Below are 108,376 nucleotides of genomic sequence, written 5' to 3' on the forward strand. Positions count from 1 at the left end.
TGGCTGAGAAGTGGTAGATGGAGTTTAATTCAGATAAATGCGAGATGCTGCATTTTGGGAAAGCAAATCTTAGCAGGACTTATACCCTTAATGGTAAGGTCCAAGAGAGTGTTGCTGAACAAAGAGACCTTGGAGTGTAGGTTCATAGCTCCTTGAAAGTGGAATCGCAGGTAGATAGGATAGTGAAGAAGGCGTTTGGTATACTTTCCTTTATTGGTCAGAGTATTGAGTGCAGGAGTTGGGAGGTCATGTTGCGGTTGTACAGGACATTGGGTAGGCCACTGTTGGAATATTGCTTGCAATTCTGGTTTCCTTCCTATCGGAAAGATGTTGTGAAACTTGAAAGGGTTCAGAAAAGATTTACAAGAATGTTGCCAGGGTTGGAGGGTTTGAGCTCTAGGGAGAAGTTGAATAGGCTGGGGCTGTTTTCCCTGAGTGTCAGAGGCTGAGGGGTGACCTTATAGAGGTTTACAAAATTATGAGGGGCATGGAAAGGATAAATTGACAAAGTCTTTTCCCTGGGGTCAGGGAGTCCAGAACTAGAGGGCATAGGTTTAGGGTGAGAGGGGAAAGATACAAAAGAGACCTAAGGGGCAACATTTTCACGCAGAGGGTGGCATGTGTATGGAATGAGCTGCCAGAGGATGTGGTGGAGGCTGGTACAATTGCAACATTTAAGATGCATTTGGACAGATATATGAATAGGAAGGGTTTGGAGGGATATGGGCCGGGCTTTGCAGGTGGGACTAGATTGGGTTGGGATATCTGGTCGGCATGGACAGGTTGGACTGAAGGGTCTGTTTCCATCCTGTACATCTCTATGACTCTATGTAGTGCAGTGGTAGTGTCCCTACCTCTGAACCAGGAGTTCCGGTTTCAAGTTTCACCTATTCCAGAGATGTGTCATAACATTTCAGAAGAGACTGATTCAAATAAAATTGATAGGATAGAAGGGCCTCTTGTGGTTCAATAGTAGTATATCTACCACTGAGCCACAGGCCCAGTTTCAAGTCCCACCTGCTCCGGGAGTATGTAGTGACATTTCTGAACAGGTTTAAGAAAATATCTATGAGAGGTTAAGAAGCCATATAAAGGCAATGTTGTAAGCAGTATAAATGGAAACTTAGTTACAATGACATGAACTGGGGAAAAATTGTCTGAATGGATTTCAATGTCAGCAAGTATAAGGTAATCCATTTTGTGTTTGTTAATGTTACACCGACTGAGGGTGCACTTTAACTGTGCATTTGCAATATCTGTGATATTAGCCTGGAACTTCAAAATTATGTTCAAAGAAAAGTATAAGATTATTCACAAGACTGGTCATTACTGAAAGTAATGTAACTTCTATATCAGCATTTCACGATCATAATTGAACAAAATGAACATAACATTGTAACAGAAGCATAAAAATGGAAATTTAAATGAGCTTTATTTTGCTGAAAACGTTTTTATTCATTCCTGATTGTTTTTGTACCATCTTTTAAAGATGAATGAATGGTTTGCAATATTGCAGAGCCTCCAGGCGGCCAGCCTCACTGAAGCAGGTGTGGAAGCACGATTTAAAACAAAATCTGCATTGCAACAATTCAGCCGTGTTCGAAGCCCTTTAATGTATTTCATATTCAGCATGGTACACTGGTGCTGTTGGGTGAAGTATACTACTGTAAGGTGTAAAAAATCCATTTAAATGGGATATCTGAAAGTACAAACTATGGTATAGAGAAATGTTGGTGGAGCTGGTCAGTGAGTACCCGGAGAAGTGCTGGCAGGGTCTGGTTGAGGGAGCAGATCAGCACCACAAAGACCTGTATGGAAACAAAGTCCTGGCATGCACTTGAGCAAGAGTGGTGGCAGAATCTGCACGTGCCGGCAGACACAGCACAAACCAAATGTGCATACCCAACTCTTCCTGGCAGAGGCTGCTTGGCATCAAGAGGTAGCAGTAGAGTTTTGAGAAGATTTGTAGCTCAGGTTGAGGTTCTAGATGTAGGTTTGCTCACTGAAGTAGAAGGTTCATTTCCAGACGTTTCATCATGCTACTCGGTAACACCTTCAGTGGGCTTCTGGGCAAAGCACTGCTGATAATTCCTGCTTTCTATTTATGTTTGGGTTTCTTTGGGTTGGTGATGTCATTTCCTGTGGTGACATCATTTTCTATGGTGATGTCATTTCCTGTTCTTTTTCTCAGATTGTGGTAGATGGGGTCTAACTCAATGTGTTTGTTGATCGAGTTCCGGTTGGAATGCCATGCTTCTAGGAATTCTCATGTGTGTCTCTGTTTAGCTTGTCCTAGAATGGATGTGTTGTCCCAGACAAACACTACATTGGACAATCAGGCAGAAAACTAGCCACCAGGATCCATGAACATCAACTAGTCATAAAAAGACATGACCCACTCTCACTAGTACCTTACATACAGATTATGAAGAACACCACTTTGACTGGGACAACACATCCACCCTAGGAGAAGCCAAACAGAGACATGCTCAAGAATTCCTAGAAGCATGGCATTTCAATCGGAACTCGATCAACAAACACATTGACTTAAAACCCATTTACCACCCCCTGAAAACAAAAGGAAATGACATCACCCAAGGAAACCTAAACACATAAATATAAAGTAGGTCACTAACACCAGTGATGTTACCTAGTATGGTGGTGAAATGTCTGAAAACAAACCTTCCAGCTCAGCGAGCAGACTGCATCCAAAGGTGCTATATAAATGCAAGTCAAGTCCAGCAGAGATTCACTGCATTTCCTCTAACCTGATTTACTGCATCTGTTGCTCCTGATGTGGTGTCCTCTACATCGGAGAGACCAAACGCAAATTTGGGGACCAGTTCAGAGAACATCTATGGTCCTCATGGTCCAATCAAACCCACCTCGGGTTGTCAGTCATTTCAACTCCCCCTCCCACTCTCTGAATGACATGTTCATCCTGGGCTTCCTCCACCATCAAAATAAGGCCACACACAAACTGTAGGAAAAACACCTCATCTTCTGCCTCCAGAGCTTATAAGCATTTGACATTAACACAGAATTCACTTGCTTCCAAATCTTCCCCTCCCCCGCCAATTCCAGGTCCAGCCCTCCCTCCCTCCCTCCCTGCCCCGCCCCGCCCCACTTCCATGACCTGACCCACTTCCATGACCTGACCCACTTCCATGACCTGACCCTACCTGTCCATCTTCCTTCCCACCTATTCACTCCACCCTTCCACTAACCAATCAAAATCACTTCCTACCTGCATCCACCTACCTTCCCCCAGCCCCACCCCCCATTTATTTCTCAGCACTCCCCTTCTCCTGCCCCAGTCCTGATGAAGGTTCCCAACCTGAAATGTTGACTCTCCTGCTGTGTTTTTTTTCCAGCTCCACACTTTCATGACTCTGACTTTCCAGCATTTGTGGTCCTCACTCCCTCTAAGTCTTTTTAAATGAAAAGCCAATTCCAAAGAGATTTGTGGATCATGAAAGTGGATCATTAAAAAGACATAGATAAGTAAAATGAAATATGAAAGGTCAGTTGAATGATGGACTTGATATCAAGAGAACTGGAATACAAAAGGATAGCAGTCATCTTAAAACTTTGTAAAGCCCTGTTCCATCTCAACATTCCAGGCACCACTCCTTAGGAAGGATCTATTAAGGGGTTATTTTGTAGATTTGCCATAATATTAAATAGATTCCAAAGATTAAATTACACAAACTAAATTGGATACCCTAGAATAAGTAAATTGTGGTTGATTTGATTGCAACTCTCAAGATATTAAAGGAAATGGATAAGGGAGGTAGAACTACTTGCACTATTTATGGAATCTAGGACGATAAGACTCAATCTAAAAACAAAAGCTACATACCTCAGGAGTGAAGTTGGAGAACAATTAGACATGTCTGGAATGGTGAAAGGTTGGAACTCCTGAAAGTGAGGTTGATGCTGTGTCAACTGATAATTTCTGTTATATCCGAGGCTGATAGATTTATTTTCATCTAATGCATTCAGGGATATGGGACAAAGGGCTGTATATGGAGCTAGGTATCAAATCAGCAAAGGTTTCCTTGAATGGCAGAACAGGCTTGAGGGACTAATTAATCTTTCTCCTGAATCTAAAACAAGCTTCTCAATTTGAACCATCCAATCTGACAAGTCTGTCATGAGCTTCACAATCTCAAATCTGAGATCAGGGAGGGATTATATTGAATGTTTTATAACTATGCTGTGAATTGTTACCAACACAATTATCAGGGAGAAACATTACTTTTGAAACCTCAAAAATATTATTTCTGCAGAATTGTACTTTGCCATTTCATTAGGTAGTATTAACCAGCAATGTTTAAATAAAATGCATCAGCCAATGTTGCTGTTATAATTATTGTAATTCCTCACTCTCCAGTCTGGAGACTCACATTCTTCATCCATCCACAGAAACTTTAGTTACCTGGAATTAATAAAATAATTTTTTTCTATTAATTTGTGATGCTTGAGATAAGAAATCTACAGAAAATCCAATCATCATAAAATGTTACAAAATAGAAACAGGCCTTTCACTCCTTCAAGTTTAAAAATTCCACTTCTGTAATATGCAAGTGGGTTTAGTAATTTCCAACGCACTCCTGGATTTGACCAGAAGACCGAGGCTGACACTCCATTGTCAAGTTATGCAAATAATGCTCTCATTCTATTTTCCTAACTTTGGAATGTTGATAGTGTAATTTGGATTTTTTGGATAATGACACTTTCATGAATTCCAGTCTTCCGATTATTCACATATATATTTACTGTTCCAATTCCAAGTTGAACCATCTTTATTCAGGTTTTTCGCTTAGTTCTTGATCAGATTCCATCTATTCCATTTCCAGGATGATGACAAGGAGCTCGGGAACAGTCTGGTGATGTGAATAAGATTAAAAGTCTGGACAAAACCCAACAATTGTACAGTGTATTAATCCTCTGACAAATGTTCAATACAGCATCTTAAACCGTTGATTTTCATCTTTAAACATGACAGAATATAAAGTTTCATCTTGAAACGTTAACTCTGTCTTTCTCTCCACAGACTTGCTGAGTTTCTTCAGAATGTCAGCTAATTTAGTCAGTAGCCTATCACTTCCATGTCAGTAATTTCCAGTGCACTTCTGGATTTGATCAAAAGACCTAGGCTGACATTCCATTGTCAAACTGAGGGCCTATCAAAACACAATTGTACTGTTCAAAGAACAGAAGCGAAATGTTGGTGTTCTGCAAAGAAGGTGCCATACAAATGCAAACGTTTGTAAAATATTGCAGGCAATAGTAGAAGCGAACCCACTAAAAGGTCTTTTAATTGCAAAATATTTTGACAGAGCGGATACTCCCTGCTGGCAGAATTCTCAGCTGAATCTATTGCGTTTGAATTTTAATTAAGAGTCATTAGCGCTTGTCATGTTGGCAATGATCTAATGCTGTAGTTTGGTTGCATTTGATTACGAACAATGAATTGTAACTGGATGTTATGATTTAAAGAAATATAGCATTATAATGCTTAGGTAGATAACACACGGTTCATTAGGAAATTTTTGAAGTGGGGAGAAGAGATCTAAGTGATTGGAATATGAAGCACATATGGGGGCATTTATATAATCCCGGCATTAGTATCACAGCCAGATGCGTTCTACCGCATTGTGAATTTATTCTGCAGATTCCCAACCTGAATCGGGAAGTGGATTGCATCCAGGCAGAGATTCCAAAACGTAGGATAAACTCGCCTTCTGGAGGTTAGGTGAAATGATAGAACCTGGACGCGACAGGAGGTCAGCAAGGCAGGTAAAATCGGACATTTTGTACAAAAAAATTAAACAATTCGTGACTCTTCCAAGCATTAAGATGTGAAATTTTATTTGTAACTGCAGGCAACATCCAAAAACCCTCGAGTGCTTGTTCTGTGAACATTGTGATATCTCTTACACATACAACTGTAATCATGTCTGAACTCCAAAAAGCCACTTACAAATCTGTGTGCCCTCTAATTTCCATTGCTAAAGAACAGAATGCACCTTATTATCTTCAAGTTGTATCGTTAGTTGTATAACACGTGTTTGAGTTAACTGTGATTATGTTGGATTTGGAATTTGGACAGGACACATAAAAGCAGCTGTAGTAAATGCGGGTTAAACTCTGAATTTGTCAGGATATGGAAAGCTTTAAATTCCGACCTATTGATGTCATAGTGTGGATACTTTGTCCTCTTCGCTCAGTGGCAGTCATAGGAAATCCAGCTATTGGGGATTTGAATCTTTACAACATTGAGCTTGTTAAAGTGTGTGCGGATGAGTAGACCACTCGGTACAAATGTTTGTTTCAAAAGGGAAACAAATGGCTGATATAATTAATTGAGAATGATCCGCTCAGGTAAAGTGCCTTAAGGCATTGGGACGCGAAAAATATAAGACCAGAAAATTGCAATTGACAGAACCTTCAAACAAATGAACAACTGGATAGTAGCATCAGCTTTTCACCACTGAGCATTGTACATTGTTACCAGAAATCTTCAAGCACATGCCCATTGAAGCTCAAATGTAATCCCTCAAGTCTTAAAGTAAAAGGCAATTATTTTAAAAAACATGTTACGCCTTGAAATATAATGTGCCCGAGACCCCAAGTCTGGAACTATAGCGTAGAAATTACATAAATAACCCCTTTCCTTTTTCAGGACTCAATACAAAAATAATATGAAGTGAGTAAAAGCGAACTATCAATGGGTTCGGTTGTATTGTCTGCTGCACTGTCTTTATTATCCTTGTTTGGAAACCCAACATCCTGTGGATATATTTGGAGTAAATGAATAAAAGATGCCCAGGCTGTGGAGAAAGCAATGCTCAGGCGTGAGGGCAATCTTGCAAAGGAAAGACACACTGTATTTTCACCGCTGGGACATTGCTGTATACTCTATTGTGTATCAGAAAGGGTGCAGCAGCTTATGTGTACAGTATTGGACACCAAGCTGTAACCCACACGTAAACCCCCTGGGCGAAACAAAGGAAAATCGGTCCCCAGTGAAGGTGCCAGGGTAGCGGGTAATATCCGAAAGCTGCACTTGATTCAACCCAGAGATTTACTGTCCTGTTTCTGTGTTTCTGCTGGTTTTATCCTGTGCACTCCTCTGATTCGGGTTGTGTGTGTGTGTGTGTGTGTTTAGGAGGCTGGGCTGGGCTGGCCCACAGCAGGGCGATCACATGGTACCGGCTGATTGACACCGGAGCTGCGGGCTTTGGGGCTGGGACTCGCTGTTATGGGAACCTGGAGAAACGTTGGCCAGCAGCGATGAGCAAGCGACGGGGAAATGGCCAGGTCGGGCAGTGATGGAGAGCCGCAGCAGCACGTCGCCGGCCACGACGCGCTGGAGCCACAGGTTTTATCCCTGGACGAGGTGCTGAGGGCGTACGAGCAGCCCATCAACGAGGAGCAAGCCTGGGCTGTGTGTTACCAATGCTGCCGCTCTCTGCACCGAGACTGGCCCCAGGAGCAGGTGCGCATTGGCCGCGTCCGGGAGCTGGCAGCCATCCTGCTGCATCGGGATGGCACCGTCTCCCTGTGCGGGGAGGACCACAACAGGCCGCCGTTTCCAGGTACACTCCGCTCACTCTCACACACTCACTCACTGACTGACTGCAGCAGCTAAACCCACAACACCGACTCACAACTTTCTCCTCCAGCCACTTCACTACTAGCCCTGCCGCACAATGAGAGAACCTAGCCATGATCTCCTGCCAGAAAAATCCCACGCGTTTTGTTAGCCAAAAGGCTGGCCGTTTCACACGAGCTTGTGTTTTCGTCATTGGCCTGAACTGTATTGGTATTGCAGGGCGAGAGGAAATGTATCCACTGTTCCAAATTCTTCAGTCTTAATAGATACTGGAAGGTCAAACTCAACCATTGTTCTAAATGTTATCCTTACTACTGCAAGTAAATATGATCAACATACCTATTGTAAATTTCTAGCACTTTCATAAAAATTAGTGTAAGGTTTGAGTGATTGTAATATGAAAGATTTCAGGACTAGACCTCTAGTGTATACATTCCATAACTATTGGACATTGAGGCTTTGTTTAAAACTCTTAAGCTTTTTAAAAACCATCTCTTTAAATTCCAGGTAGCGTGTTGATAATTTTTTTTAAAGAAAAGTGAAATTTAAGCATTTGAACTCAATTGTTTAAATCTCAATGTGACTATTGGTTTAATGATTTAAGAGATGATCTGTGCTTAAGTAAATTTTGTTTTATTCTGGTATAATCCAGACTATAATTTACTATAAAAGGTGTCTTGAATGGAATTGTGAAGCAATTGTCCAGGCATTGTTTTGTAATATTTTTGAAAGCCACCTTCTTGAATGGGTTGCAATTTTGTTCTGTTTAGTGTCAGTACTACTAAAGTATTATTTTGGACTTCAGAGTGTGAAAGTAAACTACAGTTAGGGATAGTCAGCATGATTTTGTGTGAGGAAAATCATGTCTCAAACTTTAAGTTTTTTTTGAGGTAACCAAAAACATGAAGGGTAGGGTGTTGTTTACTTGGACTTTGTCATGGTTTCAAATGGTAGACTAATTAGTAAGGTTAGATCACATGGGATTCAGGGTGAGTTTGCCAATTGGGTAAAAAATTGGCTTTATGGGAGGAGACTGAGGGTGGTTTTTCACATTTTTGGGAGGTCTGTGACCAGCAGTGTTCCACAGTGATTGGTGCTGGTCCACTTTTGTTTGTCATTCAGATAAATGATTTGGGTGAAAATAGAGGAGGCATTGTTAGTAAGTTTGCAAATGGCACCAAAGTTGGGTGGTATAATGGACACATGACTAAGGTTATCTAATGTCAGAGATCTTGGTCAAGGGGCTGAGGAGTGGGAGATGGAGTTTAGTTTGGATAAATGCGAGGTTTTGCATTTGGTAATACAAACAAGGACAGTACTTGTACAATTAATGGTAAGGCTGTGGGTAGTGTGATAGAACAGGGAGATCTAGGGAGTTCAAGTATATAATTTTAATTTTGCATCACAGGGTTACTACACAGGGTGGTTAAGAAGGTGTTTGGTACGCTTGCCTTCATTGCTCACTCCTTTTTGAGTACAGGAGTTGGAATGTCATGTTGAGAGTGCAAGGATTCCAATGAGGCCTCTTCTGCAATAGTGTGCAGTTCTGGTTGTCCTGTTACAAGAAGGATATTATTAAACTGGAGAAGGTTCAGAAAATATTTATCAGGATGTTGCTGGAAATGGAGTGTTTGAGATATAAAAATAGGCAGGGACTTTTTTTCAATGGAGCTTAGGACGTTGGGGTTTTACCTCAACTTTTATTGAGGTTTAGAAAATTTGAGGGGCAGAGATAAGATGAATGACCAGGGTGTTACCCTGAGGGATGGGGGAGTTCAGAAGTAGGGGGCATATTTTTAAGAAGAGGACCGGATGGCCAATCTTTTTTAGTGGTTTGTGTGAAATGAATTGCCAGAGAAACTGGTGGATGCAGGTACAGCTACAATGATTAAAAGACATTTGGAAAAGTTAATGGGAAAGATTTGGAGGGATATGGGCCAAGTTTAGTTTGGGAACATGGATGTCTTGGACTGTTTGGACTGAAGGATCTTTTTCCATGTTGTATGACTCTATAATTAGGCCTTATTACTTAAATGGCTTTAGGCACATTGAGTATTGCAATAAAATAATTCTGAGACAGCAGATGCAGCCTGCATTGTTCTTTGTTAATGAAGTGTGTGAACAATGATGCAAAATCAAAACCATGCTGATACTGGAAATCTGAACTGTGAAAGACCTACTAGGGTCAGGTGGCATTTGATGAAGAATCATTGACCTGAAGTGTTAACTATGTTTCTCTCCATCAATATTTTCTGATCTGTTGAGTATTTCAGGCATTTTCTGTTTTTATTTCCTGAACAGTGATTTGTTTTGAGGCCTTTGATTCAGGAAAACAACGATTGGGAAGGAATGACAGTTATTTTAGCCTGTAAATTCTGTCCCATGTTTGTTCACCATAGCCTGGCCCCTCAGCCAAAATGCATTTGCTCATTTTGGAGAATTTATAGTCTCCACTGTGCTGCTAGCCATTTAGATGCAGCAACTCATGTGTGTGATGTAAATACCTGGCACTTGACCATACCCATCTCACAAATAAAATGCCATTGACATATAACAATTGGGTTGTATGCATCTTTTTTGCTGTGATTTGTGCATTACCTTGAAGTTGTGGGAGGAAAATTTTAGTAAAGTTATATCCTTGTAAAATGTTCAGACCAACACTAATTACATTGATTACAACTTTAAATCTAATTTATTTTGATATCATACAGCACTTATCCATACCCTGCCATCTGCTACATGGGATTGCACTGTTAGGAGTGGATTGTGTTCCACCCTGTCCCTGATAATTATTTCAAAGTAAGACAAAGTTGTATTGCTGAATGTGTGGTGATGCAAGATCCATAACTCATTTATGTTAAGTATTAGTTGGGATTAAGTTAACCACAGTGTATTCTAGTTGATGTCCTAGATTTTCCACTTTCAGCTCAATCATCTAAATGCAGAACAAGTGTAAGTTCACATACATTGGAACAATATTTGGATTTCCTCTTGTGCATAGATAATTTATTATTGTATTAACTTTGTATATCTTGCACAAACAAGATATACATAGAAATGATGTGAAATTATCAATATTGTGTTATGAAGGTTTTTTAATAACACCCACGTGACAAGACCAATTCATCCTGAAAACTGCAAATGCTGGAGATCACCATAGGTCAGTCAGCATTCCTGGAGACCGAGCAAGGTAATGTTTTGAGTCTAAATGACCCTTTATCAGAGTTGAAGTGTCAACTCTGATGAAGAGTCATCCAGACTTGAAACATTAGCTAATTTTCTCTCCATTGCTGCTGTCCAACCTGCTGTGATCCCCAGCATTTGTGTTTTCAGTACAGATTTCAGCATCTGCAGTAATTTGCTCCTACATTTTGTTAAATTTATCCACTGTTCTTTAATCTACATCCTTTTTGTAAATGGATACTGCAAGTATTCAGCTTCTTGCTTCTCTTGTTTAAGTCAGAGATATCTAAGTCACTGTCCACAATTTTTCAAGATCATTTGGGGATGTTGAAAATCACAAAATATTTTGTATACCAACTGTTGCTGGTTGTTCGTAGCTTTTGTGGGATGGTTGAATAGTAAATCCTGTGGCAATGTCAAATTATATTGGTGGGCACCCATCTACTTTATATTGGATGTAGAGTTTGTTATTTTTATATTTCACGAAAGTAAGATTTTAGATGCATGCTCAGAGCTTGTACATCAAAGTATTTGTAATCAAAGAAGTAATTGTAAACCTAAATTAGCAGAAACTGTGAAGACTGTTCATCAGACTTCAAGCTGTTTTGTCAACTTAAATGGAGTTTTTTGTCAGGAACAGAAAACCTGTCACAATAAGCTAAAATGTGATAATAGCAACAGTCCACAGACTGTTTAACAATCAGTCCAAGGTTTATATTTGCCAATCCAACTCATTGTAATGAGGTTCACATTTTGGTGGCTACTTTAATGAATAATTCACAAATACAAACAATTATGAAATATTTATAATTTGACTAGTTTGTACTGATTTTTGAAAAATGAACTTTTTGTGTAAGGTTTGATTATGTTGTTTGTAAACTAAATATTTAGGCTTTGACATCAGATTTAATTGCTGTGATGAGGGCATTTCAAGCAAGGACAGCATGTAGTGCCCACCTGTTTGGCATGGGAAAGTAATAGTCAGCCTCCTCAAACCTCTGGTGGCAACACCATGTTACAACACTGGGTAAAACCCCCCGCTAACTTAAACCCAACTGTCAAAAGATTCACCCCGTGCTGTATTCTGTGAAAATTTGAGGCACAGAACTATCTCAAAAGACCGTATTTAAAATAAAAATTAACAACTTTTAAATTTTTTTAAAGTCAAAGAGAGAATAATTAACAACTGTTTACAACTCCATTTATTCACATTCATAGAATCCCTACAGTGTGGAAACAGGCCATTTGGCCCAGCAAGTCCACACTGACCCTCCAAAGCATTACCCACCTATTCCCCAACCATTCTACACCTACCTCTTACTAATGCACCTAACCTACACATCCCTGAACACTATGGGCAATTTAGCATGGCCAATCCATCTAAACCTATCTTTTACCTTCCCGCCTATAATACTGCTACGATTAAAACCCCCAATTTAAGATTTACAGAAAAATTCAAATTTCAAAACCAGCCAGCTGTCGAATGTTCTCTTGGTATCTTCCACTGTAGATTTGCTCTCCAGGTCGGTGTCTATCTTTTCTTTCCTTTTTTCTATTTTCTTTTTCTTTCCTTTTTCCCTTTTCCTTCCTTCGCAAACTCCTTCTCCAGACAGGTGCCTCTGAGTTCTGAACTAGCAGCCTGCATCTGTTGGTCTTTTGGCAGTTCTCCTCCAATTTTTTTTTCTGCTTTATACCCAAAGCATCAGATTGTTTTAATTGGTGTTAATAGCATCAAAGTACTAAATTCAAACTTGATTGGAGTTTGGTATTTTTGGAGTATAATTTAAAGTGGCTAAATTTGAATTTTGTTTTGTCTCTAGGCAACCCAGATACTCTAGCTGTTTGACCAAATGTTGTGTTGTTATCTTGTTCAGAACACTTGGTGCTGTGTCAGGTAGTTCTGCTAGCTTTTAACTCTCTATTTTAAAGGTACAGTATCCCTTACGCCTTCGTAATAACAATACGAATAAATATCTTCTGAGATATCTTCAGAGGGAATTTAAGGGTCAACTACGTCTCTTAGAATGGAATCTAATACAGCTACTGACTTCCCTAAAGTCTATTGGTAAACCAGTTGGATTTCATAATTTAAAAATTATGGTCATGTCTTCTAATAATAATTGTAAAAGGAAAAAAAATTGAAGTTTATCTGAGTCTTCCCTTCTGTCCCTAGCATCCAAAAGGAATATCCTTTGTAAATTAGGTGCCGTGCAACAGTTATTCCAAGCGTCCGACCTCCGTATCGATATCACAAGACTGCTAGATCTTTCTGCACACCAGCTATCAAATGATTCAGGAGAAGTTCTATAATTCATTATTTGAACCCAAGAAAATTTAAACTTTAGATAACAGCAACTTATGTGAGATGCTGAATTGCATTGTACTTGTAATCAGAACTAAAATGATAAAACAATTTTGAACAAACTTTATTATGGTCATCATGAAATAAAATGGAGGAAAGAGAAAACTAGTTAATTTTGCTTGTAAAGAAGACCGCATTATTGTCACCCCTCAGCAAAGATAGCTTTTTATGGAGAACTATATAAAACCACTTTACTGTATTAGTTGCTCTCTACTCTCATATTGTGAAAACATATTTTGCAGGAGATCCTTCCTTTGACAAGATAGCATGCTTGGATTGACAAGCAGTTTGAACAGTCATTGTAATGTGAGCCTGCAACTTGATTTTATTTCCAGAAAAACCTGCTTATTAAAATGCATTCTTATGAACAATGGATACAGAAAGAAAAATGGTGCAGTGTTGAATAGTCATAAATATTGGTCCTGCACCATGAGAATTTTTTCACAAACTCTTGAGGTATAGAGCATTTAAAATATGTATTAAGTCAATGTGGCCGGATGATGCAGTTTCGAGAATGCAATTATTAAATCTTTGTCTCAAATCTTTCATGTGATTGGCGTAAATGTTGGCTAGTATTTATCATTGATCAACACTAGGTTAATAGGATTAATAGATTATTCTGGAATAAACCCTTTTTAATCTTACTTATCTTCAGCTATTGCTGTAGTTTTTAAAAATGGAATTGTGGAACATAATTTGTATTCTGCAATCAGAATGACTAGATAATAAGAAACCTAGTGAGAAGAAGTTAAAGTAAATCATATGCCATGGTCCTTCAATTATTGTGTTCATATTACAAAATGCTAAAACTTCAATGTTAATTCTAATTTATCATATTAGAGTCAGTCTTCAACCTTGTGTTTATCAATTTTCATTCTGGAACGAGTACATGGAGATTGGAGAAATTCTAGATCTGCTAAACCAGTTTTTAAAAATGGCCACCTGCACTTCCCATTTTTTTTCAGTTTCGATAGTGTGGGCAACATTTGAGTCAGGTTGGAATTAATAGGATACTCTAGAATAAACCTTTGCATCTTTAACCCGGGAAGAACAGAATAGGCTTCTGGGAATTCCAGCAGTGTCTTAGGATTTTAAGAGCCAGAAGTTTAAAATTAAAGATGAAGACATCAGACATTTCTCCTGCTCTCATATCCTTCACCTACCATGCACCATCCAAGCAATTAATATCCCTACACTACCTCCTTCTTGCCCCCTCTTAATCACTGTGTGATCTATACCCATCGAACCATCCTACGTTTCCTCCCATCCCCCCCCGTGCCACTTTAAATCTAACTACTGATCCTGTAGCCACTCCACCCTTGAGCCACTCTACCCATCCTCCCATCCCCTTGACTCCTTACTTTATCTATGCCCTCATAATCAGGTGGTGGTTTTTGACCAATGTGATGGACCAAAGAGCTGTTTCCTGTACAATGGATCTCTGAGACTGTGTGGCTCTAATCCCCTTGACTATGTTTAGCCCCATTCAAAATGTGCCACATTCTCTTCTTCCTTCCTTTCCTTCCCCCCCCCCCCCCCCCCCCCCCCCATGCATCATATCCCAACATTTTGCATTCACTCTCCATCTCCATTCCCCTAGTATGCACCACAGACATACCTCAGTGGGATAATTAGTGTTTATTGATGTCACTATTGGGGGGGTGGTGGAAACCACACTCATTGATCCAAATAGCAGACAACATGTTGAAATTCCTTCAACTGATGTCTTGCGTAAACATATTTTAGTTAGGTGCTCAACTCCTTGGTTAAACACATCTTTCACCTATGTGCTTAATTTCTATTTGCAAACAAATGTGTTCATGCTATAAAGCAGTTGTATTTGCTTGTCGAAACACCCATTTTATTGGCACCCCATAGTGAAAATGACAGTTTGGAAAGTAGCCATGCAGCATAATCCTAGAATGGCTTATGTTAACAGGATACCTGAAATCCTAAAACTCTTTGCCTTTGATTCCACACTTTTTTTTGTTTGACCAGTACTTTGACAGCCTTGGAAGTTCCTTTAACATTTGGCCAATCTCGATCATTGACAAGTGTTGGAAGAAGTCATTGAGAGTGCAATAAAGCACCACTTTCTCAGCAATAACTTGCTCACTGCTGAGTATTCACTAGGACCATTCCATTCCTAAGATCATCACAGCCTTGTCCAAACATGCACAGAAGATTTGGTTGGCATGATGACTCAGTGGTTAGCACTGCCGCCTCACAGTGACCTGGGTTCAATTCCAACCTCCGGCAACTGTCTGTGTGGAGTTTGCACGTTCTCCCCATGTCTGCATGGGTTTCCTCCCACAATCCAAAGATGTACAAGTTAGGTAAATTGGCCATAGTTTTCAGGGATGATTAGATTCCCTACACTATGCAAAACAGGCCCTTCGGCCTAACCAGTCCACACCGACCTCTGAAGAGTAAAAACCTAGACCCATTTCCCTCTGACTAATGCACCTAATACTGTGTAGGTTAGATGCAATAAGCCAATATCGGGTAGGGGAATGGGTCTGGATGGGTTACTTTTCTTAGGGTTGGTGTGGACTTATTGAGCCAAAGGGCCTGTTTCCACACTGTAGGGATTCTAAAAATCTGAACTCTAGCTGTGAGGTGATAGTGACTACCTCTGACATCAAGGCAGCATTTGACTGGGTTTGGTTTGGGAAGCCCCAGCAAAATTAGGTTCATATTCTCCAGTAGTTGGAATCTTTTCTTGCACATTGAAAGATGGTTGTGATTGTTGGAGGTCAGTCATTTTAACAGCAGGTCATCATAGCATATGTTCTTCAAGCTGTTCCTCCACCTTCAGCTGCTTTATCAATGACCTTTCCTCTATCAAAAGGCCGTTGCTTGAGTGTTACCACTCAGCAAAGAATGGGGATGTTTGAGAATGATTGCATAAAGTTTAGCACATTTCAAGAAACCTCAGCTACTGAAACCGTCCAGGCTCAAATGCAGCAAGACTTGGTCCATGTCCAAATTTGGGCTGATGGGTGATGAGTAATTCAGCCTACACCAGAGCCAAACAATGACCATCTTCAAAAAGAGAGAATCTAGAATTGATTCCTTGACATTCAGTGGCATTATTATCACTTAATCACACCTAATCAACATACTGGGGAGCACCATTGACCAGTGCCCAAACTGGACTCGCCATAAATACTATGGTTACAAAAGCAGGTCAGAGGCTAAGAATCCTGCAGCAAGTAACTCACCTCTTGACATGCCAAAGTCTGTCCACCACTCCTTGCCAACAACACTTAAGATGCTTGACACCATCGAGGTCAAAACATCCCACTATATTTGTACCACATTCCAAACATTTACACCCTCCAGCACTGATTCTCAATAGCAGCAGTGTGTACTATCTCCAAAATGAACAGCATTTCCTAAACCCAAATCACTATCATCTACAAGATCGAGGAGAGTAGATATATGTGAATGCCACCTGTAAGCTAGACGCTATCCTCATGGAAGTATATCGCTATTCCTTCAGTCAAATTCCTGGAACTCCCTTCCTAACATCAATTTTGAGTCTATCTCGACCCTAAGGACTGCAGTGGTTCAGGAAGACAGTTTACCATGATCTTATCAAAGGCAACTTGGGATGGGAAATTAATGCTTACCTAGCGGTGATGCCTACATCTCATGAATGAAATTTTTAAAAAAATCAAAACTATGGTTCTAAGACCAGCTCAGTAGTTACCAATTAATGTTGAGTAACATGCCTGTCTCCTCAGTGTCTGTCCACCATCCACAGGGCACATCAGGAATGGGATAGAATACAATCCACTTGCTTGGATCTTTGCTGCAACTTCAACTACATTTAAGAAGCTTGACACCTACCAGGCCAAAACAGCCCATTTTGTTTCATAATCCATCCACTACCTTCAAAATTCTCTCCCTCTACCACTGATACAGTGGTACTGATACACTGATACTGCTCTAAACCACACCATCATGAATCGGTCTATATCATTATTGATTGACTTTTGTGTCAAAATCTTCAAACTTCTGCCCTATCTTACAACCAGGAACTCCAGCTATTCAAGAACACAGCTCGCCACCACATTTAGGGATGGACCGTAATGCTGGCCCAGCCATTGATGCCCAAAAAGTGATGAAACAGATACAAATGGGGAAAATACGATGAGGGGGCGATGACCGCCAAACAGAAGAACGCGGTTAACAATGTCTACAGCAAAAGATATCTGAATATTGAGAGAGAATTGCAATGGCAAATGAGAGTTCAGGAAATGGAATGTGACAAAGTTACTGCAAGTAACCTGGAGAACAGAAAAATGCTGGGTTTGGGGATGTCACCTGGGATCACGTGCAATTTCTGACATTTTCGCTAAGGTGGAGATGTTCCTTGTCATGGCAAAAATCTGGACTGATATCTGTTCATTTTAATTGACTTTTATTTACATTCCACCTAGAGAACCGTGAAACATTCCACTTGGATTATGCCTTTGAAGCAGCAATTCATTTTGAGAACGTACCAAGTGTAATCTTGTGAGCGCAAGTAAAAGGAAAGGAAATATATTTCAGTATTGAAGCCCTGGCTGAATCAGTCATTCACTCCTAATCATTGTCACTGAGCGCTTGTATATCTTGTGCTTCTAATGCTAATTTTCAACAGACTTGTAACCATATACTTGTTACATTCTGTATTTAACAATGATCCTAAATTAACAGTTGGCATATTTTAGATCTTCAACTTATTTTGGATGATTATTGACTAAAACACACCTCCAGATTTTCCTGCTTGAGCAGACAAATATTTTCGACAGGGATTTCTTATAACCATTAAGATATTTCAGGAGCGGGAAAGCAATGGGCTAGGGAGAATATGATTATCAATCTTTTGAAAAGATTATGTATCTTTTAAATGAATCACTTGTCTGCTTAACCAAAGTTTTAGATCTTGCAAAGGTAGTACTATAATTGAAAAAAGATTAATAAAGTCATGAAAGTATCAATTCATTTGACTTGTCGTGGTTCAATTTATCCCCAAGAATTGTCACTCTTGATAACCTATTTATTTTCTAATTTTAGGTTCAAAGGCAAACATCTCCTCTCGACTATGCACAGAAGGAGAGGTATGTGTCTTTAAAATACTCCAAATGATTCATATTGTGCTTTGTTCATTTTGTTAATTTTCAGTTTAATAGATCAATCACTTAGAACAGTGGTTTTCCAAATCTGATCCAATCTGTGAGTGTCCTCCAGATGATTCACAAGCTGGTCTAAAATATAATTTATTGAAGCTGATAATCAATTAGGAAGAAAGTTTTGACACATGTATACAGGAAGTTCTGGGATAACGGGCATTTTGGCTATAGCATCGCTGAAGAATTAGGGAACGATATTTTTGGAGAATGTTTACCTCCATTTGTGATAGCACAATTCCAGCAGGGATTGGTTTGCGTGCTTTGATCGGTGCATACACCCAATGTATGTGCTGAAATCTCCATGCCGTTCTGCGCGTACACCGGTGGTCTTGCTGTTCTGCGCATGTGCCAGTGTCCGTGCATGTGCAATATCAGTGCCGGGCTTCATGCTATTCTGCACTACTGACAGAGTAGCTTTCTTTGAGAGTTACTGTACAGAGAGCAGCTTTCTTGCGTTTTTTAAATGTATTGTGTTAAATTTACTTTTATTAATACATATGATTTCAATCTTCTTTGCGTTAAACATTTTTGGGTGATTTTTGAGTGATCAGAGTGATTTTTTTTTTGCTGATCTGCCACTAAGCCCATAGGCCACAGTATTTTTATTAAGCGAGGTTTTGCTGGAATGCAACTACAGTGTTATAGGAGAACTACGTGTACTGTCTGTGTATGCAGGTCAACTATTCTAGACACAGCTTTGAAGCAACTGCTGCCATTTCCAACAACGTGCAACTGTGCATTTCAATTTTCAGTAATGAAAACAAAGACAACCTGGCTGAACGTGAATTCTAGCATGAGAATGATACTCTCCAGCTTGGAATCAAACTTGTCTCATCAAAAGAAACACACTTGTTTTCTTTTAATATTGATGAATTTTGTAATGGCAAGTGATAGCATATAGGGGAAGACCAATAAGTGATGCAGAGGGTAATTTCCCATACACAAATAGTTCAAAAGACTAAAGTTTGAGAAATATTAATTCAGAATAGATTGCAATTAAAATCGAACAATATAGTTTGATTGCTGCATGACTGATGAGGAAATTTAAGACACATTTATTCGATAAATGTCTTTAAGGTCATTCGGACCTTCAGGGAAATCTCACTTGAGTTTTTTTTTATTTTTGCTGTTTGCTTTACCACTTTTTACTCACCCAAACTCAGTGACTTCATGAACTTAAGGATACTAAGCAGCTTCTCATGCAAAGGGCAAATGTTCACGTCTGAGCCTGAAAAGTAAATTTTGATATGGTCATTTTATTCATGGTGATGAAGATGTATTGATATCTGGGATAAGGGACTGAAGAATTAATTGTGACATCTGTTATCCAATTTGGCTGAGGTCACCATATCAAAACCTGACACCTACATGTCTATGTGGATCAGATCAGCATGAATTTCTGTCTATTGATGTGTCAGTTCACTTGCTGTAAGCCTCGTTTCAATGGTAATGCTTTTGCTTCTGAGTCAGGAAGAAATGTATTTCAGGCAGAACTTTGCACTCGCCATCTTGAGAGGGAACCCTCCACTGTCAGAGATACTAAACAGAAAATTCACTTGACTTTTTGAGTATAAGATCCTATTCAAGGAAAAACAGAGTGCCCCAGGAGAGCAGAAATGTTCACTCTCAATCAAACTAATCAAGAACAAATCCCTTGGTCATTTATCCTGTTGCTGTTGTGTCACTTGGCAGTGTAAATATTGACTGCCATGTTTACCAACATTCCAAAGAAGTATTTCATTGGCTGTGAAGTGTTTAGCAACGTCTGATAAATCAGCGTATAAATCATTCACAGTTTAAATGGTTAAGAACCGAAATAATCTTGCCAGACTGGTATTGCATTACTAGGTCTCAGTTTCCGTGGTTCTGATCATTTGCATAAATTGTCACCATTCCAGAGAAACTGAAAGGGAACTGTGGGATAAGGAAATAATTCTGAACAGTCTCTGGAAAGATCTCAGATCACTTGCAAATTCTGCAAGCCTGAAAGGCCATAGGCTCAAAAGTGAAAAACAAATATGAAGCATGCAAAATCTGAAAGTGTAGCTGTGAATCTGCAAATAATTGCAGCCCAAAATATTCCCTCTCCTGTTTGGCTGTTGAAGAGGGGGTTTGATACTGCTTGAGTTAGTTGAGAAGATAATGGTTCTGTTTTCTTCTTTATAACTCCATTGACTTCTTTTGCCTAAGTATGAAACTCATTGATCTTTGTAACAATGTGGCATTAAAATTCTTCAAGAGTATATAAAATTGATTAAACAAATGAGTAAAACAGCAGGTTAACTATTAATTAATAATAGCTAAAACTCAGGACTGTTATTGAGTTTTGTAGAGAATAAAAAAGGTGGAAAGGCAGGTTGTGAGAGGGATACAAACAGTTTAGAGAGATTTAAGTGGGCAAAAAGTTGACAAATGAAGTTTGATGTGGGAAATTGCAAAGTTCATACTGGAAGGGAGAACAAAAAACAATATCCTTTAACTGGAGAAAAGGTAGAAAACTGCAACACAAAGGAACTTGGGGGGGGGGGGGGGTGTACTTATTTGCAAAACACAAAGCTAGCACATAGGTGGAGCAGGTAATCAGGAAGGCTAGTGGAATGTTGGCCCTTATTTCAGGAGAGTTGGAGTGTAAGAGTAGGGAAGTCTTACTGCTACTGTATAATCTGCTGTTGAGACTACATCTGGAGTACTGTGAACAGCTTTGATCCCTTTATTTAAGGAAAGATATCATTTCAATGGAGGCAGTTCAAAGACGATTTCCAAATGTGAACCCTGGAATGGAGGAATTGTCTTATGAGCAAAGGCTAAACCGTTTGGAACTCTGCTCCAGTGGAGTTTAGAAGAGTGAGACGTGATCTCATTGAAACAAACAGGATTCTTCAGGGGCTTTACAGGGTAAATGCTGAGAGGATGTTTCTCCTCGTGGTGGGGTGGATGTGTGTCTTTGGGATTCCTTTCCACAGACAGTTGGGGAGTAGTCCTTGTACATATTCAAGGCTGAGATAAATAACTTCTTAATCAGTAGGGGTATCAAGGGTTACAGGTAATGTGCAGGAAAGTGGACATGAGGAGTGTCAGATCGAACACTGTGTTATTGAATGGCAGGTTCAAGGGACATTCACCTGTTCCTATTTCTTATGGTCTTGATAGTTACTAATTAGTGCAGAGGCTTAAAAAGAGATCAGTTATGGATAGTAAGGAGACAGCTTAAGAAAATTTGTTGGCATAGTTCCTGTTTTGCTTTCTAATTTAACGTTAAAATTAATGCTATGAACTGTGCCAAACTGTTGGGTTCAGAGTGTTGGACAGGCCAAAGGTTTAATGTTGCATTACCCTGAAAAATGTAACTCTGGGATTTAATGCTACACAATCCCATTTTTGCATTGACCAGAGCAAATAAAGTTCCCATTCAGATAATAATTTGGAGATGCCAGTGTTGCCTGGGGAGTACAAAGTTTAAAAATCTCACCATACCAGGTTATAGTCCAACAGGTTTAATTGGAAGCACACTAGCTTTCGGAACGCCGCTCCTTCACCAGGTGATAGTGGAGGACACAATTGTAAGGCACAGAATTTATAGTAAAATTTTCAGTGTGCTGTAACTGAAATTATACACTGAAAAATACCTTGATTGTCTGTTGAGACTTTCGTCTGTTTGAATACCATGATAGTTTCACGTCTTTCATGTGTAAATCACAAAACTTTTTATTTTAAAATGTTGCATTGTCAGGTTAGCTGTAACAATTGGTGTTAGCAAGACAATATGCTAGGTAACTCTGTTATCTCACTTTTTTAATTAGAATCAATCTAGACATCATGGCATAGACCATTTGGATAAGGTATTCTAGTAATGTCTGAAATAAACTCAGTGTGTCATTTCAATTCCCACCACTTATTTCAATATTGTAAATACTCTGCGTGTAATCTTTCAGTAAGATGCCAAGTTAACTGTCAGTTTATTGTGTGCTAAAAGCATTTACATGGGGTGAAATATAATTCAAGGTTATTCTGAGGTAACAATTTATCTCCACGTAGTCATTGGATTACATTTCAGTAATATAGGAATGCCTGCAATCCAAGCAGTTATCCAATCATGATTGCAAGGTAATGGTTAAGTGTTTTTTTTCATGATAATTGACTAAGTGCTCTTGTACTGTAACTTGCTATTATGAACTGGGAATGACATTGTAGCAGAAAGGAATGCTGTGACCTTTGCCCATTGGCACATTGATTTGATTTTTTATTGTTTGCTGAAGCATTTGCTGTTTCAAAACATTCCACCTCGTTCTACAGTATAGAGTTATTAGGTAAAGTGTCAGAACTTAAGACGCAGTTTTTCATGGCAAAACACTCTCTTTGAACTTGCACAACAACATTTATTAAATTGAATGCGTTATTTTTCTAGATAGAAAACAGTTTTTGCTTTGTGCAGATAGTGCCAACACTATTCATTGCCACATCCACAGTACCACACAAAGGCATTGTAATAAATTATAAAGTTTCCCTCCCTTCAGTCAACATCCCGTGTGTGAATGTATAATGTGGATTAGATTGTTTGCCCCTGATATATTAAGCTGCTCAGCTGACTGGGATTTTTTTTCCCCTCAGAGGGTATTCACAAAATTTATAAAAGAGACTTGCATGACCAAAACATTTTTGATTTTACACAGTGCAAAACAACTCAATTTTTTTCTAACATAGTTTGTTACTGAGTGTGTTTTAGATTTAATATCTACATTAATTATTTCATGTCAATTCCTCCCCTCTGTGTACTATGGTTTAAGGACTTTTCCCTACTGCCCCTTTGTGACAGCTGCCCAGGCTTTAGTGCAACCTTCAACATGTGGCCTGGCCTATAGAATGTGCCAGTCTACAATACACTACACTATCGTGCATGGCTGTTTTCACTGGAAGATGAATGGGTTTCATGCAGGCTGCAGCATATTTTTCACTGAGTTGATGATCCTCCAAACCATAGTGATGTTTATCCTGCTGTACATCCCTGGGAACAGCCTATAGACACAGATTCTTGTGCCACAGAGATGCTTGGGATGAACTTTGACAAAAAACACTACATCTGTTTTCAGATATGCTTTGCAAAGGCACATTCCTAAAGGAGTTGAACAATTAAGTGAGTTAAAAATCACACAGCACCAGGTTATAGTGCAACAAGGTTCATTTGGAAGCACTAGCTTTTTGAGCGCTGCTCCTTCATCAGGTGGTGTGGAGAATAAGATTGTAAGACACAGAATTTACAGCAAAAGTTTACAGTGTGATGTAGCTGAAATTATATATTGAAAAAGACCTAGATTTGTTTGTTAGTTAAGTCTCTTATCTTTTAGAACTGACTGACTATGTTGGTTTCAGTTCTTTCATAAGTAAATTGCAAAACATTTTTAAAAATTACATTTTCAATTGAACTTTAACAATTGGTGTCATGTCGGCACAGATAATGTATTGAAGGTGTGAGCTTCCCTGTGTGAGGCTGTCTGTGCTACAATGGTCAGACTGATTGTCTAGGTGTGTGTGTGAGTGTTTGTGTGGGTGTGTCCGTCTGTGTATAGAACAATGAGGTCACCTGTAGTGTGGCATGAATCCGAGGTCCCGGTTGAGGCCATCCCCATGGTTACCGAACTTGGCTATCAGCCTCTGCTCAGCCACTTTTCGTTGTTGCCTGTCCCGAAGTCCAGGACATTCGACCTTGGACCTGCTGAAGTGTTCTCCGACTGGGAGGGAAAATTCCTGTCTGTTTGTTGTGCGCTGTCAGTTCATCCATTGCCTTAGCCTCTGCTCGGTCTCATCAATGTCCCATGCCTCAGGGCATCCTTGCCTGCAGTGTATGAGATGGACAATGTTGGCTGAGTCGCATGATTACCTGCCATATACACGGTTGGAGGTGTCCTCCTGTGTAATGATGGTATTTTTGTCAACATTCTGACACGACTTTCAGCGTCTAGTGTGACAAGGTTGTATAGTATTGTCCTGAAAGCCAGGCAGTTTGCTACGAACAGTAGTCTGTTTGAGGTTTGGTAGTTGTTTAAACTAAGTGACCTTGGAGCACAGATCTATTACTCCGTGACAGAAAGATAGCGAAGGTGGTACAGAAGGCATGTGGGAGCTTTCCTTCATTCAAAGATGTAATGACTTTAAAAAAAATGTAAGCCACAGCTGGATTCTTGTGTATAGTTCTTGTCATTATATTATAGCAAAGACAGAGTACAGTGGAGATTTACATGAATATTGCTAGGCCTTAAAAGTTGCAGCTATGAGGAGAGATTGAAAAGGCTATGATTGTTTTACTTAGAACAAAGGAGACTGAAAGGTGACCTCACTGAAATGTCCCAAATAATGAGGGGCTTGGATGTAGTGGATGGGGAAGACCTGTTTCCTGTAATGGAGAGTCATAGAGGGATAGAGATGTACAGCACGGAAATAGACCCTTCGGTCCAACCTGTCCATGCCGACCAGATATCCCAACCCAATCTAGTCCCACCTGCCAGCACGCGGCCCATCTCCCTCCAAACCCTTCCTATTCATATATCCATCCAAAAGCCTCTTCAATGTTGCAATTGTACCAGCCTCCACCACATCCTCTGACAGCTCATTCCATACACTTACCACCCTCTGCGTGAAAATGTTGCCCCTTAGGTCTCTCTTATATCTTTCCCCTCTCACCCTAAACCTATGCCCTCTAGTTCTGGACTCCCAGAAAAGACTCCAGGGAAAAGACTTTGTCTATTTATCCTATCCATGCCTCTCCTAATTTTGTAAACATCTATAAGGTCACCCCTCAGCCTTTGACGCTCCAGGGAAAACAGCCCCAGCCTGTTCAGCCTCTCTCTATAGCTGAAATCCTCCAACCCTGGCAACATCCTTGTAAATCTTTTCTGAACCCTGTCAAGTTTCACAACATCTTTCCGATAGGAAGGAGACCAGACTTGCACGCAATATTCCAACAGTGGCCTAAACAATGTCCTGTACAGCCGCAACATGACCTCCCAATTCCTGTACTCAATACTCTGACCAATAAAGGGACCAATTACCAGGGGTGCAATGATTGGTAAAAAGATTAGAAGAAACCTTTTTTTTTCACCCGGAAGTTGGGGGACTGTCTGTAATCTGCTGCCATGTTTGGTGGCTAGGGCAGAATCTCTGAACTATTTTTCAAAGGAAGCTGGATCTGCACCTGAAGTGCAGTTAGCTGCAAGGCCATTGACCAGGTGTGAGAAAAGGGGATTCCTGTGGGTGGCTGCTTTGTTCCATTGACACAGACACAATGGGCTGAATGGCCGCTTTCTGTGTTGTAACTTTTCTACTCTAATCTATTCTCTAATCTATAATCTCTAATCTATTCTCTACTCTAATCTACTCTGATCTATAATCAGGTCTCTAATCTATTCCGCAACCCCCTCGAGGGTAATGTACAAAAGGGACAAGACTCTGGGGAGGATTTCACTATCTTGGTGCTTGACTGCCTCCTTCTCAGATTTCAATCTGCTGAATGATTTTGATTTGATTGATTTTGCCAGTTTGCTCAGTGAACTATCACCCCCCCCCCCCCCCCCCCAAAAAAAAACAACCACCACCAAACCATCTCCTTTTCTTCCCAGGGCCTCAGGGGCAGATCGTTGCCTGATGAACTTGTAGTTTCTATATTGGGTTCTCCAAGAGGGATCAGTGGTATGACATGGTCAAACTGAGTGGAGCTTTCCATGGCAACTTAGACATCCACATCCCTTGCAATACCAGCTAATAGATGTTTGTAACAAATATAGGCTGTCATGTGAGTTCTATGGAAATGATCAGAGGTGTTGGATCAGTAAAATATGTTCTGGAGATCCAAACTGTTGAATGAGTTACATTTTTAGATGAATTTCATTACAGTTCAGGTAGAATTGTGCTTAAATGCTATGCCCAACTCTGGATTAATTGTGTTTCTAGAATCCTTGGACCATCACATTTAGCTTTTGTTCTTTTCTCCGGGTATTTGTTGAAGTGATTGGCTGTTACTGTGTTTGTCATACAAGACCTCTGGCCATTTTAAAAAGCAGAGTTTTCTGTTTGAGAAAATAATTGTCTTCTTTGTGAGCTTTCAGTTTTGATTTTTAAAAATATTCCCTAAGCACTACAACAAATTGTCAACAAATTCCTTCTTTCATTTTAAAAATAAAAGTTACTTTTTGACCTTCATTATTTAGATTTGCTTATCTCCTGTATACGTACATCAGACTGACCATCTCCTGCATGATGCTTTAGAAGTAGTTTGTACTCAAAATGATAAATATTTCTTTCACTTGATGTTTTTCAAATTTGTACTCTCCTTACTGATCAATGTGAGATTACATCCAAGTACAAGCCCTGAAGCAGTGCTTTGGTGCTATGTGCCTCAATCATGGCATGAATTGTATTGTCATTAGATCATTGGTTCTTTGGCCCAAATGAAATGCTCAGCTACCTCCTTTTTGCAGAGGGTGACTGCAGTTTGGCCATTTCTACTATTTCTGCTTTTGTGCAGCGCAAATGATCACAAAACAATGTTGCAAAACAGCTATCAAAGTAAATAGGTACCAATCTGAGCTTAAATCTGCCATCTGCAATAAAAAGTCAAGAGCCTGTAGCTACACTGCAAAGTGATCATTGTTAAGGTGCTGTGACAGCTTCCCTCCACTTGCGTGTGGCTCATGCAGAGTTCGCTGTTCAGTGGCAGTCAGTTTTAAATAAGGTTTCTTTCCAAGACTCTTAGCATCTTCCAAACTCTCAACCACGACTATCTGGAAGGGCAAGGGCAGCAGTTATATAGGAATACCGCCATTTGCAAGCTCCCCTCCAAGCCACTCACCATCCTGACTTGGAAATGTACTGCTGTTCCTTCCCTGTTGCTGGCTCCAATTCTGGAACACTCTTGCATAATTGGCGTCCCTACAGCAAATCGACTGCAACAGTTCAAGAAGGAAGTTCATTACCACCCCAAGTTAGGGATGGGCAATAAGTACTGGGGCCCAGACAACAAAGTACTTGTGTTCTGATTGAATGAATTGCAAAAAGGAAGTCAGGAAAGATCAATTTTTTTTAATATTAACAACAATACAATATGCTTGAAGCTCAAAGGAGTGGGTGCATGGGTTGCTGAAGTGTCTTTAAAATGTGGTTTTAAAGAGATTGAAGTTGTACTTCAGGAGTGAAGACCTACAGTGCTGAGATACCATCTTGGTGATGGGGTGGGGAGAGAGGAGATTCAATAACATTTAAAAATCAGAGTCTACTCTATCATTTTTTTTGTGTGTGAATTAGAGTTCAGAATTATCCATTTCATTGAATCAGATGATCAAGAGTGTGAAACCCACCCAATGCAACACTCCTGACGAGGTTTTGTCAGAACAACAAATTTTGTATTTGTGAGCCTTCAGAAGAAAAGTCTGCCCCTTTTCTGTGTCATTCTGTTTTTGCTGAGCATTTCAGCAATTGGAGTTCTTTTAAAAAAGACCATTCAGCAAGAACTAGAGATTTCAACATACTTGCTATTGAGCTGTACAGTTTTCTGAAGGAACTGACACTGTGCACTATTGATAAATAGAAAGCATATCAAATATCACTCCCATCAGCACTTCCACTGAAGATTTCCTTTCAGTAAGTGGCAATCAACCCATCCTTCTTTATTGCTGCTCTAACTAATGGTGCCTTTAGATATAGATAGCACTTTACAACTTGTAAAGGAGCCAGAAAGGCGAATCGATGACTTGGGCCCTACTAAAAGCTACAGAATGTTATTCCATTGTTGTCAATACAGATTTGCTACAGTTTCACAGAATTCAAAACAAGGCACATAGAATCCAAAAATTCCTCTTGATATCAATTAAATTTTACAGCATTTCAGTATTTTCCAGCTAGAAATGTTAAAATGTGAATGAAATAAATAAAATGTAAGGTTGAAAATAACATAAACACATACCAAATTTAAAGCTTGAATCTCTACTGACTTGCATTGGTCTGTTCAAGTGATGTATAAAAGACAGACAGTGATCAATGGCTTTAAGTACTGTGAGGAGGCATGTATTATTTATTACAGACATTTATTATTTGTTTTGGAGAACATTGAAGGACAGACCCCAAAATGGTGTGGTAAGACTGGGAAGAACAGGAAGAAGTAAAACTGAGTGAGGTGAAAAGTCCAACCTTGCTGTGTCACAATTCTTCTGTGGTGGGGAACAGAGGAAGAAATGAACAATAAGCTAATTCATAAACCGTGCAGTACAACTCCTGTAAATTTTGAAGGAAAATCTAGAACACAAAATCTACACCAAGACTAAACACAAATGGAAGAAGGCTGCAATTGTCATTTGAAAATGCGGGCATTTGTAGAATATTCTTTGAAATTACATGTCCCCTTCCTTTGTACTTACTTCATTGGCTGGGTCCTGTTATCATTTGGACATATAGTTTTCAACATTAAATGAATTCAGTGAAGCAGTAGAAATTTTAAATAAAGGGGAAAGAAATCTAAGGAAAAGGGAGTCCTTTCCAATATGCACTATTGATCTGGCCTCGGTAGACTTTCCTGGACAAATGTGGATTGAAATAATACTAGTCATGAGATTTGTTGACCGACCAGAGAGTGTGCTGTTCAACATGCTAGGTTATCACCTGTCTTTCAGGGATTCCAGTAAATTTTGGCAATCTGATCGAGTAGTCTGATCTAAATCTGCTGCTAATTTTACTTGAAACAAATTTGTGTTAATTTTCTTCTTTGTTTGTTTGCAAAATAATTGAAGCAACTTATTTTAAGATAACCATTAAGTTATTGATATTGTACTTGTAAAATTACATGTTCTTGTTTCATCTAGTATCATGTCAGTACTTTTCATCTATATTTGCACTGTAGGCTCACCTAGTACTGAGCGAACAGTTGAATACTCTGGCCTTTTCATGGGAATTATGCGCTCCTTTAAATGAGTGAAATTGCCTGAATCAATCAGCTTGTATTCAGTGTTCAGTCGAATTAAGGTATCATCTGATTTGTTTCATGAAGAATGGCATGTTCAGAGTTTAAAAATTGCCTCCGATACCAGTCAGAGTGTAATCGCATCACATCATTCCTGCAGTTTTTTTCAGTTAGTGCAGCTTTGAGTTCCTGCTGCCACCCAAATTATTACATTTCCTCTTTTAAAGGCAGAATGAAATGGGTCGAGCTGAATATTACAATTATAATACAGACAATTAAGAAGAAAGATTTGGAGTCAGGAAATGCACAATTCTAATCTACTGAAACTGTCAGCCTCCACTCCGTGCCACACCAGCTAGTTTAGCTACTGTCCCAGATAAGGATGCAGCAGAATTTCCTTGAAGCTCTTTCACCTCCACCACTGTAACATTGGAGAAGATTTGGATAAAACCTCTTCAAACACACAAATAGTGTTTCTAGTGAAATTACAGCAGCAAATCAAGAGACGCCGTGAGGAATTTCACCATTTGTATTGAGTGCAAATCCCAAGGCTAACACCATATTCCCTGCCTCATCCACTGAAAACTATCCATTTGAGTAATGTTCTGAATCTTTTAAGTACAGTAAAGGCAGGCAATCTGATGTAACAATGTTATGCATACACATATGGGTCACTTTGAGGTGGGGGTTGTGTCCTCTGCACGATCATAAAGTGATATATTGCATGTTTTCTGCTGCAGCTGTCTCCCTGCTAAATTTCTGATCTTGACTGTACTGTCTAGAAGAAAATCTGAACTAATATTTCAAGATGCATTGAGGGAAACAAGCCCTTTTTCGCCCACTCCTCCAAATTTGTGAAATACTGGTTCTGAAGGTTTATCTGCTGACTGCACGTGTTATACTGGCACGTCATATGCAATGAGCTAGGAACTAATCGTTCCACAAATATAGATCCAGGATATACATTTCCTGCTACACTGCACTTTAGGGGACTGAGCAACAATGTAGCTATTCACTAGCAACATGGAGAACTGCAAGAAGTTCACCCAGTGATGCAACACCTGCAGTTTGAGTCTAAAAATGTGACCATTTCAAACATCTGTGAGCCAGTAAAAAAATAACATGATGGCAACCGGTGTCTGAGTAAGACTCAAACCCATCTTAAACTTGTCTCGTGTTGGATTAGATTAAGAAAAATCAACCCACATTAGTGCCAGAAGAGGGAATGGTCCAAAAATGAAATGGCTACAGCCTGAAATGAAAGGAGAAGCTGATGCTGTCCATCAGCATTTGAGAAGTTTAAACAGAAGTGCAGGTTGATAAGTGGTAGCTATCTGAAATACATGAGCAAATTAGAAAAGGTCAGCTACGTCCTTTTATTGATGGAAATGAGAGTTAGTTTTCTTTTAAACTGTCACATTATTAATATGAATTTCAAAAGTATGAGGCAGGAACCAAGTCAGCCTTTTGACAATTTCTGAGCAAGATTGAAAAATGAACCCAAAAAGGAAACCGGTGAAAGTTTAATAGCTGTATTTATTTGGGGTTCTGCTCACTCTGAAGTACCTTTACAGAAGAAGATCACAATATCACATGTGTATATACTGCTTGAGCACATGATGCTAGAAGTAGACAGACAAAGACAGTGATGATCTAAATGGCTAGTCTTCACTTAAGTCCTAAGAATGGCAGCATGATTGATGCAGTGAAACAGTAACAATAAGTTGTATATCAAAGGGAAAGGTGGGCAGGGTCTGTTGACCATCTCACTTTCACAGACAGAAGAACACTATATGTCCTGTATGTGGATCAAAATTCACAGCATGTGGAAAACCGAATCTTTGAGAGAAGAGGCACAGACAAATAAATAAAGTAGGAGGAAAAATTATCACAGATGGAGCAACAGGGCAAAAGAGAAGGATAAGAAACGACATGTTTGAGATTACAGTAGTAGACATAAGAACCTTACCATGGCATCAAATGGCTTGATGCAGTTTTTCCAGAGAAGAAATCGTCTGCAACCATTTAGATAAAGAAAAAGGTGAGAAATAGCCAACAACTGTCAAGCTTAAGTTTAACACCAGCGCACAGCGTGATACCATCCCACTCAGACTATACCTGAGAACTATGTAGTAGTCTTTTCTGAAAAGTTGAAAGGAAATAATCACCCAAGGAAAGATAGTGTGAAGCCAAATAACATAATGCAAAATGAGGAATCAGCGATTTAAAAGCTAGGAACAACTGAAAGCATGTAAACACTATGTTCTCAGAAAAGGATGGTCCTGTTCTCCTGTTGCCAAGAGCTGCAGCTGATTTGAGTAAACCATAAGGTTAAGAAGGCATCATTGTTGGTTGCAAGACGTAAACCCAGTGAAAAGTGACCACTCCCCGAGACAATGAGAAACAAGAAACTAATCGCCATGATCAGAGAGACGACAGGTGGGATAAATTACAGCATCGTGGGAGAGAAGATAAAAGCCAAATGAATGGGCTGTAGTTCTCAGGTCCAATATTGAAAGGCAAGAACGCTTGACAGAAAATGAGTCCATTAATTTGGAAAGTTTGGGCAGCTAAAGAAAATTTTAAAATCCACAGCGTTATGTAGGAGAATAGTTTAATAGTGAAGTCCCATTATGCTAATGATTACATTCATTAGTGATGCCTGCTGACCTCCAGGCACACTTGGATTTTGGACTGTGCCAGCAAGGTTCAGGAGTTCTCTGTCTCCTATCTAAGGATGCGAGCATAAGAGGTACAGTTAGTAAGTTTGCAGATGACACCAAAATTGGAGGTGTAGTGGACAGCGAACAGGGTTACCTCAGATTACAACAAGATCTGGCCTAGATGGGCCAATGGGCTGAGAAGTGGCAGATGGAGTTTAGTTCAGATAAATGCGAGGTGCTGCATTTTGGGAAAGCAAATCTTAGCAGGCCTTATACACTCAATGGTAAGGTCCTAGGGAGTGTTGCTGGACAAAGAGACCTTGGAGTGCAGGTTCATAGCTCCTTGAAAGTGGAGTCGCAGGTAGATAGGATAGTGAAGAAGGCGTTTGGTATGCTTTCCTTTATTGGTCAGAGTATTGAGTACAGGAGTTGGGAGGTCATGTTGCAGCTGTACGGACATTGGTTAGGCCACTATTGCAATATTGCGTGCAAATCTAGTCTCCTTCCTATCGGAAAGATGTTGTGAAACTTGAAAGGGTTCAGAAAAGAATTTACAAGAATGTTGCCAGGATTGGAGAATTTGAGCTACAGGGAGAGGCTGAACAGGCTGGGGCTATTTTCCCTGGAGCGTCTGAGGCTGAGGGGTGACCTTATAGAGGTTTACAAAATTATGAGGGGCATGGATAGGATAAATAGGCAATGTCTTTTCCCTGGGATGGGGGAGTCCAGAACTAAAGGGCATAGGTTTCGGGTGAGAATGGCAAGATATAAAAGAGACCTAAGGGGCAACTTTTTCACGCAGAGAGTGGTACGTGTATGGAATGAGCTGCCAGAGGACGTGGTGGAGACTAGTACAATTGCAACATTTAAAAAGCATCTGGATGGGTATATGAATAGGAAGGGTTTGGAGGGATATGGGCCGGGTGCTGGCAGGTGGGACTAGATTGGGTTGGGATATCTGGTTGGCATGGACGGGTTGGACCAAAGGGTCTGTTTCCGTGCTGTACATTTCTAAATAATGTCAATACGATTTTATGATATGATGAAAAATTGGAATGAGAAAATATTGTTACTGTCCTGGAAAGACTGAAGGGTGAGCAGGACATAATGGGCTGAACAGGAAGAGAAACTGAAAGCTGTTATTTAGCCTAAGATGAGTCCAAGGGGGAGATGGTAAATTTCAGACCAGAACTTTAATATCACATGCCAGAACTTGAAAAGGAAAAGAACAATAGTGCTATATACACAATAATAGAACCGGAGCAGGCATGATGGACCGAATGGCTCGTTGAAATAATGTTCTGATGCAGCTTCGTTTGTGGGTGATGGGATGAAGCAATCACACTCTGCAGCACAGAGGAACTACGCAGAGCAGAGGAAAATCACCTATACAGTGCATTCAAAAAGAGTGTGTACCCAATGAATGCAGTCCGCTGATTTTCTCAGCAACAAATCCAAACAAGCAGACAAAACCCATCCAGAAACCCTAGCCGCTCTCCCCTACATCAAAGACATCTCTGAAATGATTGTGAGACTACTCAGACCCCTTGGCATCATGATAGCCCATAAACCCCCCACCCCCCAACACACTAAAACAGCAGCTAATGAACTTTAAAGACCCTATACAGACAATGAGCAAAACTAACGTCATTTACAAAATATCATGCAAGAACTATAACAAACATTACATTGGACAAACAGACAGAAAACCAACCTCAAAAAGACATGACCCTCTCTCACTAGTATCCTCACATACGGATGAGGAAGGACACCACTTCGACTGCGACCAGACATCCATCCTAGGACAAGCCAAACAGAGACGCGCACGAGAGTTCCTAGAAGCATGGCATTCCAACCAGAACTCTATCAACAAACACGTTGAGTTCGACACCATCTACCACCCCCTGAGAAAAGGGGCAGGAAGTGACTTCACCTTAGGAAATAACATCACCACAGGAAATGACATCACCAAACCAAAGAAACTCCAACATCTAAATAGAAAGCAGGAATTTTCAGCATTGATTCGCATGAGGTCCACTGAAGATGTTACCTAGTAAGGTAACGAAACATCTGGAAATGAACCTTTCAGCTCAATGAGCAAACCTACATCCAAAATCTGTAACAAATTAATAAACTACTGATGCTATTAGAGTTAGAGACTGCTCTAATGGAGATCAATAATAAACTGGAAAAAATAGAAAATACAAAAGGCTGCTGAAAAACTGGTGGAAGAAGGAGCTTCAAGAAGTTGAAAGAAAAACATGTGCCACAGAATTGTAATGCAGAGCTTGAGTGGAGGTATTACCAGGCCAAAGAGTGATTGCAGTGTGCTACTTTACCTCAGAAGAATAAGCATAACAATGTACCATGTCAGCAATAATGGGGCGGCACTGTGGCCCAGTGGTTAGCACTGCAGCCTCACAGCACCACGGACTCGGGTTTGATTCTAGCCTTGGGTGACTGTCTGTGTGGAGTTTGCACGTTCTCCCTGTATCGATGTGGGTTTCCTCCCACAGTCCAAAGATGTGCAGGCCAGGTGGATTGGCCATGCTAAATTGCCCATAGTGTTAGGTGCATTAGCCAGAGGGAAATGGGTCTGGGTGGGTTATCTTCGGACGGTCGGTGTGGACTGGTTGGGTCAAAGTGCCTGTTTCCACACTGCAGGGAATCTAATCTATGATTGGTGGTTTTAGAGAGGAAAAAAAATCATACTCATGAGGTGTTCAATTTACTTATAAAAGTCAAATGAAAAAGTCTTAATGCAAAAAAGTTAATGTCTAAACAAATGACTACAACAACCAGACTAATACATAGCATTGTACTTTTAAAAGGAAGTGGGATATCTTTACATTAGTTCCTAACTCCTTTGTGAATAATTGTGAATTTGCATTGCTCTGACCAGATTGAATGGGCACAGCTCTCCTTTTTTCTCACGTCTCCTTGGATGTTCACACAATACCACATTGGTTCAAAATTAGTTAACCAGATTGTAAATGAAGGAGAGCTAATTCCATTTCTTGCGTGAGATAATTTTATTTCCTTAACAAATGCAACATCAAACACATACTGGGATTGAGCTTACTGATTAAAAGTTGTTTGGCTGGGGGAAGGAGCAAAGGGGGTTCCTAATGATAGCTTGAGAGTTTCCAAATCCTGATTTGTTGTTAATCCATATTGCTTTCTCTCTGCTATGTTGCTCAAGACAAGCTACTAAAATATTGCTCATTTGTAATTTCCGAGTGTAGTTCCATTGTCTTTTTCAAACTGAACTCTGCGGGTAACCTTTTATCTCTAATATGTTTTTATGCAAGTGTGATAAAGCAAGAGGTATGAATTTCTTGATGCCTTACTGTTAATTAGAGTTAAAAGACCATATTTAGATTTGGTAAAGTCTACTTGCCAAAGTAGAGAGAGCAAAGTCAAGTTAATAGAAACATAAGAACAGAAGGAGGTCATTCAGCCTCTTAAGTCTCATGAAAATGGAGAAGATACCCAGTGAGAGAGAAGAAAAATAAGCTAGATATGTGAATGGAAAGTATGTAGGAAGGAAGAAGAAAACATTTTTCTTTTCATTATTTATTTTTATTAATCACACAAGTGTTAAAGAAAAACTTGTTTTTACATGAAAATTATTCTGGTTATCAGTCATGTATGTTTAATTACAATATAAACAAATATGAAACCTGACCTGTTAAAGTATTTGGGTATTGCTGATGTTGGTTTGGTCAGTTTGTATACTGGGAATTTACCTGTATGTACTATCTTAGAAAGATTAATTTATACATTAAAATTATAAGTGAGGAGGGAGTGTAGTAAGAGCTGAACATTTGTTAGAATGCTCTCTCTGTTGGGACAAAGAAGCCAAATAAGCTTAAACTTATTAACAATTCAATTGTTAACAAAGGAATTAACTGTATGAAACTCGAAGAAAAGAAAAACAAATAAAATATAGAAGAGTGAAAATACAAAATGTGAACATTTGGTTGAAGGCTTTAGCATACTGCAGGATGGTATTAACCCTGGGTCATGTAGTTGATGGATATGAAATTGATACGTCAGTGGCTGGATTGCATTTCATACTAGGGATGTTCGAACACCGGAGTCTCATTTAAATGTTTGATCCAGTTCCTTGCCATTCCTATTAAACAGGGAGTTAGCAGGGGGTCCAGAATACCTATTGGCTGGGGAAATTGACTGTCCATGGCTGTTTACTTTCTGCCAGAGAAGTGACGGCAGTAAAGATTTCAGAAGGTGTGGCAGAAATCAGGGGGACAAGGGAATCTACAGGGACATCCAGCTCCTTTTAATCTGTCTGGGAAATATAACATCTGCTGATCTTCTTTATTCTTCCCACCAACCGTTAACCTGTTTTAGCCTAGTCATAATCCATGGCATTTTCCTCACTGAAATCTGGGTTAAAATAGCATTGAGATTCTGTTGACTAAACCTTGATTTGCATCAATTCATCACACTCCTGTAGGCTTTAGGCTGCCATTTGATTTGCTTGCACAGTCCTGCAGATAAAATTACAACAAATAAGAATGGATCAAGCTGTCAGTAGTTAAGTCACTTACTCATTGTTGCTTGTCCTCCGATCTGCTTTCTGCCAAGTGGGTAGAATTAATATCCTGCTGTGCAGGATCCCCACGTGCTAAGTTCCTACCCTTAGCTGTGATAGCCTGTGAGGACGAGAATAAGCAGATGAGAGTTGCTACTGTGTGAAGGGATGATTTAGTGACAGCCTTGGCAGGTCACTCCCTTTAATGAGTCAATAATACAGAGATAGGAGAAGTTGAGGACTACAGATGTTGAGGGGGGAGGTGGGGGGGGTGCCGGAGGTGGGTGGGGCTGGTGGGAAGGTGGCTTGGAAGGCAACAGATAGATGAAGGTTGGGGGTGATGGTGATAGGTCAGAACAGAGGATGGAGCTGACAGGCGGGAAGGAAGATGGACAGACGCTGTGGAGCTGGAAAAGCACAGCAGGCAGCATCCGAGGAGCAGGAGAATCGATGTATCAGGCATAAGCCCTTCATCAGGAATGTAGGGGTGAGGCTGGGGGGAAGGTAGCTTGGAAGGCGATAGGTAGATAAAGGCGGGGGTTGATTGATGATAGGTCGGAGCGAAGGGTGGAGTAGATAGGTGGGAAGGAAGATGGACAGGTCGGACAATTCAAGAGGACAGTGCCGCTTTGGAGGGTTGGATTTGGGATAAGATGGGGACAGGGGAAATGAGGAAATTGACATTGACGCCATGTAGTTGGAGGGTGCCAAGGTGGAAGAGAAGGCTTTCCTCCTCCCAGGTGTTGGGTGGCTGGTTTGATGGTAAGATTGGGATTGGAGTGGAGGTCTGTGCTTTGCAAGGGTGAGATGTTGGAGTGGGTGAGAAGGGTGGACAGGCTGAGGCGGTCAATGTCATGGCAGCAGTTGGAGATGAAGAGATCAAGGATGGGAACAGACCAGCACGGGGTGTCCATGTAGATGGGGTATGTTGGAGGTGAGCGAAGGGGTCCTCTGAAGATGGGTGGGTGGAAGTCCTGGGCCTGGGCCGCCTCCACTGCCAAGTTCAAGCCACCCGACCCCTGGAGGAGGAACACCTCATCTTCTGCCTTGGGATCCTCCAGCCGTACGGGATCAATGTTGATTTCACCAGTTTCCTCATTTTCCCCTCCTGTCACCTTATCCCAAATCCAACCCTCCAACCTGGCAGCACTCTCTTGAACTGACTTCCCTGTCCATCTTCCTTCCCGCCTCTCAGCTCCACCCTCTGTTCTGACCTATCACCATCACCCCCAACCTTCATCTATCTATTGCCTTCCAAGCCACCTTCCCACCAGCCCCACCCACCTCGGGCACCCCCCCCCCCCTCAACATTCCTGTTGAAGGGATTATGCCAAAACATTGACTGAGCTGCTCGTCGAATGATGCCTGACCTGTTGTGCTTTTCCAGTGCCTCACTTTTTGAATGCAGACATAATACCAGCACACTGAGAGAGCAGCAAAACAAAGAGAACATATATCCATTTGTGGTACAAACTTACACGTTTTCGCCATTGTATCAGAGATCATCCCGTTTTTGTGCTAATGCTATGTAGTTTTTCTTTTTTTTGGTGTGAGGTTTTGTGATTGTTTTCTAGGAATATTTGAAAATTACTTCCAGTCCATTTAAAAGATTCCTGTGTTCCTGTATTTTGTTCACTTTGTGTATGAAAACAAAGTAGAATTTTAAAGTGGTGAACTCTTTGAAATTTGGTCATTAATCTCGAATGACACAACTAATATTATTTGAAAATAAATTCCGTTCACTATATTTACAGCAGGTGATTTCATACACATGTGACATGCTAACCTTTAAGATGGTAAAGTATTGAGTGACCTCAACTCGAGAGCTGAAAAGAGCACCTATAACGTTGAAATGGCTGTAACTCCGAAGATCACTATGCACATAACGCAAATTTTGAGAAATGGCACAACCATAGTTATGATTTCAGAGCAATAAATTCTCATGCTAAATGAAGTAAATTCAATGAATGCACTTAGAACAAACAATAAAATAAACTACATTGCTCCAGTTGATTGACTAATTTGAAAAGCAGATAACTTTACAATTATTGCGCATTCCCAGGTGCTTCACAGAAGCATAATCAAACAACAGAATTATAATCTTAAGACATTCTTATGCTGCCATTGTATTCTGTATGTTTTTGTCTTTTGGTAGGGCAATGGTCGAGAGTGTTCTGTTAAAGTTATAATGAATTCCATGTTTTTTTTTGTTGATGAATTTTTTTTTCTTTCCTCCTTCCAGATCGTGCAATCCCTGGGATTTGCTATTTACCGAGCATTAGATTGGGGCTTGGATGAGAATGAGGAGCGAGAGTTGAGTCAGCAATTGGAGCAGCTTATTGACCAGATGGCAAACAATGATTCTGAGGGTAGCAATGGTACAGCTGACGAGGGGTACAGCGGGCAGGATGATGAGGAAGAGGGTGATGTTCCACAACGTTCAGTGAAGACTTTTGAACAAGTAATGAAGGCGTGTGCTGCACATTTATTGAATCGAAATGAAGCAGATTCACATTTTCAAGCAGTCTGCAGGGCATTGTTTGTGGAAACCTTGGAGTTACAGACTTTCCTGGTGAAAATCAAAGATGCTAAAGAGGTAAGACAAAATTCCTGTTAAACACTGGAGAATGCTAGATGCTATAGTTTGTAAATTTATTAAGTTTGAAAGTGGTGATGTTTCACATGGCAACAAAACTGTCAGTGTGGTAATACATTTGATGTCAGGTTCTACAGTAAGCAAATGGCTTGAGATGAGAGCTCTTGCAGATATTGACTCGGTCTGCCAAATGGGTTTTCTGGTGTTCAACTAATGCATTTCATTCAAACTGATTTGCCTGTTATTGGCTAGGACTATGCAGCAGAGTTATTACACAATCACCTGAGAAGATTTCCTCTTTTGTTAAATTGTGAAGAATGCCTCCCAGTTATATGATTGTATTAAATATTACTGTATCATTAGTACTTGTATACTGCAAACGTCTTCTGCAGTCGGTAGAACTCTCATAGTGTTGTCATCTGGATTCCTGATTGTGATATTCATATAAAACCATTAAAAAGGTATGGCACAGAAAAAGGTCAGTCCATTGTGTCTGCAGTGACTGAATAAACTAACCACCCATTCCATTCCCACTTCTCAGCACTTGGTCTGTGGTCCTGCAGGCTACAGAATGTCAGGTGCATATCCATGTTCCTTTTAAATGAATCGAGGAGCTCAGCCCTGACCAACAATTAGGCAGTGAATTCCAAATGCCCATGTCCTTGTACCAAGTCACCTCAAATCTGTGCCCCCATGATGGACTTTTCTGCTCAGGGGAACTGAGCTTCCTGTCCAATCTATTCAAGCCCCTCCTCAATTAAGCAGAGTCTCCTCTGTTCTATGGAAAACAGCCTATTCAACCTTTCTTCATAGATGCAGTTTCCAAGTCTGCTAATATTCTTTTAAATGTCTTCTGTACTGTCTCTCTAGAGCAGTTATGTCTTTCATGTGATGTGGTGACCAGAACTATACACACAACCTCTGTCAAGGCCTAACAAGTGTCTCATGTAGTTCCAGCATTATATTTCTGCTTTTATATTTAGTACCTCATCCACTGGCAGAAAGCATCCCAGATGACATCTTGACCATTTTATCTATCTGTCCTGTCATCTTCAGAGATCTGTGGACATGGAGAGCAAGACCACATTAAAGCATGACTATCAGAGGTTCAATGTAAAATTGAAATAATTAACAAAAAATTATAATTGAGTATTGTTTTAGATATCCATTTTAAATCCCCTTCCCCTGCTTCATATCACATAGTTGTCTTGAAGGAGTTACTGAGGCTGGCTGAGAACGAATTAAGGTTGATGAGGTTGATAATTCAGCAGGGAGTGGTAATCAGCAAACCCCTTGTATTGTTTGGTTCAGTAAGCAAAACCCAACAAAAAATCTCAAGGACTTAAAAAATCTCCCTGTTTAAACATCAATATTCGTAAATATATGAACTGAAACAAAAGCTGTTAATTGTGATGTTTTTGAGAAAGGGTTCCAGCTGTGAAACAACTTTTATTTTTAAAACATAATAGTTTAAGAAAATAGTTTTACTTGAGCCCAGAGCACATATATTGTGTCAAGTCACGTGGTACATAGAAGAAAATATGTTCACAGTGGAGTATTCTGAGAATGAGGCATGGCTTGAGAATCATGACCAATTTGACAATACCTCAAAGACAAACCGGTAAAACTGGTGAATAGATAGAGATCTGACTTATATTCATAAAAAGGGAGGTTAATGTAACCTTTGTGTTCATTTCCCATGATGTGATGTTTTTTGCCTGTGTATTGTAGTTCTCACTATTTGGTTCAATCATTGAATTTGCATGTCTGGTGATTGACCTGGTCAGTTCACGACGTTTTACTTCACCTTTTATCAAAGTGATCAAGATTTATATGGGAGCTGCCTGTGTCATATGAATTAGCAGGAATGGTAATGGATTGCTTGGATTCATAGTTCAAGATAAATTCAATAAAAGTGATCAGCTGGGGCTAGAAGGTGACCTATACCTTTGCACTGCTAGGTTTAATCTGATCGTACTTGCCTGTTGGTAGCCTGGGAAATCTGGCCCACAGAATCCTCCACCTGTGCTTCCACCCAAGCCAATCAAAGTATGTATCATCCAATCATTACCACCCACTGATGGCATCATTAAAATCACCAGCTTGAGGTATCGTTTGAATCCACATCCTGGCACTCCTTACAGTTGTAAGTGGAGTTCCTAGACCATTGTTGCACCTGTGTGCCTGTCCAGCTGTGATCACACATATTAAACACACTTGAAATTTTTCAAAGAAGTGAAATGTTTAATGTCAATGTCAAGAATGTTAATGTGTTTATGGTTCTATAGATAAAAGAAACCGATCAAACCAGAACAACAGGAATAAAATTAGGCACTGCCCTGTGCAAATACCAGAGCAAATGTTCAGGAGGTGATTCAGCATTGTGTACTTATGACACCTTTCTAATTTTAATTTAAAGCTTGACTGTTTGGTTTGGTTGCTGTTCCTGATGATTATGTCACGATACAGTTGTTCTCTTTTATCTAACACGCCTATAAAACACATGTTGGTGACCTGCATTCTTTTCATTTCTGTATCTATAAATGGAACGCATTATTTATACCTCCCTGGTTTACTGTTTTTTTTAATAAGACAAAGCTACTTTTATTGTATTCTCTTCGGATTGTAGTCATTTAGTTGTCATAGTAATCCTCTCTCCAGAAGGCTTCACTCTATATGTGTGGATACAGGAAGATTGTAATGCCCTGCTTCAGTGGACTTTGGCAGCTTTGTCATTTGAGTATGTTAAAACAAATGGATAGATTTCTTTGTTTAAAAACATCAAGGAATATGGGTGGTGGTGTTTGAAATAGAAAGTCAGTGTGATCTCATTGAATGGTCAAGCTGGTGCAGAGGGCTATTGGCCCATCCTTGCTCTTGTTTATTTATGTTCCTTTATGCCTGCCCAACATTTCCCACGCTTGGGTCATTTTGAGTACAATGCCACATTTTCAATTGGCCCAGTGAACCTTCTTTTCAAGGTCTCAACTTCAGCCTTTAGCTCACCTGTTCTGTTCATACAATCTCTCTGTATAAATCTCTATGAACATACACAGGTCACTTCCAAAAGCTGTTGTTTTGTTAGGTGTGGGAGAAAGGCCGTGGAGCACCTGGTAATATATGGAATAGTGCATACATTTCTGGTTGCCCTGCTATAGGAAGAATGTTGCTAAACTAGAAAGGATCCAGAAAAACATTACAAGGAAGTTGCCTGATCTGGAGCATTTGAGTTTTAAGGAGAGACTGAAAAGGCTGGGACTTCTTTTTTCCCCTGGAATGTCAGATGCTGAGAGTTGATCTTCTAGAGGTTTAGAAAATTGAGGGGCACAGATGAGGTGAATAGCCAAGATTTTTTTCCAAGGATAGGGGAGGTGAAAACTAAAGGGCAAAGGTTTAAGGTGAATGAAGAAAGATTTAAAAGGAACCTAGGGGGTGACTTTTTCACACTGAGCGTTGTGCACATATAGAATGAACTACCAGAGGTAGTGGTAGGGGCAGGTAGAATTACAACATTTAAAATACATTTGTGTATCTATCCGAATGTGAAAGGTTTAGAGGGATATGGGCCAAATGCAGACAGATGGGTCTACTTCAGCTTACGTTACCTGGTAGGCGTGGAATGCGATGGACCAAGGATCAGTTTCCATGCTGTATAACTCAATGACTCTCTGTGAAATACAGAAGATTTTGCAGATTAATAATATAATTGTACTGCTTGTTAAACATCATTTGACATATTTATTTTCAAACTGGTTTTATCTTAATACCTGTCCGACTCCGACCATCATTCATGCTGCTTACCTGTAGAAGCTATCAGGGAAAAACTCCCTGTTTTAGTCACCACTATCAGGTGACTAGATAAAAATGAAAATGGTGCATAAAATATATTGACTTTTGATTAAGTTTATACAACACTGATCAATTGACTTTATTTTCTTTTAAAAATTATTTTAAATTTCAACTGGAAAAAAATATGCGGGAGATCACAGCAGTCAGGCAGTGTCCATGGAGAGACAGTAGGCTAATGTTTTGAGTCTAGATGACTCTCTTTATTTTAAATGTTGATTGGAAGTCCATAAATACAACAAGGAAAACCATAGCAATGCAAAGATAGCAGAATAAACATCAATTTTAAAAAAAAGAATCAACATGAAATATTGTGCTCCAATAAGTGATGAAACATGGAGTCTACAAAAAAGAATCTTTTTTTTTGTACCATGCTGTACATAGCTCAATAGTCATGCTAACTCATCCATGCCAACCAAGTTTCCCATAAGTAAACTCGTCTCATTTGCTTCTGTTTGGCCCATATCCCCCTCAACCTTTCCTATTCGCGTACCTGTCCAAATGTCTTCTAAATGTTGTGACTGGACCTGCATCTACCACTTCCCCTGGCAGTTCATTCTATACATTTTCACTTTTAGTGTGAAAAAGTTGCCATCCAGGTCCCTTTTAAATGTTTCTCCTCTCACTGTAAAATCACGCACTCTGGTTTTGAACTCGCCAATCTGAGGAAAAAGATTTTCTTGCCTGTTAAATTTGAAGCCATGAGATTTCATGGGGTCTGCAGTCCATATTGAGGACTCTTAGGGCAACTCCATTCCAACTGTATACCACTCTGCCATCACCTTTGCTGGGTCTATCCTGCCAATGGGACAGGACATATGGTGATGATGACATCTGGAAAGTTGTCTCTAAGGCAATTTTGGCACTAGCCCCATGCATTTGTAAAGTGGACTTTGCAGAGCTGACAGGCTAATTCTACCATTGTCATTTCCTTAGTCAATATTAAATGATCTGTCTGGTTTCATTCTCGTTTTCCATTTGAGATTGATACAACTGGTATCCTTGTTCACCCTTGCAGCAAACTTCAGATAATTAGTTCCATTACAAATAAAAGCAGAAATTGCAGGAAAAATGCAGTAGGTCCCTGGGCCCAAAAGATTAACTCTGCTTTCTCTGCACAGATGTTGCCAGACTTGCTGAGTTTTTACCAACAATTTCAGTTTATCTCTCTGATTTTCAGCATCCACAACTCTTCAAAAAACCCAACAAACTTCAGAATGTGTGCTCCCTAACCAAGCTCCTCCAGTACAGTTATAACACTAGCATCTCCTCAACAACGTGGAAAATTGCCCAGGTGTGTCCTGTACACAAAAAGCAGGACAAATCCAACCTGGCAAATTACTGCCCCATCAGTCTACCCTCCATCATCAGTAAAGTGATGGAAGAAGTCATCAACAATGCTATCAAGCAACAACCTGCTCAGTAACACCCAGTTTGGGTTTCACCAGGGTCACTGAGCTCCTGACCTCACTACAGCCTTGGTTCAAACATGTACAAAAAAGCTGAATCCCAGAGGTGAGGTGAGACTGACAGCCTTTGACATCAAGGCTGCATTTGACCGAGGTATGGCATCAAGGAGCCCTGGCAAAACTGGAATCAATGGATATCTTGGGCAAACACTGCACTGGTTAGAGCCATACCTGTCATGAAGGAAGATGGTTGTGGTTGTGGAGGTCAGTCATCTGGCTCCAGGCCATCTCTGCAGGAGTCCCTCAAGATAGTGTTCTAGGCCCAACAATCTTCAGCTACTTCATCAACGACCTTCCTTCTGTCATAAGGTCAGAAGTGGGGATGTTCGCACAGTGTTCAGCACCATTCGTGGTGACTCAGATACTGAAGCAGTCCGTGCTCAAATGCAGCAAGATCTGGACAATATCCAGGCTTGGGCCGACAAGTGATAAATAACATTTGCACCACACAAATGCCAGACAATGACCATCGCCAATAAGAGACAGTCTAACCACCGCCCCTCAATGGTATTACCATCATTGAATCCTCCACTGTCAACATCCTTGGGGTTACCATTGACTAGAAACTCCGCTGGACTCACCACATAAATACAGTGGCTACAAGAGTAGGTCAGAGACTAGGGATACTGCAGCAAATAACTGACTTCCTCTTTTATTTTAAGTTAGCTCTATTATTTTGGATTTTCCACTAAAATTGGGCTGTGTTCCTGCACACACCTTAGTGTTTAAAGAGGATGGTTTTGGAAGTGGAAGGAGATGTAGGAGAGTTTAGGAAGAGAATTGCAGATGGTGTGTGATGGTTAAAAGTTCAGTTGCAAGGAATGGATTGGAGGGAGGATTGTGACATAAAGCTGGGCACCAGAGACCCAGCAACGCAGGACGAAAATCTAAACAATGTAACGGTGACATTGTGTGGAAAGGTAATTTGTAAACAAAAATGAGACATTCACAATCTTTGCTTGTTGTGATAAGAGAACCAACAGAAACTGGTGAGATCAGGAATATTAAATAACTTTATTTTGTAAAGAAAGACATGCATTCATATAGCAGCTATCATAATCAGAAGACTTCTCAAAGCTTTACAGGAAATGACATACTTTTGGAATACAGTCACAGTCACTGTTGTTACGTGTAGTAAATGCAGCAGCACATCGGGTTCTCACAAATAGCAATATGATGATGACCAGATAACCTTTTTCTTTTTGCTGTTAACTGAGGGATAAATATCATCAGAATGCTAAAGTTAAAGTCCTTTGAAATATTGCCATAGAACCTGTTACATTCACCTGAGGGTGATAAGAGTCTTCGTTAAACATTTTGTTTGAAAGAGCCACTATCATTTGTATTGCACTGTGTCAGTAGTGAAAAGGTGTGGTCTGTGAACCTCAAATTTTGTGCTTATGTCCTGGAACAGGATTCAAGCTCCGAACCCTCAGAAACAAGAATGCAACCACTAAGCCACAGCAGACACAAATACACAGGACACAATCCAGATTATGTCAGTTTGGGTGTTTTTGAATTTGTGTAGTGAGGTTGGGTACATTTGTAAAGTATTTCTTAAATGTTATTCATGCAATTTCACTGATACAGATATGTTTGACTGATTTACCTGTATTCACAGGTAAATAAACATTCTGGTTTCAGCTGGTTCAGGTAACAAAAACAAAAGCAAGTCACATTGTTAGTTACAAAAACAGAAATTGCTGGGAAAACTCAGCAGGTCTGGCAGTATCTGTGGAGAGAGAACAAAATTAATGTTTTGGATCCAGTGACCCTTCAGAACCCTCCCTCACATTGTTAGTTCCTGCGATGATGACCTGCTCTAGAAAAGAACCACCTTACACAATGTCCAAACAGTAAGAGTCCAAGGGGCGGAGTCCAAAGGGCGGGGTGAAGAGCAGGGTAATTAAAATCAGTAAATATTCTGTTGCTTGTATAGGATTGTCATTTTTAGCTTCCTCCTAGGGTTTTTGGCAAATGAAGTCATTGATCATGCGTTCTGTTTACATGCAACTTAGGTCAATTTGTTTAGTTGGACCTTTACCTGCATCTGCCAGTAAAAATCACCAACCAGGAAGAGGGAGGAACATACTTGAGCTTATGGGTGGCACAGTGGCTCAGTGGTTAGCACTGCTGCCTCACAGCAGCAGGATCCTGGGTTCGATTTCCCCCTGTCTGTGTGGAGTTTGCACATTCTCTTTGTGTCTGTGTGGGTTTTCTCTGGGTGCTCTGGTTTCCTCCCACAATCCAAAGCCTGGGCGGCATGGTGGCACAGTGGTTAGCACTGCTGCCTCAGCGCCAGAGACCCGGGTTCAATTCCCACCTCAGGCAACTAACTGTGTGGAGTTTGCACGTCCTCCCCTTGTCTGCGTGGGTTTTCTCCGGGTGCTCTGGTTTCCTCCCACAGTCCAAAGATGTGCACGGCAGGTGAATTGGCCATGCTAAAATTGCCTGTAGTGTTAGGTTAGGGGTAAATGTAGGGGTATGGGTGGGTTGCGCTTCGGCGGGGCAGTGTGGACTTGTGCCGAAGGGCCTGTTTCCACACTGTAAGTAATCTAATCTAATATTCGTTACACACTTCTCCTTAGCATTGTGGGTTTACCTACAGCAAACAGTTTGCTGCAGCTTAAAGACACAGCTCACCATCACCTTCCAAAAGGCAACTAGAGAAGGGAATAATTGCTGGCTTACCCAGTGATGCCAACATCACCTGAATAAATAACAAAATACATCAAACGTTCAGCATTATTATTAGTCTATATACAGCATGGTACAAAAAATTATTTTTTTTGTAGATTCCATGTTTCACCACTTATTGGAGCACAGTATTTCATGTTGATTCATTTTTTTAAAAAATTGATGTTTATTCTGCTATCTTTGCATTGCTATGGTTTTCTCTGTTGTGTTTATGGACTTCCAATCAACATTGAAAAAGTCCTTTAGACTCAAAACATTAGCTTGCTGTCTCTCTCCATGAACACTGCCTGACTGCTGTGATCTCCCACACATTCTTTTCAGTTGAAAATTAAAATAAAGTGAATTGATCAGTGTGGTATGAACTTAATCAAAAGTCAATACATTTCATGTGCCATTTTCATTTTGTATTTTAATTTACATTTACCATAATTTACATAATTTATCATTATGTTCTTGCACCGAATAATGCCTACTGAAATCACAAGGTGTTTTCATTGAATAATGCTTTACTACACAAAATGGTAAAGACTCTACTCCCACCATGTTGCTTACCTGTGGAAACTATCAGTCTCAATCTGTAAAGTGATGCTTCAATGTCACACTGAATATTCACTGTACTAATATATCAATGTCATAATTTCTGTTGTGTTCCAGATGCTGAAGAAGATGCAGTTTGGAGAATCAGAGACTCAGCAGATTCCATTAGTTGAATTGGACAACTTGAACCATACTGACTGGGTGAGGAATGTATATTTACTTATGACTGCTAATACTTGTGTTCAGAAGACAATTTACAAAGAGGTGAATGTTGATCTCATCTGATAAGTATATGATGCACTTTCACAAGAAACAGCCTCTTGGGAACAATGTAATTTTTTTCCTATTGTAGTGGCATCAAAAACCACCTCTATTAGATTCAGCAGTTTCCTGTTTAAAACCTCCTCTTCGTTCCTCAGAAGATCAAATCAATCTCCTCTGGAGTTACGGAGAACAAAGCTGTTCTAATGCATCAGACGGTCTCCTGTAATTTCATCACATTGAAGTAGTCTTTGGTAATAACATTTATCAGAAAAGCAGCTCCAGGGGGAAAGTATTTTCTTACATATATACAAAAGTGTGGCAGAACAGAAATGAAAATGGAAAAGTACATAACTCCTCTTCTATCTTTTAAAGTTTATCCTGTGGTGGCCTGAATTTCTAAAATTTGATCATGAATTACATTTCTTCCACTGAGTGTAAGAACAAATCAATTCAAATGAGTAGTTAAGTAAAACCCTAAGAAGTTGAGAGATGGAGTATACATTCTCTGGATTTACATCTCTGTGAATTGATGATGTTGGGAAATAGGTTGAAAACTTTGTTTTGCTGTCTCTTTTAAGATTTTTTAAAATTATGTACTATGTCCATCTTGTATGAGGTACACACTGCTGCCACTATGCAATGGTGGTGGTGGAAGTCAATGTTAAGGTGCGAGATGAAGTGCCAATCAAGTAGACAGCTTTGTTATAGAAAAGCTGTTCCATTTTCTAGCACCTTCCTGCATTGTACCTTGTAGATAAATGTCAGTATTTGGGGAGTCAGAAGATGAATTACTTACTGCAGAATTCTGAGCCTCTGACAAATTTTTGTAGCCATTGTTTTATATGGCTATTCCAGTTAGACTTTGTCAATGCTAACCCCCAGAATGTTGATAGAGAGTGATTCAGTGGTAATAATACCATTGAATGTCAAAGGGTGATGGTTAGATTCACTCTTGTTGGAGATGGTCATTCTCTGGTATTTGTGTGGTGCAGACATTACTTATCAAGCAATGCCTGAATGTTGTCCAGCTCTCACTGTATATGGAGATGGATTGCTTCAGTGACGAAGTTCTCAAAATGGTGGAACTTTACATCTGCTCAATGCCTTTTTCATTTTTTTTTGTGCCTACTCACTAGATTTAATTTGCTCCGATTGCAACTTTTGTTTTGCTGTTGATTCTGCAAATTCCAGAGTTCCAGTTTTTTTTTCGCGAATAGTTCCTTTTGTGCTTGCAGGCACGTCTATGGGTGCAGCTAATGCGAGACCTCCGCCATGGTGTCAAACTAAAAAAAGTTCAGGAGAAACAGTACAACCCTTTACCTACAGAGTATCACCTTACTCCATTCGAGATGTTAATGCAGGACATTAAAGCACGTAAATATAAACTGCGGAAAGTTATGGTAAGCATCTTGTTTTTATTCCTACTTCAGTCTAATGATGGTCTACTGTCATATATTGGGAAGCAACAAATCGTAATGACGTAAGGGTCAAGATTATTTTATCAAGGTGAAGCTCATCCCCTTAATTTCAGACATAATGTAACCATAATGATGTTCAACTGCATTTTGAGTACCTAAAACTTTTGCTGATTTACTAATTCACTCGACAGAAGTTAAAAAATATTTGAGTAAAAGGTTTGTTCTCAATATATTAATGCTACTTTTTGGCTTAATTTTAAATACCTTTGTAGGTTTATTTCGTGCATGACATAACATTTCATATTTTCAATGTTGCATTATTGGAAAATACAAGATCAATGGGATTTTCCTGTCCTTTCAGTTGGTCCCTAAAACTAATTTAATCAGCCAAACCTTTTAAAAATAGAATTTGATAAATATTTAGTGATTCCATCTTCAGTAAGTAGACTGTTGCCAAAATACCATTCCACTGTTAATGTTGCACTTTGTAACTTCTTTCATCAAATAGACATCTTTATCTGTCATAAAATTGGTGCTACATTTTATATCTTTATTTTTCAGTTCCTCAAAAATAAAGTTACCTTGATTAAACAATATACCTGGGGTGGGTAAGGGAGAGGTGGGCAAGAAGAAATGTTGGATTTGGGAGCAATCTATTGCAAAAATTGGCTACTTGCTATGTAAAATAATTCAGTCTAATTTGTTTGTGCATCTTCATTTTTCTGAACTTGAACCTACACCCTGGTTCTTAAATTTGTGGAAATCCAGAGCCTAGAAGTGTTCAGTCAATCTGTAAGATTAAAAATCTTGGACCATGAAGCATGTCACTTTCCCAATATCCTGTGCTTTTAAATTTCACCTCAGCTCAGTTACCTGACCATCTTTTTTGAATTGCTCCTTCCCACATTTTTGAGTTTCTGTTCTCTGATTCATTCTCCTTGACATTCAAGATTATTATTCTTGTTTCCTGACAAAATACTGCAAACAACTTTCTTATGAGCGATCCTGAATGCAACACAATTCCATCAGTGCTTTGTAATTTTCCAGATAAATCTCTTTAAATTTGTATCCTGTTATTCTTGCAAGATATCCAACATTGTTTCTATTGTTATTTGCGTTCTCACACTGAAGTTGATGAGTAAATCATTATTAAGGTTTCATTTTAGTTTTTCTTGGATTCAATTCCATCTTGTCAACTCAGTCTGCTAGATATCACTCTTATCTTTGAGTTAGAAAATCATAATTTCAAGCCTCACACTGTGGTGTTATTCCAGTATATTATCAAGGGAAGATCTGCATTGTTGGAGATGTGCACCCTTTGAAGAAAAGTTTCAACTAAATTTTGTTTTAGCTTTTCAGTTATGTAGAAAACCAGTGAAATTTATTGGTGTCATGACAAGCTTTTAATGTCTGTGTCCTCAACTAACACAAATGGAAATAGGAATTCATAATCATCAACCTCATTGCTGCTTGTTCAATCTGCTGTGTATGAAAATGGCTGTTAAAATTACACACAAAAAAATTACCACATTTCACAGAGCTTCTTTGTATGTGAAGTACTTTTATATGCTATTGAGCTTTTCCCCCTACTAATTCTATATTTAAGTAGTAAATTCCTTGACCATGCTAGTTCCTCTATAAGTGGTTGATCTCAATTACCATCCATATTTTTGTATAATCATATCTTAAAACTTACATTTGATTCTGATGTCCTGATAAGCAGCTTGGATGAGACACAGTGCATCACTGACCCCTTTGGCTCTATGCATCCCTGCCATTTCAGCTTACATATTTTGTATTTTTAAACAGCCTTTCATGCAGTGTTGTCTTCTACATTGAAATCTTGATAAGTTTGTATAGAAATCTTGCTTGTAGAATATTTTACTCACTGTTTCTAACAAACTCCGAGTAAGTTTTGAGAAATCCCCTTAATTAAGGCCTCTTTTCTTCTGAGGATTATATTCCAACTTTTGTCGGAGGTGAAATAAACAGACTTTGCAATAATGCTGAGGTATCTATTGACCTCCAGGCCCCCACACACATTTGGTCACCTCTATTGCCCCCCTAATTTTCTATGATACAATTTTTTAAGTTTGTATTTTCAGTATATGCTACTGTTAAATTTGCCTTATCCAAAATAGCATTCACTATTAATGTTGCACTTTGCAACCTCTTTCATCAAATAGACATCTATATCTGTCATAAAATTGGTGCTACATTTCATATCTTTATTTTTCAGTTCCTCAAAAATAAAGTTACCTTGATTAAACAATATACCTGGAGTGGGTAAGGGAGAGGTGGGCAAGAAGGAATGTTAGATTTGGAGTTTGATATGAGTAGATATATAGATTTGCAATGTTGATAATATGTACTTGATAGGTCAAATAATTTGTACTAACCAATGCTCTCAGTTCAATCTAATTTATTGAAATTTTCTCTTAAAAAGATTATTTGTGGTATGTGGGCATCCATCAGTAATTGTCCAGAAGGCAGTGAAGAGTCAACAACATTGCTGTGTGTCTGCAGTCAGACATTGGCCAGACCACACAAAGATAGCAAATTTTCTTCTTTGATGTACAAACACAATCACTGGCTGTCACATGACCATTATTAGACAATCTTTTTATTCCAAATTTTAATTGAATTCAAATTTCACCATCTGTATGGTGGGATTTGAATCCAGGTCCCCAGAACATCACCAGGACTTCTGGATTGGTATCCAGTGACCTCACAACTATGCCACTATCACCCCCTTATTTTTGTAATAATATTATAATTATAATATTTTTCCATGATTGAAATAACAACAAATTCCTGGGAAAACTCTGCATTTGGGCATCTTATTTCAATACTTGTTTATCCTTAGATTACTGGATATTAACTCTCTGGACTCACTTTTATATAGGCAAAAGTGAGGACTGCAGATGCTGGAAACCAGAGTTTAAGATTAGAGTGGTGCCGAAAAGCACAGCGAGTCAGGCAGCATCTGAGGAGCAGGAGAAAAAAAATCGACGTTTTGGGCAAAAGCCCTTATTCCAAATTGATGTATTCCCTCTAATGAGCCAAACTTGAAAAACATCTGTGCAATGTGATTATGTATAGCAATTGTGCAACACTGTTCGCATTTAGCTAGTTTCTAAATAATCTGTTCAGAGATGTTATTATATAACTTTGGCACAGGTAGGACTTGAGGTAAAAACAAGGACTGCAGATGCTGGAAACCAGATTCTGGATTAGTGATGCTGGAAGAGCACAGCAGTTCAGGCAGCATCCAAGGAGCAGCGAAATCGACGTTTCGGGCAAAAGCCCTTCATCAGGAATAAAGGCAGTGAGTCTGAAGCGTGGAGAGATAAGCTAGAGGAGGGTGGGGGGTGGGGATAAAGTAGCATAGCGTACAATGGGTGAGTGGGGGAGGGGATGAAGGTGATAGGTCAGGGAGGAGAGGGTGGAGTGGATAGGTGGAAAAGGAGATAGGCAGGTAGGACAAGTCCGGACAAGTCATGGGGACGTTGCTGAGCTGGAAGTTTAGAACTAGGGTGAGGTGGGGGAAGGGGAAATGAGGAAGCTGTTGAAGTCCACATTGATGCCCTGCGGTTGAAGTGTTCCGAGGCGGAAGATGAGGCGTTCTTCCTCCAGGCGTCTGGTGGTGAGGGAGTGGCGGTGAAGGAGCCCCAGGACCTCCATGTCCTCAGCAGAGTGGGAGGGGGAGTTGAAATGTTGGGCCACGGGGCGGTGTGGTTGATTGGTGCGGGTGTCCCGGAGATGTTCTCTAAAGCGCTCTGCTAGGAGGCGCCCAGTTTCCCCAATGTAGAGGAGACTGCATCGGGAGCAACGGATACAATAAATGATATTAGTGGATGTGCAAGTAAAACTTTGATGGATGTGGAAGGCTCCTTTAGGGCCTCTGATAGAAGTGAGGGTAGAGGTGTGGGCGCAGGTTTTACAGTTCCTGCGGTGGCAGGGGAAAGTGCCAGGATTGGAGGGTGGGTTGTAGGGGGGGCGTGGACCTGACCAGGTTGTTACGGAGGGAACAGTCTTTACGGTAGGCGGAAAGGGGTGGGGAGGGAAATATATCCCTGGTAGTGGGGTCTGTTTGGAGGTGGCGGAAATGTCAGCGGATGCTTTGGTTTATGCGAAGGTTGTTAGGGTGGAAGGTGAGCACCAGGGGCGTTCTGTCCTTGTTACGCTTGGAGGGGTGGGGTCTGAGGGCGGAGGTGCAGGATGTGGACGAGATGCGTTGGAGGGCATCTTTAACAACGTGGGAAGGGAAATTGCGGTCTCTAAAGAAGGAGGCTATCTGGTGGGTTCTGTGGTGGAACTGGTCCTCCTGGGAGCCCTTTCCGCCTTCCACAAAGACCGTTCCCTCCGTGACTATCTGGTCAGGTCCACGCCCCCTTACAACCCACCCTCCCTTACAACCCACCCTCCCTTACAACCCACCCTCCCATACAACCCACCCTCCCATACAACCCACCCTCCCATACAACCCACCCTCCCATACAACCCACCCTCCCATACAACCCACCCTCCCATCCTGGCACTTTCCCCTGCCACTGCAGGAACTGTAAAACCTGTGCCCACACCTCCTCCCTCACCTCTATCCAAGGCCCTAAAGGAGCCTTCTACATCCATCAAAGTTTTACTTGCACATCCACTAATATCATTTATTGTATCCGTTGCTCCCGATGCGGTCTCCTCTAGATTGGGGAAACTGGGCGCCTCCTAGCAGAGCGCTTTAGGGAACATCTCCGGGACACCCGCACCAATCAACCACACCGCCCTGTGGCCCAACATTTCAACTCCCCCTCCCACTCTGCCGAGGACATGGAGGTCCTGGGGCTCCTTCACCGCCGCTCCCTCACCACCAGACACCTGGAGGAAGAACGCCTCATCTTCCGCCTCGGAACACTTCAACCGCAGGGCATCAATGTGGATTTCAACAGCTTCCTCATTTCCCCTTCCCCCACCTCATCCTAGTTTAAAACTTCCAGTTCAGCACTGTCCCCGTGACTTGTCCTACCTGCCTATCTTCTTTTCCACCTATCCACTCCACCCTCTCCTCCCTGACCTAACACCTTCATCCCCTCCCCCACTCACCCATTGTACACCATGCTACTTTCTCCCCACCCCCCACCCTCCTCTAGCTTATCTCGCCACGCTTCAGGCTCATTGCCTTTATTCCTGATGAAGGCCTTTTGCCCGAAACATTGATTTCGAATCTCCTTGGATGCTGCCTGAACTGCTGTGCTCTTCCAGCACCACTAATCCAGAAACAGGTAGGACTTGAACCTCGGCCTCCTGGCTCAGAAGTAGACTATCACTGTCGTACAAGAGACCAGACATTCCACATTTTGTTTGCTGCAGTCTTATTTCAAGAAAATAGGTGAAACACCTGTTAATTGTATATCAATTGTGTTTAATTATATGCAGGTGAATGGCATTAATTAGGACTTCATTTAAGTTGATTCAGAGAGCTATTTACTGAAACTGGGAAGGGATGTGTATGCTTGTAAAGTTTGTCTGAATAAATGTTACATTGCAAAAAGATTTATCAACTGGCTTTCTTAAATGTAGATCAGCGCTGCAGTGCTGAGAATTAGGTACATACTAAAATAAATGAGAGAAAAGGGAAATAATCTCTTGAAAGGGTTGGATAGTGGGATATTGTGCTTGCGATCGTCTTATACTAGAACAATTCAGCAGCGTAATATTGCTTTTCTTTAAGAAAAAAGCCAAACAATCTCATTTCTTCGGTGTATTTATTTTTATTGCGTCTGCAGTGGTGTTAATTTGTTAGCTAAGTATTTGATTGGAAAATGGCATTTCTTTTTGCAGGTTGATGGTGACATCCCGCCATGTGTGAAGAAAAATGCTCACGAACTCATTCTTGAGTTTATAAGATCACGGCCACCTTTAAAACCGGTAAGAGTTTCTCTTACTCCCAAACTTTACACTTGTATATTTATTTCCCTCGATAGATTTTGCTTTATTTTCATTTTCCTTTTCTCATCCCTCTGGTTGCTGTTGTGAGGACCCCTGGCACTCCAGTCTCACTGTTGGTGTTCTGCCTGTTTTTGACTGTTTCTCTTGTTTACTGTTTCATGTTATCGCAGGATTGATGAGGTCTGCTGAGAATAATGTAAGTTTAGATAAGAGTTTCCTTTTTTGACTGGTGAATCATCTTAATCCAAATGTTATCTGTTATTAGCTTTTATCTCCATCAGAAATATAGTCATTAGCCCATGTCTGAATGGATGGCATCTTTAAATGAAAGTTATTTTTAATTGGGTGTCAATTTAAGCCTGTGACTCTTCACTTCAATCCCTTTTACCCTTGTATCTGCAGCGTAGCCTGGGGTCACGTAGACTACCGAATGAAAATTCTAAATAATTTTAGACTGTAGGTCCATGAATTTTGAAGCTTTGACATTTTAAAGGACTTCTTAGCTGAAAAAAATCAGATGTTTTGAAAATACTTTAATTGCAAGCTTGTAAAATGTGCACGATGAGTAAAACAATATTCTCTGGTCTCATCAAAAAACTGAAAGAATTGCAGATGCTGGAAATCAGAAACAAAATCAGAAATTGCTGGAAAAACCTCAGCAGGTCAGACAGCATATGTCGAGAGATAACAGTTAATATTTCAAGGCCAAAGACCCTTTTTTCAGAACTGTAGTCCTACAATCATGCTTGCATACTTGTGTGACATCTATACAAACACCAGTGAAACCTCTTATCCAGTTTCCACACTTTAATGAAGTCAGGAACCACCTTAAACTTATCATTGAAACTTAAACTGCAGATATCTTGTCTGATAAATTCTGCACTGATTTTATTCCTCCTACATGTTCTCAGAATCATTTTATTTGTAAAAATAAACTAATGAATAAATGTTTTGATTTATATATGTGTATATTTGGTTTTATTTGACATTTTTCCAGCTCAAATAAATCAAGGTGCATTATCTATCCCAGTTAAAAATCACTCAACACCAGGTAATAGCCCAACATGTTTGTTTGGAAGCACTGGCTTTTGAAGCACTGCTGCTTCATTAGGTGGTTGTGGAGCAGCACTTTGAAAGTTAATGCTTCCAGAGAAACCTGTTGGACTATTACCTGGTGTTGTATGGTTTTTAGCTTTGTCCACCCCAGTCCAACACCAGCTTCTCCAAATCTTATCTCTCCCAGTAAGACTTCATTATTCAACAGACTGAAAAGGTACAGTTTCAATCTTTCGACTGCTTCTATTGTTAGGAGCAGATTATGGGGCAAAGCATTGTATTTATTAAATTATTATTTGGATCTTGGGAGAGGAAGGAAAATAAAGAAAATTTATAGAGGAAGAATTTGGTCGTGATAATAAAAATCAGTTTGCGCTGAATTTGACCAGGAAAAAGTGAGCTGTAGCTATTGGAAAGGAATTGAGTAACTTAATCAAGTAATTACATTCTTAAACAATTATTCTATATCTATGGTGGCTTTCAAATTTGGGGAGTGCGCTTATAATTTTGTTAACAATCAAATTTGGAGTGTCTGTGTGCAGTGGTGTATGCAGTGCAACTATACTACTGCACTAAATCCCATCAAACACAAGGAAATGTGTGTACTACACCAGAGAATTGCAGATTGGCCTGATGAAGAAGCAACCACCTGATGAAGAAGCAGTGCTTCGAAAGCTAGTGCCTTCAAATAAACCTGTTTGACAATAACCTGGTGTTGTGATTTTTAAGATTGGCCTAAAGTATTCTCTTTCCTGCTACCTATGTGGTGATGTGATCAGCCCTTAGGAATTGCAGCACTTTGAGCATTTGAATATTACCGGAGGTGAACTCACCAGGATATCAGATACAACACTTCAAATTTCACACTCACCTGCTTCCCAGAGGTTTTCTTTAATTGTGCCATAATATTCTCACATAAATTGGAAAAGATGGTTAGGATTCGGTCACATAGAAATATTAAACTCAAACAAAAATAGGACCTGGTCATAACAAGCAATTTATTGTTTGTTGTAAATGATCTAACATTAAAGCTACTCCTGAAGTTTGTACAGCTTTGTTGCTGTGATGTTGTGTTTTCTTGAGATTCTTTCCAGCCTACAGAGATTTTCTTGGATCTGCTGGCAATTTAAATTATTGTGAACAACTAAATGCAATAAAATTGAATCCTAATGTCTCAGTGGAAATGTTCCCTTCAACAACTTTTTAGTAATGGAAAAACATGCAATGAAAAATAGTCTGGTCATGTCTATTTTAAACAGAAGTCACCTAACTTGAGTTTTGAGTTGTATCATGCTCCCCTGAACTTGCTTCTTAAGGGAGTTTGTGTCTAACAAACTACTTACTGAAGTACTCCAGAAGCAAGGTTAGAGGAATGAGGTTTACTACCCAGGGTTGAAGTAAGCTAAATGCTGATCATATACTGAGATTAATGAGGACAAGTTCACCACATATTTGAAATTCAAATTGTCCCTAAACTTTTCAATTATTTTACTTTCATTTGACCTATCCATATAAATGGCCTAGTTGTTTAATTCCACTTAAATCACCTGCAGTACAAATGCTACAGCTGGCACACTGCCTCAGAATCAACTGCCTTGCATTTATCAAAGTACATCTCTAGTTTGGCCTAGTAAATTTCTCTCTCAAAGTGACGTTTGGTTGGATAACGCAGAATCTACTCACTATGGTTCCAAGTGCACTTGAAAGTGTATAGTTACTTTCCAATATACAGCACATGCTTTCTTTATTTGGATTTGTTCACCCTATAAAATATAGAAATTGCTTGTGAATCATTAATCTTTTATATAGAATTTTTTTAGACCTTGTTCTTTCAAGGTGAAATTAAAGCTTCTGATTAATTGTTCTCAGGTCTCTGAAAGAAATCTTGGACCAAAGCCTCCGAAACCACGTAGTCTACATGAACGAATTCTGGAAGAGATCAAGTCAAAGAAAAAGCTTCGACCAGTGCACACAGCTAGTCGAAATAAGAACAAAGGTGAGAAATGGTTGTTCTCTTAAAGGTAGGTAAGAAAGCTATTGGATTTCTTTTGTCATGGCGGATTTGTAACTCCATTTCAGTTAGACAAATTTCAGAATAATCTTGTCCAACAAAAAAAAACTTTCTATCTCAATCTTGAAAATTTCCACTGACCCTGCATCCATTCCTTTAGAGTTACACAAGTCAACTTTGTACCATTGTGGTGCACAAAATTAAGAATGGTCTCAAAGTTCCCTCTAGCCAATTAATTTAACGGCAGAAGGAGGTGATCAAAGGGAGCATACTGAGAAATTAATTGGTACCAGAGCTAGATTGCCCTCACCCACTATTATGCCATTGTCGTCACCTGGCAACGATGCGATACTCCATGCTGTTGATCAAAACCTGGAACTTCTTCCCTTGGTGACAGTGAATGAACAGTGATGTAGTTCCAAGCCAGGATGGCGTGTGGCTTGGAATCCAATACTGTAAACAAAAGTTGTTAGCTTGTAGAACAGCAGGGAGCTTGTTTAAAGTTTCAGAGGTTAAGTACAATAAATTCTTGTTGAATTCCTTATATTAAGTCCCAGCTTGTGCCAATTACTCCTTGGCTTCAAAAATTTAAACAATGAGTAAGTTTTATTAGTTGAATCAGAATTTGGGTGGATTTACATGAGTTAAAGGTTTTTTAAAATATTAATTATCTGTGTGCAATGGCAATCCAGTTGCAAATATACACAACATACTCGTAAGGTGGCTCATTTTTATGTAATTGTCCGTCTATTAAAAGTAAACTGATTTGCTCGGTAATGGAAGTATTAAAGAGAATTCTAATTTGTATTTATTTCAATGCAGAATTACAGTTCCTTTCTCTAAACTACAAGCTAAACGATTCAAGATCAGTCCTGCACTTGGCAATTGTTGATGCAAGCTGAAATTAACTATTTTGTTTAAGTTCATATTATAAATTCATTGCCTTTGTAGAGGTGACCTTTGGATCTCTGCCATGCCTTGTGCATGCCTGCTCTGATGACCTAAAGTCTACTTCATGCATAGATCTCTCTGTTCCTGAGTCCATGGGAAGCACACAGCGGCCTAGACCCAGAGTACTACTAAAAGCCCCAACACTGGCTGAAATGGATGAAATGAACATTTCAGAGGTAGGACTATAAACCTAACTATTTCAACTGAAATGTTTCCAACTAATTTGAAGTCTGATAAACATTTAGAAGAAAGTTAAAATCTATGCCACAGCATTCCTGATGGCTTAAAACAAGAGTAAAACTTGACTTTCCCTGGAACGGTGAGCATTAAGACTTATCAGCTACTTACCATGGAGCTAAATATTGTAGACCCAGTAAGTTTTTCATTTCGTTCTCAGGAAATGGACATCACTGGCAAAGCTCACTTTCATTGACTGTAGTTTATTTGTGGACAACTAGTTGGGATTTAATCATGTCACATTCCTCTGAGTGCTGCAGTTTCCTCCCACGGTACAAAGATATGCAGATTGAGTAGATTGGCCATGCTAAATTGTCGATAGTATCCAGCGATGTGCAGGCTAGGTGGACTCTCCATGGGAACAGAGTTACAAATAGGGGGTGGGTCTGGCTGGGATGCTGTTTGGATGGTCAGTTTGGATTTGATGTACCGAATGGCCTGATTTCACACCGATTCTATAATTTGTGACTTTGTTGGCTTTTTTCCCAACAACCCAGCAGCATCCTGATAATTATTGATTTTTGCCTTTTTTTTTCAATTTCCAGAAGTTTTAAGCTGATTTCAGACTTTCAAACTGGATTAATGATCCATGCCTCTGATTTGGTGATTCATTAACATAATTACAAAATTATTATTTTCCTAAAAGGTCCTTGGTTATCTTGAAAGGTTAGGTTGAGTCAGCAAATTTGTCTATAGTTTCTATAGTTCCTTTGTATTGCATTCAAGTAAAAAAGTTAGTATAGCTGTACTATTAAATGCCCTTTAACAAGTTGCTATTTATTGTTTTTGATTTGTGATGGAAATGCTAGGTGTAGATGTGGCTGAATTCTTTATTGAGGATTCAGGTGTAAGACAGGTATATGTTACTGCAGTAACATTAGTAACTATTACCATTTACTTGCACTGTGTTACTGACAAATCATTATATAAATAGACATTGATATTTAACTTTTAAATTGATAGGAATTTTCAATTTTTTTTAAATTTGGAATTGATGAACAGACATTTGGACTTGATTCATTTGGTTAACTTGGATGAAATTATATTCTGATGTGGAGGTGCCAGTGTTGGACTGGGGTGGACAAAGTCAAAGTCACATGACAGCAGATTATAGTACAACAGAGTTTGCACCTGAAGAAGGAGCAGTAATCCAAATGCTTGTGATTTCAAATAAACTTGTTGGATTATAATGTGGTGTTGTATGACTTCTGAAATTATATTATTTTAAACTAAATTATGCTGCTGGTCATTTTACCACAGAATACAAAATCACTTTCCACGATTGGCAGTTTGAGAATTTTGAATTCCACATAAACATTCTGGGGAAAAAAGCCACAATTAGTTAGTGACTATGAAGCTGCTGGATTGAGAAAGAATCCAACTAATTCACTTCTGTCTTTTTGGGATGAATATCCTTACCTGATCTCTTCTATTGGTCACTTTCATTTCACAGTAACAGTTAATTTTTAACCAGCCTTCTGAATTGGTCTGGTCAGCCAATTGGTCATTTAACTAAACAGACCTCGCTAACCACTTTTTTTAGACTCCCTACAGTGTGGAAACAGGCCGTTTGACCCAACAAGTGCACACTGACCCTCCAAAGAGTAAGTCACCCAGACTTATTTCCTTACATTTACCCCTGATTAACGCACCTAACACTATGAGCAATTTAGCATGGCCAATTCACCTGACCTGCACATGGTTTGGAATCTTGTTCATTTCCTATTTATGAATGTGCTCTGTGTTAATAACCAAGTCCCACTGACCTATCAAGTTGTACAAACCAGACTTTAGAGAGGTCTTCAGTGTACCTAATCTCTATCATGATACAAACTCAGAATGCTGGAGAAACTCCCAGTCTGGCAACGTTTGTGAAGAAAGCGTTTTAACATTGAGTCCAGTATGACTCTTCTTTGGAACCTCTTCTATGATAACTCCATCCAGTGATTTTGAGCAAACTGAAGGGTGACTGTTTCTTACTTTAAAGAAATCAAATGAGAGCAAAGTTACTGTTAAAGGTTGCAAAGAAATCATAAAGATTTCAGATATGAGAGTTTGGCATTTGTATAACTTGTTTTCTCATTCCAGACCAATTGTTTTCCTTATTACTTTTTAACAAACGAGTGTGATGTTGTTTGTAACTAGAAGCTCCTAAACAGATTTCAACAATGCACAAATTCAGAAATATTTCTTTTGTTGCACTACCTTTATTTTCAAAAGGAGGAAGAGTCACCAAGCGCAGAGATGCGAAGAGTTACCAGCTCCCCAATTCCTTTAAAACGTGATCGCTCATTCTCAGAACATGATCTCCAACATTTGCAGACTGAGTTAGCTCTGTCCCAATCTGAATCTGCTTATCTCTCAAAGGTTTCTGAGAATGAGACTGTAATTGGGACAACGCCTTTGCACCAAGGTGAGTTAATGCAATTTCTTAGAATACTAGTATTTTACAGTACAAAAAGAGGCCATTGTATCTATGGTGGCTCCCAAAAGAGCTACCCAGCCAGTCCCATTCTCCAGTCCTATATCTGTAGCCCTCTAAACTAATCATTTTCAAACATATATCTGATTCTTTTTTGAAACCTTATGGAATCTGCCTCCACCACTCTCCCAGACTGCACATCCCAAATCCTAGCAATTTTGAGTAAAGAAGATTCTCGTCATCTCATTCCTAGCTTTCTTGCTGACCATTTGAAGTTGTGACCCATAGTTACAGACATACCAACTAGTGCTAACAGAACATCCTTGTTTACCCTGTCAAAATTGTTCAGAATTTTAAAACCTCAGTAAGGTCACCTTTATAATCTTCTCTGCTCCAAGGTAAATAAGCCCACTCTCTCTAATCTTTCTTTGTATGTGAAACCCTTAATTCCTGGTACCATTCTGGTAAATCTATTTTGAACTCTCTCCAGGGTTTTTCTCAGCAAAGGAGATTGTGACAAGCAGTTAAGAAAATAAGTTATCAAAGGAAAAAAAGTACAGTTTGTGGAAACTTCCAGAGTAAATGTGTTTGGTTAGAACTCTGCAAATTATTTTTAAAAAACTGTGGTGTACATGGTCATACATAAAAGCCTCACACCTCACTATACTGAGAAGCAGTTAATCAAATCGACACATTTGAATGGGGAGGAATTTCCCTATATTATCTGTAATATGATGTTGAGGAATAAATAAGATGTGTTTTGCCGCGTATTTGAAATCTTTCAAATTTCATTGTTTAGATTGCTTGGTTTGGTTTTTATCCATATTGTATGCTTTTTCCATTTGAGATACTGTTCATTCATAATACATGTCTTCTATCACTAGAACTAATAATTACTGCTACAGATCTCTTCAGGAATATTGTTCTGTTTAAAGTTGTTAAGTAATATAGTTTAAGGCCTTCAACCAACCCTAACATTTGTGTCATGATCCCAACTCCTGTTACTGCTGGACAAGTTAGTTCCCAAAATGAAATCCCGCTTGATGGATCATATACTTGAATTTAATGTAGTGACCTTTCACTGAAAATGTATATAGGTTACAGAACTACTTTTAACAATAAAACAGAAGTTTGCAACACAACGTATGGATAAAACCAAACCAAGCATTCTAAACAATGAAACTTGAAAGATTTCAAATACATGGCAAAACACATCTTTCTTCCTCCAACATCACATTATAGATAAATAAAATACAGAGAAATTCCTTCCCATCCAAATGTGTCGATTTGATTAACTGCTTCTCAGTATAGTGAGGTGTGAGGCTTTTATATCTGACCATGTACACCACTGAGAGCTTAGACTTCCTCAGTTTTTAAATAATTTGCAGAGTTCTAACCAAACACACTTACTCTGGAAGTTTCCACAAACTGTACTTTTTTTTTCCTTTGACAACGTATTTTCTTAAGTGTTTGGAGCATTCTCCCTTTGCTGAGAGAAACTATGCTGATTTGGTCAGGTCTCCTTCAACTGTCTCCCCCAGCCCCTTTCTTCCCCCCCCCCCCCCACCCCCAAAAAATCAATGTGTTTATCTGAGCTCAAAACCCAAAGCAAGCTAATGTCTTTCAATGTTTTCTCCCTTCCGTGGTAAAACTCCACAATAAAAATTTCCATTCACACTCCAGGAGGCAAATATCATTCAAACTCATGGTTCTAGAAAGACTTACTTAGCTGACTATTTTCAGAAACAAATGACCATATGCCACTAGTTTGAAATCCAAACTCTCTCTTTTCAAACAAAATGATAGTATAACTAACTTTGTTTTAAACATCACTTTATGAACTTGCACACTCTGTAAACTGGCAATAAGTTTCTACCTGAAATAACAGCAGTTTATTATGTTATCACGATCTCTGTGATGTCTGAGTACTCAGTTGAGGGTGCAAGTAAGAAGGCTGTTTGCCAGTATTTTATTATTTAATGCTGTGAATAAAGTGTAGCATTGATGTATAAACCTCCTGAATTACATTAGTGCATTTTTACATTTGACCTCTTGATGAACCAGCAAACTCTTGGTTCCACAGGTGCCAGTTAATAAAAATTTACTGTAAATGTAAGTTGTGCATCTTTCATCCTAACCATTTAATGTCCAGTGAAGGATTCAGGCTAATGACCAAGATTCTGACAACCAGCCCTGATGATTCAAACTCAACCTTTTAATAAAAATGCTAAATGATCTCACAGCTGAACGAACCTACTTAATAAATCTTGAAGCATCTTGCATATTGACAGGAGGGAGAAACTGAACAAATCAAGCACTGCTTTACATGGATACAAGTTTAATACCTGTAGATCCTGTGAGGGAAGAGTGGGGGGAGGGGAGGAGATATGAGCAAGAACAAGAGCAACGAGAAGGTCTGTGATAGGGTAGAGAACAGCACAGAATAAATGACAAAAGGGAGAAATAACAGAACAATAAAAGAAATGAGCAATAGTTCAATGAACAACAAAAGATTAAAAATGCAATTATTATTGATAACTGCCATCTGAAAGAAATGGGATCAGTGTTTGTAACCTGAAAATGTTGGGCTGAGTCGAGAAGGCTGTCAATTGCCCTATTGAGAAATGAGATGCTATTTCTGAACTTTCCATTAAGTTTCATTAAAACAGTGTCTCAGGCTGAAAACAGATGTCTGAAGGAGGAATTAAAGTGACAAGTCATCAGAATCTCGTGAATTGAAATAAAGATGTAAAGGGTCTCTTGTGGCACAGTGGTAGTATCACTACCCCTGAACTGAGAGACCCTGGTTCAAGACCCATATTCTGCAGGGGTGTGTAATAACATCTGTGAACAGGTTGATCAGAAAAATAGGTTAATTTTTTTAAAAAATCTTTGCTCAGTGGTCATATAGTATCTTACATTGCGTGGGTGCAGAGGAGGCAGCATTGTGAGCAGTGAATACAGTTTACTAAATGAAAGAAGTGCAAGTCAGCCACTATTTGATCTTGCAGGAGTGTTTTAGACCTTGAACTGTAAAAAGGTAGGAGGTAAAAGGAACAGTTTTGCATGTCTTGCATTTAGATGTGATAGAGTTGATACATCACAGATTAATCCAGGTACACAAGTACGACAAACACTCAGCTTCTAATTAAACGTTCACAGCGCTACTGAATAATTCTTTTACTTGACCATTCTAATTTTGATTTCTGCAATTGCATAGCACCAAAAGAGTCTCAGTAGCAATTAATAAAACGCTTGACAATTGTGGGTGATGTTGTTATAGAGGAATTAAACCTACAAGGACTTGAGCTGATCATTCCAAGCTGCTCTATAGTTCTATTGGTCTAGATTTTCTAAGGTTTGGCAATCACACTTTTTTACATTAAGGTGTCCCACGTTTCTGACAGATTCCGATCAAGGATCCTTTGGAAAGTTTGAATTCTTACTTTTGGGAAAACCATGTCCTATCGTGACAGTGGTCAGCTGCCGTGTACTGTGCTTTAAATATTCAGCATCATAGAAAACCACTTTGACTGCTCCTGGGAAAGAATGGAGTTAAGTGTAAGACTATGGTGCAAGGTGGTAAGGGTACTAGCTAAGTGGACAATGAGGTCAAGTTGGCAGGAGATACTGGATCTGGTAGCGGAAGGTGGGAGTGGAACTAGTGCATGTTGAGTCTGGATGTTGGGGAGGAAAGGCGGGGTCCAGCAGCAGGAGATGATGTTGATTCCGGGGCAGAGGAGAGGGGAATATTGGGAATAGAGAGTGTTGTGTAATTGTCTGTCTCATTGCGTGGGGGGTTGGGGGGTTGGGGGCGGGGGGGCTGGGCTGGTGTTTCCAGAGTTGGAGTATTGTCTGGTGGTGGTGGGGGGAGATGGCAACTCGGGGTCTTGGGGAGTACATTAGAGGTCAGTTTAATAGTTAGTTAGTCAAGAGTTTTTAGTAGTCTGTTTCCTGTGTTACTATTGCTTAACTTCAGTCAAACTGTCTAAATTCTCTGATTTACCTGGATACATTCAGAGGGTTGCAAACATTGAGGAATTACCCCATTGGAATGTTTAATAACCTGGGCAATTCCCTCAGTGTCTGATCTTTAGCAGGGTAATTCTTATTTGCAGCAGTTGACCTTCTCAATTTTTGACAATGACAACAACTCACTGGAATATTTGACTGAGTGAAATGTTCTGAGGCACTTGACAGGATCATTGTCAAATAATTTTATGCTAAATCACACTAGGTGATATGAGGGCAAGTAGTTAAAAGGTTGATGAAAGACAGCTTGCACAAAGTGCCTTAAAGAGGACAGAGCTACGGAGGTAGTGCGGTTTAAGAAGAGAATTCTAGAGTTCAGATTCTTGCCAACAGAGTCAAAAATTTCTTCTTACTTAATCAGCAAGTTCATATAATGAGGAAAGACTTGGATTAATGTAGCATCTTTAATTACATAAGGGTGTCAAAAGCACTCCCCAACAAATAAACAAGTGATAAGATATCAAAGTGTGGTTTTTGTTGCAATGCAGGAGGTCAGAGTTGAGGAGCTGGGTCTCTTTCAAACATAAGAGCTGAAAATGTGTTGTTGGAAAAGCACAGCAGGTCAGACAGCATCCAAGGAACAGGAGAATCGACATTTTGGGCATGAGCCCTTCTTCTCTGATTTAACTGGAAACGTCGATTCTCCTGTTCCTTGGATGCTGCCTGACTGCTGTGCTTTTCCAGCAACACATTTTCAGCTCTGATCTCCAGCATCTGCAGTCCTCACTTTCTCCTCTTTCAAACATAATAAAGGAATAGTATTTTGTGAAAAAGTGAGGGAGCCCTTACATTTTAAAGAAATTTGTCCTCTCAAGTCACAGTATAGTTTTTGTGTGGGGATCTACATTTATACCTCATCTTTTCACATCTGGCAGAGATTTTCCTGCATCTCATCCACTGTGTCTGTTGTTCCCGATTGTGGTCTCCTCTACATAAGGGAGACAGGACGTCAACTTGCGGAGTGTTTCAGGGAACAGCTCTGGGACACACGCATCAAACAACCCCATACTTCTGTGGCCGACCATTTCAACACCCCCTCCCACTCTGCCAAGGACATGCAAGTCCTGGGCCACCTCCACTGCCAAATCCAGGCTACCCGATAACTGGAGGAAGAACGTCTCATCTTCCGCCTTGGGATCCTTCAACCACATGCCATCGCCATCAACTTTGATTAGTTTCCAAATCTCCCTTTCTTACCACCACTCCACATCCCAGATCAATTCCTCTAACTCGGCACTTCCCTCTTGGCCTGTCCTACTTGTATATCTTCCTTCCCACCTATTTGCTCCACCCGCCCAACTGACCTATCACAATCACCCCCACCTGAATCTACCTATCACCTTCCCACCTACCTTCTCTTTCTCTTCCCTCTTTTCCCCCCCCCCACTTATCTCTCAGCCCACCCCTATTTATCTCACAGCCCCCTTCCCTCTACACATTGCTGATGAAGAGCATATGTCCAGAACATGCTCCTTGAATGTTGCCTGACCTGCCGTGCTTTTTCAGTGCCATCCTTCTTGACTCTGACTCTCTAGCATCTGCAGTCCTCACTTTCTCCTAATAAAGGAATAAGACATGAAATATATAGAGGTATATATACAGAGGTATATATTCAATAGCTTATCTCTTTCCTCTCCGCTTGTTTAATAGGTTGTGTTGTTGAGCTATGTAACTGTTGAATATACTCGTCTTTTACCCTACTAATCCAAATGTTGGGACTTCAAATTAGGGAAATAAAATTGGCCAGGATTCCAGCCTTACTCTCCATGGGCATTCTGATAGTATGCATGCTGGATGAAGTCATAATTGGACTTGGGAGTTAGCTCTTCGTGACTGAAATGTTTTCCGACTGAGTTCGTTCATGAAGAATATCTGTATATAATAGATGTCGGCACATTCAAAGGAGGAGAGAGGAGAAAATTTAATGATGAAAAAGAATGCTTTACTTTCTACAGTACCAATTTTCTACAAAAATGACACTTGTTTATATTTTCAGTAAGAGAGAATGCAGAAATGCAGCCTATAAATTTCCAGGCAGCTGAAAGCACTCGTTCTTGTTTGGTAATGGAAGATAAGCTCCAGTCTGTCAAGGGTATTCCAGAGACTCTTCCAACCTTTTCTAAACGTCAATGGCTGGTGAGTACTCACTACCTGGAAGGGCTTGTTGAGTGGCTCTTACATTTTAAAGATGCAAAACAGATGACTAATATCCCTGTCTGCACCTGCTTCACTGCAAAAAGCTGGTACATTTTATGATTTGAAGCTTGTACTGACTGATCACTAATGGTGGAATTTGACTTGTTGTGGATCCATTTTAATCTTTGGTGATATATATGGGGGGGATTCCTGGGTCAGCCACAGTGGTACACCTCTTCTGATCTGCTGAAGTCAAAAATTGGGATCTTGTCACATAATAGAAAGCATTTTGCACCACAAATCCACCAGCATTATCAAGTTCCTTCAGTTCTGTGTGTTCTATAACTTTGCTATTTGAAGATTCCAGGCATGAAACAACGAGGCTGGATCAGTTCATTAAAAATAGTCAAGGCTATGTTGTTGCTGACATCCCTTAACAGCCTTCAAGAGTAATACACAGTGCTGCCATTGAGAAAGACCTTTTATCTAAATGCTTGACCCATTCACTTAGTTGAGAAGGGGAGGACGGCAGATGCTGGAGATCAGAGCTGAAAATGTGTTGCTGGAAAAGCGAAGCAAGTCAGGCAGCATCCAAGGAACAGGAGAATCGACATTTCGGGCATCAGCCATTCCTGAAGAAGGGCTGATGCCTGAAACGTTGATTCTCCTGTTCCTTGGATGCTGCCTGACCTGCTGCGCTTTTCCAGCAACACATTTTCAGCCCCATTCACTTAGTTAACAACATATATCAATATTATCATCAGTATTACTCCAGCTGCTCTGAATCTTTTGTACTTTTAGCAAATGATTCTCTCCAAACTTAAGTGAGTGTTGGTAAAGCTTGAAACACGCAAAATGTATTTTGCTGTATATGTGATCAATATGCAACTTTTATAATTCATTCATAGGTAAAGACCATTACTGACTGGGTCAACTTTCATTGCCCATCCCTAGCTTCCCTTGAAGGTGGTAGTGAGTTGCCACCTTAAACTGCTGTCATACATTTTCTTAGATCAACCCAGAATCCTGTAAGGGAGGGAATTCCAGGGATTTTGACTCTGAAACAGTGAAAGAAAGCAATGTATTTCCAAGTCAGGTGGTGAGTGGCTTTGGAGGGGAACTTGCAGGTGGTGTTCCCAAATGTCTGCTGCCTTGCCTTTCCAGGTGGAAGTAGTTGAGGGTTTGGAAAAGACTTTCTAAAGAGTCTTAGAGAATTTTTGCAGTTCATCCTGGAGATGTTCCACACCGCTGCTGCTGGGTATTGGTGATGGAGAAAGTTAGTGTTTGTGGATGTGGTGCTCATCAAGGATGCTGATTTGACCTGGATGATGTCACTCATCTACGTAATTAGAGAGTATTATGACACACTCCTGATTTGTGCCTTTGTAGATGATGGACAGGTTTTGGGGAGTGAGGAGGTGAGTTACTTACCGCAGGATTACTAGCTTCTGACATGATCTTGTATCCACAGTCTTTTTATATTCTGGATTAGTGGCGCTGGAAGCGTGCGCTTCAGGCTCACTGCCTTTATTCCTGATAAAGGGCTTTTGCCCGAAACGTCAATTTCAAAGCTACTTGGATGCTGCCTGAACTGCTGTGCTCTTCCAGCACCACTAATCCAGAATCTGGTTTCCAGCATCTGCAGTCATTGTTTTTACCTAGTCTTTTTATATGGTTAGTCCAGTTTATGATCAATGCTAACTTCCAGGAACTTGATAATGGAGATCTGGAGATGGTAATAATGATGAATGTCAAGGGGCAATGGTTAGATTAGGTTCTGTCTTCCAGCTGTGGGCATTGCCTGACATTTGTGTGGTGTGAACGTTACTTGCGACTTGATAGTCCAAACTTTGGTTTTGGAAATGATTACATTTAATTATGGACAAGTTCCATAAGGAGTCCTAAATGGTGCACTCATTGACGAGTATCCCCACTTCTGACCTTATAATGGATGGAAGGTCATTGAAGCAGTTGAAGCCGGATGGACCAACATGCTATTATTTTTATGCAGTGTTTTCAGTAGTAGTGTATGATGTGTCTTTTTTTGCAGTTAACCTGATGTTGCTTCCACGCATTCTGACTGGTGGTCGGTTGGTGGGGAATTGATACATCCTGCTATACTTGATGCTGGCCCTGCAGCAATGTCTTGTGCTTTCTTGGTCAACTGGGGTTCTGCTCACAAGTGGGAATGGAGCAATTTGAACTGTGCCACCTTAAGTTTTGCCGCATCTAGTGGACACACACAAATTACAATGGAACCTAAAATTCTCTGACAATCCAGCCAATGGAGCCTGCTGGAAATGTGAACCTCCTGCTACTATTGCTGACCTGGAGATATTCACTGGAGATATGACCACATTTAATATGGTGGCTTTATGAGAAAATATGCAAATGTATGAAGCAACAATAGAAAAACCAAATGAAGTAAATTTTAAAGAAAAAGAAATAGGAGTTGCGCACAAAAGCAAATATCCAAATCACTGGCTCCTATGGAGGGGAGAAAGCTAACAAGGTGAAAGGTCATAAGCCATAGTGTAGAGTCATAACGTCATAAAGATGGACAGCACGGAAACAGATCCTTAATTCCAACTTGTCCATGCTGACCAGATATCCTAACCTAATCTAGTCCCATTTGACAACACTCGGCCTACATCCCTCAAAACCCTTCCTATTCATATACCCACCAGATGACTTCTAAATGTTGCAATTGTACTAGCCTGTTTCACTTCCTCTGGCAGCTCATTCCATAGATGCACCACCCTCTGTATGAAAAAGTTGCCCCTTAAACCCCTTCTATATCTTTCCCCTCAAACCCTAAACCTATGCTCTCTAGTTCTGGATTCGCCCGCCCCAGGGAAAGGACCTTGTCTATTTGTCCTATCCATGTCTCTCATGATTTTATAAACCTCTATAAGGTCACCCCTCAGCCTCCGACGTTCCAGGGAAAACAGCCCCAGCCTATTCAGCCACTCCCTCGAGCTCAAGTCCTCCAACCCCGGCAACATCCTTGTAAATCTTTTCTGAATCATTTCAAGTTTCACAAGTTTCTGCTGCAGGGAGACCAGAATTGCATGCAATATTTCAAAATTGGCCAAACCAATGTCTTGTATAGCTGCAACGTGACTCCCAACTCCTATGCTCAATGCTCTGATCAGTAAAGGAAAGCATACCAAATGCCGCCTTCACTATCCTACCTGCCTGCGACTATTTTCAAAGAACTATGAACCTGAACGCCAAGGTCTCTTTATTCAACAGCACTCCCCAGGACTTTACTATTAAATGTAAGAGTCCTGCTTTGATTTGCTTTTACAAAATGCAGCACTTTGCATTTATCTAAATTAAACTCCATCTGCTACTCGTTAGTCCATTGGCCCTTCTGATCAAGATCCTGTTGTACTCTGAGGTAACTTTCTTCACTATCCACTACACCTCCAATTTTGGTGTCATCTGCAGCATGATAAAGATTGGGACCAGCTTCTCATCTATCTCCTTGCCCAACATCTCGAGATTTGGCGAGCTCTTTTTACCAGGACCTGGGAGGAAATTGAGTCCGAGGATCTCCTCCCTTCTTTGGCATCCCTGGATGGCGAAAACAGAGGAAAGTTGCTCTCTGACAGTTTCCTGGGACTCCACGACCTTTCCAGAGTCCCAGAAAATAACGGTGATCCGGGTAGGGCGGGTTAGGACTTTGTCCCGCTTGCACTGTGGTGTGGAGTTCTTCATCGCCATCTTCCTAGATCGCCGCCATCTTTGATACCCCTGGTGTCATCTGCAAACTTACTAAGTATACGTCCTATGTTCACATCCAAATCATTTATATAAATGACGAAAAGCAGTGGACCCAGCACCTATCCTTGTGGCACAACACTGGTCACAGGCCTCCAGTCTGAAAAGCAACTCTCCACCACCAATTTTGAGCCAGTTCTGTATCCTATGTGTCACAACCAAAATTAGTGCAAAGATAAGGTTATTCAAAGGAGCCCAGAATCATGTGCACAACATTGGGCTTAATGAGGTTGAAAGATGAGGAATGCAAAGATTTGAACATGAGTAATGCATAGACATTGTGAAGCAAAACTGAAGCATAGAAAACAGATGGATAGTAGGTGCAAGAATAGCCAATGATAAAGACTTAGTAAGAATAGGATCTATAATATAACTTGAGTAGTAGTTGCAATCTGTAAAAAGGCATGTGTTAGCAGATTCACTCTATCGTTATTCTTCAGGAATACGCTGAATAATAATGGTTTTTTTTAATTGTTTACAGTGCTCAGCAAAACCGATTCACTGACCCTCCGTTTGGGTTCTGTCAGGGTCACTCGGCCTCCTGAGCTCATTACAGCCTTGGTCCAAACATGGACAAAAGAGCTGAACTCGAGAGGCCAGCTATGAGTGACTTCTCTTGTCATCAAAGGTGCATTTAACCATGTGTGGCATCAAGGAGTCTCAGGAAAACTGAAATCAGTGAGTTATAGCTGGCACAAAGGAAGATTGATGTTGCCACTCAGGTGGATAGAGTTTGTAAGAATGCCTATGGAGTATTATCGTTCATTAGCAGAGGGATTGAATTCAAGAGTCGTGAAGTGATGTTGCAGCTGTACAGGACTTTGGTTAGGCCACAGTTGGAGTACTGTGTGCAGTTCTGGTTGCCTCACTTTAGGAAAGATGTGGAAGCTTTGGAGAGGGTGCAGAGAAGATTTACCAGGATGTTGCCTGGAATGGAGAGTAGGTCGTACGAGGATAGGTTGAGAGTTCTCGGCCTTTTCTCGTTGGAACGGCGAAGGATGAGGGGTGACTTGATAGAGGTTTATAAGATGATCAGAGGAATAGATAGAGTAGACAGTCAGAAACTTTTTCCCCGGGGACAACAGAGTGTTACAAGGGGACATAAATTTAAGGTGAAGGGTGGAAGGTATAGGGGAGATGTCAGGGGTGGGTTCTTTACCCAGAGAGTGGTGGGGGCATGGAATGCGCTGCCCGTGGGAGTGGTAGAGTCAGAATCATTGGCGACCTTTAAGCGGCATTTGGATAGGTACATGGATGGGTGCTTAATCTAGGTTAGAAGTTCGGCACAACATCATGTGCCGAAGGGCCTGTTCTGTGCTGTATTGTTCTATGTTCTATGTTCTATGTTCTATGATGTGTTATGAGGTCAGTCATCTCAGTCCAGGAGTTCTTCAGGGTACTGTCCTGGGTGCAACTATCTTCAGCTGCTTCCTCAATGATTTTTTTTTCTCCATCAAAACATCAAAATTGAGGATGTTAATCAATGATAATGCAAGGTTCTGCATAATTCACACCACCTCATACTCTATCCAAATCTTGCTAGATTATGAACATGGACTAATGTCCAGCCCTCGGCTGATAAGTAGCAAGTAACATTTGTGCCACAGAAGTGCCAGAAATTACTATCTCAGTTACCCATTGTCTCTTAACATTCAATGGTGGTTACCATCACTGAATCCACCATGCTGTGGGTTACAATTGACCAGAAACTCTACTGGATCAGTCATGTAAAATTCTATGACTACAACAGCAGGTCAAATGATTGGAATTCTGAGGCAGTAACTTAGCTTTTCACTCCTGAAAGCTTACCTATAGACTACAGGAGCATGTCAAGAGGGTGATGGAATATTCTCCTTGTCTGGATAGTTGCAGCTCCAAATACACTCAAGATCTCGACACCAACTTGATTGCAATCCCATCCATCACCTTCAACATTCATTTTTTTTCATCACTGATAGTGGCGGCAGTGTGCGCCATCTACAAGATGTGCTGTGGTAATGCACTAAGGCTCCTTTGACAGTACCACGATGTTGCATCAGTCTGACTTGAAACTATATCACATTCCTTCACTTTCACTTTCATCTGATCCAAATCCTGGATCTCCTTTCCTAATAGCACTATGGGTATCCCTACACCACGTAGTCTGCTATAATTTACAAAGGCAGCTCACCACCATCTTATCGAGGTCAATTCGATTGACAATAAATATTGGGCTAGAAAATTGCACTGACCTTTTTATTTTTAGTTATTTCCAAAAGGACACACTATGGTGCGTTCAGAATCCATGAGATTCCATTTTCAGACGCAAATCTTTGGGTACATTAACATTCAGGCTGGGGAGCTGTGCGTCCCACATAGTTTTGTGTTCTTTGTTCTGTCAGCCATGGTGATTCCTTCAGATAACTAGTACAGGGAGGAGAATGGACTATTTATTTTCCTTTTGCAGGAGGAATTCAGTCACCCAGTGGAGAGCCTGGCTTTAACTGTGGAGGAAGTTATCAATGTCAGAAAGGTCTTGGTCAAAGCTGAAATGGAAAAGTTTCTGCCAAACAAAGATCTCTACAACAGCCTGAAAAAGGGAAAGGTATGTATCTTGTGCATTTTTATTTTTAAAAACAGTTCCGTAATGTTGTGTATTATTCAGTTCCTATGGCTTTTTAATTTCTTTGTCCTTTCATCCAGTAACACGTCTTTTCCAGTAGTTTAGCAGCCGGGCAGTTAATCTTTCTCAGTAGCTTCGCATGTAACTTGTGTCCTGTCCTAATTAGCCAGTGGTCTATATGCCAACTGAGGGAGACACCGTATGCTAACGCTTATAAGTACAATACTAGTTAGAGACCTGGTAATGTATACACTGGAGCAACATCCATTGCTGAGATTGAAACAGCAGTTGTCACTGAAAGATGGAGGGGAATCTTTTAATTTACTTTAAAGCAAATGGTTATTGTAGTTTCCAAACTGTGAATTATGACGTTGTACTAAATAAATACCTTGTAATTACTAGCAAAGTGAACTTTTGTTTTGACAGCCACATCAGGAGGTAAGTACATTACAAATGGTGAAGATTATAATCATCTAGATATGAAAAACTTTACTCTCCTTTAAGCTCCCTAAATTTCCACATTTCAGTCTGTTTAACATTTAAAACGTGGCCATGGTTGGCACGTCCAACCAAACAAATACAGTGCCACTGTTTAACATGCAGACACTTAAATCTCAATCCAGTGATGACATTACCCAAATGCAGTGATTGTAACAAGATCAGCCAGGTGGACCTCATAGAATGAGTTCCCCGATTAGGGCTGTTAACCTGGTCCAATCAGGGCACCCTGGCTGACAGATATAAACAGGAGTGTGATCACACAGCATTGCCCTTTGTGAAGGGCACTGCTTGTCACTGGCCACTCAGGTGTTTCCTTTTTTCCTGGTGGTGGAAATTGAATAAAGATTCTCACACCTGCACACACACACACCATGGGTGCTGGGGGAAAAAATAAGCACTACCGCACTCAGGCGGTAGTGTGGGGGTTAAAAAAGAAAAAAAAAAATAAACAGGACTGTTTGATGTGAAAACAAATTTTTAAAAAAATAAGCAGGGGATTTAGAGCCCGGGTATCCTTGGAGAAGGAGCACGCGGTGTCCACCAACACCCTGGAGTTGTTCAGGGAGAGGTAGGCGCTGCAGGGAGTGGAGTGTATTATTTCCCCCTCCAACTCTATTTTGATTTAGTCCCTACCCTCCCCTTCACTGTTTTGATCACACAGCATTGCCCTTTGATGAGAAGGGCAGTGCTTGTCACTGGCCACTCGGGTGTCTTTCATATCTTCCTGGTGGTGGAAATTGAATAAAGATTCGTACACTTTGTGTCTTTCACTGTGTCTCACACCTGCACACACACACCATGGGTGCTGGCGAAAAAATAAGCACTACCGCAGTTAGGCGGTAGTGTGGGGGTTAAATAAAAAGAAGAAAAAAAAATAAACAAGAGTTTTTCCCAAAAAAAAACAGGAGTGTGTCCCTACCAAAAAAAAAATAAACAGGAGTGTGATCGCACAGCATTGCCCTTTGTGAAGGGCACTGCTTGTCACTGGCCACTCAGGTGTTTCCTTTTTTCCTGGTGGTGGAAATTGAATAAAGATTCTCACACCTGCACACACACACACACCATGGGTGCTGGGGAAAATATAAGCACTACCGCAGTTGGGCGGTAGTGTGGGGGTAAATATATATATAAATAAAAAACAGGAGGTGAGTGTCAGAGGTTCTGCTCACTCTGAGAGTTGTCTGTGAGGGAGCTGGATCTGTGTGTGTGTGTGTGTGTGTGTGTGTGCAAAAAAAAAATAGTGTTGGAGGTTCTGTTCACTCTGAGAGTTGGTTCTGAGGGAGCCGGACTAGTGTCAAGTACTAAATAAAGGGTGACTTTGTGACAGGATGCCAGCCTCTGTGGAGTTATTTCACTAGACACACTTGGGAACATATTTCACTCTTTGTTCCTGGAAAAATAATTTTACGTATTTTATGATGTAGTCCTGCAGTAGAAACAAATTAGAGAGGTGATGGCTTAGTGGTATTATCTCTTGACTATTAACCTAAGGACCCAGGTAATGTTCTGGGGACCCAGGTTCAAATCCCACCATGGCAGAATGTGGAATTTGAACTGAATAAAAATCTGGGATTAAGAATCAAATGATAATCATGAAACAGTTGACAATTTTCAAAAAATTCAGTCTTGTTCACTCATGTCATTTATGGAGGGAAATCTGTCATCCTTACCCAGCCCGGCCTAGGTGTGACTCCAGATCTATAGCAACTTGGTTGACTCTAAACTGCTCTCTGGGCAATTAGAGATGGGGAATAAATACTGGCCTGGCCAACAATGTCGATATCCCATGAATGAATTAAAAAGAAAATGAAATTGTTTTAGCATAAGAGGACCTGTTTTCCAAATATTTCAAAATAACAATCATAGTCATACAGCACAGAGGCTGTTTGGCCCATCAAATCTGTAGTAATCCCACTTTCCACATTATGCCGGTAGTCTTGAACATTCTGATGTTTTAAGTACATCTTAAATGTTGAGGTTTCCCACAAGACCTACTGGAGTCACTTACTGAGAGTTTATTTGTAGCTTGGATTATGATTTTACTTTTCTCCTTGCCCACTCTAGCCTCTCATAGGACTTAATTTACCTGCTGTGTTCTTCAGGACCAGGAATGAAAGTAATCATCAAGCTGAAATTGTTTCATACATTGTATTTTATGGATATAATTTGTAAAATGGAATTGTATGTTACACTCTTATGGATTTAGGGGTTCTGCCATCTCACTTTTGATCTTTGAACTTTGGAATGCAGGTCTGCTGCTGCTGTAAAATGAAGTTCCCGTTGTTCTCATGGCCATCGACATGTTTATTGTGTAAAAGGTAATTTGACTAACAAAAATTGTTTTTCTCCTTGTCATTGTTAACCAGGACATTTGTAGTTTAAAACAAAAATCCATAAGAATGTCTGCATGTACTTTGTGTGTTTCAGTTGGTCTGGGTGTTCATTCAGGACCAGGGCTAACCTGAAAAGAATGAAGTATTTAAAAATTGTAAGGCAACTGACCTACACAAATTGCCCTCCTTTTATAAATGGAAACAATGAGCAGTGTATTTTATAGGAAACCTTTTTCTACACTACGCAAAAACAAAAGCACAGTCATGTCCCTGAAAGAGTCCTTGTTTTCAATCATTTCAGCAGAACATCTTTGAGCATTCCAGACCTTTTCAGCTAAATAAATGTTTTTATAAAAATTAAATTCTGGATTTGGCCTTTTCTAGCATACTAGGATGTTTTTCTTTTACAATTGTTACGTAAATGCAAAGTATTTTGAAATTTGACTAGTTTATCCAATATGAAGACATATTAATGCTAAAAATCACACAACACCAGGTTATAGTCCAACAGGTTTAATTGGAAGCACATGAGCTTTCGGAGTGACACTATTTCATCAGGTGATTGTGGAGGGCTCGCTCATAACACAGAATTTAAAGCAAAAATTTGCAATGTGATGTAACTGAAATTATACATTGAAAAATTGATTGTCTGTTAAGCCTTTCATCTGTTAGAATACAGTGATAGTTTCACTTCTTTCATGTGTAAATCACAATACCCTTTTTTTAAAGTTGCATTCTCGGGTTAGCTGTTAACAATGGTGATAGCTAGACAATATGTTGAAGGTGTTAGCACCCTGTGTTCTCTGTCTATGACCTGATGTTTAGATTGATTCTAATCTAAAAAGTGAGATAATGGAGTTTTACATAAATTCATGCAGTTTTTGAGCTCCGAGTTCTACATGAGTGTATGCAGTTTTTGAGCAAAGTGCAATGTAATTCTGCAAGTACAAATTCACCACACGAAATATATGTATGCATGTGGGTCTTTGTCTGTCTGTCTGTCTGTCGTGGGGGTTGAGTGTGTGACTGTGTGTGCGCGTGCAAAGTGTCTTAAGTCTGTGAGGGGGTGCATGTGTGTGTGTGTGTGTGTGTGTGTGTGTGTAGTGCAATGGTGATCACTTGTAATGTAACATGAACCCAAGGTCCCGGTTGAGGCCCTCCCTATGGGTACCGAACTTAGTTATCAGCCTCTGCTCGGCCACTTTTCTCTGCTGCCTGTCCCGAAGTCCGCCTTGGAGGATGGTCACCCGAAGGTCCGAGGTTGAATGTCCTGGACCACTGAAGTGTTCCCCAACTGGGAGGGAACACTCCTGTCTGTTGATTGTTGTGCGGTGCCCATTCATCCGTTGTCGTAGCCTTTGCTTGGACACACACACACACGGACACACACTCTCACATACACACGGACACAGGTGCGCGCGCACGCACGCATACACACACACACACACACCCTTACAGACACACACACTCCCACACTCACACATGCAACCCCTCACAGACTTAAGACACTCTGCACGCACACACACTTTCTCACACTCACAACCCCCACCCCAGACAGACAGACACACACAGACAAACCGACAAAGCCCCACATGCACACACATTTTGTGGGGTGAATTTGTACTTGCAGAATTACATTGCACTTTGCTCAAAAACTGCATACATTCATGTAGAACTCTGATTCTAATCTAAAAAGTGAGAACAATCTAAACATCAGGTCATAGACAGAGAACACAGGGTGCTAAAACCTTCAACATATTGTCTAGCTATCACCATTGTTAACAGCTAACCCGAGAATGCAACTTTTAAAAAAAGGTTTTGTGATTTACACATGAAAGAAGTGAAAGTATCACTGTATTCTAACAGATGAAAGGCTTAACAGACAATCAATTTTTCAATGGATAATTTCAGTTACATCACACTGTAAATTTTTGCTATAAATTCAGTGTTACGATCGAGCCCTCCACTACCACCTGATGAAGGAGCGTCGCTCCGAAAGCTAGTGTGCTTCCAATTAAACCTGTTGGACTATAACCTGGTGTTGTGTGATTTTTAACTTTGTACACCCCAGTCCAACACCAGCATCTCCAAATCATGACTACATATTAATGCAGATTTGTAGAGTGCATTTTTAAACACAGTTTAAAGATCAAATGTCTGAACTTGTCACATGACTGCAATGTAAAAATGTCGTACTTTAATTTCAATATTAAGCATCTATATATGTTGATCTCAGACTTAGCAAATGTAATAATTTTTTTAAAAAAATGAAAAATAGCTAATCAAAATGTCAATTAACTGTTAAACATTAGTATGATTTTAAAAGGACACTTTTTTTCTTTTTTTAGATCAGTTTGTGGTTCTTGCAATTTAAAGGTAAGAGCTATTGCAGACTTTACTGTAAAGGATTCCATTAACCATTTTTATCACAGAAATTTGATTGATTGATGAAATTTCAATCCACACATTGATAATTCCTTCCCGCTCACAATAAGTAGGTGGTAACTTATGACATTGCCAAAGTACACTTGTACTCTAGGAACATAAGTTCACATCCCACCAAGACACTAGGTTAAATTTGATTGGAATTGAATTAATAAATCTGGCTGAGGGGAGAAAAGTCATTGGTAATTTGATTTACTCATGCCCTTTAGGGAAGGACACTTGCAGTCCTTTCCTGGTCTGACCTTCATTAGATGCAATGGGGTTTATCTTAACTGCTCTCTGAAATGCAGTCCACTACATTATATTGAACCACTACAAAGCCTAAAGAAAGGAATGAAACCAGATGGACTACTTGGAATTGGCTTCGGCTTCGTAAATGACAACAGCAAATCCTGCATTGTTGACCATTACAAAATCCTCCTTGCTAAAGTCTCAAGGCTTTTGACAAAGTTGGGAAAGCTTCAAACCAGTCAAACATCAGCCTGATATCGTCATACGCACAGAATAATACCTTACAGACAATGTCTCAGACAGAATAATTACCAGCCTGTCCCAGACGAGGCACTGTGGGATATAGTCAGGAAGGAATTGTTCTGGAATTCCTCAACATTGACTATGGACTCTATGAAGTATCAAAGCATCATGCTAAACATCAGCAAGAAAACTACTAATTGCCATATGTCACAATCCCTTGTCTGATGAATAAGTACTCCACTGTATTGAATTAGAAGGACTGAGTCTATCTGCACGATGGTCTGACACCAAGGCTGCAAGAATGGGTCTGCGGCAGTGGTGAAGGAACCAACAAAAGACTTGACCTCACCCTCACCAATCTCCCTGTTGTAGATGCATCTGTATATAACAATATTAGTAGGGATGACCACCACACAGTCTTAACCTGACTATGCAAGCCATTCATTTGTATCAACTGCACATAAGGCAAAAGGGAATTTAAACTGGACATACTATCTGCCATGGCCTAAAGAATTGAAAATGACAACAGTAAGCACAGCTCTGTCGACTCTGCAATGTCTGACTCACTAACATCTAAGCGCAAGTGCCAAAATTGGGAGAGCTGTGCCACAGACCAGTTAAGCAACAGCATGACACTGTCTGGTAAGTATGCTTTTTGACAGTATGACAATGTCCCAGAAATTGCAGTCACCGTATCTGGGTCTATCCTGAACCACCAGCAGAATGGACTCCGCAGAAGTGGTAGCATAGTGGTACACAGTCGGGAGGGAGTTACTTTTATGAATTTTCAATATACTCCTTTGAAGTCTCGTAGCATCAGGTCAAACATCAGCAAGAAAACCTCATGCCAGTTATCATGTACTGTCCCCCAGTCTACCATTACCATCAAATCTAGGGATCAACTCTTGATTCAATGAAGAGTGTAGGAGGACATGTCAGGAGGAAGACCAGGCAAATGGAAGAATAAGGTGTCAATACAGTGAAGCTACAGCACAGGGCTGCTTGCATGTCAAACAGCATAAGCAGCAAGCGATGGACAGAGCCAAGTGACCCTATAAACAATGCATCAGATCTAAGCTCTGCTGTCCCATTACATTCAGTAATGAGTGGTGGTCGAAAATGAAACAACTCACTGGAGGAGGAAGCTTCACAATATCCCCATCCTTAATAACGGCCAACCTAACACATTAGTGTAAAAGATAATGCTAAATCTTCAGGCAGAAGCTCCACTGGATGATCCATCTCGGTTTCCTCCCTAAGTCCTTAACATCAAGGTGCCAGTGTAAGCCAATTTGATTCACTCCACATTAAATCAAGAAATGGTTGGAGCCATTGGATACTGCAAAGGCTAGGAGTCCTGACAATGTTGCAGCAATAGTATTGAAGACCTGTGCTCCAGAACTTGATCCCCTCGCTAAACTTCCTGTACAGCCATAACACTGGTGTTTACCTAACAATATGGAAAATTGCCCAGGTATGTCATTTACAACAGGATATATCCAACCCAGCCATTTGCTGTCCCATCAGTCTGCACTCAATCATCAGTAACATGGTGAAAGGTATCATCAACCGTGCTATCAAGCAGAATTTGCTTAATAATTACCTGTTCACTGACTCCCCAATTTGGGTCTGGTCAGGGCCACTCAATTCCTGACCTCATTACATATTTGTTTCCAAAATGGTTAAGGGAGCTGAATTCCAGAGATGAGGTGTGAGTGACAGGCCTTGACATCAAAGGTGCACTTGACCAAATGTGGCATCAAGGAGTCCTTGCAAAAGTAGAGTCATGGGCAAAAACTCTCTCAAACTTGGTCATTCCTGGCAGAAAGGAAAATGGTTCTGGTTTGTGGAGGTCAGTTACTTCAGCTCCAGGACCTCTCTGCAGGAATTCCTCAGGGTATTGTCCTAGTCCCAGCCATCTTTAGCTACTTTATTAATGACTTTCCCTTCATCACAAGGTTGGAAGTGAGGATGTTTGCTGATTATTGCACTATGGTCAGCACTATTCACAACTCCCCAGATACTGAAGCAATCACTGTTCGTAATCAGCAAGATCTGGGCAATATCCAGTCTTGGGCTGAAAAGTGGCAAGCAACATGTGCCAAACATTGCCAGGCAATGACCATTTCCACTGCTGCAAATCATCAAGACTTTTTTGGACAGCACCTTCCAAATACCTGACCTCTACCACCTGGAAGGAGAAGGTCAGCAGATGAATGGGATCATTGCCATCTGCAAATTTCCCTCCAAGTCTCTCACCACCTGACTTGGAACCAGAATGCCATTACGTACTAACACTGAGTTAAAAAGATAGAACTCCCTTCCTAGCAACGCAGTGGAAGTACCTTCATCCCCAGACTGTAGTAGTTCAGCAAGTCCCTCACATGATTTAGGAAGTAAGCAATATATTCATGTTTTGTGTCCTTGAGTGTGGGGAGATCCGGGCATTAGGCAGCCCTGAGCATTCATATCGAGCTACAAGCAATTTCCAAGAAATTTGGACAGGGCAAAAGTTGATTTAACAAATCTCTAAAGTATCATTTACTCTGGCTGTTTTAGAGCCACAGATTGTCACAGTAATCAAAATCCCTGAAGCTGATGTTTGATGCTTGATGCTTGTGCAATTGTATTTTAATATTCGGAGCAACCCCCGTATCGTTTTCTGCGGTTTCTGTTACCCGCAGTTTACCACAGCCCAAACATATTATAGGGAACTATCCAGAACCAGGGACCAGGAGGCTGCCACAAAGGTACATTTCTCATTTAAATGAATGGGTTCACTCCTATCCGCAGTTTCAGGGCTTCTGCAGTAGGTCTTAGAACATATCCACCTCGGATACAGGGGGACTACTGTATGTTTGCAGCTGTATGTATCTTGGTTAATTCCCTCCCACTGAAGGACATGCATCCTTCCTGATTGGCAGTAACAGGAGGGAGATCAGGTTCCTTACTCACTCAACACATTGACACTTGTCAATAGTATGTTTGGTTGGGAATGAAGTACTGATTTGTGATCAAATATTTACATTAGAAAGAATAGGTCTGATATTTTTGAACAATATTTAGTGAAGGTTTTCAAATACAATTACTACAGAGGAACATTAATTGTTTTTGGCAGATGCAGTAAAAGTGAATAAAGCTTATTGAATTGCCCTATTTTAAAATAAAGACTTTTTTATAATGTTCTTACAAAAAGCAATTTGCATTTATAAATTAAATGGATGTCTGTGTGAAATACATTGGGGATGTTGCTGCAGCTGACTAACAATTATGTGGCTGATATGCCTTTTAACGAGCACCTTCCTCTAATCAGACTTAAATTAGAGTCAGTCCTCTGTAGTATGTGTACACAAACTCCTTGCTTCTTGCAATACGAAAGGTCCTATCATTCCCCATATACACTTGTGCAGCTGCTGTGTATAGATCGAATTATTTTGGATAACTTTTCTATCCTTCGTAAACCATGACATTAGACTGAGTCTAAGCTCTTGATTTTCACATTTTGTCATGCTCGTATGAAGAACGAATGTCTCATCTGAATGTTTGTTTTTTCTTCATTTTCTCGTCTTTCTTCCACCGTTGTCCCAAATAATTAGTATATAGAGGTCGATGGACACAGTGAAATATCTGTAATAAACAATTAAAAAGTAACCATATTTTCTACAGATCAAGATTCCTTCCAAGAAATTTGCTCATATACCGGTTTACACTGTGGGTTTTGAGAATCTCCATGGAACCGCTCACACCAAAGGATATTTCCAATCTCGGTAAGTATCTGGACTTGTTGCTCATCTAGATGTTGAAGCTTTCCTGCATCAATCCTGTCCAGTCCTGTTAGAATTTTACAGGTTTCCATGAGATCCTTCCTTCCTCATTCTTCTAAACTCCAGCAAATGTAATCTAAATTGTTTTAACCTCTCCTCATTCATCAGTCTTGCCATCTCAGGAATCAGTCTGGTGAACTTTTGCAGCACTCCCTCCATAACAAGAACATCCCTCCTCAGATAGGGAAAGAGGAATTGCACACAGTATTCCAGGTGTGGTCTCAGTAAGGCCCTGTACAATCACAGCAAGACATCCTTGCTCCTGTACTTGCATCCCGTTGCTCCGCTGCATTGGTGGATGTAGACAATCTTGGTGATGGACATAATAAAGGATTTGAACTCCGTTCTGAGTTGGAGAGTGTTGGGGAGAGATATCAAAGAGAGTCTTTAGCTATGTGTTCAGCAGTGCAATCAATCCTTATTCAGAGCTATTTTACTATACAGCATGTGAGAGGTACCTGAAAGTATCCACTGAACACGTTGACCCTCCCAGTCAAGTACAGCATTTTTCTACATTTTACGTAACAATAATTACATGCAACATTTGATGTCATTGTTAGCCATATACCCCAACCTATACATCCGATACTGTAAATTCACAATCAGTGATAGACATCTCTATGGATAGCACTAGGTTCTCTCATGATGTTTAACAAACATTGTTATCATCAGGCCTTGGGATCTTACAATATATTCCATTATTTTACATCCCAGTGTTAATGGTTTTATTGTTTCTCGGACATTTTTCAGACTTGCTTATCTCTGAGGACTGTTTGAATTCTGTTATTCATTGTATTCAATGCTATCTTTAACAAATTCTGTTACGCATTTTAGATTTCCTACTATATTAATCACAGGAAATGCCAAAAGGTGCTAATTCCTATTAATTGCTATCAAATTCATAATATCAGTTTTAGTATAAGATTAGTTATAGATAGTTATATGGTTACACCTAAGGTTAGAATTCTTTAGGGCAATGAATTATGGGCAACTTCTATTCCACCTGACCTTAGAAGGTTAGGTAATTACAGCCCCTGTATCTTGCAGCTGCAACTATGATTCCTTTCATTCATATATTGAGATTAAACAGGAGATTGCTGTTAAGATGAAATTTACTGTCCCTACTCTAAATATTTCTACACTAACTTTTAGTTAATAAGACAACATCTCTTCAAATTCCACTAGTAAGACTGAAACTCACTCACTTTCACAGGTCAGTAAGCTTGTCCAAACTCCTAAGGTTTTATAAACATTTTCTTTGTTTCTCTTTTACCTTGTCATTTGCCTCTGTCCTTCCTTCCTTGATCCTTGGATATACAAATCATTTGAGCCGTGTCTCTCATTCTTATTTTGGTTGGCTTATTTAGGTTACAAGGCTGTCACTGTTTTTATTCTCAAAATCAAATGAGTACCCTTTTAGAGGTTATCTGTTTTCCCCATTTGTCATTCAGTCCCAGTCCCTGACAGGATAGGGACTCCACTCCACTTTGTTTAAAGGAATTCAGACAAATTTCTTAATATTAGGGATAGATTGTATTTCCTAATTAAGAATCTTTATTATTCTTCTAATTCTTGCTAAATTACAAACTTAATGCTGTCTATTCCCAGACATCTCTTCATCAGATTGTCTCTTACAAACATCTGTGGTTTGTACAGAAATCTCTGGATATTAATTTGTTGGATTCTATGTTCAAATAGACCCTGTTACCTTGGATTTGGATTTATCTCCCCAAAGCTACCATTGTGATTACTTATGACCTCACTTTAATACAGGAACAGGCAACAAGTCTATAATTGCAGCTAAAAATCTCAGCCATATTTATGCCAGCAAGTAGCCATGTTGTGCCACCTCCGATCATGGCCTCCTTTAACAGTAAGGGTGGAGAACCTGTTCACTCTTGACATTATGCTGAATGATAGACAATTTTACTTGTCAGTGTGGCATAGAATAGCAAGCAAAGTTAGTATAATTCATGCCATTCATATTGATGCCTATGTTGCAGAATCTGCGTTTATAATGCAATTATTACATTGTTATTGAGTCACAGTTCATTGAAAAGTAACTTCTTTAATTATTTTAGAAAATTCAGGATGATGCAGAGACTTCAGAATGTAGAATTTTAATTATTTTTGGTTCTGTTTTGTAAAGTACATGCAGTATATTGTTCTTGCAGTCTTGTCAGTGGGCACCTGGTAAAACATTTGAAAAAGTGGAAATAGGACAAAATAATTTTGTAAAACTTGTTCCATGAGAATGGAGCACTTACTCTTCTCTAAATTTTTCTTAACCAAGATGTTTTTGCAACGTAGAATATGTGAAACAAATTTTTGGACAAGTATTAACTATTTCTTTAACTTGGATCTTCTAATCCATATGTTACCATTAGTTGAGGAAAATGCATTAATTCGTATAAATCTTTTCACAACTGTGGAAAATCTTTTGGTTATTTAATTAAACTTGAGAAATGATCAAAACAATCAAAAATACTCTCTTGGTCATAACATTTGTGAAGAGGAAAGATAGATTTTTGCAAGAAGTTATGAAACAAGTCCTCCCTGGTCAGGCTTCAGCAATTTTTGTGTTTAGTTGAATGGGGGTATTATTATTGTTGAAATTAACACTTCGGTATCCAGGTTTCTATTTTTACTGATGTAATTATCTCAAAAAGATAATAATTAAAGTTAAAGTTGTTGATAAAATACAGCTTGATTCTGAAAGTTAGGCCGAGTAAGAATTACAGAAGTCTGAAGGACTCTGACATTTTGACAAATAAAACCTATTTGGCCTTTTTTGATGAGCAAGATGTCTTTTAAGCAAGTGCGCTTGTGAGGGACTGTCCAAATGTTTGGCACTTGCTTTCAAGCCTTGTTTTTGATTGTATTGTTGCAGATCTCTGAAGAGTCTCAGTAATCGGTCAGTAGAAAAGGAATTTCCACACCTTTACACAAACGGCTGTAGCTTCAAAGATATTTGTGCCGAATGTGCAAAATTTGTTGCCGATGTCATCAACTCAAGTTGTAAAAGCGTGGACCTTCTGAATAATACCCCGAGGAGGAAAGTCCAATCTATGTATGTGCGCTCAACAAGATCCTGAAGAAAATAAGAACTAGATCTAATTGTATTTGAACACCATATGATTCCAGCCAAAGCTGTTAACAGTTGTGCTGCACGTGCTGATTTAGTTCCTAAAAGAACAATATGTAATGCTTTAAAGAAGTGCTCATGACATCTGATCTCTAGCAGGTGTGACAAATGGGTCTTCATATAAGGATGAACATTTTCTTGTTAAAATGCTGATGACATGAACAAGGCAAAATGATGGTACTCCAAGTTGATTCATCAGCTGAGGAAGCTTGGATTTTCTAAACTGAAAGTTTCACCTTGATGGAAACTAGCTCTAAAAGTCAGGGCAGGGATTTGGGCAAAATGTACAGATTTTGAGAGAAATTTGCCATCTTGACAGGGACAAGAGGCTAGGTCAGGGTAAAATGCATAAAATTGAAAATTTATTTTCCTTTTTATTTTGAATGATTTCATTAATTTATTTTGTTTGGACGTGATCTCCTGTAGGCTTCCAACTAATATTTCTGTGCTTCCTGGCTCCTGAGCCTCTGCTGCTGATATTTCAATTCTATTAAGTTTTCTACTTCATGAAGGTGAATACTGATGCAAGGTTTTGGTTTCTATCAATGTTATACTCCAAAACTAGCCTCCTATCCCATTTCATATACCATGGTTTCAACCATGGTTTTACTTGAAGTGAGTTTTCTTGTAATCCTTGATTAATATGAGGATATTTGTTTATCATTATCTGTTATAGTTGGAGATCAACATTTGTGTATTGTTATAGTTATTCATAAACTGTCACAATATAAAAGTTATCAAGAGTTAGTGACACCTAAGGTGAGTTCTTATTCCTAGTTGTGCTATATCTCTGTGAACATTCTGTAAATGAAATAGCTTTATTCTTGTCATACCTGGAGAGCGATCAAACAAAGCTATTCTGAATTTAGAATAAGATATTATATTGGATCTTGTTACTTAATTTACCACTAGCTAATGGCTCTATGGAACAGCAGAAGACCAGTTAACTGCCTGCTTGCTGAAATGCCTGTGGTTAATAGACATTTTGCTGCCCTTTTGCTTTATTAATGGACATATTCATAAAAGAAAGGAATATTCTAACAATACTTTATCTTCTTACATTAATAATAGTCTCATCCATCTACACATTGTTTGGCTAAGTGTGTACCAGTAACATTTATGTTATGAGTTTTTACAATGAGGTGCTGACATGATGTAGTAATCATAGACAAGATGTCATTTCAGCCTTGAATATTTTATCAGTACTTTGGATTTTTTGTACTGATGAACTTCACATTAATGTGGAATGGACACTAACAATGATAATGTTAGAAGCAGGAAACAAAATAGAAACAGTTGAGTTACAAAATTAAACCAAGTGAAGTTCAATTAATATCGTAGAACTCAAGTTCCTAAGTGCTTTAACTAAAGTCATCTCATTCAGGAAATCACCAGTACTAATGTCACATTATCCAAGCTTTTGGGATTTGTTTGTTTGTCTTTACATTCTGCATAACCGATCCCCTTTTATGGCTATTCTTGTGGCTACTGCATTCAGGCAACATTATGTCATGGAAAACACTGATGAGTCTATCATGTTTGCAGTCTTCTACCAGGATATGCACTGCTTGTAAACATCTAAATAAACAACTAATGAATGGAAACTCCAACTTTTGGGAGAAATTAAACATTGAAGTTATAAATGTAGCTGTTGCTATGCAAACTTGGAATTATTTCCCTTCTCAAGACTTAATGTTTTCATTGAAAATATGGGACCACATAATCAATAGGCTGCAGCTTTCATTTATTTGAAAGTGAATGATTAAGAAATGAGAAAACAAGTTCCAATAAAGATGGAGCACTGCATGTTTTAACAGCTTATAAAGTTGCCTGATGCTGAGAGTTCAGCTTTTCAGAGGTTTGATAATAGATTTAGAAATTTTAAGAGTGCCTTTTGATTGTGATAAAATCTGTTCAAGAACATTGTACTGCATCTGCTAACTTTAGTGTTTAATATGTAAACACATAGGTCTGGGGAAGCTAGTGTGTCTGTAATTGATTCAACTTTGGCATAACATTTCTTATTAGCTTTTGCATGCTCAAAATGTTTAACAATGGTGATCTTGTAAGACAGGTACATGATGTAGCATTTTAATAAGCTTAAAAGTTTTCCTGGTTATGGACATAAATGAGATTTTTGTTCCTGAGTTCAACCGCCTGGATGTAATGCATGCCAAAGAGCAGCCACTAGGAGTACAGTATCAATTGAACAGAACATTACACCTTTTAAGGATATGTCTCCACAGGATAGGACCTACACTAATGTACTGTCATAAATCGAACGCTTAAGTTAGACTTGAAGACCTGTCATATCTACTAACTACATCATCAGGCATGTCTGTGTGCACAGTTTCCACATCCAGATGTCCATTTCAAACAATACTCCAGCTGTCAGAGAAATCATGCAGGTATGTAGTTATAGGGCCAAGCTGTTAGCTTCTGGTTAAGACATTGCACCACAGTGAAAAATTGCATCTCACCAAAGAAACTATGAAGAAGGAAATTTGTGTTTCAGTGCTGCAAGTTTTTAGTAGAAGTAACGAATATGACTAATTATCAATGCACCTTCCCTGGAATGATGGGATGTGTGTTGTGTGTGTATAATGACTGGATGTCAGTCAAACAGCATGTGGAAAATAATATTATACAGATGAAGAAATAAACATTTTATGTGGAGCCTGTTGTCCAACATGGAATGTAAAGGTATTTGATATGTATGTATTTTTCTTGTAAATAAATTCTATTTACTGCTGGATTAAATAAAACTGAGCAAATTGTTCAGCCAATTCTGGTTGTTAATAGTTGGGAAAGTTGTCAGTGAATATTTGGAAATGTAATGAATCACATTTGTATTAATAATGCTATGGAACAAAAGGAATTACAAGAATACAAACTTTTTTTTAAGAAAATAATGCAAATGTAAACATTTCTGCAAAAATCACTTTTGGATTTGAAGTTTTTTTTATATAGGTATTTTTATTGAAAACTTTTTTTTAACTTTTTTTTTACAAAATTACAAACTAATACAAACAAATATAAACACTAATATACAACAACACAAGGGAAAAAAAATTCTGTTAACTACTAATCTATCCTACAAACAACTAATCACATTACTAGTAAGAAATAATTAAATGTGTACTCAATGGATTAACAACATCCAGTCATAATAAAACCCGTATTTAAACAGGATTCCTTCCCGGGGTGAGGGGGGGCCCATTCCGGACCAGCCAGAACCACTACCACAGCTCGACAAAAGCCCTTGACAATATGGCTGAAATATCTGTGCCTATATAGTTCAAAAAGGGCTGCCATATTTTATAGAATAATTCAGTTTTTTAGTGCACCATATTTGTGAGGAAGCCAAGGGGGATATATTCCATGATTAACCTATACCAATTCAAAAGTCCTTGAGGGCCCTCAGCTACCCAATTCACTAAGATATTTTTCCTTGCACAGAAAGAGAGAATGGAGAATAACTTCCTCCCAGGCACAGGCAGGGAGGGCAGATTTGAAAAGCCCAAGGGAAGAGACACTGGATCCAATATTTGCGGATCTTGTGACATGTCCATAAACAATGTGTAAGAGTGCCCACTTCTATTTTGCATTTAGGACACATTGGGGATGTTCCTACCCTAAATTTTGCCAGTCGTTCCGGTGCTATATGACTTCTATGGAGTATCTTTAGTTGAATAGCTTGAGTTCTATTACAAATAGAGATCTTTCTGGCATTTTCCTAGATGTCCTCCCACATTTGTGATGGGATTTCTAACCCTAATTCCTGGTTCTATGTTTTAAACAGTCATTCCATGTCTTTTGGTACCTCATTATATAATGAGTGATAAAGAGTACTGACTGAGGGTGGACCCATTGGCCGTCGTACTCTTCTCTCCCTATCCGATTTGTAGGGGCTGTCTAATAATGTGGTCGTCTTCTGTATATAATCTCGTATTTGGAAATACCGAAAAAGGTCTCCGTTAGGCAGTCCAAACTTCTGGTGCAGCTGCTCAAAAGACATCATAACCTCCCCATCGAACAAGTCCCCTCAGCAAGAGACACCTCTGGACCTCCAGGGTTTAAATGTAGCATCTGTCTGCCCTGGCTGAAAACCCCATGATCCCACTATAGGAGTATAAGGTGAGGTTTTTTTTGTAAGTTACCCTCATATTGCCACATTATCCTCCAGGCTTTAATTGTAGTAAATATAATAGGGTTTTTACAATAGTCCATCATAGCTCTCATCTAAAAATAAAAGATTGATGAGGGGACACTTTGCTTGGGAGGTTTCGATGTCTAACCAGATTGATTGGGTCTCTTGTGACCCACAATCAGTCACATAGCATAATAAAGAGCTCAACTGAAATCTCAAGTCTGAAAAATCCAGTCCTCCCTTGCTTGTGGAAGCTGCAGCTTCTCTAATTTGATAAGGGGCCATCTATGATTCCAAATAAAGGAACCAAACCAGCCGTGCAGTTTACATAACGTCAGTCTTGGCAACATCAAAGGAAGCATTCTCATAGGATATAGGGGATGAAGCAGAATATTCATTTTAACTAGAGCTACTCTGCCTAACCAGGATATTGGGAGATTTCCCCCAGCGTTGAAGGTCCTGCCTTATTTTCTCTAGTAGGTGTATAAAATTGGCTTTATGCAGTTGACCAAATACTGGGGTGATAAAAATACATAAGTATAGAAAATCCTCCAGTGACCACTGAAAGGGAAAACAAGATCCGTCCGATAAATTGGATATACTAGTGAGACCACTGATGGCCTCCAATTTCATAAAATTGATTTTGTAGCCTTAGAACATAGATTAATTACTTGAATTCAGCAGGGCACAGATATCAGAGGATTACTTAAGAACAGGAGGACATCATCTGCATAGAGAATGATTTTATGTTTACCCAAACCAACCCTCGGAGCCGCTATGTTAGAGTCGGGGGGGGGGGGGTTCGTATAGCTTCCACTAGTGGTTCAATTATTAGCGTGAATAATAATGGTGAGAGAGGACATCGCTGATGACAGCCCCTAACCACACTGAAGCTATCTGGACCTAAACCATTGGTAATCACAGCTAATTTGGGGTCATTGTATAGTATTGAGATCCATTTCGAAAATACCTCTCCAACATCAAACCTTTCCAGTGTGTAAAATAGATATGACCATTCAACCTGGTCAAATGCCTTCTCTGCATCCAAGGAGACAACTATCTCCGGTATTCCTTCCTGTTGACAGGCTTGTATCATATTTAAGTCTCTTCTAATGTTGTTAGATGATATACGACCCTTGATAAACCCTATCTGGTCCTCTTTTATGATATATCATAATACCCTTCCAATCTTAATGCTAATGTATTAGAAAGAGTTTTAAAATCTACATTTAACAAGGATATTGGTCCATATGATGAACAATCTTCTGGGGCCTTTCCTTTTTTAATAATGAGAGAAATATTTGCTTCTCTCAACAAAGGCAGGAGGTAGCCCTGGCTATGTGAGTAATTATACATGTCTATAAGTGGACCAGCCAGTTCCCCTATGAATTCTTTATAAAATTCAACCTGGAATCCATCTGGTCCAGGTGCTTTGCCACTCTGAAGCTGTCTAATTGCGTCAAGTACTTCCGGCATTACCGGGGCACATTCAGGATCAGCACCTGCTCCAAAGTTAAATCCGGAAAGGCCAAGTTTTTAAAGAAGGATTCCATCTTAGTTCTATCCTCACAATCCTGCGATTTATACAGTTCAAAATAGAACTTTCTAAAGGCTGTATTGATCCTTTTACAATCACAAGTCAGTGTACCAGCACTTTCCCTAATGGACGTAATAGCTTGAGGAGTCTCTTTTTCCTAGCAAGATACGTTAGGTATCTGCCAGGCTTGTCGCCATATTCATATAATCTTTGCTTTGCAAATAATATTTCCCTCTTTGCTGTTTGGGTAAGTGTGGTATTCAAGGCTGTGCTAAGGGCTGTGATCCTTTGTAGCTTAGTAATAGAGGCCTGTCAACATACACTGTCTCAGCTGCCTTCGAGCGAGCCTTGAGCAGTCGCTGTTGTTCTCCCTTTTGTCTTTTCTGGGTCGCGGAATATGAGATGATCAAACTTCGTGCATAAGCCTTAATGGTCTCCCACATCGTTGACTGGTTACTGACCGTACCTGAATTAATTTCCAAAAAGGTTTTGAGTTCTTGAGAGAAATATTTTATAAATTTGCTATCCTTCATTAAAAAGGACTCCATACACCAATGTCAGGGGCCTGTTCCATCGTCCCTAGTCTTAACTTCCATATATACTGCGGCATGATCAGAAATTGCTATATTATCTATTTTGCAGGACAATATGGAATCCAAAAGGGTCGAGGGAGCAAAAAACATATCAATTCTGGTATGACACTTGTGTGAGTTAGAGTAGAAAGTAAAGTCTCTGCCCTGGGTGTGAAGACACCTCCATACATCTACTAGCCCTAGCTCCTTATTCAGATCCAGCAATTGGATCTAAGAGATATACCCATAGTACTCTTAGGTATCCTATCTGTCTCTGAGTACGTAATACAATTATAATCTCCTCCTATAATTGTAGGGCGGGCCCCAAAAGCCATCAACATGGAGAACGCTTCTGTTACAAATTTGAAGGGGTATGCTGGGGGTCAATAAAGATTCAAAATCCCATACTTCTCTCCATTTATTAAGGCTTTGATCAGTATATACCGTCCAGATTCATCTTTTATCTGGCTTAAGATTTAAAAGGAAGGTTCTCCCAAATGAGATTGACTACTCCCCTACTTTTTGAGCTAAAAAATGAAAAAAATGCCTGGTCATATTCACCCTGTTGTAATTTTAAGTGTTCTTTGTCAAGTAGATGTGTCTCCTGTAAAAGAGCTATATCAATCCTTTCTTTTATAAGGTTTGATAGTATCTTCTTCTTTTTGATTGGTGAACTACTCCCCTTGACATTCCAGGTTCACCACCTAAGCGAACGGCTAGCCATGATCGTCCAGGCCAGCCCAAGACCCCCCCCCGCAAGGAGGAAGAACCCCACCCAAAACACCCTGAGTAAAGACCATGGAAAATTCACAAAAGCAAAAGTTCTTTAAGACATTTACACCAACACAATTAAAAACTATTCCTAAGTAAAAAAAATACAAAACACATTTGAAAGGAGATTTTCCCCCTTGCTTCCACGGGGCGTAACTACCTATCAAAAACCCCACCATAACCTCTCCTAACTAGTGCCTGCCCTTGACCCAGGCATTATAAAATGGAGTAGACAAATTCAAGTGTTCTATAAAATCAAAGTTAAAAGTGAGTGATCCCCCCCCACACTAACACCTAGGTGTGTTTAGCAAACATAATACAAAATATGAATATATAAAACTACAAAGTTACAATCCTGGCAAAAAAGATAAGACAAAACAAACCCCCCCTCCCACATAAATCAAATAGGCCATACGGCCTGTAAAAAGAGAAATCACATAGTGAATAACAAATAAGCCCTTTTCCTGCCCCCCCCGGAAAACATAATGGACGATAAAAGGGATGGAGAAAGAAAGAAGGGGTAAACCGGGGTGGGGGACGCAAAACAAAATCGTTATCCATGTGATTTGAATCTTTAATTCTATTTAAGAGAGTCCAAAGGTTCTTTAGCCTTCTCCGGTGATCCTTCATGACTGAAGCGCAGCGTTGCAAGGAATGTTGTTGTGGTTCTGTTCGCCGAGCTGGGAATTTGTGTTGCAGACGTTTCGTTCCCTGTCTAGGTGACATCCTCAGTGCTTGGGAGCCTCCTGTGAAGCGCTTCTGTGTTGTTTCCTCCGGCATTTATAGTGGTTTGTATCTGCCACTTCCGGTTGTCAGTTCCAGCTGTCCACTGCAGTGGCCGGTACATTGGGTCCAGGTTGATGTGTTTGGTGATAGAATCTGTGGATGAGTGCCATGCCTCTAGGAATTCCCCAGCTGTTCTCTGTTTGGCTTGTCCTATAATAATAGTGTTATAGAGGAAACAACACAGAAGCGCTTCACAAGAGGCTCCCAAGCACTGAGGATGTCCCCTAGATGGGATGAAACGTCTGCAACACAAATTCCCAGTTCAGCGAACAGAACCTCAACAACGAGCACGCGAGCTACAAATCTTCTCACAAACCTTGAATGCAAGGAATATTGGATATTTAGGTCCCTTCGGCGCTTCTTCACCTCATCGAATGCCCTCCTCTTGCGGACCACGGCTGGAGAAAAATCCTGGAATAACATCATCCTGGAACCCTTGTGCACCATGGCCTGGGGATCATTCCCCAGGACTCCGGAGGCTTCCAGGAGCATCTGCTTCTCTTTATAGCATTGGAGCCGGAACAGAACTGGGGGGGACCGCTTGTCTGACCCAGGTCTGCATATAGCAACCCGGTGGGCCCGCTCCACCCGCACCTGGCCTGATCCAGACTCCAACTTTAATATTTGAGTGAGCCATTGCTCCAAAAATACTGCAAGCTGGCCTTCCTCTTCCCATTTGGGAAGGCCCAGCAACCGAATATTTTTTCAACAACCCCAATTATCGAGGTCATCGGTGAGCTCCTCCAAGGTCTGGACTCGCTGGTTGAGAGCCCGGACCTGGCCCATGGCCGATTTGGCACTAGCTTCCGAGGTCGCAGCCTTTTGCTCCGCCCCTCCGACGCATTGTTCGAGTTTTTCAATTTCTCGGTCATGCTTCTGCAGTATTCCCTTCACTGATGTCAGTTGGCAAACAACAAACCGCCTGGCTTTGTGTCTGCACTAAAAATCAAGCAAGGCGGAAGTCTGTGAAGATTTAAGCGGTGACTACGGGAGCAAATTCCAAAAGGTAATGATGTTGTGATCATTAAAGTAGGCACAGAGTGAGTTAGTGCTAAGAGAGCAAACAAGCAATACTGAGATGCTCCAGAGTTGAATCCCTGAGATGGCTGCCTGTTACTGCATATAATGTGTCCTGGCAGCAGCATTCCAATGAAAGGTGCTTGTGCTTTCCAATGAAAGGCCCATTGTAAATGGGCCAGAGATGTACCATGAGCATGCAGTGATGTTGTCTGATGCCAACACATGTGAACGAGATGGTGCATGTGATTGCTGCACATGGAATGTGCGCTGAGATGTTGGTAACTGGTGTCCAGAATAAAGGTCTGGAGTAGCAAGCGATGAGCGGGAGTCACTGGCGAACTTGTAACTTTCATGTCAGGAAATATCTCGGTGGATGGGAGAAAGAAAACTGCATTTAAATGAATGGGATTAAGTAATAATGAGATGTTAATACATTCAATTCAACTTGCTGCTTACTAGTGAGAATCTCGTCAACACTTGGAATGTAGAACTTTTTCACTTGTCAGCGTGATTAGCTCCTCACTGCTAACCTCTCTTGGTTTTTAGCCAATGCCCACATTTTTCAGTGCCTGGAAAGATTCCACAGATTTACTGTATTTTTCTCAGCTAAGATGCTGCTTTAGCTGCTGTGTAAGTCCAGCTTTCTCCATTTCTATTTCAAATTTCCAACATCTGCAGCATTTTGTATTCTATGTCTGAACGGGGTATTGTTGATGGGAAATAGAAAGGGTACCATGGATGGCAGTGAAAACCAAAGTGATGGGAAGATAAAAATTAGAGGAGGCAAAGCGATAGTAATCTATGTTCCCTTTGATTTTTCCAGCCTCTGTGGACCTCTGATGTTTTTGCTTGGTAGCAGCGAGAGAAGTGAATGCATCACACGGTGTATCTTTCAAGTATCCATGTAGCTTAAAAGGGACATTGACAGCAATACATTTGAGTTGGGAAATAAATTATTGTTATGTTGTTAAAGTGAGGTAGGAGGAAATCTGCTTGATTCAACCTTCCTCAAGTTCCTTTGTGACGCAGCTCTCTGTACTTTTCGTCTATTTAAATAGTGCTTCGATCTTTTTTTCTCCCTTCCAAAATTAACAGCTTCATGTTGTCCCACATTATACTCAATTTCCTCACTTCCTTAAGCTGACAATATCTCTCTGTAAACTGTATTCCCTTCGCAACTTGCTTTTTCACCTACATTTATATGTTCTGAAAATGTGGCCATAATACACTTGCTTCCTTCCTCCAAGTCATTTGTGACAAACAAGGCGTTTATTAGCATATTAGTAGAACTGGATTGTCGAGGAATGTTACATCAAATACAAATACCTGTTTATAGCCAATAGTTCTTGTCTTCAAAACATTTAACATAGTATCTTATGAAGAATTGAGCTCTTTTCCTGTTTTTCTCCCCCCAAATCTTTTCTCCCTCTTATCCTTACCTCATGCTTTTTAAAATAGGGGTCTATTTATCTAAAATAATTTGGGTATACTTGCAGAATAAGCATACAAAATTTCTTGTTTATGTATGTTATCTGTTTTTGTATATAAATCAGCAGTTAAAGCTCATCTCCTTATGTTCAATGTGGTCATACTGCATATTTAACAAGCGATGTTCATTCATCGTTTCACTGTAGCAAGGTATTTGGAATTAAGAAGAAGAATCTTACTTGTATTGAATAAGAAATGTCCTCACAGATATAATGCATTGATCACAGATATAAATCTATTTTCCTCCAACTTTATAATATTTGATTAATAGACAAGTAATTTGCATCCGAAAACTGTTTGTTGGCTCCACACTGATTTTCTTAAGATTGAGCACTTTGCTAGATTTTACTTCATCTCTCAAAACTAAAAAATTCTTCGAAATACTATGACTGACCTCAATGTGCACACAGGTAGCAGCATAACTCTCAACTTTGTCAACAGCACATCAGATAACTGTCTGAAACCAACATCTTTTTCTTTTATACCAAGCCTGCCTCTTCGAACTTTGAAGTAATGCCTCTGTTTGTTCTTCTAGGGTACCTTAATTTTCTGATTTTCTGGTGTCTCGTTGCATTTTTAGGGCAGACACCACTGATTTGTATCCATTCCTTTCTTGGTTAGCTTCATTTTTAAAATATGCCTTTTTTGTTTAACCCAGTCTATCCTGCAGACATGCTTCTCATTTGTTCACAAATATACTGGATTGCTGTTAACTGCTGCTTAATAAAATAAGATCTTCATTGTTCTAATCAACTTTTAAGTCTTTGCTTGGATTTTGTGTAGACTAATTCCTGTTTAAATGAAAGAGAACATATACACGTTTTGCTTTCAGTTTTTGCAGGCTTCCCGCCATTTATTTTTGACTTGTCACTTGCTGAGGTTCAAATCTGTTTTCTCATCATATGAACATATTCATAATATGCATATGGAACCTAGCTTAAAGAGGGAATATGAAAAGACATTTTCACTCACCATCTTAATTTGTTTTATTTAGTGTGTTTTAAAGTCCACTACTTCTAACATGAAAGCAACCTGGAACAGAGATCACATGACAGTGGTACGTTACAATGCACAAATGCATTTCTCCAAACATCACACTTTATTTAAAAAAAATGCATGCACTATTATTTGTAATTACAAGTTACCCTGTAAATATTGAACAAACACTATTATTTCTCGTCAGTCTCAATTTTTTCAGTCTCCATATATTGCCTTTCATTCATATTTTCTAAAGTGCTCCAATCCTTTAAGGATATGTGTGAGTTGGTATCTGCTCAGTCCTGCGGCAATGTTCTTTCTCCAGGGAATGTCAGTCACTTGTCTTTCAGATGCAGTGTCTTTGCTGTGCTGATGACTTCCAGAGCATGGTAAGTTGATGTTGCTCTTTTTTTTATTCAAGTGAAGGCTGTACATCTTAAGCAGTGAGTTTGTGTAGAGGTTGACACTCTGATGACCCACGAGACAGAAACTTTGCTAGGTAGTTGACAAATTCCAACCAATTATTGTTCTACTTTCACATCTGATCTTTGCTGCATTCCTGCTACACCTCTCACCTTGTCAGGATCAACAGGAAACCCTATCACTATAAATGCATGATATATGTACTTGATCCAAGTATTTTCAATTACATCTTTTTCTTCTGTCACACATTTTCTTCTATTGTCCTGTTATGATACTTTTTTTAATCAGCTGCCAGCTCCCTAAAGAATAATTGCTTGTCTTTCTTGGCTATCTTTCTGTTGTTTGGTACTTGGTGGGTTGCTAGGGCTGCAGGTTCTCTGTCTTATCTTTCAGACTGTAGAATTCAGGTAGAATTCTTCGTGGCAGATGCAGAGTTTGTCTAATACTCGTGTAGATATTCAGAGTTTCAAGACCTGCAAAAAAAAAATCTAGAGCCATAGAGATGTAGAGCATGGAATAAGACCCTTTGGTCCAACCTGTCCATGCCGACCAGATATCACAACCCAATCTAGTCCCACCTGCCAGCACCCAGCTCATATCCCTCCAAACACTTCCTATTCATATACCCATCCAAATGCCTCTTAAATGTTGCAATTGTACCAGCCTCCACCACTTCCTCTGGCAGCTCATTCCCTACATGTACCATCCTCTATGTTAGGTCTTGTACCTTGCTGAGGTTCAAGAATGTTTTCTCTCATATTCATAATGTGCATATGGATCCTAGCTTGAAGAGGGAATATGAAAAGACATTTTCATTCTTAGGTCTCTTTTATATCTTTCCCCCTCACCCTAAACCTATGCCCTCTACTTCTGGACTTCCCCACCCCTATTTATCCTATCCATGCCCCTCATAATTTTGTAAACCTCTATAAGGTCACCCCTCAGCCTCTGACGCTCTAGGGAAAACAGCCCTAAACTGTTCAGTCTATAGCTCAAATCGTCCAACCCTGGCAACATCCTTGTAAATCTTTTCTGAACCCTGTCAAGTTTCACAACATCTTTCTGATAGCAAGGAGACCAGAATTGCACGCAATATTCCAACAGTGGCCTAACCAATGACCTGTACAGCCGCAACATGACCTCCCAACTCCTGTATTCAATACTCTGACGAATAAAGGAAAGCATACCAAACGCCTTCTTCACTATCCTATCTACCTGCGACTCTACTTTCAAGGTACTATGAACCTACACTCCAAGGTCTCTTTGTTCAGCAACACTCCCTAGGACCTTGCCATTAAGTGTATAAGTCCTGCTAAGATTTGCTTTCCCAAAATGCAGCACCTCGCATTTATCTGAATTAAACTCCATCTGTCACTTCTCAGCCCATTGGCCCATCTGATCAAGATCCTGTTGTAATCTGAGGTAACCTTCTTCCCTGAGCACTACACCTCCAATTTTGGTGTCATCTGCAAACTTACTAACTGTACTTGTTATGCTCGCATCCAAATCATTTATATAAATCACACAAAGTATATGACCCACCACCTATCTTTGTGGCACTCCACTGGTCACAGGCCTCCAGTCTGAAAAACAACCCTCCACCATCACCCTCTGCCTTCTACCTTTGAGCTAGTTCTGTATCCAAATGGCTAGTTTTCCCTGTATTCCGTGGGATCTAACCTTGCTAACAAGTCTCCCATGGGGAACCTTGTCCAATCCCTTATTTAAGTCCATATAGGTCACATCTACCACTCTGCCCTCATCAATTCTCTTTGTTACTTCCTCAAAAAAAACTCAATCAAGTTTGTGAGACACGATTTCCCATGCACAAAGCCATGTTGACCATCCCTAATCAGTCCTTGTCTTTCCAAATACATGCACATCCTGTCCCTCAGGATTCCCTCCGACAACTTGCCCACCACTGACGTCAGGCTCAATGGTCTATAGTTCCCTGGCTTGTCCTTACCACCCTTCTTAAACAGTGGCACCACATTAGCCAACCTACAGTCTTCCGCACCTCACCTGTGACTATCGATACAAATATCTCAGCAAGAGGCCCAGCAATCACTTCTCTAGCTTCCCACAGAATTCTCAGGTACACCTGATCAGGTCCTGGGGATTTATCCACCTTTATGCGTTTCAAGACATCCAGTATTTCATCCTCTGTAATCTGGACATTTTGCAAGGTGTCATCATCTATTTCCCTACAGTCTATATCTTCCATATCCTTTTCCACAGTAAATACTGATGCAAGATACTCATTTAATATCTCCCTCATTTTCTGCGGCTCCACACAAAGGCCGCCTTGCTGATCTTTGAGGGGCCCTATTCTCTCCCTAGTTACCCTTTTGTCCTTAGTGTATTTGTTAAAAACCCTTTGGATTCTCCTTAATTCTCTTTGCCAAAGCCATCTCATGTCCCCTTTTTACCCTCCTGATTTCCCTCTTAAGTATACTCCTACTGCCTTTATACTTTTCTAAGGATTCACTCGATCTATCCTGTCAATCCTTGACATATGCTTCCTCCTTTTTCTTAACCAAATCCTCAATTTCTTTAGACATTCAGCATTCCCTACCTACCAGCCTTTCCTTTCGCCCTAACAGGAATATACCTTCTCTGGATTCTTGTTACCTCATTTCTGAAGGCTTCCCATTTTCCAGCCGTCCCTTTACCTGTGAACATTTGCCTCCAATCGGCTTTTGAAAGTTCTTGCCTAATACCATTAAAATTGGCCTTTCTCCAATTTAGAATGCCAACTTTAAATCTGGTCTATTCTTTTCCATCACTATTTCAAATCTAATAGAATTATGGTTGCTGACCCCAAAGTGCTCCCCCACTGACACATGGCCTGCAAATACAACAAATCTCTTCTTGCACATGTAAGATTACTTGTCTGAGCTTTAGACTTGCTTCAGCTGAGATAAGTGAATTTTGCTATTTGGAACTGCAAATGTTTTGATCTACCCATTGTGTGTGGCTCTCAGTTTCATTTAGTCTCTTGGAATGAGCATTACTCCATTCTGAGTTATTTTGCACAGGTCTGAGTAATTCATATTGCACAAAGCAGAAGTGTCTGTTTTAAACTTCGCATTCACTGAGTGCTCTCCTTCTGCACTCATTATTCCAACAGTCACAAACCATTTCTCCCATTTAGACTTGACAATGTCAATCTGTGGTATGATTTAGTGATTTGTCAGAATAATCATGATGTCTCTCCAGCAGCCATCTTTATAAATTTGCTTTGGTTCTTTCGAATTAAACACTTGTGTATAAAGCTTCATGCAGTTTGAGTGCTGCTTCCCCCTTCTTTTGAGTAGTGCCCTCTGATATATTTACATCCTTTTCTCTGGACTTAATCTTTTTGCTGGTGCTTCTGCAAATTTTTCTTAGTATTCAAAATGTTGTCAAGGTCATTAAATTTCTCCAGTCTGATTTAGAGTCATAGGGATGTACAGCAAGGAAACAGACCCTTCGGTCCAACCCGTCCATACCGACCAGATATCCCAACCCAATCTAGTCCCACCTGCCAGCATCTGGCCAATATCCCTCCAAACCCTTCCTATTCATATACCCATCCAAATGCCTCTTAAATGTTGCAATTGTACCAGCCTCCACCACATCCTCTGGCAGCTCATTCCATACACGTACCACTCTCTGCGTGAAAACGTTGCCACTTAGGTCTCTTTTGTATCTTTCCCCTCTCACCCTAAACCTATGCCCTCTAGTTCTGGACTCCCCGACCCCAGGGAAAAGACTTTGCCTATTTATCCTATCCATGCCCCTCATAATTTTGTAAACCTCTATAAGGTCACCCCTCAGCCTCTGATCTCCAGGGAAAAAGCCCCAGCCTGTTCAGCCTCTCCCTGTAGCTCAGATCCTCCAACCCTGGCAATATCCTTGTAAATCTTTTCTGAACCCTTTCAAGTTTCACAACATCTTTCCGATAGGAAGGAGACCAGAATTGCACACAATATTCCAATACTGGCCTAACCAATGTCCTGTACAGCCGCAACATGACCTCCCAACTCCTGCACTCAATACTCTCTGACCAATAAAGGATAGCATACCAAACTCCTCCTTCACTATCCTATCTACCTGCGACTCCACTTTCAAGGAGCTATGAACCTGCACTCCAAGGTCTCTTTGTTCATCAACACTCCCTAGGACCTTACCATTAAGCGTATAAGTCCTGCTAAGATTTGCTTTCCTAAAATGCAGCACCTCACATTTATCTGAATTAAACTCCATTTGCCACTTCTCAGCCCATTGGCCATCTGGTCCAGATCCTGTTGTAATCTGAGGTAACCCTCTTCGCTGTCCACTACACCTCCAATTTTGATGTCATCTGCAAACTTACTAACTGTACCTCTTATGCTCGCATCCAAATCATTTATGTAAATGACAAAAAGTAGAGGGCCCAGCACCGATCCTTGTGGTACTCCACTGGTCACAGGCCTCCAGTCTGAAAAACCCTTCACCACCACCCTCTGTCTTCTACCTTTGAGCTAGTTCTGTATCCAAATGGCTAGTTCTCCCTATATTCCATGACATCTAACCTTGCTAATCAGTCTCCCATGGGGAACCTTGTCGAACACCTTACTGAAGTCCATATAGATCACATCTACTACTCTGCCCTCATCAATCTTCTTTGTTACTTCTTCAAAAAACTCAATCAAGTTTGTGAGACATGATTTCCCATGCACAAAGCTATGTTGACTATCCCGAATCAGTCCTTACCTTTCCAAATACATGTACATCCTGTCCCTCAGGATTCCCTCCAACAACTTGCCCACCACTGAGGTCAGGCTCGCCGGTCTATAGTTCCCTGGCTTGTCTTTACCGCCCTTCTTAAACAGTGGCACCGCGTTTGCCAACCTCCAGTCTTCTGGCACCTCACCTGTGGCTATCGATGATACAAATGTCTCGGCAAGAGACCCAGCAATCACTTCTCTAGCTTCCCACAGAGTTCTCAGGTTCACCTGATCAGGTCCTGGGGATTTGTCCACTTTTAACCATTTCAAGACATCCAGCACTTCCTCCTCTGTAATCTGGACATTTTGCAAGATGTCACCATCTATTTCCCCACAGTCCATGTCTTCCATATCCTTTTCCACAGTAAATACTGATGCAAAATATTCATTTAGTATCTCTCCCATTTTCTGTGGCTCCACACAAAGGCCGCTCTGCCCCTTAATATGGTCAAGGGTGCAATACAGCTTGTTTCAGTCTCTTTTCCCTGCACTAATTTTTCCAAATAGTGACCTATCAATGGAATTGCTATTTTTATTCATTCAGGCTTCTTATTCAATTAAATAGCTACCTCAACGTTTTGCCACTGAGACTGAAGAAATTACAATTTTCATTGTCTTTCATTTCCACAGCATGAGGTACTGGAAAGCTCACAACCATCTTGATTTCTCCAGTAATTCAAACTGCAAACTGCTGTTTTGATTCTTTATTGTTACCTTTTACAGTAGCTGACTCTCCACTAGCTCTGAGTCCACACAATTCAGCTGGACAGTTTTGACATCATTTTTGATGTAATATACTGGTACGTATCCCTTTATCCGAGCATCCAAAAACCAAAAAGCTCCGAAAACTGAAGATTTTCATGGAGTGTGCAGCGTTAGTCATGTCTGCATAACATCACGGGGTTTTCTTGGCAGGCGAAGGTCGCACCCACTCGACCCACATGGCGACGTGACCCAGCACTCGGAGGAGTCAGTTGTGTGTTGTATTTACTGTGCTAAATTGTTTAGTTTTAGAGTGAAAATGTCAAAAAGAGGTGCAGGTATATCTGTGGCTAACAATAATATAAAGAAAAGGAAGCATCTGTCATTATCAATAATGCAGAAAGTAGAGTTATTGCAGAAGCTTGATTGTGGAGTGGCTGTGCGGCGTCTTACTGAAGAATATGATGTCGGAACTAGCACAGTCTATGAAGAAACAGAAAGACAAGTTACTGAAGTTTTAAGGTGACAGTGATGACCATCAACTAATGAAAAATAGGAAAACACTGCATAGGGCAAAAAATGAAGATCTTAACTGTGTGTTGATGGAGTGGATTAGACAACGAAGAAGTGAACGTATGCCACTGACTGGTTTAATGGTCATGAAACAAGCTAGAAAATATCATAATGAACTGAACATTAAGGGCAAATGTCAATATTCAGAAGGTTAGCTGCAGAAATTCAAGAAGTGTAATGGTGTGAAATACCTGAAAATCTGTGGCGAAAAGGCTTCTGCTGACCATGAAGCAGCTGAAAATTATATTGGTGAATTTGCCAAGCTGATATCTGACGAAAGCCTTAATCCTGAACAAATTTACAATGCTGATGAAACAGCTCTCTACTGGTGCTGTCCCAAGAAAAAACATTAGCAACGGCTGATATGAGAGCACCAACGGGTTTTAAGGAAACTAAGGGCAGATTAACTATTCTTGGGTGTGTCAATGATGCTGGCACACTCACAAGGTGACATTGGCAGTGACTGGGAAAAGCAAACATCCAAGATGTCTTAAAGGTGTACGCAATTTGCCTGTGCATTATTATGCAAACAAGAAAGCATGGGTAACCAGAGAAATTCTTTCCAACTGGTTCAGTAAACACTTCGTACCAGCGGCACCAGCTCATTGCAGACAAGCTGGACTGGAAGAAAACTGTAAAATTTTGTTGTTCCTGGACAAATGCTTCACACATCCCCCTGCCGAACACCTTGTGAAAAGTAACATTTTGGCATTTACTTGCCCCCGAATGTGACATCGGTATTACAGCCTTGCGACCAAGAAATTTTACGCTCCATGAAAAGCAAGTATAAAGACTAGATTTTTAAACATATGCTTGCTGCAGTCAACAGAGAGATAGGAATTCAAGACTTCCTGAAAGAGTTTAGTCTTAAGGATGCCATTTATGCAGTTGCTGATGCTTGGTATGATGTTGATAAAGCAACATTAACAAATGTTTGGCACAGACACTGGTGACAACAATGTTTCTTGTCAATGAACCTGCAGATGAAGAGTTTGAAGGATTTCATGTCACTGAAGAGAAAAAGATGATAGCAAGCCTTGTTACTTATGTACAAAATTTATCGGACGAAAGTGTAAATAAATTACATGAAGCTGACATCGAAAAAATGCTGAAAATTGACAATGATGTGCTTGTCATGCATTCCTTGAACGATGGGAACATTGCTGCAATGGTTTTAAATATGGATTCCTGTACAGATAAGTGTGAGGATAGTAGTGGTGATGATGATGAGTTAGTGAACACAGTTGGAAAAAAATCCCCATTGATGGTATGGTGAAAATGCCCAATCAGTTAAGTGCTGGCCTTGAACAATGTTCATTTACCAGTGAGCAAGAGATTATGGCAATTTACACAATTAAAGAGAGATTGCTTAGACAGAAATCTATGTTAATGAGACAGATGACACTTGAAGAAGCCTTTAAAACCGCCGCCTGCCATAGTGCTGAAGCTGTATATGTTTGAATTAACCTAATGTTTCTCTTGTAATGTTTTTTATGGAAATAAAATGTTGTTGAAAACTTATGGTTGATGTATTTCATTTATCAGTACACTACTCTATAAATAAAGTGTGGTAGTACTTCTAGTCTATTTATCCCGCTTACTGTCAGCATTCAAAAGTTTTTGCTGCAGTACAGTATTTATGTTTGATTATGGGTTGCTGCCTTGCACCCTGCAGGGGACACTACATTAGTTCTGAAAACCGCAAATTTCCGATTTCCGCAAAGCAGCTGGTCCCAAGCATTTCGGATAAAGGGATGCGTACCTGTATTTTAACGGCTTCCAGAATGAAAGCAAGTCACAGCAAAGTCTATATGACCATGACAAGCCACAATTGTAACATTCTCAATGTATTTCTATGAACACAATTGTTTTATATGTTATTTCCGTGCATCATCAACATGAATAAATGCTAATCATGTTGACTAATGGAGGCCTAATGAGAAAATCTCTCAGTTTTTTAGAACCCCGAGTATGTAGCCCACTTGGGGGTTCACAAGATTTGTGATTATTACTTGGTTTAGCCATAAATATCACTTCCTTCCTCAATAAATGGAACTGTCAACACTTGCATATTAGACATGTGTATTTATGTCTCACCAACTTTTCCAGCAATATTTGTCTCATCAGTGTTTTTTATCCAGCCCTTTCCATTTCCACATACATAAATCACTTACCTCTTCTAAGTATTAAATACTATTAAAGAATTTATAGCTTCTCTTCCATTGGATTATAACCTAAATTTGGGCAAGGAAAATCTGTAAATTAATTCAGCATTGCATGGGCTGAGATTATACAAATCTTTCTTTCAACCTTTAGTTTTTTCTTTTTTCTGAACTGCTGTATTAATTGGTAGCCACTCTCATTCCTGAAAAGAGACTACTTTACCAGGATGAGACTGGTATTTACGATGGGAAAGTGGTGCGTACCATATGGTTTTGGGGGAGATGGAAAGACTTCTTTACCGGGATGAGGCTGGTATTTTAGATGGGAAGTGATGTGCACTAGATGGTTTTGGGAGAGGTGGAAAGAGAATGACTGGTCAAAAGAAAGAAAGACTCTGCTCGTTCTGGGACTGCAGCATGGTTATAAACATGAGGATCTGGCATGATTCCCTCCTTCATTGCCTCCAACCTGAGAGAGAATAATGGTTGTGCTATTAATTTGTTGCTGGTTTTCTCTGACATGTTGGGGTTTGGTGTTGGAAATAACAGGGAAGTTTGGTTTTCAAAATGGATGATATGGTTGTTTGGCAGGAAATGGTCACTGAATTTAGGCTTAAAAAATTCTATTTTACAAAAGGTGCATACAACTATTTTTAGTGGTAGAAATAAAAATTATAACAATAGTCATTTTTAATGATATTTAGTTCGTGCATTTAAATACATTTTAATGGGATTTTCAGCTTCAAAATATCAATCTACCAAACAGTGGTCCAGATCTTTCTTCAAAAACTACCTAAGGCCTGAAGAACATTTGAGAATATGGAGGAATGAATTTTAAAAAAAATTAAAGCCACTTCAGTTCATTACCAAAAGTCATACCCGACCCACAGCACAACAACCTCCACCATGGGTTGGCCAAGGAAGCAGGCTCCGAATCCACCAATGCAGAACGTGGATTGAGCCTAATTGGCAGCAATCTAGCTACTAGACAGGAACGTGTGTTGCTGTGACAACATATGATTTTACCTGCATGTTGTAAGCTGGAGCTATGGCTAGTGATGATATATGCTCTAATTTCTTTCCACCACATTGTTGACTGAGAATTTCTCCCACTTTTGACAATGATGTATATTGGAACAACTTATAAATTGAGACATAGGATAAGGCTCAGACCCTCTGCCTTGGGATTTTAAGCAGACACTTCTGGTCTGGAACTTTCAAACTAA

At 39.9% G+C, this 108,376-nt stretch overlaps 1 protein-coding gene across 1 annotated transcript; it reads left to right on the top strand.

The window, feature by feature from the left end:
• The first annotated feature begins 7,212 nt into the window (after positions 1 to 7,212).
• On the top strand, positions 7,213 to 90,098 carry spire2 (spire-type actin nucleation factor 2). Its single transcript, XM_072596102.1, has 15 exons — positions 7,213 to 7,607; positions 18,237 to 18,280; positions 38,755 to 39,108; positions 47,775 to 47,858; positions 49,157 to 49,321; positions 55,175 to 55,261; positions 58,208 to 58,334; positions 59,301 to 59,476; positions 61,758 to 61,950; positions 67,988 to 68,127; positions 74,360 to 74,497; positions 77,267 to 77,334; positions 79,698 to 79,725; positions 83,935 to 84,035; positions 86,983 to 90,098. The coding sequence occupies exons 1-15, from the start codon at positions 7,322 to 7,324 to the stop codon at positions 87,185 to 87,187; spliced, it is 2,196 nt and encodes a 731-aa protein (XP_072452203.1). The 5' UTR covers positions 7,213 to 7,321; the 3' UTR covers positions 87,188 to 90,098.
• The last annotated feature ends 18,278 nt before the right edge of the window (positions 90,099 to 108,376 follow it).

This window comes from Chiloscyllium punctatum, chromosome 26 (genome assembly GCF_047496795.1).
Source record: "Chiloscyllium punctatum isolate Juve2018m chromosome 26, sChiPun1.3, whole genome shotgun sequence".
In the NCBI taxonomy this organism is placed as follows: domain Eukaryota; kingdom Metazoa; phylum Chordata; class Chondrichthyes; order Orectolobiformes; family Hemiscylliidae; genus Chiloscyllium; species Chiloscyllium punctatum.

What these genes read in the sequence shown, in the direction of transcription:
- spire2 (XM_072596102.1), top strand. Translation starts at nt 7,322, where the DNA reads ATGGCCAGGTCGGGCAGTGATGGAGAGCCGCAGCAGCACGTCGCCGGC. An exon ending in GACTATGCACAGAAGGAGAG is followed by an intron (nt 18,281 to 38,754) that starts GTATGTGTCTTT and finishes TCCTCCTTCCAG; the next exon opens with ATCGTGCAATCCCTGGGATT. An exon ending in ACAGCCTGAAAAAGGGAAAG is followed by an intron (nt 74,498 to 77,266) that starts GTATGTATCTTG and finishes TTTGGAATGCAG; the next exon opens with GTCTGCTGCTGCTGTAAAAT.